Below are 144,179 nucleotides of genomic sequence, written 5' to 3'. Positions count from 1 at the left end.
TAATTAAACACAAGAGACCTCGTATTTTATTTAATGTATAAAATTTTTTTTTATATCGTTAATTAGAATAGGAAAAACTGCCTTGAAAACTTAAGTGAAGAAATGAGTAAAAATGACATCTTTGCGAATGAACTGAAAATAATATACAATTTTAAAGAAAAATACCATCATAAATATGACTTAGAAACGACAAATTTTAAAATTTACGTATACCTTTGTTACGGAATTAAAAATACCAGATGATTGGAAGCTTATATGAAAATATCACAATTAACAAGATAATTTGACTCATAATAATTATATAAAAAAGATCAGTTGACTGAAATTGATAAAATTAAGGTGTCAAAAGCTTTTAGTAAGATTTTGTGCAATGTTCTTGCTGTGCTGTCTACATTTTAGAATATGCAATTCGTAAAAAGTATAAACTTTTCCCATGAATAAAAAAATTATATAGCTATTGCTTTTATATAACCAGAAAGAATATTTATCTAGCGTACAATAAAAATTCGAATGCTATAGAATTATAAATATAGATTTTCTAATATTATATTTTTTTTTGTAATTGAATTAAATTTATATATACTTATATCAAAAGAGTATCATGATATTCTATATTCTATTTGCAGTGAATTTGCAATTTCAAAATTGTTATTTTGTGATTTATTATTTTGGTTTAAATTTACATTATATTTAAGTTTATAGATGTTTTAAAGCCGATAATTATCAGCTGTTAAGAATAAAGAATGTTTCATGATTTTTATATAGCAATTATATTTTTATATTGATTTGCGAATTATTTTTATTGCATTACGTTATCTTATTTATTCTTTAATTATTGCTGTAGCACAAAAAAAAGATAACATATGTATTTTGATGTTTGTATTATGATATTTAAGTCGGATATTATTTATCCATATTTTCTTTTAATAAATCCTATTTATTGAATAGGTTATTATAACAATAATTTCATCTATCCCTTCATGTTAATATACAATTATTATAGTTACGACAAATAAATATGAAAAACATCATAAATTTATTTATAGTGCGCATTAAATCCCTTATAAATTTATCACAACCCATAATGTTGTTTGTTAACCACGAACAATATTTTTATAATAAAAATATGTTTCCATGCATATAGTTACAAGATCGAAATGTTAATATATTCCGAATCAGTTTCGACGCGTAATATAAAATTAGTATAACCTACATACCACAATTTAAATTTACGAGCTTTATATAATCATTTTTTTCCAATAAACATATGTAAGTCCGCTTTGTACAGTTTATAATAGATCATATCTGCAATTTATTATCATATAAGCAATATTAATATATTGAACCCACGAATTACTTAGATATCTAATTTTTATATTCTGATACATATAATTACTTTAACCTTTAAACATGTAATCTCGACTGTTCTTTGATGTTTTAATATTTTCTCACCCTTGTTATTTCAATGGTAGAATGGTACTAACACTATGATCCGCTATATAGTTGAAAGCTCGTTCCTAAATATTTGTATTGTTCTACAAACCAAACACAAATTTTTCTATGACTTTACAGCCACATCCGAAATTGTAAATTTGAGTACAGAATCAGAACAATACATCAATTATAACCTTTTTTGTCGCCCAATTTTAAATTCATGGTTTAAAAATGAATTTGAATAAAGGAATACATTTATTACTTTCGGAAATTATATTTCGGTCCTTCTATCACTCAATATTAGATAATCTTTCTAAAAACACGAAATTTATGCTAATCGTTTAGGATGTGATTTTATAAACGCGCAATTCATGGTTTTGTTTTGAATACTCTATACCTAGATGCGTTCCTCTATTACCAAACAGGTAATTAATATTTCCAAGCTGGCAAGAAATACACTAAACATAATGTACTTAAATACAGTGAAAATAAAGACACTTAATTAATACAGAAATACTTATTCTGTTTTTAAAACTCAAGAGTTATCACTCAAAGCCATTATTGTAATGAGTGTGTTAATCCTAAGAAACAGCCTAGCTAAGTGATCAAATTTAAAGTATAATTCTTCATTCTTGTATTTGTAAGAAGATAAATGCTCATATTAAAATAGATTAGGATTCGTGCTTTTATTTTTAAATAAAGTTAAACTTTTTTAATAGCAATGCAAAAGATTAATTTACTATATTACAGGCATCTTACTTTAATTTTACTTAACCATGCAAATTATATTTTGGTATGGAAATATCTTTCACATAAATTCATTTTAATTTTTTTAGATGTTATAAGTTTTTTCCTCTATATTCAATAAAATTTAGCAAGAATTTAGATACATGTTCGTTATAAGAATGCTTAATGATACGATATTACAAAAAAAATTTGTACACTTTCTATATTGAATCAATATATTTAAATTGTATTTTTTAATATAAAAAGAAAAAAACTGGCTGGTAGTTTATGTTATGTAGAAAAACACATAAAATATAAATTAGAAATATCTTTTATATTATTTCAGAAAATAAAGAAGATAATAATTACAAACTGCATAAGAAGTGATGCAAGTTAAAAAAGAAATAAAATGTGAGCTATAATTTTACCGAACCTTAATATTTATGTAAAAAGTATATTTTATGATTATTATATGCTACGTAATAAAAAAATATTTTCTATTTTAAATTAGAAAAAAAAAGTAAGCTACATAAGACCTGCTTATTTTTTGTTAGATAATTCGATAAAAAACATACAAATTAATTTAAGTAATTTTTCGCTTTTACTTTAAAAGTATAATTTATGTGTCTAAGAAACATCTGATATAAATTTACAAAAGCTAATATAATTAAACAGTAAAAAAATTAGGTAATAATCCATATAAATTAATTTTTACTGATATAATAAAAATAAATCGTCGATTAATATTTTTTATATCGCTTTCTAGTTAAATCCATGCGGATTGTCTGACTATACGAATATTGAGTTTTATATAATATAATAATCCATATTAGTCAAGTTAATTTATATTTTAAATGATTTTTAGGCCATTTTGATTTTTATACAATATCGAAACTTTAAAATGGTAAACATATTGCTAATTTAACCTGGTTCTATACATTTGGTTGCAAACACTTTTATTTCTTTGCAGTATCAGATGTTATTAAAGATAATATCTGTTGTGTCTTTATTGGCTGACATTTATATATTCCCAGGGTATGAAATAATATTGCTAAATATTATTACGAAACTCCATCTTTTTAAAAAATTTTCTATCTATTTTTGAAATATGTTTTGCTGGTTATTCGCATATGTTCTTCCGTTTTATACATAAAAGCGCTTCTCTAAAGTATTTTTAGTTAATTTGTAATACATGCATATATTGAGAACTTAATTTTACCATAGACATTTTATTTTTATGTTTATAAATATAGAAAAAATCAATTTTTAAGTTGCATATATATTTTTTATATTATGCAGCCTCTTTAACAGAATTTATCATATTTTTCACTTGTCTTTTTCACGTATTTACAGAAATCATAAATTTTCGATTAAGAAATTTTGTTATATTTTTTATCAGATTATAAACATTTTTGATCCGGGTACTCAATGGAATGAAAAAAGAATCGTTCCCGTTGCTTCTATCACCTTTCTTCAATTTTTATAAAGTATAAAAGATATTCTCCTTCGTTTTATGTGCTTTATCAGTAAAATGTTTCAACTATTATGATTATATTTCTATTAATCGAGTGTATTATAAATTGGGTAATGTATTATTATTTTAGCACAGCCAATTTTTTTTAAGGCATAGAGTTCCAATCAGATAGCTTGGGATAAAGGTCAAAATATATTTTCATAAATCAGTTTTTTGGATTTTGCAGTTTTTATTGCCCATATTAGATATAAAACACTTTTTAATTCATTTCAAGTATTGATTGATAGCCACAGAATTTAATTTACTGGTTCTATCCCTAGCAGTTAGATATTGCTAGATATCACATAGCATGGCCTTTAAATATCTTTTTATAAAAAAAACCTTTTTTTCCATGAATATAATGTCCTATTTCGGTACATATATTACAACTGTCATAAATATCAAATACTTATTTTACTATATTTAATCATTTATAATCTTTTATAAAACAAAGTTCGGCTGGTTTTTTGTAGTACTGATTTATTTTGATAAAGTTCTTTGTGTTTCCTTTTATCTTTGATATTGAATTTTGAATTTATGGATTCTGTTCAAACTGGCGGTTTAAGCGTCTCATTGATGATTACACGCGTATTTCTATGGCTGCTAAATTTACTAATTGTATCCTCTAGCTCACCGGTAAACTTTGGAGGCTGAATATTAATTTTAACCAGGTATTCTTAGAGCTTGTGGTCAGCTAGAAAGTAAATTTCTATGTGAATATGCAAAGACGTTATATATTTACTATACTACGCATTAATTCATCTGTAAAACTTAAGTTTTCTTGGAGTTTATTTAGACCACGAAAATATTTTCATAATCAATCATTGTTCATTTGTGACAAGACCATACCAATTGAGTATTACATGACATCAGTAGTTGTATAAAAATTATATCAGTTTTTGGTGGTTTATTTATGTTTTCGAACAACAATAATTAGTCTTTTAGATTCGGCTCTTATTCTATATTTATTAAATTCCATCCGTACCTTTTTAGGTTTTATCAAGTAATTATGTATAAGTTTCGTTGTCTTATATAAATTTTGCATTAGTTTTGGTATATAGCACGCAACTTAATGGATGATTTTTCTGGATATTCACATGGGTTATATGTATTTGTCTGCTGTTATATTGAATGATCTGGTTTAAGAAGGCCACCTGTATTAATATTTACAAACTTCGTATGTCTGCGTAAAGATTCGACTTTCATATTTGAAAAAAATCCTATACTAGGTTATAAGTTTCGAGAAGACATTTTCGAGGTAGCTTAATTAAGTTCGATGCATACTATAAACACAATTTTTTTCATAAATAAATCCATTAAAGATCTTACTTACTTATTTTTAAATATCTCACATATTAGTCTTGCAAAATTATAAGCGTTTTTTGGCAAAATAATTATATTCTCAAGAATTTTAATATACAATTTAAAACTAATATGGGCTATTTTTTAGTTTAATTTTTGCAATTTTAAAATGGCTGTATATGGCACCTTAAATACATAAGACTCACTTTTTAATAGAGTATCTGTTACTTGGTCTATCCTGAGTTAGGACTGTTATTTTTGTGGTCACTCTATATATCACTCAGAAGTCGATGCAGAGGCTCAAGCTTTGGTTGGTTTAAAAATTGCACAATTTTTGTTATATAGACCTTTTTATGGTAATATATGATCCTTATCTAATTATTTGTATCAAATTTTGTATTTCTTTGCCTAGGGGTTATAATTATATGAAATTGTTGTTTAATGTGTTATTCACATTTTTTTTTCCTTTGTGTTCAGCATAAATCATATGGGTTTCATATTGATTCTTTCTAAAAAATTGAATTGTTTTTGTGTCTTTTTTTCCCTGTATTTCTACTTCTTTGATTTGGTAATTCTTTTAGGATTGTCTTCTGAAATGCTTTTATTTTTAATTGAAAGATTTTATCACATCAATATTAAATAAAGTAGGACTATAAATATATAATTAATTCATTTTTATTAGAGACAACATGTACATCACTATGAATTTTTTTGATTTTCTATAAATGTTAAATTTCTTTACTTGTCCAATATTATCTAGAAAACATATTTATATAAACTTTATTAAAGTATTTTGTTTCTTTTTAAAAAGTTGACTTATTTATGAAGTAATTTCCTAATCTATTTGTTTTAGGTCTGTAACATTGATAATTTAAGCAAAATTCTGTTTATGTTTATGTTTTTTTTCGGTATTTTTAATGTGTTTGGTCATTTTTAAAAGCAATATATATACGAAATTATTTTCTTTTCATTCCTTACTGCTATTTTCGGATATTTGTTTGTTAATAAAAACTAGCTTTATATATATAAGTATTGCTTTTTAAATAGTCTTTAATATATTTTATTTACCTTTTTGGCATGTTTTTATATACCCGGGCATAAAGAATGACTTCGAGTGTGTCTTTTGCGTTATTTTTTAACTTTTTTTTGTGAAAGATATCCAGATCACTTCTTCAGAACGCTTATAAGTATTATAAAAGTTCAAATTTTGGCTAACTATCTTAAAAAAAAACTGCATAATTTAGAATCGGTTCTTTTAATGACTTTAAGAACAAAAAAAATGATTTTTATCGGTTTCTTTAGTGAAATTAGATTGCCTTGTGGTTTTATATATTTCTTCTAAATCGATTTCTGCCTCATTTTTTGTTAATTTTCAAATCATATCTATTTCACTTAAAGTTTTTAAAGAGTTGATAGTGTTGCATATGTTTTTATTGTAGACGCATTTTGAAACAATTTCGTAGTTTTATATGTTTCTGCAATTGCAGTGTTTACTAGTTTTAGTTATAAGATATTGTGGATTTTTTTAAATATAGACCTGTGGTAATAAAAAAAATAAAACCAATGTATGCAAATCATTTTCTCTTTTGATGATCTTGTATAGAGAATATTATAGTGCCATGTCACATGTGATGTTTTTACATGTATTAGAGAGGACATTTTCTTTTGAAATTAATTTTTTTTTATAATCATTTGACAGAAATTAAAAATGTCATAACATACAATATATAAAGTTAAATCTGTGAATTTTTGTTAATGAAAAACCAAAGTCGTATATATTCTTTGTGAAAGATCGCAATTATACACTGATAAAATAGATTTTAAAAGCTTTAAATCCAAATAATATGGCTTTGATTTTTTTTTATAATTACCATCAATATAAAACCGACATTAGAGTAAATATTTTTTCTATACGATTATATAAACATATAAACCCAACTTTTGTGAATTCTTTATAAAAGTTTTATTTAAGATAATGATGGTTTTTTTATTGATCGTTTGATGATTATATGTTTTGAAGTCGAAAAAATACCCTTTATGTCTCTACCAACTCTATCAATAATCGAACAAATTTATTATCACGACACGAAGATTCTTATCTTTTGTTATTATTTTAGCCTTTATTATATATTAATTACTATTTATTTATGCTTAAAAATACGTACGGTAATATATCAAATATATAGTGCATGAAAAAATAATCCATTTCAAAAAAGTAAACTTTTACATTTTCAGGAATGAAATAATGTATTTAATGTGAAAATTATTCGTTTTTAGCACGTGATTATAGCTATTCTTTATTCAATATTCTAATATACCGTTAAATATAGACATAATACGTTATTATAAGTTTTGGACGATTTTGCACGTATAGTATTATTCATCATACAGAATCTACTGCTAGAATGCTGTTCTGAAGGTAAAGGAAGGTTTATTTATATTATAACAGCAACTTAAAACTTATAAAACAAAAAATTGAAAATGAAAGGATGTATATTGTAAATACAAAGATTTGTTCTTTTATATTTTATATTGAATATTCAATCATATCTTTGAATTTGTATACTTAGGCATGTTAATTTATTGAATATCATATAATTTATAGGTGCTATCATGAGAAAAACCATTAGATCCTTAGTGCAATTTTACTTCAAAATCAAAAGAAAGGGTTTGTACCAATAAAAGTAAATTATTTATTTGTGCATTGTGTTGTAGAATACATTATAAGTATATTGCATACCAGAGAAAAAAAATGATAAGGCTTGAAAGATTATTTATATAATTCATATGCTCATGCACTAATCCATATATTTTTCTTTATATGATGAATCTTATGATTACTCTTTCATTTTATTTTTAAATGTAAATCAAAATTAATCTTAATGATAAGACAATAAATCAAATTTTCTTAAGACTTACAATTTTTAATAATCGTTTTCTTATATCTCTATGATATTAAAAAAAACAAATAATTTTAAAAATATAGGGTAAAATTATTTAAAAACTAGGCTTCTAAAAAAAAATCTTCGCGCAAATACAATCCAATACTTTTCTTTTTTATATTTTTTATTTGAAATTTTATTTTATAGTTTAAAAGCTGTAGCAAAAGTTATCATAAAAATCAAAGAAATAGCTATATTTGCTTTCTTTTATAAAACGCATGGAAATAAATTTCAAGATCAAGTGTAGAATATATATATGAATTTGTAACAAAATCTACATTGAATATCTGCAGAACTAGCATAGAAAACTATAGTTTTACCTGGATCATTGCCTGTAGATCTCACATAATTTTCTAAAAATGAAGTTCATAATAAAATGTCAGTTCTAAAGATAAAAATATATTTAATCAGTGCAACATTGTTATATTTAATTGATTTATAATTTTTTTAGATCCTTTTTATTAAATTCTTAATATATTAGAGATAACATATTAAATATAATATTAATATATGAAAAAAAGCGTTTCCGGGGTATTGTTATTACAGGTAAATCTATATTAAACGCAAGCACAGAAATTTTCCATGAATTTGTAGTTTTTAGATATTTTATCTTGCATGGAATTTACAACCATTATTAATTAGGAAATTTTATTTTCAGTGCACAAAAACGTTCAAGCAAAAAGTTGTATCAAAACATATAATAAATTGGCATCTATTCTTGATTTTAGACGATTTTGCGCACATATAAAGCATAAATTTATAAGAAACTGCATATTAGACACTGATGAATAGAGATTTTATCATGCTCGTTTTATGCAGGAAAAACAATGAAATAGAAATTCAAGCATAGTTGATACGAGGTTGGTTATTTTTTTGCATTATTCAGACATTACCGAATATAAAATCTTTTTTTTGGGAGCTTTTTCATATTATTCAAAATTTTGCATTTGATTCTTCTAAAAAGACTAATTTTTTTATAGTTTGCAAAAGTCTGTTATTATAAAAATAAATGAATCATATAGTTGATATATATCTATCTTCGAAAATCGATTTTTGTGATTTTTTTTTGAAAATCTGATTTACGATTCTCTCGCAATATGAAAATATTTTTCTTTAAATATTTAATTTTGTAGAGTCTTTAGATATTTAACATTTTAAATCGTTTATTTTTATTTTAAAATATAATTTCGTGATGTTTTGTGCATGCTTTTTCTATGTAATCATTTTAGAAGAAATTATGCGAATACGTTTTATTTTATAAAATATTAGAGGTCTTTAAACAACAAATTTAATTATTCAAACATATAATTTGCAAGTAAAATTTTGTATTTTGTTTATCATTCGTGATACTAGAAAAATTATGTGATAAGATAAGATACATAAAAGTGAGCTATACATTTATTATCATCAGTTTTTTTTTACATTCACTATAAGAATAAAATTGTTTTAATGCGGGCCCATTATAAAATAATTTTGTATAAAATGTTATTTATTAACAGCAGAAATAAATGCTATGTTATATTAGCCGGATTTTAATATACAATATTTAAAAGAATTCTTAAGTTTGAATTAGGTCAAATATGCTTAGTAGAGTTTTTTTAAACAGAAAAAAATCAGACAGCCATACATTTACCTCCTGAAATAAAACGAATTGTACAATTTTGTAAAGATTAGATAAATTTATGTACCATTTAACAAATTTTTTCTATGTGAAATTCCTATATTTTTGCCTTTATATTTAAAATAGCTAAAAATTATATGAACCGAAAATGAATTATTAAACTTATAAAACAATACAGTAAAATGCAAAAATTAATATGATACTAGTATTAATGAATATGTCTACAATAAAACATAATGAAAAAATTTTTAAAAACTCATGAAGTTTCGATCAATAAAAAATTTTATAGAAAAGAACCAGTGATAAATTAAAAAGAATGAGAAATTATCAGTCTTGGAAGTTGCAATTATGGAAATATGCATATACAAAAATATTAAATAAAAAAATGCGACCTTTTGTTTTAATAGTACCATTATCACTTTTTTACTTTATAGGGTAAGTGCAAGCTGCAAACTAATTACCGAGTATAATATTACACCTGAGATGCTTTTGTTTATCGATTTAGTATGTTGTACGCACATTTATTAAACTTACTAAAATCGTGTTATTTTAAAACTACTTTCTTTTATTTTAGAAAATGATCATATTTTGTAGGGATTAGTTGACTAAAAGTCTAATAACTCAATAAAACGTTCAAAAAGTCATATCTTATGGGTACATCAGAAAAAGATGTATTTATATTTAAATACTTAGGTGATGTATTCGCTTTTAGATAATAAATCTGTAATCTACAAAAGCAATCGAATAATTTTGGATTTATAGTATAATATACATTTTCTAGATTATAAAAAACGCATAAGAAATTATACGCGAGAAAAATCCAATTTTTTAAAATGGATGAATTTCTAAAAAAATTGGTACACGTGACTACATTCTTTAAATACAAAGAAGATAGAGTTTTATATTTTTTTTATCAAGGATTATAGATTCTTTAAGAAATTAATAAACAAATTATATCAAAAAATCAAAATCCATAAACATTTACAAGCCAAATATATATTTTTAATCAAAATGATATTAATTATATTTTGATCTTATTTTTATTATACTTTCCAAAAATAATCCCAATATGTTTAAATGATCATAAAACTAATGTTATTATACGATGTAAGCAGATTTTTTTTGCTTTATTATGTGTTGTGCGCATCTAGAATGCTCTTATATTGCTTCTTTACGCAAATAAATGCAATCTTTATGAATTTCAGTTTGAATTTACCATGATATTGAGTATTTTATATAATATGGAAGAATTTTGCTAACTAGACAAGAACAATTGAATTTTTTACCGATTTCAGATTAAATGACCAACTGTATTTATATGTCATATTGTCTGCTTAAAAATTGTTTTTTTGCAATTTTATAAAATATATGTGAAATATTAAAAAAATTTAGAAGGTTACAGATACTCAAAATAGTGTGTAACTTTTTTTTACAAAAAAATGTACTACAAAAATATAATTGTATCGCAATATATATATAAAAAAGGCTTTAATAGATATTATTTACCGTGATAAAGAAAGTATTTCTTTTATTATCTTCATACGGAAATTAGATAAATAAAGAATTTTATACAATAAATTTCTATTATTGGGATAGCTGAAACCTAAAATACGAGTATATATTGCGTACTTTATAAGAGAAGGCAGCTATCAAAATCATCAGTTTTTATTTTTTGCCAAAATTAAAACCTTTTCATAAATCCATGTTACCATAAATTCAATAATTTTTTCTGCATTCAGATATGTATAAATAGAGTTTTTTTTATAAATATTACAAATTGTATGCTTTTTTTATTGAAAAGACCAAATATAGCTGATTAAATATACCTTATAAATAAATTTTTGGAGCACTGCATATATTTATACAAAACAAAAAAATTCATGTTTCTCTATATTCGATATAACTTTATCTAGATTAATTTTAGTTATAATGCTAAAATTACAACAATTTTGCGCATTATTATGTGCTATGGTTATTTTAAATAATTTTTATATATAAAGGTATAAACTTTACTAGCAACAATTAACTAGAAACAAATTAAAAAAATCAGGGTGAATTTAAAGTATAATCAAGCGTGAATCTATTTTTGCTATAAATAAATATTATTCAAACAAATTAAATTTATTGTATAAGATTTTAATTGTATTATTGTCCAATTTCATCTTTTTTTGCTGTATTTTCTATTTATTGAAGGGTAGAAAGTTTAAATTGTTATTAATTAAAAATCTAAAAGTTCAAACTACATATGTAAGATGAATATTATTTTTTGATATTTGTGAGATCTGTTTTTTTTTCATAAAAAAATATATTAATTTAAAGAAAAATTTCGGTTTAGTATGTCCTTTTATAGACTATTCTCACAATAAGATGTATTTTTATTTCAAGACGCGCAATATTAAAAATAAACATCGAGTTGACGAATCAGCATAAAATATTTCATCACTTAATGAAATAAAATAGAATAGAATATTGCAAAATGTACTTCTTATACGTTTATAAATATTTTTTATTATAGGCCAGAACTGCACGGATCTAAAATTATTTTTATATAAAAAAAAAGCAAGGCAAGCTTTTGTTATCCTAGAAAGAATTCTATGAAAGTAACAAAAATATTTTGCCTGTATTTTTTTTTATAAAAGTAATTAAAAATTGCAAGACAGCTGTCTATAACTATTATGTACAATGTATACATTTCGTATATTAGGCTACTAAAAATACTGTTACAGATGTCAAATACAATCTAGAACATGTGAATTTACCTATGGTAAAGTTGATATTATACTTCTAATAAAAATTAAATAATCTGATCATACTTGCAGCCCTAAATCAGTAAAAAGTCTAATATACAACTTAAAAATATATTTATATTCAAATAAATCCATTAGATTATATTCATAAATAAACACTGCGTATAAAGCGAAGTAAATAATTTTAATATTAATACACATAAATTCTGCCTTATACAAACAAAATCATATCTAAATATATATCAATGTCAATTTTTATGGATATTGAAATTGAAATAGCTACTTTCGTACTTAGTTGAGTGAAGTGAATTTCAATATTTCATCTATAGATAGGAAGGGTAAATTTTTCTTAGGAAATATATTTCTGGGGAATTACAAGCCTTTATCGATCACAGCAAGTTGTTGTGTAAAGTAGAGATCTCCAAGTCAATTCGAAGTATCGATTCTGTAGCTAAATTAATTTTAAAGACCCCAAATTTACATAATAAAAGTGGTTGTAAAGAATGTTTAGAAGAACAAAATATTTACAAATAATAACCTCTTTAACGTTACTCTTTGAAGCAAGCAGAATTAATAAAATGGAAGACAATAAATTTACTTATGAAAATTTTCGTCTTCCAAACGGAATTGATGTTTTAATTGGATATTATGATCAATGCTCTTATAGGTCTTGCTCATTGTCTATTGCAGTTAGATCTTTTTAAAGCAAAATAAAAGTGGGAACCTATTTGCTTAAGCATCATATAAGAAATGGAGGAGGTAGACCTTGTGATAAAGAATTAAAAAAACTTCTATCATTAAAAAATGGCTTAAAAAATGCATTAACTAGTGTTGATGTGACTATCTACAGCATTTTTATATGTATTTCTGCATTTATCAAATCTCTTGTGATTTTTCAAACTTTTTTAAGAATCTTGACTTTGAAAAAGATTTTCTTGATAAAGAAATTGTTTTCGTAGATTCATAATTATTTTATAAACTAATGAAATATTATTACTTTGCCACATAAAATTTCATATAGTTTTTTAATAGATGTATTTAAGATCTTTACATGTGGTAACTAAAGTTCACTATCAGTTATCAATTTGAAAGAGACTAAAATTTAATTTTTTAAACAAATTATTGTTCAGGAAAAATCCAACTTTTTGTTTACTGTAAAAATAGAAATGTGATAAATATTTTAAAAATTTTTTTTTCAGATATTCCAATGTGTAAAAGGTGTATTTTTCTGGAAAATAAGGAAAAAGAGGGAATTATATATTGTAAAGAAAAATCCGAGAAACATGATATACAGATTTCGCAGAGGAACAAAGATAATATCTACAATAAATTTTTATTTGTATTCTTGATATTAATTACCTTAATAAGCGGATTAAAATTAAACCAATAAACAAAATAAGTATAATAATTGTATCAATCGAGATTCCAATTCCCCTATGTATAAACAGTAAACATTTAATAATTTTTATTAATTTTTTGATGTCCAAAGAAGGGATTTATTCTTCGATATGGATTCTCAAGAGGAATAATCTGATCATGAACTTAAATACAGATATTAATGAAACCATTTATTATACAATTTTTCGAATTTCAATAGAGTTTACACCCCAGGGTTGCAAATACAAAATAATTTTATTATGTATTGTAGAGAATTTTTTTTATTCATCTGAAGCATTGATGATCAAAACACAAAAAAAAAGTTATCGACAGTCCATGAACATTTTAAAGATTTTAACAATTTAAAAATAGACAATAACATTATACTAGATGTATATCAGAAAGCATTAGAGGCTATATGTAATATGCATTTTTATTTAGTCGAAAATGATTTTTGCGATAATTATGTCAAAAATGAATTCAATTATCGAAACTTTCTGTCAGCAATCGATATTTGTGAGCAAGCCTAAAAATACCGAACTTTATGCATACAACAGCAAATCAAAAAGACGACGGGATTGTATGTATGCAAAACACCAATATACAGATACAGGCTTTGAAGAGATGATTTTGTATATTTTTATTTCAAATACTAAAAAAGATAAATTTAATCGTTTTCTAGAATATTAACTGCAAGGAATGTAGGAATCTCAGATATTTAAAATTATAATGAAAATATGCTCGTAATCTTTAGTAAAAACTTTGGGGAAGATAATTATGAGTCTGATATGAATGAATTGAAAAATCTATATGATGGAAAGATTAATTTATAGATATAAGCGAAGATGTTATGGGTATAACAAAGCATCAAAACAATAATTTGGAAAAACACGCGCATATTATAATAAATCACACATTTATCACTTCTCATAAATCTTGCTTGTCTATTGAAGCGAGCATTAGAGTCTTCAATAAAGAAATTTACTTTTAAAAATATACTTGGAGATGATAAGACTTATGATAAATGTCCATAATAACTTTTTTTGTATCGCAAGGTTATCATATAGATAAAAAAATATCAAGATCAGCATCGAACTAAATTTCGTTGCCTAAAATAAGGATATAATATAATTCATTATAATTTATTTTTCTTATTTCTTTATTTTAAAGGATTTAATATGCAAAGAAAACCCTTCAGATAATCTCTTATATCTATATGAATACGCTTAGTCGATTTCAAGTAAATCATCTTTATGTATGATCTTTTAATAGTATGGGGGATGAAATTTCACTTTTATACAGTTATTATACAAAAATCATTGAGTTCGATCGTAAATTTTTCGACAAATTAGAGCTGAAAGATATAAAAGTCAATAAAACTGTTATTTGCGTATATTGATGAAAACGACACAGACTCACATCGAATTCATAAGCTTATTACAATTTTTGGCAAATAAACACAATTCATCGATTTATTATAATTGTAAGATAAAACATGCCAACCAAACACACAAACAAGAATTTTTATCCATTGAAAAACAAGGAAAAAATATTGATGAGATGAACACTTACTTGAATCCTTTAAATGTATCAGAAACAAATATAGGCAAAAAAAGAACGATTTCAAGCAAAGAAAATAATCCCTTAAGTTCAATTCTACATAAGAAACACAACATAGCAAAAATGAAAAAAAAATTAAAGGCATACGAGGTGAATACGTAATTTTTTCTGAAAAACCAATAAATAATTGCGTTGCTGTATTTTTAAAAATCAGGCCACTATATATTGGCAAAAATTTACATAATAGCCACTCTCATAATTGAATTTTCTGCGCATAATTTTATGAAGAACAATAGAATTGTTAAACTGATCGGTTACGCTTTTAGAAAATTTTCTTACATATATTTTGAGGAAACTTTTGTAAATTCCTTTCTGAAAATTTCTAATAGATTATCACATAAAATCATTAAAAACAAAATCTATGAATACATACAGTTTTTAAGAAACTGTCTAGATCATATTATAAAACTCGATGCATCCATCGACGCTTCGGTAGAAATGACAAGAAGGAAACGGGAATTGCAAATCAAATGCATGGAAGGGAATAAATATCTATATTAATATGTAGAAACATAGAAATACGACATAAAGGTAATATTTGTGGCATTACAAAAAAAATTAGAAGAAATAACCACGATTCTTTATTACGAAATTTTACACCTCCAGGACGGTCTTGAAACAGATATTGATTTTCATTACAAAAAAGTCAAGGCATTCAAGATTTTTATGACAATTTCCCGTATTTAACTCAAGTACATTTTATTACGATAAGGATGTCAATAATATTTTATAAGCATTGATAATATGTATTTTATAATTGAATTTTGAAGAAATAATAATTGAAAGCTAGAAAATGCTTCGAAATAATAAATAGCATTTTATTTTGGCTTGGATAAACTTTTTTAAAATGCTAAAAAGAAAGATTGGATTTTGAATTGAGAGGCATATTGAAATTGTTCAAAAATATGTAATATAATAAATTTTTTGTTGTCTGTGTTTTTTTCTTTCCCCATATAAAACATATCAATGTTATTATAATAATTCAGCATATTCCTTTATTTTGTATTATCTTTATATTAGTTTTGTCTTTCTTTTCGACCTATAATTCTAACAAATAATACTGAAATTTTGATTAGATTATTGATTTTGGCGAGATAATCTATTAAGGAATTATAGACTACCATTTTTATATTGTATATTCTTTTAAGATTTTTTTCGGCCGACTACATCCAAATTCTATTTTAAAGTCTTTATTATATTGTATTCATTGGCCTGCTAGGGACAATCAAGTTTATTTTTCGACTAGGTTACAAATAAATCAAACACAAAACTTGCAAAATCTCTACAGATAAATCATAGCTATTTGTTAACTCAATAAAGCATAGAACCATTCAAGTAAACATTAAAATTACTTTCTGTTCAACTATGAATATATTTGGTAAATCCGAGTTTATTGTGCAATAAGGAGCTAAACAAGTTGTCACATTCAACAAGAAGTAAGTTTACACGTAAAAATAGCGTTTTAGCCTTGTTCTTTATAAAATTGTAATTATAACAGAAAAAAAGCGTTATGATCGGTTATGGGGGTCACTAATTACGCGCTAGCTGTGCATTCTTATATTAAATAAATTAAAAATAAAATTTCTAAATAAGTATATAAATTGCTTTTATAATCTAGAGGATTTTGTTGTAAAAAGATAAAAATTTTTGCTCTCAAAAATATATAAAAATGTGCTAGCACTATTAAATACCTTAAAAATGTTGATTTGTTTACTTCAAGACGCTTACGCCTATTTAGTACTTATAAAAATTCATCAAATAATTTTTTTTTGATTTTTCTATAGCCCAGAAGGCTTACAAAAACAAATATTATGCTGTGGTTTTACATAAATTTTTAATTTATTTAAAAAAAAATATATTTGTAGTTCCTGAATATATTTTCATTGCGCAACAATTTATATGCAAAAAAAAACCATTTTGGCTTTTTTATTATAGTTATAGCGTATTTATTTTTCGTATCTGTGGTTTTAAAAACATGATAATACGTATGTTTCGAATTTTACACTTGACACCATATTGAGATTCTATAGATTCGCTTGCGGATGTATTAATTTGCTTGCTTTTTTAATTATAAAAGTTGATGTTATTCTTGCCATATAATTTAATGCTATATAGTGCCATGTTTATATCTTCAGTATATTTTAAAAAAGCGATACTATATCTGCAAAATAAATTACTAGTTTCTAACGCTTAAAGTTTTTATAACTAAAATAAATACTTATACGATACAAAAAAGAATTTGTTACAATTATAGTGACTTATAGACGTGAAAACCAATGCAAAAAATATTTTTTGCTCTTTTATGTCTATAAATTATAAAAGAAAAAGTGATAAACACATAATGAAACCATTAATTAGTGCAATATTCATGCAGCATTCGCTTATATGCATATGATAAATTTTTATAATAGATGGTAATTCTTTTTTTACGCTCTGTCTTTTTCCTCAAAATATATATTTGACTAAATGAAACATAAGTATTTATATTTCAGCTTGACTTTTTTATACAGATTTTTTTTGCCTGCAAATTATCTGTATATGAATATAACAAAATCGCCCTATTTTTATGATATTAGTTTATTGATGTAGTCAATAAAATGATTGTAATAATTTACAATAATATACCTTTCAGGCATTTACATCATTATTAATTAGATACCGTGTAAGACGTAATGTTATATTTGCAAAAAATACTATTTTTTAGCACGAAATTCATAAAATATGATTAACAGGGGTAAAAATGTAAAGATAAAACAGAAACTAAGTTATTAATATACTTCTATAATAACAGATATTTATAATTTAGAAATTATTTATCTCTAAAAAAATAAATTTTGTAATTAGGTAAATTTATATGAATATACTGTGCAAATATATTTTATTGATTTATTGATAATAACATACTCAACAAAAAAATAAGTAGTTAAATGCTTTATTGATTTTGTAATTTTGTTATATACATATAGAGCTCAAATATATATATATATATCTAAATTATAAAATAAAAATATTGAATTAAAATATATATATTCGCCTTAATAGTGTAATAGTAGTATAATATTTACGTAAACTTTAAAATTGAAACATATTTATTCCTTTACTCGTATTTGACGCAAGGATCAGATTTTAAAACTTGATTTTATGACTTCTGATCTTAAGTGGTTGAACGTGTCTAAATTCATCATCGGGTTAAATAAAACGCTAATAAGTATTAGAAATTTTTTTCAAAAATCTTATTTCTTTTCTTAAACACTAGAAAATTATTTTACAAAACTTTGTTATAAATCTATGTTTTATTAATGCAAATATATTGTTTTATATAACGTTGCGCTATATAAGTTATCATATGAAAATCATAAATTTCACTTTAAAATAATATTGTTTTATTTTATTTTATCTCCCAATATTTACAGTATTCTTAAAACACATTTTTTCTTATAAGAATTATTTCTCTAGTTATTTGCATTATTAAATTAATGTATATTGTTTGCTTAAACTAACATTTCGAATTTTTATATATATGAATTATTATATTTAGTATGTAAACCATCCTATTATTGCATATGACATTCTCGTGTTTTTATAGCATAAATGAGATTTTCATTTGACAGTGTATCATTTCTTTCTTATATGCATAATATAAATCTGTTTTTTGCTTTTATTTTATATTTATCTATTAATTTTATGGTCGGGATTTTTATACTGGCTAAAAATTTATAGTCTCTCAAAAATAAATGCTAGCATTTAAGCGTCAGTTTTTATTTTTTTGGTTCTTTATGTATATATTCTTAGAATTGTGTTTTATCATTTGATTTTTATTTAAGTTATAATATTATGAGTAAAAAAGGTGTATTCGTATATGATTTAAAGTAAATCCAAGTATAATTGTCAATAATTGCGTTGATATTATTATACTTAAGTAATAGACAGGTCTGTAAACCTAAAATCACTGTTGGTACAGCAATTTCTCAAAAAAATACGTTTCACATGAAGGGAATCTAGCTTGATCTAATACCATAATTTTTGACATTCTTGATGATCAGAGCTTGCAAATAGATAAGATGCAAGAAAGAATGAGCTCAAATATAAAATAGAAAATCATTATTATGCAATTATATATATTATAAATTATACTGATATAGATCGTACGTATTTTTAACATATTGGCATATTAAATAGTTGTAATTTTAGTTTTTGTTCTAGGGCACAGCTTCGTTGATTCTCTGTACGCACAGCGTATTATACTTTGACTATCATCCCACATTGAAAGTCTTTTGCAATACCCCAAATTCTTTCGAGACCTAGTAAACATGGGATTTACTTAATCCCAAGGTTTGAATATATGCCTCAACCTGGTTCGTGGCATCCCATTTCTTCTGGTATCTTTTATGATATTGTGTCACCACACCATCTCATGGTATTCTATATGAGTATTTTATAAAAATTTTTATTAATTTATGGGTAGATTTTTTTTTATCGATTTGATTTATTTAGACGTGGTCAGCGTGTTGTAATATTACGCAACTCCTTGACGCATCTTTTAACACCTTTCACTGGTTTATCTTCCTCAACCGCCATTCTTCTCTCGAATGAGATGAGTTCAAGTGTCTTTCGAGTGTGAGGGCTTGTATGCATGCTTCTACTTCGTCCGGAATTTTTAACACCTTAACATATTTTAAATGATATTTTGTGACCACCCCATCCCAAGTCATCACGTATGGTATTATTCTTATTTACCATTATTATATCAAACCGAGTTCATTCACCATGATGTCCTACTTCCTATATTTTTCATTTTCAACTTCAGTTTAATTATATAGGCTAGTAATATCCATTTCAATCAGCGCAATCATATTTATTTTTTTATCGTATAGAAAAATATCTGGTATATTTTGTTTGATCTAAAAATCTGTTTGTATTCGGGTATCAACTTATATTTCCGCATTTTCGTTTTCGCAGATCTATTGTACTGAGTGAGTTCTGATCTTTTTGGTTTTCTTGAGTTGTATCGTCTTGATTCTGTATATATCCAATTTATTTCATTAGCACACAAATTTGAAATACTAGCTAAAAAACTGTATATAATTTACAACTACAGATCACATAGATAATAAACGTCATTTATTTGTATTTTAGGTATTACAAAATCATTTCTGTCGCATTTTTAGATTATGAGAATAAGGAAGCAGAAGAATATGCAAAAAGAATACAATTAAAAAATATATTATATAAATTAAACTAGAAAAAGGGAAATGTAAATTCTGGATGATTCCAAAAATCCCTAATAGATCAGACGTCTCGGCTAAATCTGTTCGTCTGGAGTTTACAATGAAGTTCTAGAATAAGTTGAAAAAATTATAAATAAATAACTACAAAAAAAAGACAGCATAAATATAGCTTATAGTAATAAATGATGTTCAAAAAGAATTTTATCTTATCAGTATATTTGGTTTTAATTATTTTATAGTTCCACAAGATAGACATGCTACGGCTCTATTTTACAGGTTTAACCGATGCATGATTTTACTACATCATCTTAACAATTTTTGCCTACACACCTTCGTCTCTTAAAACTTATAAGTACAAGTTTCTTGCATAATCCTATTGTTTTGAGCATATGCTGCGGCCTTAGTTGGCATTCCTAACATTTTTTTATACGAATAATTTAATTTTACACACGCCATATTCTTTTTTTGTTTCAATCAACATAATGTAATAAAAGCTGTCTATAATTGAATCAACTTGAAAATGAAAATCTGGAGAAAATTTATAGGTAAAAAATGATAATCAGTCATCTTATTTAATATCCATGATTGAATGAAATTTCCAATACATATTGATATAAATCTTAAACGTAGCATGATTTTTATGAATTTCGTAATTAAACGCTGTAATTAAAGGCTTTATTTGAACCTTATTTATTTAAAACTATACGACATCTTACCCGTATAGATACAATAACAAGATTTACATTAACAAAAATGTCTATATATTTATCACTACAATATTATACAATAAATTTCGACTGATGTAAGTAAAATCCATCAGACAAACACCAAGTTTTACCAAAATAGTGTCACATATAGACCTATCGTGGTACTTATTGTACAAAAATTGCTTTTCGTTTTTTTTTGTATTTTTTTAAGATATTTTTTTTTAAAGAAATATTAGGCATCAAACGCATTGATCAGATGATCTAATGTAACGTATTTATATAAATGTTGTATTAAAGAACTTATTTATGTATGATTTGTTTTTTTTCTACTTCTAAGCAAAAACGTATAAAAGAATTAAAAACAAATTATGGTCTAAAAAACAGAAATAAAATAAAATTTCTTATTCAAGGACAAATAATTATAAGAGATTTGCTTAATAATCACTGTAGTTTTTTTTCTTGCTAGAAAGAAAATCTGCACATAAAATTGGATACATATTGATAATATTTTTATAGCAGTTCGCATATAAATGTATCGAGTTTATTGTTTTCAATATAATATTTACTGATATTTTTTTTAAGTAATTATTTATAGCCGATTCAATGCTTTTTTATTGCGACAAATTTCATAGTCAATAATTTGCAAAAGAATATATATAAATTCATAATTCTACTTATATATGACAATACATTCCCAGAATTATTAGCAGTTTATGTCAAAAGGGCGATTAAAAACATGTATTTATGTTTTGTCATTGTATATGTTAATACATATTTAGTAAAAAAAATTACGAACTTTTCTTAGGCATAAATATAAAGGCCCAAAATCATAGAAATATTGAAATAGTAAAAATTTTACACAAACATGCGTGAAAAAATTTATATAAAATATGAGCACAATTTACTTTTTCCGAATTTTTTGCTGCAAATTTTTGCCATTACTGTCTAGTACCATTTTTTGCTGCCTTTAAAATGATTAAACAGTTATTGCATTACTAATGAATTTATGTAGCCTTACGGATAACGTTTGTTATGTAATAATCCCATGCATTTATAATATTTCTTGTTAAACCGTTTTTCAGAATAAATATTGTTCTTTTTTTATATGAAAATTTTTTATGTTCGCGTTTCGATTAATATAATTTATTTTACAAAAATAATTGCGCAAAATCATGCTATTTCTTAGAAAGAACGCAAATAATGTAAACATAATATTGATAAAATTAACATTATTTATATGTTCGAAATACTTAGAGTGATGGTAAATATAATATATTGTGATACTCAATATTTTAATCAGTAAATTTCGGCTAGCTAGCTTTAACTACAAAGGTGGAAATTAATAATAAATCTAACATGTAAGAACGGTATTTTCGATGCAATAAAGCTACAACAAAAATGGATGTCTTTGATTCTTATTTACTTTTGCAAATACTTTAAACATGAGCATTGGTAAACCGTTCTTTGCCAATTATTTAGAATAAATTACTTGCTCATTTATTTTCAAAAAATAATAAATATGCAAGGTTAATAAAATTTGAATTTTACGAGACACAAATAAATTATAAATTAGATTTATATATTAATGCTAGCCCAAAATCCGTGTATAGTCGATTAACTGCGTAAAAATATATCAAAGGAAATATAGCCCAGCATATTTTATCATTTAGAAATAGAGTCTCTTTTAAACGAAAATTCTATAAATTTAAAAAAAATGCACATAAATTCGTAAATATCTATTGAAAATATGATCTAATAACCATATATAAACTATATTTGTTGTATCACAATAGATACTTTCTTTTCATAGAAAAACCAAAGAAAATTATAATTATAGCCGAATCGTTGTTGATCTTCTTAAGCTATTTTGTAAATAGATATTTCCAATCTTATCGTGATTCATTGATTCGGTACCATAATTTAACTTTCAAGACCCCATAATTTTAAAATATTAAGTGCTTGGCAAGAATGTTATCAATTTTCAAACTGTTACGAAAGATAACAATTTTATTGTCATTCTCACAAGCAAGCAAAATTATTAAAACTGCTGCAGATAATTTTATATGAAAACTTCCATCTTGAAAATGGTATTGATGTTTTATTTGCATATAATAATAAGTGCACTTATAGCAACTGCACATTATCCATTAAAGTTGGGTCGTACCAGGACGAAATACATGGGTGTGCACATTTGCTTAAGCATATTCTAAGCAAAGGTAGAGGTAGAACTTGTTATGAAGAATTAAAAAAACTTCTTGCATTTAACGGTGGTGACTATGTACGTGCTGAAACTTATCGTGATCGGACTTTTTACGGTATTAATATTTCTAACATTGCGTTTATAAAATCGCTTGAGATTTTTTCTAAATTGTTCAAGGATGTCGACTTTGAAATAGATTTACTCAATAAAGAAGTTGAAACCGTGGATTTGGAATATATTAATAGACAAATGGAATATGATTACCCTGCAACTGAACTATTATTTAATAGTTTGTTAAGAGATGGATTAAAGAACTTTTCATGTGGTAATAAACATTCCTTATCAGTTAATAATTTGAAAGAAATAATTATTCAGTATTGGAAAACTAATTATTGCTCAAGAAAAATGAAACTCGTGGTTTATTGTAATAATAGAAATGTAATTGATACAATTAAAAATGTTTCTCAGATATTCCGATGTGTAAAAGTTGCATTTTTAAAGATTGTGAAAAACATCTGGTTTCTATTTCCAATCGTAAATCCGATACACACGATGACATGTCTTCTCTGATACAACCAATAGCTATTATCGACAATGATTTGAAATCTGGTATTTTTGATACTAATTATCTGAATAAATGGTGTAAAATTATTACCAAAAGTAATATAAGTAAAATAATCGTATTCATCGAGATACCGAACCTAAGAAGCTTGAACAATAAGGATTATATTTATTTCATCAAATCTTTGATGGAATACGAAGATAAAAATTTCTTTTTATGGATTTTAAAGAGGAACGATCTGGTCATAAGTTTAACGGCATCGATTTTAGAAAAAGTGTTTGAAACGATACTCCAGATGTCCATAGAGTGTACAGCCCGTGGTTGCAAATACAAAGAAGTTATTATAAGTATAATGGAGAAATTTCTAAAATCATCGGAAACAATTATAAAAAAACGAAAAAGAAGTTGACAACAGCGCATAAATATTTTAGTAATTGGATAGTTAAACAACCTTTCTATATAAAAACCAATAATTTAATTGATAAAGCGAGATGGGCTTCTTTTTTGTTGCATATTTTTCCCAATGAAATTTTTTTAAACCTATCCTTTGACAATGTTGAATTCGATCGCCAAAACTTTATTTTAACGATAGATATCTTAAAGAAAAGAGGAAAATGGCTTGTTATGTATTTATCTGCGAATGAAGAAGATGAAGTCAGATATAAAACCGAGACACAAAAATTTACAGGCCTTGAATACATGATTTCTATAGATTTTATTTCAAATATTTAAGAATGTAAAATCAATCATTTATTGAAGTATAAGCTGACATTGGATGTCAGATACCAAGATCATCAGTTAGAATTTTATAAAACGGCCAGTAAATTCAAAAAATAAAACGATGAAAAAATAAAATGGGACTCTTTATGAATCTACGGATTATATCAAAAAATAAAAAAAAATTTATTTGAAGATATTTTAGAGAATACAAATGGCGTAAAAAGGCGTCAAAATAAAAATTTGGACGATTTCGCGATCATTATGATACATCCCAGATTTATTACATCTGACAGGGCTTATGTATCTGTTAAAATGAAAAGTTATATATCAAATGAAGAATTTATTACATACAAAGTATATTTAGAGATGGTAAGACTAAGTATAGCTAACTTTGATTACTTTTTTATGCTTCATAACTATTTTATTAATGTAGAAATATCAAGATCTAGCACAGAAATAAATTATTCTCTACGATATGATAATATAATAGAATTTATTCAATTTTATTTAATTTTATTTCGACTACTTCTTTCAATTAAAGGATTTACTTTGCGAAAAAAATCCATCAGATATTTCTTAAAGTTTTGGAGACACGCCAAGGAGAACGCAAGAAGAATGCTCGAGTTGTATGCATATTTAAACAAAACTGGTGATTTCAATTTTCTTTTATATAGGCGCTATGCAAAAATACGCGAGTTTGATTATATATTTTTAGACGAACTAGGCTTGAAGGATTTAAAGATTCAAGAAAACTGTTATTTGGCCATTATAATGACGACAACACATGCTAAACACGAATGTGAATGGTCTTTATTACTTTCGGCACGAAAATTTAATACAAAGGATGTACACTACCAAAAAATAGACAATAAACAACTTCCATGTATTGGAAAACATAAAAACGATGTTGAGCTAATGAAAATTTATTTTGATCCTTTAAATGTCCCCAAAACAAATGCAGATGAAAATAAAAATATTTTAATCAAAGAAAAGAATCTAGTATATTCACGTTTTAAGAAATACGAGGTGTCAAAAATAAACAAGAATTTGATATGAAAATCAATGAATATTGTATGAATATAGTTGAACCAAAAAGTAATTGTGTTTCTGTATTTTTAAAAATAGGACCACAATACCTTGGCATAAATTACGGAAAGGTCATTCTCATAATTCTATTTTCAGAATCAAAATTCATGAAAGAATTTCGATTTAATAAGCTGATAGGATATCATGTAAGAAATACTGTGCATACATTTAGAGGTGATTTTTATATATGTTTGCAGGTAATAACTGTAAAATTTACACAAGAAATCATAAAAAATAAAATTTTAGAATATATACAGTGTTTAAGAAACTGTATAGGTCATATTATAAAACTCGATGTTTTTATGATAGCTTCGCAGGATAAGACAAAAATTGAAATAGAATTTGCAAATAATTCATATGAAAAATTCGATATATCTATAATGATTTACAAAAACAAAGAAATACATAATAAGGATTTTCATGATATTTCGAAAGAAAAATTAAGGGAAATAACTACAATTTTTTATTACGAAATTATACACTTAATGGAGCGCCTGATATTAACAAGTGCATATACTATGGGTAAACTATACGAAAAACATAAATTTTATCGCGAATTTAGGGCATATGACTCAAGCACTTTTTATTATAGTAAAGATCTCGAAACAATTTTACAAAACATGAATATGTGTATTTTAAAATTATAATTTTAAAGAAATAATAATTGAAAGCTGAAAGATAATGTCAATAAATTAATAGCCTCCAAAATTCTTTGAAATATTTTCAGTGTATTTTATTTTTAAATTTCGGTTCTAATATACTTCTGTTTACAATAAAAAGCCACTTTAATATATATTTGAATATTTTGCAGTTTAGCACTAATTTTTTGTTAAAATTTGTTTTTTTTCACGTCAAAAAAACATACCAATATGCAACAAACTATATTTCATAAGTGTCCTTATATTTTTTTTTAATTGTTTACTACATTTATGTCTTTGCCCCATTGGTATACAAATGCAAGACAAAAATTATCCAATATGTTATAACATGGAACGGTGTGGTGATACGGTAATATAAAAGATACCTGAACGAACTAGTTGCCACGAACCAGGTTGTGGCATATATTTCAACCTTGGGATGGTGAAAACCCTTGAATTTATAGGTCTGGAAAGATGAGGGGGTAATGAAGAAGACTTTGGTGAGGAGAAGATAGCCGAAAGTATAAATCTCTGTACGTACAGAGAATCAAGCAAGCTGTGCCTGAGAACAAAAACTAAAATTACGATTATAAATGAAGACTATAAATGTAAAAATATAACTTTTTCATTATATAGCATGGTAATCCTGTATTTTTTTTATATATTATACTGATACCAAAATCGAATTCAATAAAAGTTATTGGAAAAAAATATAACAATTTCTAGTATATAGATAAAGCCTTATATATTTAAATATATAAAAAAATAATCTAATAATTAAAGAATATTTTGTAAATATATAAAAGGCAGTCAATTCTTTAACTTTACTTTAATCATTTATAATTAAATTTATAGAAGAAAAATATACTTGATCTATTGTGTTCTTCTTTCTTCACAACGACAAAATTAAAAATGCGTTTGTAAAATTTTTGAAAGGCAACATTTTTATTCTGCTAAAATCATATTCCTATACTATATAAAAATTATAGATGCGTAAAATACAAATTAAACTAAAAAACACTTTTTTGTGCGTTTTTAACCTAAAATACATAATCCTGCAAACAGATGGCTTTTTATCATATCTGCGTACCCCCGAAAAAATCAAAAAAGCATCTGGGTGTTTTTATTATTTATTTCTAGTATGCTACTCTAACCGGTTGAATATTTATCCTTTTATAATCATAGATAGAAGTATTAATGAACCACAAGTGTCTTATTAGTCATTTTAGCTTTAATAAACAACAAAAACCAATTATTAAATAAAAATCCTGTTAAATATCATCCTGTCACAAACATATTGCTTATAAAAAATATTATAAATATACTATTTTCAACGAATGAAATAAATTAGCCGCATAAATTCAAGTTCTATTATATTCTGTAGCAAATCAAACACAAAAGAGGATATTACATTTAAAATTACTTTCTTTTACTCTTTAGATACCCAAATCAAAACCATTATACAAATATGTCACCTAAGACATGAATTTTTCAACTAATTTTAATATAAATTTACCACTACCATATGTATCTTATACTACATACTAAGACACACAAAAATCTAGTTACGGAATGATAAATTGATCATATTATCTGTAAATAAATAAGTTCGACGCAATATTTAAATATATCTTTTTTACTGGCAATTTGAAATATATAAAAAATCTTTAATTGAAATTACTGCTATTATAAATTTTTAAATGCATAATCAGAGTTTTTTTTATTATATCCGCATATCAATAAACTAAGTTACCCATTTTTATTGTATTTAACAAACATGTGATAGGTATAAATCAGATTCTGAACATTTAAACGCTGTATTTGATGTAAATAAAGATCTATTCAACATCATGATCTAAAAAAAAAACAAATTATTTAATTCTATTGGATTATCGACATTTTTCATATATTTTACGTATATAAACCTCTTTCAAATATATTAATAAACAACACTAAATAATTACGATTGTATTATTGACACACGAAAACGTATAAAATTCAAATGTTAATGTTTATAAAAATCACTCTTTGCTCTTATATCTTATATTACGTGTATGGTTTCTCAATCGACGAAAGTTTTTATGGCCCCATAAAAGGATTTATAACAGGCATTATTATGTTTGACATTTATGGGTGTATTTAAAAAGATGAAATAGAAATAAAAATATCAATTTAAAGACGAAAAACCAACCTGGTTATTTGTTTTATAATATAGGGAAATAAAAAAGGTTTACCATATATAATGATGTTATAATGAAAACATTTTTTTAATCTATATAGAGATTAGTATATTTTTTTTTATATAACCGAAGGATTTGTGTATATATTATATACTCTTATGTATTTAAAGTATAAAATCAAAATATATAATATCAAAAATGTACATATAAAAGACTTAATTGTATTTTATTTGTATAAATACCAACTATTTGGATTTTTAAAACAAAAATAATTTTATAAAACATATTATAAGCATAGAAAAGGAAAATTTCGGACGAATAAATTGTTATTCAGATCAGTTTGTTTCTAATAAGATAGATCTTCGAACAGATTAGTTCGCTAATAAAAATATACAAAATAAATAAATTATATTAAGAATGAACGAAAATTTCTAATACAAAAAAATACGCTTCTAGCTTCTTATTTACTAGATTATATGGATATTATTAATATTTTTAACATTAATTGTATATTTGATTTATCTTCTTATACTGTAATCATTATATAATTGTGCATTTTATTCATCCAAATGAATTAATATCGATTCTTATGTTGGTTTATAAATATCTGTCAGTGAGATCCAAAAAAATGAACACAGAAATTTAAATACGTATTCACTAAAAAAACAGAATCTTTATTTTATTTATAAAAGCAATTAATTTATAAATAATTCTTTTGATAAATCCAATCGGAGTATAGGATATAAGAATAAAGATTTGTGACAAGATAAATCGCGACTATAAAAATTTTTAAAAATATGTGATTGAAAATTTTTTGTAACACAATTCTTGATGCATTGAGGATCATAATTTGTAACACTAACATCATAATAATCTGATATATTGAGAAAAAATATTAATACATACATATAATTACTAAATTTACATCATAATGATTGCTTTTACTATATTGAAAACACAAAAAATACTATTAATATAAAAATTTAATTTTATAAATATGATGTCTTAGCGAATGAACTTGGTTCTATACACGAATTTATAACAAAACTAATACCATATTCAATGACTTAAAGTAAGATGGTTAATATTTAACAATAAAATTAGTGAGAAATTAGAAACCCAGATGAATTATAAGTATACTTTGCAGTACTCACACTTCGTAAGACACTTGAATATATATCATTTGATGATAAGGCATTTTACCAAGAATGACATAAAAAAGGTTTTAAAAAATTCATAAACAAGTTGTTTAATATGTTTAAAATTCTTTTCACCTCACAGTAAATGGAATTGATAGACAGGAGAAAATTAATCTATTATTAACAAATCATTATATGATAAAAAGAACCTATCAATTTGCATGGGATTTTGAATTGTGGTGCTGATGATTTTTTTATGCATAAAACTCTATTTGATTATTTTTATATTTTATTTTTCTAATTTTTATTGCTACATTACTTGAAATGTAGAATTAAAAGTTTAGATAAAATTGTTATAAACCAAAAAAAAATATAAAGTAGATATAATTTTAGGAATTAAATAAATTTAAAAAGGTTTTCAAATTTCACAAGGAGTTGTATTTTGGATAAATTTAACCACCATCTAGGTTTTAAAAAGGTCCGATATATATTCTTTTATAAATAAGTGCTTTTTGTATGAAAAACTATCGTTATTTAAGACGCATAAACGGAACCTAAACGCTAAATATATGGGTAAAATAAAACTTTTCTAAATCAAGAGTTTTTCGTAGCGTCAATTACACGTTTATCATAGCTACATGATTATGTACATAAATTATAACTATCGAACGGTTGCTTGCAACTTGATTCTGTTTCTGATTAATCTTTTTTGTTATAAAATTCAATTCATAATTTTTTTATCTCTACACTGACCATTCTATTTTTCTTGTAAATAATATTAGTATTCATATATAGTATAAATCTTTCACTTATGCCCTTTTTCTGAAATCAAATATTTTTTTGTTCAGAACCTTTTTTTCTTCAAACACCCTTCCTTTTTTTTCTATGTTCGGTAAAATATTTTTACTTCATTCTAAACATTTTTGGATATTGTTATTTCATTATTTACCACAAATATTTGAATTTTTTACATCTTTGGAAATTTTTCGATAATGCATTCACAATGTAATATTAGGTTTAAATAATGTTAATTATTTTTTATCTATTTCTCAAGCTTTTATTTATATATTTCATTCTTTTAGACGTAGTCAGCTCACTGAGGATTTTATAAATTTCTTAATATAGCTTTGAAACATTAACCTGATCTATCTTCATCAACTGCTCTTCTTTTCATAAATGTGATTAGTTCAAGTGTCTTGCGTAAAAAAAACAAATTGAAATAGTGTATACTTAGATAAAAGAAATCCACGTAAAATATAGTTTTGACATATTGCAATAATGAGGGGCGTACCACATAAAATAAAAATATATATTTAAATTAAAGTTATCTTAAAAAAAGAAAAATGCATAATAAATAAAAAGATTGCATAAAATAAATCTATGTATATTATAAATACAAAAGTAAAAAAAATTTCACTGTCAAATAAACTTATTACAAGTTAGAATAGGTGCATAAAATTAATCTATGTTTTGAAGAATGTAAAATTAAATAAAATAAATGTAGACAGAAATAGGATTTATAAAGAAATCCATATAAAATTACAAGCGTTATTAAAGAATTCAACATACAAATAAACAAATTTTGCATAAAATAAAAAGCGAATATGTTCCAAGATTTGGAGCTTGAAAGAATTTACACTATAAAGCGATTTAAAATCCCTGTGAATAAATTGCTAAAGAATTATGTGAAAATAGTATGCATATATATTTAAAATATACAGTAAATAGTATTGTTGTTATATAGAATAAATCGAAAAAAATGCAAAGTAAAAAATATCATTTACAAAATCGCATATAAACAAAAATTATATAAGAAAAACGCGCAAAAAATTTTGTAGAAATATTCAAAAGGAATACAAAGCAAGTAAAGTATGTGCATTTAAGGAAAGAAAAATATAGATTTCATGATTTCAGGATATATCTAATTTGTTTTAACGTTTATCATTAATTCTTATTCATAATGCAGATCTAATAATATATAAAAACCTTAGATTGAGAAAAACTTTGAATTTATAATTGATAGGCCCTGAAAAAGTTGACTTATTATATAAAAACACGGAGAGTAGATGATAGATGCTAGTATTTATACGCTGTGAGCATGAAAATCAAGGATGTTGTGCTCGAGAACAAAAACTAAAATTAAAAATACAAACTTAGCACATGAATTAATAATGACATAGTATAATTTTTTATTGGGGATATAGGAATGTAAACATGAGTAAGAGCATACAGACAAACAATAGGATCGAGGATGACATTCAAACCAAAAGTCTAAGCTTAAGAAGGTGTAATTTAGAAGATCATTAATATGACAAGCTGCCAGGAATTATCAACCGAATATTGCTTATAAGAAACTAAATTTTTTTTTTACGACATTAAATAACAAAAAATGAAATTACTGCATATATTTATCAATGTAATATAAGATATATACAGTGAAAAGCAGCATTTCAAAAATAAAGATAAAAATCCATATTTATATCGGAATAAACAGTGTTAGGTTTTATATATTAACTTTCGACACCAATAAATACAAAAGAATACACATTTAAAATAGTTTTGTCCTATGTTGCAGTACAAATAACAATAGAAAGTTCTTATTCGCCCAAAAAATGATTTTTTTTTAGAAATAAATGTTAAACTTACAAATTCAAAGAAATAAATATGTCAATTGAACTGCAATGAAAATTTAAAATATTAATTTTCAATACATAATATAACATACAAAAAAAACAAATCAAAAAATTACTCAGAATTTAAAAAATAATTACTCAAGGCTAGAAAATATATTTCAAAATGAAAAATACACATATAAATATTAAAAATCAGACAATGTAAAGGAAAAAAGACTCTACCAATAAGTATATTGATTGCGCAAAAGATGAGGTTTTAAGACAAGAAAAAAGCGAAGCGAGAATGTTAAAAACGAATTTTCGAAGTATAACGAAAAAGTAAATTGAATATGCAAAAATAAAACCTACTACAATTCAGATCCCTAGTAATTAAATCCTTCTCGACTAAAGCATTATTAAAAAAACCTACAAGAAATAGAGAAAAACAGATCGAAAATGAGTCTCAAAATTGTAAAGAAGATATAAAAATATATAGGTCATCTCAAAAGCTAAAATAAATAGAACTTTTTGTTTTTCTGTTCTAAAAATATATTTATAAATCAAAATTTACATTAAACTAATATTAATATTATATTGATCATTATAGATATAATTAGACGGGAAATTAATTTCTACTATCAAAAATAATTTTACCCCTATATTACAAGATTACCATATCTAAAAAAACCAAAATAAAATTAATAAACTGTATTTGAATAGTATTTAATGATAAATTCAATAATTTACAGCTCCCTATTCAATTTACTTTAAATAAGATAATCTTATGTAATTCAAAAAAAAACCTTACAAAAAAAAAAGATTGTTTACAAGCAGGTCAACATGAAATTTACTACACCAAATAAATAAGTATATCAGAATACCAATTATTTATAACTTAGATTATAATAATTTATTCAATTTAACTTGAATTTTTATTTTCATAAATTTTAAGATACAAGAGAATTATTTGAATTATTGAAAACTCATTTATTTATAATTCCAATAAGATTTTGTCTCTACCTATATGTCAGCTTTTTGGCAAAATAAAAAATCAAAAAATGGGGATAGAACCCCTTTATGCATATATATATACAGATTCAATAGCGTAAAAATATGACCAATAACTAAAATGACATTTCTAAAGACAAATAAACAAGTAATTATATTTTTATTATATTGTTGAATTATATAAGGTCAAGAATAAGCATATTCTATAAAAAAAGACCAATCGATATTCAAAATATAAAGATAATCGGTTATAATACCCGATGAATAATATAATCAAATCGAATTTATACATTGCAACAACCGACTAAAAATTTAAATAGCGATAGGCCTTTCCATCTTGATAATACACAGCTCAAATTTTTAATAGTATTTGAAGATAATCATGATAAATATTCAAAATATCAGAAATCAAATTATTTTTTTTTGTTTCCCTTAGCTTATATCACATACTTATAGCAATCATATTTTTTTGCGGAGTAAAAGTAAAACCTGCCTCCAATAATCTAAAGAAGGCAAAATAGACTTAAAATACACAACCTTCTTCTATTGATCCACGAGATAGTCCTTAAATTGATGTATCAACCATGAGGGCTAAAAGGTGCTGACGATATTGCACAACCAACGGATTGAAAGCAGCCCATAACGAGACTAAACAATTAATCGAACAAGAAAAAAGTAAGAGGCCAAAAATTTTGTGTAAAAGATGAGGAAGAAAATGTTGGTTGAGAAGAAGGCACAGAGAATGCTGAATAATATTTCAAATGGCTAAAATTTTTTTAAATTTAGCATACTTTAAAAAAATTTAATAAAAATTTAATAAATATTTAAATTAAAACTAAAATAAAATAAAAATTATATAAGTAGTTTTTATAAAAACAGATACTTCCAGGTTAAATATTTTATTTAAGTCCGTATGGAAATACTATAGAAATGCTTTTAAAATACATAAAAACTTCATATTTCAAATTTAAGGTTTTATTCTTTTTTTAAATAAAAAAAAGCAAGAAAGATTAAATTAATTCCAAATTTTTTGATTTTTAACAAGGAGAAATACATTATCGCCCGTTATATCTATGCAATCAACATTACGTATTTTTAGGAATTTGCAATATAAATTTTAACCATTATTTGGTAGTTTTATTGGAATATAGAGTAAATAACGAAAAAACTTATTATACGATGAAAGTTTTAATTTATGATTTTTATAGTTATTATTTTAAATATTGATTTATAAAATCTGTTGTAAAGTCTTCTTCAAAAAAACATTAAATAAAGTGTAATTTATAATACAATCTAGAATAAAATGAGAAAAATTACAATTATTATAAATTATTTCTAGGAAACACATTTAAACAATGTGGAATTATACAGCAGATTCAAATAGATTAAATTGATGGTTTCGCATGATTTAAGATAAAAAATATAGCAAAGATATACAATAATTATGGTTATTTCCATAGCTTTCAGCATAAAATTTTGAGCATAATATTTATATTTAGAGAGAAAAGGCCCAACTATTGTTGATTTTATAACACAATCCATACAAAAACCTATACACTGTGCTATATCCACTGAATAATTACAATTTTGTTGTAGCAGAAGTTTTTTATTCAATTATCAGCCAATTGTAGGCAACCCTACTGTGAATGAATTAAATAATTTATATTTATTTGCTAAAAAATAAATAAGCATCCGAAATCTATCTATAATTCATTTAATCATATTTATTCCAGAGATAAAGTCAATTAACATGATTTTTAGCATTTGCCTTAACTTCATGGTTGTTTATAGTACAATTTTTACAAAATTTCTGTATGGGGATCATGATATAAAATTATAAATTATTAAAAATTTATGAGCTGAATATTGTTGTTTATTCTTCAGCAAGAAATAATACTTAAAAATATTAGAATAATTACGCATTCAAATTTTATTCACAAATAATAAAATTTTTTATAAAATATGCATGATGGCAAGAAATGGCATGAAAATATTAAAATTTTATTATATAAAAACAAAATCATCCAAATCAGAACCTTTTATGTACAATTATCAAAAAAATTGTTTTCAATTATATGCAAAATCTGATTCCTCGACAAAGAAGACATTTTAATCTCGTTCAATGAAAAAATAAAATGCAAGTTTTATAGTTTTTAAAATAAGCATACTGACAATAACATGAAATAAAAGGCCAAAAGAAATATTAAACCGTGTAAATTATATAAAATTGTATACTTGTGGATTTACTATATATAGTTACAAAATTTAATGAAATATACGGTCATTTTCTATAAAATATAAAAATTTACGTATATTAGTGCAGAAGTGGAACATCAAAAATAAATATTTTATGAAAGAGCTTTAATTTTAATTCACATCTTGTTTCTCGTGATAAAATCAAAGAAAACTTAATAAAATCCCAAGTGTTATTGCTTAACAAAAATTCTATGATTTCTTGATGCATCAAATGAGTTAAATTTTTTTTTTAACCTTATAATGCCCAGAAAAACTTTAATTTCGTAGATATATATTTTAATATTGTTTGACTGTCATTTTTGTTATTATTATTAGTAAATAACTATTTCTACACACACATATAAATTTGAGCAAAATTTTGATTTATCATAGATGGGGGAAGTTATTTTTTTGATACGCATGAGCTACTTAATACAAACTAAAGAGTTAAATTCGATTTAAAGATTAGTTATAGTAATGAATGTAGTAGAAAATGGTGTCACAAATAGAACGAGTAAAAAAATCAAAACACATTACGGTTCAACTATGTAAATAGATTTACTTCGAAAGTAAATATACAAAAAATAATTTCGAAAAGATTTGCATGACAAAATATAATTTTAGATAGAGAACATGAACCCGAATTCATGCTTTATACCATAAAAATGCAAATTTAAAACGTATATTTTTTATTTTTTAGATGATCTTATAAAATTCAACACAAATACGTTCGAACCAAATGTTATAATACCAAAAATTTATATTAGCCATATATACTTGTGACCAAATGCAAAAAAAAAGTCAATAAAGGATGCCGTTTGACATTTGTCATTTTAAAATATAAATTTTACTGGATGTTGATGCTATTGATGTTTCTAATACGCCTCATGATTTAGTTTTGCAGGTTGTTTTTTTCAATGGTAAAAGGTTCCATAGAACTGAGAATATAATGTTCAATGAAGACAGCAGACAAAAAATTAGATAAATTGCAATAAAATATAAAAATTCATTGATAAATATCTTCTTTTAGAGAAGAAATGATACCGAACAATAATTTTTCTATTGTTATAAAAAAAAAAGACAATTTACATTCTCATCTGATGTTATTATGCTGAATTAGAACACGACAAAAGCTTCATTCGAAGATATGTATTACTACAAATTAAATGTGATAAAAAATTGATTTGAGCAAGGGGTCGGTCTTATTAAATCTAAATATATAATATATAATAACTCCAATCGAGTTTACAAAGGTTAAAATTTTTATTATCTACTATTATTCACAAAACTTGCATTACAAAGGTTAGAATTCTACATTTTTAGTATAATTAAGCGATTTGCTATACTATCATGCCTTTAAAAATAGACAGATTTATTTGTGATTTTTTAAGAATAATAAATGCCAACACTTATCAAATGTATATCCATGAATTTTCATTAACACTGGATACTGATCATTGCTTAGCATGTTAACCCTTTCTCTATAGACTACTGAATACCACGACTTTGTCACGTCAACAAAATTTTTTACTTGTATCTATGAGACTTGAAATGATTTCAGCATCACCAAAATTTTATTTCTTTATTTATAAAAACAAAAAATGTTGTAGTCTTTACGAGAATGCAATAGGTTTCATAGAAACCTTATATCCCGTATATTACTACTCATTGCGTCATTTAAAATTTATAGCATATATTAGCATTTCATATTTAAATATATTGTAAGTCTTTATTGATTGTACAGATTAATAAAATAATTATCATACTGTCTTAAATTTCCCTTGGATTTTTAATAAATACCATACACGATAATTTATCCAATAATTTCTATAAATATTTACTCAAAAAGGCCATCAAATATTTTTATTTAAAAGGTATTTGTGATCAAAGCTTACATTTCAGAAAGTTTATAATGAAAAAGAAGCATAGTCAAAATTGAATAGAATTTTTTGTATTTTTGCTAGAAAGTTGAAAATTTATGCACATGATTAGTATGAATTTAAAAATGCAGAAACAACAAATAGGTTGAATAAAAGTATATAAATTAGTGTTTACTTAACCGAATTTTTTTATAATAAAAGCACAATCAATAATGGATTTAAAAATGAACATTATTTATAAAGAAGTTGAAAACACACATCCTTAATATTATATCTTTTTGAATGGAAATAACAATTTACCTAGATTCAAGCATAAAATTTCCTAACTATAAATTTAAAGATTAGTTGTGCTGATTATAATCTTGTGGCAAATAAATCTAAAAACACCCAAATACGATGTAAATGCAATAGAACCCAAATATTTCAGTCAATTTCATTTGGATACGAATAAAATTATTAAACTTTAAAAACTATAGCCGCATTAAACTCATATTCGGCTTAGAATTAGTGGGTAGATTTTATACACTATAATTTAAAGCGCTAAATAGAAATAAAAGCAAAAGCATTGCATAAAGATAATCGATCTTTATGAAGTAAAATAATCATTTTAAAATCTATTGTTTTATAATATTGGCATATAAATCGAAAATACCCATCTCATCTCTAGAATTCTATATTACCTTGATTTGTATACTTATTTTTAATCTTATTTCTTCTGGTGTGATAATATGATAAGATGAAGTCGAAGTAAATCTAAATATCACACCAAAAATATTTTTGAATTAATTATAGTAGAAACACCATACATTTGACATGTATATATCACCAAGAAACAAGATAATTGCATGTAATAAAATTTAGAACTATATAACCGTTTTTAAAGTAATATTGCAGATGTTACAGCGTAAATTTATAAAATGTATATGCGTTAATTATGATTTGGTCAATTAAATTTGTTCAAGCATCATATTAAGATTTTATATTTAAAAGATCTTTAGTAAATCTTTTGTGTTTCATATATTTACAATCTTCACAATGCATCATCTCCTTTCATTCAGGAATGTTAAATAATTTATGTTTTTCAATAAATTACCCATTAATTGCCATCAAAATGACCAAATCTTCAATGTTAAGCTAAAAATCAAATTATTAAAGGTTTGATAGATAGATGAAAAATAGACGTTCAAAGAATGCGAAAATACACGAAATTATTAATTTGATATTTCATCATCAGATCACAATAATTAGATCAAAAAATAAGTAAATCATATATGAAGCTAATAAGTATACACTAATATACAAATTAATTATTCTAAAGTATTTTAAAAAACCACAAACCAACCAAGATATTCATAAGACTATTTAAAAAAAGTATGATGAAAAATTTTTGAATCTAGAAAATCTAATAAAACGTTAAACAAAATGATATATTGGAGTTCAAACAATATTAAAATTCAAGCAACAAAGTATTAAAGTTATATAAATTCAAATAAAACCATATAGTCAAAAAAGAGACCTAAGAACAACTTATTTATTTCTGCAGCATAGTATTCTAATTTGTTGGTAATTATTTTCAATAAGTAATTTATAAATTTATCTAAGAGAAAATCTAATATGTTTGCTTGTGCAAAACTTTAAATTGCTTTATATTACATATTACGGTATACTCTTATAAATCAAATAATCCATACCTTCTTCCTCAAATTATGTTAAAAACTCAAGACTTATATACACAAGTCTTTCTCTACATGTTAGTATTTGTAGTTTTGCTTCCCTTTTCATTGGTATCACTGCTTCCTTAACATACGACATATTATATTTTATGACTACAACATCCCATGTTATGATATATATTAGTATTTGACCGATACATGTATGGCCATGTTATATATTTTAGAAATACAAAAAATTCATCATGACAGATTATAATTAGTATTTAAAATTAATCTTTATTTTAAAGTTGCTCATATTTATTCCTGAAGATTAATTTTAGATTTTTGAAAACAAAATAAATAATTCATTCAACATAAATCCATTTTAATTACCTTTTATTTAATTATCACTTATTTTAATCTTTATTTCTACAATAGAAACATTTAGTTTACATAAAGACAGATTTTCTAGGATTTCTTCTATAATATCAATAAATACACATATCTCAAACAAAATCGGCATTTTAGCTGTTTATTGGAAACTATAAATGTTTTTAAAATTACTAGATATTTTCGGTAGAATACAAATTAATTCACTTTTGTAAATTTATTTATTTATGGTTTTTATTTTCTTTTTATCGATTACATCTATTTAGACGTGTTCAGCGTGTTGGGAATATTGCACAACTACTTGATACATCTTTTGACACCTTCCTCTGATCTATCTTCATCAACTGCTCTTTTTCTCTCAAATGAGCACTTTTGGAATAACTATATTTAAGTAAAAGTAATGCTTGCTTCAATAAAGTGAAGATGAATAACAAGAAAATCGAATCTATATATCGGTAATTTGTTTCAGAATAAGAATATAGTAAACTTGGAAATAGAAAAATAAAACCACGACTTAGAATTTCTAGTCATAAAAAACAAATAAATATATTTCTGAGTAAAAATAATATTGCCACAGCATAGTTAGTTTTTAACGAATTTTATGATTTTATCAAATAAAAGCAGCTTAAATTTATAAGCTTTTAAATAAAAGTATAGTTTATAGAATTATATTGCAAATCTTTCGTTTAAAAAAAATCGCTTATGATAAAAAGCCGTGCATCGAAAATTAAATTCAAATAACTATAACTATAAATTAAAATATTAAAAATTAGATAAACGGATAATTCTTCATATATTAATATTTTCCAGTGCACGTTTTTAAAACTTAGAATGACAATAAATCAAAAGATTACATCCATGCTCATTCAAAAAACAAACCAAATAAAAAATAAACTTTTTATCGTGTAAAAAAAATACATTTTGACTAAAATTCCGATAAAGTAACTCTTCCCTTAAAATTAATCTAGTTTAGAATGTTATTTACAAAAAAATCAATTCAATCAGATGCAATTTATATTAAATAATGTCATTTTTTAATTTCTTTGCGACTTAGAGATAAAGCGCATGGTTATCGTAATTAATAAACTGCCTAAATATATAAAATGATGTATGTGCAAACGTTTAATTTACAATATATTTAGCGATATAGATGATCTTCTATTTTATTAGGAATTTAGTTGTTGCTCAATAAATAATCTGTCGATATGAATTCTAGGAAAATAAAATTCAGAACATTCGTCCAAAAATACTGCGATTTTCTAGGGTCATATAATAATTTTTATCGTCCATAGAAAATAAAATTCAATGCTAGATCATATATCTATATAATGCCATTACTAAAGTCTGAAAAATAATATAGTCAAAATAAAATTTTATAGAAAAATAGTATTATGGAAATATAAATGTTTTTCTTTTTGACTAAGAAAAATTGATATACAATCATTTTGCTTTTTCTTTGTTTATATTCGAAAGCAAAAAATTGCATGCAAGATTTAAAATTGTTGCAAAAAAAATAAATAACATCTAAATTGAATTACAAAAAATAAACAAGAAAAGTTAGGCAAGTTTTTTATTGCAAATGTTATATTCCATAGGATTAAAATTTTATTTGATACAACGAAATTGAAAAAACAACAAAAATGAATTTTGCTGTCTAAACATAAAAATTCGTTTATATATTTTTTATAAACAGAAATAGTGCAATTTTATCAGGAATATTAATGCAGATTAGCTTCAAATATTTTAAATATTATATTTTCCTATGTAATTATTAAAATCGATCAAATTTCAAAAAACACAGATAAACTTATGGTTTGAGCTTTTTTTTATAAGTTCTATAATACCTCTGGCGAATTTAAGCCTTAAATCAACGACTTATAAATTCATTGATTATTTTCAATAATCTGCAAGAAGTGAGGAACAATTTTTAGTGCATAAAATTTTGATTTTAAGAAAATTCCAGGATATAAATAGAAGTAAAACAGATTATTATACATAATGGTATATAACACAAATAAAATGCGAACCAATTTAATTTTAATCCAACATAGGTTCATTAATTTAGTATGAAGAAGAAGAAATTTAATTTTACATGTAAGTTCTTCAACATAGTATCTTTATCAGAACTATTGTTTTTTATTCGAAAAAAATATTCTTATAATGTAAAAGGTTCTAAAACCCATGTGCTTCGATTAGTAGGTTTCCCCCTTATTTTGCATTGTATAATATTATCTTATATACTAAAATTTAATTTCTTCCACCTAATTATAATAAATGTGATGATAAGATGGATTTTATATCACAAAAATTATAAAAGCTAGACAATATTATATGTTTTTATATTCTTTAACCTAAATAAGTAAGAAATTTTGCTTAATGTGATAAAAGTAATGTAAAAACATCTAAAAAAATAATACCTTAATAAATTTTTGTGTGATAAAATTAACATAATTTTCTAAATAGAAAACGAATATTTATAGGAATTCCTGTCACCCATTTAAGCATTCTACATACAACAGCTATTAGATTATCCCTGTCATAAAGTAAAAATGCATTTTGTTTATTTTGAGTTTGTTATTTATAAATATTCAAAGAAGATATATATAGAGTTCAATTCTTCGTTTTGTAATCAATCAAATTCTATACCGTTAGAATAATGTAAATCTAGAAATCACGATCAATACAAAATAAAAAAACAATATTATGGTTACATTATGTTCTATGAAAAGAAAAACACATGAAATGTTTTGATGAAATTTATTTATTAAAGAAATTGAATCTAAGAGATTAACTTCTGCCCACGATCTTAGTAAAATAAAAAAGAAGATCTAGCTTTTGAAATATAATTTACGAAATTAATTTTACGAGTAATGTGACGACAAATCAATCAAATCCAAAATCATTTTTTCGTGAATCAAAATTTTTATCCTTTGTCCATAAATAACATTCAGAATATGAATAAAATGGTTTATTTTTATTAACTTTAATCAAAATTTTAAGTTCCTCGAATCGTGTGATTTCTACAATTACGCTAATCTTAAATTTATTTAAGATTATTCATACCCTTATCATGATTATTATATCATAATCAATTCAACAGGGATCATAAATGTCAAAATTCAGATTACGGTGTGAAAAATAATAGAAGACTTCCATTCCAGCTGATGATTGTTGAAAAAATGATAAAGTTTCGAGTTCATATAGATATAGAAATAATACTATGTATCAAAAATCATTTGATAAACATAAATGCAAAAAAGAATATTATATATTCGATTCTAAGCCAAGCTTTATAATTAAAGATCATGCAGCAAGTAGTAATGTGAAAAACGAGTCTAGCCAACCATATAAACAATCCAGTCATCAGAAACATTCAGATAAAAATTCATATAGGCTACCGGATAATACTTTTAGTTTTTGGGATATAAATTTAAATATTTATCATCCGAACGTTAATTTATTTTCATCTGTATCTGATATTTTAAAAAACTTTGATTTATATCGTACTAAGTATAAACCAGATATGAAAGAAGTCATAAATAGACATAACCCAGATTTTTTGGTTCAAAATGTTATAATAGGTCCCCATTCCACAGATAAAATACCGTCACAAAAGAAGCGCTCTACTGCCCTGCAATCGACGGTACCAAATTATTTAGAAAGTAAAATTAAGCCAGATGGCTGTACATGTATTAATTTTAAATCGCTCAGCGACTGTTATCTTGAAGATAATTATAAACGATGAGAAAATAAAATATTTCTTAGAGTAAGCAAGCTCAATAAAATCTCAAGTAGTTTTGGTCTATGTGAGTCTGGGGATATTATAATCAATGATTTAAGAGAAACAATAACTCTTACACTAGAAATTATGAAATATAACAACAAATATGGACCAAGAATAAACCTAGAATATGATATAAATGTAGATGACTTGGAATTTATTGTAGATGCTATTGCCAACAATAATCTGTATACATGTTTTAGCTTTTAAAGCAATTTAAATAAAGAACACTACTAAAATATAGCAAACAAAGATAACGAAGCAAAACGGTTAATAAAAACGCAAGATACCATAATAATCTTTTATTTGAAACATCAAAACCCGAAGGAAAGTAAAAGCTATATTTATATCCAGAAAAGGAAAATATACGTCAAGAATTTGATTCTAAAAAAAGCTATACATTATACGATTTAAAATTTTAATGAGGAAAATAAAAATTGTTTAAATATGAATCAAACTAAAAGTGAAGGCCTCGAAATAATTTAAAATAGCCATAGCTCGAATAATCGATCTTCGTAAAAAGATTTATATGAAGAAAACGTAAATATTAAAAATAGCTTAGTACCATACACAGGCGCAAAGGATATAATTAAATTCGAAATAGATAGATATACAGCCTTATACTCTCATTTAAGTGCCAAAAAAGGAAGTAATTCTGATGATCCTCACATTTTTACGACAACATTGGACAACGAAAAACACTTAAAAAAGGTTAGTGAATCGATCCCCAAACATCTTACGAAGACTAATTGTGATCTAAAAAATAATTATGTAAAATATATCTTATTATTATTTTCAGAAGTTAATAATGACTAATTTATACAAAAAATAGTCTTTTTAAGAATATAAAATACATAATTTTAATAAATTGTACGTAATTTTAACCGAATATTCTTATTTGCATGATTTTAAGAATTAATTACTTATTAATATCCACCAATTTATAGAGTAAAAAATCAACAATCAACAATAAATTACAGCTTATTTATATCTTAAATCTACATCCATATACCAAATACTTTTTATCGGTAGAATTGTGTTATATGTGATTTTCTTATAAGAATATAAAACAATCCAGCTCATAATACTTTAAACAATTTCAATAAAACTAGATTCCGCATATACCAGTTGAAATAAAAAAATTAAAAGTTAGGCATAAACAGATCATTATTGTTTTTTTATTTTCCTTGCAAATATATCGTTACAATATTTATTTTATTTATGGGTTAATTTTAATTTGACTTTTATATTTTCTCAAACAGATTGTGTGAATCAATCTTTCTAACAAACTTTATCAATACTTTTTATTATCTCTTCTTCTGCCATATCCTCATGTACACCCCTTCTCCACATAAGACTTATCAGTTCAAAAGTCCTTCCCAATCCTATGGTTAGCAATATAATATTAATATATATTGCAATAAAGTTCCACAAAAAAATTATTCATTCAAGAGTGTTATGAATCATTCCTGCTACGCTTTAAGCGTATGCCACGCCTTGGTCGGCAGAAAATTATGAATTACTATACCGACAAGTTTAGACGTACTTATCTTTGAAACAACTAAGAAACTAGGAAATATAAATTCTAGTGGAAAGAAATGGTGGGAGAAGACAAATATGAAATTTTGATCACGAAACTTCAAGGAAAAGATAAATAAAGAGTGATGATATTTTGAGCAGCACAAAAATTAAGAGGAAGAGAATTTTTTTTAAAAATGCAAATAAATTTATATAAAGTGTACTCGAAAGTTGGTAAACGAGAGATAAGGGTTTTCTAAATAACAAAGAAAGATAATTTCACAAAGATTATAAGGAAGTGATAGGAATAAAAATAATGTTATAAATACGAGTACCAGAGTCAATCCCATAGAGATATGGCTGAAATTACTAAGATCTTACAGAGCATCCTGTTGAATTATGAAGAGCTGTCGAAAAATGAGAATCAATTTCAATATTTTTATTTATATTTAAGAAAAAGAAGAAAATGTTAGAAATAGATACTGATTTGAAACGCATGTATAGCGCCAGAGGCAAGTGATCGAAGAAACAATAAATTATCTGCACAAGATAATGCCAATACACCAAAAAATCCGAACGGAAATCCAGTACACTGAAGTTATAGATGTAAATGAAGAAAAAAATATTGCAATATAAATAAGGCAAAAAAATTTTAAAGGCTTCTCTTTTTAAATATCTTAAAATTTATATTTTATTTTTGCATGAAAATAGGTTAACAATAAATCAAAAATTTTCCGTATTCTAATGGAACAACAATTTTCTAACTTTTGTTTTTGTGTAAAACTAATATTCATCAATTTATGACAAATATAAAATAATGCTCACATAAAAACATTTTTCAAGCTAGTGCACGTTCTTTGATTCTATCAAATAGATACAATTTATCTTGGCTTAAAATCGATGTTCTATAATCAAAACTATCATTATAAAATATTCAATGGGAACTTGCAATAAATAAAGCCCAGTCAAAAATTAGAATTCATGGTATCGATGATGAAGTGCATTATTATAATAAATTATTTTATTTTACATAATTTAATTTCTTGATCTTTCAATTGCATATGCATTTAATCTATTATATGCGCCTTTACATATTAATTTGTAATTTGTCTAAAGAAAAAATCATGAATAATATTAGAATCGGGAAATGTAAATCTTTACAGATAATAAAAGTCATTAACTGTGCTTTTATGGCTTGAAATATTTATCCTATTTATTTTCTGTTTTACTTAGTAATTAATATAGTATTTTATTTTTTCATTAAATCTTGCAAACCGGGTGTTATTATATTATGCTAATGGCGTAGTTTAAGCCTTTTTAAAATTTACCCAAAAACCCTAAGCGCCAAACTATAGTCCTTAGAATTTGAAATTTATTTATATGCTATTAGCTGTCTTATACACAAAAGGAATTAAAAATGATATATATTATAATTATGTATTTGACTAAATAGCTTTACTCTTTATTTTCTGATTTATGAAATACATATATATAACATGGATCAAGAAACACGATGAATTATAGAATTTGTATAAGCAATTTTTAGATTTAAATATTCCTGGGTTTTAATTTAATTTAATTTTGTCATCGATTTAAGACACGACAAAATATTTTTCATGGCATGAAATATATGAATGAGCACCCCAATTAATTAAAATAAGTAATTTTTGACTTATTATTCTTTTCTTTTGATAAATATGTTATTAAGGTAAGAATTGTGTTAACTTATAAGCTTGGTTTTTTTATATATACCGTAGATGAAACATAAAATTTAAAAAAGTAAATAAACGAATATTATTTAAGAATAGGGCTTAAAAAAAATTAATGTTTGAAATAAATATTATAGTTGTCTTGTGGTACAAAAACTCACTTGAAAACAATACGAAATTTTTATTTATGTAGTTCTTATTATTTCATATAGATCAATATGAATTTAAACTGATCTTGGGTTAATGATATTATTATTCAGTTTGTTCGGATTTCAAAATATTATCTTGCAAATATTTGTAAAAATACTACCAAGTTCAATATGCCAAATATATCATTTGAATTAACCAAAAAAAGTTTGACGCCACAAAAAAAAACTTTTGAACCCATAAAAATCTAATTGTACATGAAATCACTTATTGTGCGTAATTTAGTCGCAAATTGGTTTGCATTTTCATTCTTCTGGCATTTAAAATATAGTTCATATCAAATAGAATTATACTTTTTAATGATAAAAGAGACTAATGTCATTTTTTCAGCACAAAATTCATTTATGGGCAGATTTTACTTAAAACGTTCAATGATTTCTCGCAAATTTTAATTTCTCATTGTACAGATTCGCTGTATATTCTTATTAAGCAGAACATCATTATAGTTCACCCTAACGCATCTTCTCATTAAGTTTAAAACAGTTTAGTTTTTTTCATAGACTATTCTTTGTGAATATATATTCATTTTCGTGACATTACACATTACTCAATGACAACTACTTGGCTAATTACAAGAATATTTTTTTTAAATATAAAATTTGGTTTTTAGGATTAAACTGGCACCAATAAATCGTTGATTTGTAATTGGTGTAGTATCAACTGCTAATTTTATCACGGAGGTTTCTTAAAGCTGATATTAAACTAGGTTAATGTGCAAATTTTTATAGTAGTTGCGTCAACTAGAGTTAAAAAATTCGAATATCTTATTTTATCTGGCAACCACGAAAATTTATATTATCTTTTTATGTAAAATAAAACCTTTATAAAATAGGAAATATCTTTTCTTATAAAAAATGACATATCAATCTTTTTTTAATACAATTTAATGGACCAGCGATTCTCTGATTTTATAAAATATAGTGTGTATTCTTAAATCAACACCACTGTACATTATATAGTCCTATTATATTTGATATCTCAAACAGAACCAAAAAACACATCTTAACGTTTATATGTATTTTTCAGGTCTATTAATAACTTGAAAATGTATTTTCGCTTATAACAAAGCATATTATGGTTACAACAACAAAATTTTGCTTTAAAGTCATCTTAAGATCTTCTGACGTTTTATGCCTTATTTTAGCCGTAGAAAGTAAATTTTACAAAAATTATTTTAGTTTTCGTAAATTAGATTCAATTCTACTTCTATCACATTATAATCAAAAAGAATATGTATAAAACAAAGAATTTATATTTAATCGTTGTAAATTTGCATATATAGTTGTCTTTTATAATACCACGAAAATATTTTGTTAAAAATATAAAACTTTTCGGGATTTTATATTTTTCTGAGTGTTCTAACCCCCTAAGAGTATAGAGAAGCTTTTAAATTTGTTTAAAATTTGTAGCTGTCATAAAAAAATATTGCTTTAACAAAAAACATAATAAAACCTTAATATTAGAGTATGAAAGTTCATCAATTTAATATAATGTGGTAATATAAAAAATAGAAATGCAATATTCTATAATTTAGATATTCTACAGGTATATTATTGTACTTGTTATTTGCGCGGGATTTTTTAATCCTTAAATTTTTTTTTTGGTTTGGATTTCTTTTTTTAAAAAGCTTTCGGATGTGTTGTCTGATACAAAGATAATGACTTAAATAAACTTCATTAAATAACTAAAAGACATTTAAATGTTTTAAATCATGTTAATAGCAAATAAAACATAGCCGAACAAAAACATTAGATTTTTACATCACTTGTGTGCATCATCGGTAATGATAACCGATAAAATACTCTCATTAAGGCATTTTTATCATTCGTTATTTTTGGGTTTTGCAAATACCCTAAGGTTTTTTCATAATTCGAAGATAAAAATTAAAAAAATTATGTGTAAATGTATATTCTACGGTATTATATATGAACTGGGATACAAAAAACCTAGAAAAAAAATAAACTTATATATATGGCGTTGACTGTATATTTAAAACAAAGACCATTTTTTAATGCATAAATCATGGTGAATTATATTCTAGGTTATCAATTGCACATATAGCAAAAAAATCGTTTTATAAAATATGAATATATGCTCATTTGATTAATATTAAGTCATAACAGTATATTGATACTTTACATAACTCAGAATTCATACCACATTCTTCTTGAATTTTTAAATTTTTCGATTAATAAACTTATATACCATCATATTTTCAAATTCCAAGATATTTAATCATCAAACATCAATTTACTCGGTTTTATATAACTTATTTATATATAAAGTTACAGTTTTATAGCATAAAAATATAATCAGTAAATTTTTTAACCCAAAATTTTAGATTAAATTTTTAATGATACTTCTGTGGTTTTGCAATTTAGAAAAATTAAATTTTATTGTTATTGATCGCATTGAAATTAATTTTTCATCTATTTATTCTTTTATATACAAGTTTAAGTATACTTGAAAAAAATACAGTGCACGATGGCATATATTTAATGTGATTTTGATATATAAACCAACTACATGTCTAATTTTTTATGTTTTTTTGCTAAAGTTGTATCTCTAATATTTTTTTCTGCTGTAAAAACTTATTAAATCCTATTAGTTTCTTCTTTAATTTGAGGTAATAAATGATCAATAGCATACAATATTTTTTTTTTAAACTTGAAAAAAAAACTTTTCCATCATTTATTTTTTTGCAATCAAAAAATCAACCATGTATTTAATTTGATACATTTGATTTTGAAATAAGCCAAGAATATATATTAGATAAGTGCAATTAGACCAAAATACGAAAAAAAATCTTCTTTTTATTATATATTTAATTCAAGTTTCGAGCTTACGTAATATGTTGGGGTTTTTTTAAAAATTGGATACAAAAATTTAAACCATGCGAAGTTATGCTATGATGTAAAATAATGCGGATTTTTTATAGATTCACATTATTTTATGCCATTGATATCACAGATCACACAAAGGTTACGGTTTTATAAATGAATATTTGACTATTATATTCTATTTCTAAGATTACGCTTATGTTATACCACTGAAACTATAATTTATATTTCATTGTTGCAAAGGAATTTTATCATAATATAAGTCTTTACAAGTAAGATATCAAAAAAGACAAAAAAATAGTTCAACAATTAAAAATCCACGCCAATAATTGAAAAATTATAGGAAAAAATCATTGTAAAAATTAATTGTAACTTGAATTTAATAGACTTAAAAATGTATTATTTTATATTTTCTAATCTTATAAACATCTTGTTTACAAATTGTTTTTGATTTATAAGTCAAGATACGTCATATATACTAATCTTATTTTCTGAGACGTTGTAAGCTGATTAGAAATGACTCAAAATCCTTCAAATCATCTTTAAAAATATTATTCGATCTATGTATATCGATAGAAAATTTATTTTATATTGCTTGTTGTAAAGATCGTATTCAAGTGTTACGGCTTATTGCCAGCCTCTATATATTGGAAATTTTCCACACTTTAACATATTTCCGGTATAAATTATTGCGTAAATAAACAACATGATTTTATTCGAGTTAAAGATCAACAAAACCAATTTAAGTATCAAATATCTATAAAAACGTTTAAATTTAATATATCTTAATTTTATAGTTCGATCGGCCTTTTTTTGTATGATTACTGTTTACAATGATAAGTGCAAATAAATAATAAATAGATTAGTCACTTTTATTGAAAAATAATATGTTTCTATATATATTTTATTTTCGTCGAGTAGATTAAATATTTTTCTGGCATATTTAATTAAAAGGCATAGTATCCGGAATTTTTTATAGCATATGTAATTTAAACATTTATTATTAGTTTAAAATAGAACAAAAGACAATACACCAAAAAATTAATCTAAAATTCCATAAAAAGTATGCTTTCAACTAATAAGAGGTATTTCGGGAAGAACCTGGATTTTAAGCTGATAAAGGATAATTTAATTGTGCAGAAACATATTCAATGCACCATAGAAAAGGGTATTCAATAAATCTTCTTATATGAAACCCATGATCCCAGAAGAGCATATAGCTGAGAACAGAACCCTTGTATTTGATTATTCCTAGACATATTTCGGCTTCATAGATTATAATATTAAAAATATTATACAGCAAATTTAGTTATATAGCGCATTATCTATATACGAAAAAAAACACAGGTTTTTTGTTTAAAAAACTAAAAAAGTATACAAGCATCCTTGATGAATAAAGTTCATAGTTTTTTTACAGGATTATGGCATAAAACATGGATTGTACGCATTATTTGATATAAAATCGATACTAACTGTGTATATAATTTTATATATAATTAAAAAAAACAAATTATAAATTTACAAAAAGATAGAAATTTCATATAAGTGGTATTTAATACGAAAAGAAAGTTTTGCACAAAAAACGAGCCTAAAAAAAATTGTTGCATATATACACTAAATTGAAATTTATTTAAATAATATTCAGTAGAACAATATTTAAAACTGTAGTTATTTAGATAAAATAAAATTTAACTTGGACTTCTTAAGCGAAAATATACTTATTGAATTTAAACTACACTATCACTATCACATATTATTTTTAATACTTATATTCTCTTGTTTTTGATGGAAACCTGATCATTTGAAATGAACAAAAAGATCATATTTAAAATATTTTATTACACTTTATAATGTAAGTTAGTACCGGTAATACCAATAAGTAAATGGTTTTTTATTGATTTCTCATGAATTTAGCTGTGATTTCTCTTTTTTAAGTCATATAGTAGATAGCCTTAGGCGGCACAAATTTGTTTTACAAGATGCTATCCTCGTCACAATAACCGTTTCTGTTAGGGTTATTGTTCTAAAGACTCATAATGTATTATAGTCTTGGTCGATTTAGATTCCTTCTGTGAGCTTTCATTTCTGTTGGCATTCTTGAAATCCTGTCTAGGTAATGGGGATATATAATTTGATTTTATAGTAATCAAACTAGAACTAATTTAAGACAAATTATTTTATTGTTAGATGGTAAATTATTTTATATATATAGGTAATAATTTCATGTAAATAGTATGTTTAAAAGATAAAAAATGGCCCATATAAAAAGAAGATTGTGCTTTGTTTTTAAAATATCATCAATCACGTGAAACATTATTTTAAGTGCCTTCGATTTTAAAAAAATACAAATAGGGTTTATTTTTAATTTAATTTCTTGAATGCACTGATTTTATATATAAAATACAAAAAAATACTAAATTCGACTCTAATATCATTATCTATATTTAAAAAAAAGTATAAACATCAAATTAAAATTATTTACCAGCCGAGTAATAATGAGCGCAAATTATTATATTTGAAATAACCTCTAAAGAGCTTTAAAAGGATATAAATAAAAATAAATTAAATTAATATCTTTTTACACATTTAAATAGTATTATATATAAGCTTTGAAACATGCTATCATGCAAAATTACTTTTTCGTTGTTTTTAAAGCCCTTTTTTCATTTCAGAAACTTTACTGACTTTTAAACGCTTGTTAATCTATTATTTTTTGTTGAACAAGACAGCGTTCTAAAAATTTCCTATAATCCATTGTTATTTTACATAAATGATCGTTTAATCTTATTGAGGAATCCAATTTTTGAGTATTAGAATAAAAAAACTTCTTTCTTTGATATTTCTAAATATTAAGAACCCCAGAAGAATGCTTTTTATGTAAATAAATTTTTGCATTTACAAGAAACAAAAATCTATAGATCTCTAGTCAACCTGATAGGTTTTTATTATATTGTAAAAAAATACATAACTCTTCCATTCTGCCCTTTATTTATCATGCAGTTATTTATCGTACCATTGAAAAGTAATTTATTCGTTGCAAAAATATTTCTAGTATCTTTTTTATAACTTATTTAAAATAATATAATAATCGAATTATAAATTCGTCATTCAAAATATGTTCTTTAGCTATTAATATAATATAATATAAAATACTGACCATCTAAGGTGCTCAAGCTACCTTTTATTCTTTGTATTGTACTCTTTGATTTGGTTTTGACGCGATTAACTACACAGAAGATCTACAGATACAATGGTATAAATATGTAGCGTGTGTATAGCTGTTATAATATATAAGTATATCTAATATATCAAATTTTGTCACCTCTTTATTTTGTTGCGTATGGTTTCTTGTTAAATCATTCCTAGAGGTTGTTTCATATTTGAAATCAAAACCAATACCTTTATGACTTTTTTTGATATATATTTTCCATTTTGATCAGAAAATTATGACCCCAGAACAATACTGCTATAGTAAATAAAGCCCGGTCTATCAGATAATAACAGCATCTATCATTTGCATATTCATAGAAACAGATGTTTTATAACTGAATAATTTTATAATTAGCTCTTAGGCCACATAGTATCTTTGATTAAAAATATAATGTTTAAAATTTTAAGTATTATAGACCAAGCTTTAACAATGAAACCATGGAAATTTAATTGAAAAACATAGAACTGAAGGTTATTTGTTAAAAGATGAAATCTGAAAATATAATAATTTGAAAAATGCCATATACAGCATTAATGATTTTTTAAGATACAAAGAAATAGATTAAGGAATGAAAAAACAATGAAAAGCATAAATAAAAAATAGGATAAATATAAGTAAATATAAAAATTATTTGGTTTATCGGAAGATTATCGTGCATATATGTTGTATTAGTTTGTATTCTACCATTATAAAATTTCAAAATTATTAATCTTTGATAATTATATGCACAAAATATTTTATAGATTAAATTCAAGTCTGTATAAATATATTCAAAGGATGAATATGAGTATAACGTGATCATTTTGCCTAAGTTCAAGCGAATTATTGAGCATCAGCGATGAAAGAAATCTGAATCATATTAAAAATACTTAAGCTTTCTATAGTGTCATAAAACGCTGTTTTTAGTTTGTGTATATGTAAAAATATATTATAACCAAAAATATGAGTAGTTTGAAATAAAAAAGACATTTATAAAAATTCATTTGATAAGGTTTTGCATTATAAAATAATAATTTTAAATTCTAAAATAATAAGGAGCATATATTTTTTTGATTTATATTTGATCGTCTCAATAAAAATCATGGCAATATCCAATCATTTTCAATTCGTAAAATATTGGTAAATAAAATTAGAAAATCTATTTTATGGCTAAGATTTGCCTTTATTTCCATTTTTTTTTGTTTTACATCATAAATTAATACATTTTTTTCCCCCGAAACTCTAGTTCATAGTAAAATGTTGTCATTAATTTAAATTATTTAAAAATTAACAACTTATAACGAAATTATACACACTTGCATTAAGAAATTTAACAGTTTACATGCATAATAGATGTATTACGAAAATTTTGAATTTTATATTAGGATTAAAATTTTTTTACACATACTCGAACCGAATTATCATTATGTTATTTTATTATCATTGGATAAACATTGATGCAATTAACTATTAGATTTATAATATTTTCTATATAAAATATCAATAGTTTGTATTTAAACCTTTCAGACTTTATTTTACGTCATAATGTATTTATGACTCTTTGATATGAAACTTTATATATATTTTTCAGCATTAAATATCTTTTGTAATAGTATTTTTTAAAATTCCTTCTTTTGTAATAGTATTTTTAAAAAATCTTTCTTTTGTTGATTTAAAATTATATATTATTTGATTGAGGATGTCAAAAGTAGCACAAGCACATCTATAAACTATAGTATCGAGATGAAAAACTTTTTTACGTCTTGAGCGTAGAAGATATATCGACAGACTATAAGGGCAATTTTTGTACAAAGAATACACAGAAAATCTATAATTTATAACAATCTAAAATTTTGCAATAGAAACATAGAAATATATAAGATAAACTATCCATGATAATTTTTTATGCATAAGCTTTATTTATCGCCTCATTTTTGGTTTTTTTACGTCACAATTTGAAGCTCATTGCGCGCACAACGTATTTATACTTTCGGTTATCTTCTACTCTCAAAAGTCTTCTATTATACTGCACCTAATTTCGCAACCAATAAATCAAGGCTTTCTCAATTCCTATGTTTGCATAAATGCCTAGATCCGATTCGAGACATCTAGTTCCTTCTGGTAACTTTTAAATATCGCGTTCCCCAAACATCCCATTTTATAACGTATGGGATAATTTTTGTCTTGAAATAGCCCCTAAATATATATTTATATATAATTTTCGTATTTTACTTCATTCTATTAATTTATAAAGAATTATTAGCAAAGTAAGAGCCTTTCCTATATATCGTAGTAAATAAATCAAAACCCCTATATGTAAACTCTGTTATCCTACTGAAAACCTCTTAAAATAGCACGAAATTAGTAATAAAACAGGAATTTAATATACGAAAAAATTTAGAAATAACGTAAAAATCTTTCTATTTTTCTAGCTTTTTGCCTTCGTTTTTTATTTTATAAATATTTTAAAGACACATATAAATTCTATAGTTAAAATAGTTATGAATCCATATATATTCATAGGAGTATTATAAGTTAATTTTCTGCATAATGTCTCTTGAGCCCGTATATTCTTGTATAGAACAAAGTGCAAATATTTACTATTAACCCCTAAATAATCCATTTAGATGACACATTATGAACAGCTTCTTTAATTTAGATAGGTGACTTTTAGTTACTTACCAAGCCATATTTCTTGTACATATAGTGCCGCTTATGTTAATATTATATACTTATTAAAATAGAAATTATTGTATTTTTACCTCAATCTTCAATTTTATGGCAGGCTACGAATCTTAACGGATAACTTATAGGTGATAATTCGTTTTTATTAGTATAATCATATTTTATGTGTCAATAAAAAAATCATATACATCCCAATTTTGTATAGGTGCTAATTTAAGAATAAGTTGAGAATCTCAAATCTATTGGAAATATGTCTCAATATTACTAATTGTATGAATTTTGAGATATCAAAGATACATTCAATTCGAAATGTAATGTTAAAACGTTTTGAAAATAATTTTTATATTTACTCTAAATAGCGTGTTTGTTATACGTATTTTAGGAAGTCTCAGCAACATATAAAATAAATTTTTGCGTCAATATACCATCGAAATATATATGATGTGAGTGAACTGAGGCTTACTAAAGATTAAAGAAGCCTAAATACTATTTTTTGAAATATTTGTGAAATATATTTTATGTAAATATATCTATCCATATATAAAAAAGGAATCAAGCTACATATAATTATAAATAAACGAATTAATTAAAATTATGATATTCGTGTTATAAATGATATGAAATTACACTTAAAAATAGATAGAAACATTGGTATCTTAATATTAACTAAAATAGCTCATATATACAACACCGATAATTTCTGCAAAAAAATCATGACATTTATAAAAGTAAGCCCTTTATTTTTAGGTTTTATATGAACAAAAAAATTTTATTTGCTTCATTTATATACGTCATATTTTTGCATCTTGAATAAGATTCATAAGAGACAACCTTGTTTATAACCTAGAATGCATTAATTTTTTACTTGTTTTGCAAGCTTTAATACATATAAGAAACCTCAATTAGATTTCAGAATTCAATTTTATGCGTTTTTCTAGCGAAAACCAAAATTTTAATTCTTTAATATTTTATTATAATTTTATACAATAGAGAAACAAAAAATACGCACAATATAGAGTTTCGACGGTTTATATGATAAGATTAGTTATTGAAATTTTTAATTAAAAATGTTTTTGCACTTAATTAGATCCTCTCATTTTATCATAAATCAATACTTGAATTCTGAAATAGTATATAAACGAATAAATCGAAGCCATGAATGCTTTTAAGCCATTGAAATAAACGTAATGTAGCTACATTTGGGATCTAAGTATACATTATTGCATATTAATCATGTTTATTTTAGTATTTTATGAAGTTTTTTGTTTTAAAGTTATAGATATAGAGAACCTCACAAAATCCAAGATTCAATTTAGTTTTCTGTTTTTCATATCAATATTTCAAGTAAATGCATTATTTTTCTATTTTTTAATGATACAATGATCTCATGTTTTTTTTAGATCGCGACTCTATTACTTATAAAAATTTGTCACCAATAATTTTAGCAGCATAGCTTTCTTTTTTTTGCGCAAAAAATACACAAAATGAAAAGCTATATGAACTAGAAAAATGAAGACTAGATATACATTTAATATATATTTATATTTCATATATACATAGCGTTTATAAAACTTAAGCAAATCGAAATAATTATTTGACCTTGCTTAAGAAATCCACACAAAACTAATTTTTATGCAACAAAAAGTAAAAATAAGCCAATATATATTTTTATGCGTTGTTTATGATAATGATTGTATTCTTTCTGAAATAAATTATTTATTTGGATTTTATTTGAATTTTGAAATAAGAAAGCATATATTTTTAAAAATTATAAAATTATTGAAATGCAATGTATATTATCACACGTAAAATGTTAGATCAGCAACTCTTTTTTTTCAAATCTTTGTTTATCAGTATATGATTTTCTCTCATGGTAGTTTCTTCATTATAATAGTTTGTATTTTTCATACTTTTGAGACAGATTTTGATAATCTCGTAACTTCTTAAACAAAATACAGGTATTTATTTGTTTTATAGTGAATAGTTGAGATCAATTCTAATAAAAAAAATTGCTTGTTTGAGCTTATTCCATATTATGAAATTTTTAATCCTTGTTAAATAGCCAAAAAAAATATTTTTTATTACAAACACTTTTATGAAATTTTTCTGATAAAAAAATTTGTTCCATGTTTTCTTATTCACCTCGATGATTTTATATAATACTATGCTTTTATAAATGGGTCTATAAAACCTCAAGAAATTATCTTTCTTATCATTTTTTAACGTGAATATCGTACAATAACACAACCTTTTTAATAAAAATATAAATTCTGCATGATCATAATTTTTTTTTCTGTAGATGTTTTTCATCTAAATATAAAAGAAAACAAGAATATTTAGATTTATTCATAGATAAAAGAGATATAAGGGATATAGAAAATTTTTGAATTTTCGAACACTTTTAAATACATTACAATCTTTCTTCCTCTTTTATAATTAGATATTGAATTATAACTCGTTTTTAATATAATTATGCATAGTTTGGTTGTATATGCCATAATTTTGTGCCATGTTAAAGAAAAAAAAATTTCCTATACCAAAATAAAAAACATTATGCGAAAAAATTCGCAAAAATATATATTATAAGAGACTTAACGTTGAACTATTAATGCATAATGGCAAAATTTGTATTTTTTTATGTTGTGATTTTGATCAATAAAATTTTTTTTTTAGAAATATAAATTTATATAAATTAATGTCGTTTATTATTCAATTACCGACTGTAATGTAGTATAAGGTATTTTTTATATATCAAAAAATACATTTTCAGTACTTTAAAGTAATTTATTTACCACAAATTTACAATTTTTTAAAATTCCTAAAAAAATGATATTTAAATGAATTCTTATATAACAAAATGTAATTTTAATTACAAAAAAATTTAAAACGCAATTTTAAACAATAAACCACATTTAATTAAATCTATTTTGAGCTTATTTTAGATATAATTATATTCTTTTATGAAGCATAACAAATTTTTGAATCTAATCAAACACATATAAAATTATATATATTATAATTATTCAAATCGACTAGCATCTGAGCTGTCACTGGTATACAAGTGCAAGTCAAAAATTATCCCATATGCTATAACATGAGTAGGTGTGGTACACATATCACGAAAGGTAGCTGCGAGAACTAGATGACATAAATCTGATCAAGGCATATATAAACCTCAGGATTGAGATTAACTCTTAAATATATAGGTCTCGAAAGGAGGTGAGGTATTTAAGAAGAGAAGATATCCGAAAATATAATATGCTATGTTCGCAATGAATTAAGCAAGTTGTGCGCGTGAACAAAATCTAATATTTACCTTATAAATTTAGCTCATATTAAAAAAATAATTATTGAAATGGATCAGAATAATTTATTCGGATCCATTTAGCTACATAGATTCTAGCTATAAATCTTTCAATAAAATATAATTCATTATTTTTTAAAATACACGCAGCTGCAAACAAAATTTTATTTTTTTAAATTAAACTTTGAAATTATGAAAAAAAGATCGCTAAAATCAGCTTGAAAACACTTTATATTTATTAAATTAAAATGAATATTGTGTTATAAAAATTAAATTTAATTTTTAAATTTCTAAACAGCATATATTCATTTATTTTATGTCACTTTTATTGTATTAAATGATCATAAAATTTTTGGTTAATTATAGTCAGATTAATGATACAAGTAAGTTTAATAGAAGGATATATTTATAATATAAATCAATTAGTATTTTTTTAAAAAAAATTGATGTTAAATTTAAAATATATTTTAAGATTTGAGAAATGATCAACATTATTTGACAAAAATTTGGCATCTCCTTATCCAGTTTAAAAAATAATTGCTAAAACTTTAGGATCACCGTATTTTACAATAACACAATTTAACTATCCAAGCTACACATTCATTATATCAATTCACCTGGTGAGAGGTCTTTAATCTCTGGACAATGTCATCTTTAAGTAGTACGAAAGGATTTCGCGGATTACTCCCCTATCTTTTAACCACGACAAGATTTATAGTTCTTTATTTTTTACGAAATCTTTTTACACTCTTGTCGTTCATTCTTGCAGGATTAGATTTTAAAGTATACAAATATGTGTGATAAAGATTTCTAAGAAGCCAAACTACCTCTAATTGCTATAACAAACTAATGAAAGTAGATAATCATTTTAAGTAATATATTAAATAAACAAGTGTATAATATTTGATGAAATACATGTAATTTTCTGATCGTAGTAAGTTTATAAACATATTCAGTGTTTAGGAAAATCTAAGTAAAAAGGTGGCTAGAATTAAAATTAAAACATAATGCATTGGATTTTGAAAATGTTTATATAAAATGGTTTTAAAATTATCATAAACAAAATTCAAACCGTCTTTTATTATTATAAAAAATTTATACGTTATAGTTTATTTTAAATAATCTAAAATATATTCAGAGGATAAAAGAGCAAAAAACATACATAACAAATTTTATCGCCAAAAATTTCGGACGCAATATATTATTGTATAATCCTCAAATCAAAAAAAAACACAAATTCTTCAGCCTTATATGGAAAAATCAAGAGTTACTAAGCTAAAAGTATGATAAAAGACAAATATTGGCTACGTTAAATATTCCAATCAGGCAAATAGTAACTTTCATACCATATAATGTATTCCAAGCCCAAATAAAGTAATTCTTTTTATTACAATTACTTTACTATTCATTAAAGCAATCCTATAAAATTTGTAACAAACATTATTTACTCATTCTTAATGAAAATATCTAAAAATAACATTATGCGTATATCTATGCTCTGAAAGAACCTAGATGATATTTAGATGGCCAAATGAACATAGTTTATTATAATTTAGTTGATAATATTTATTTTTGAATTATTTATAATAATTTAGGCTCTAATATGTTTTCTGACGATACGAACGCACTATCTTTTACGTGTTATATATTCAACAAATAAAGGCCACTTTCTGACCACATCATGTGCATATGTATTTAAAGCAATAGAAAAACATCAAATATCAATCCGTTTTCGCATTTAAACAAAGATGTATGAAAGATAATATTTTAACATCACAATAATCTTATTTTCGATGTATTGGAACAAGACCACTAGGTTAATCTTAGTAGATGTATGGAAAATGTATATATTCCAGCATAAATATCATCAAAGAACCAAAAATAATTTTATCGCCGACTTTTTATATTCAGGTATAATATATGTCATCATTGATGCTACGGAATATCACAAGAATTTACAGTCATTATATGTTTTATAAGAACAGTATACCTCTTTTTAAAAGAAAGTAAGAATTTTGAAGAATATTCTAGAGATTTTAAATTTAAATATATACTTATTTAAAAAAATTTAAACATACAACATTAAAATCATCAAATACTAAAATGTTTTTAATGAGCTAAGCTCTGTAACTGTAATCGAAATCAAGGAAAAAAATATATTAATTCTTTTAATAATTATAACATTATACATAGTATAATACAAAAAGAATAAAATATGGATCAGCATTTTTAATTAAGTGATATATGAAAAATAGCATCATACTATCAGATTTTTGCAGATATTTTAAGAATATTTTTCTTAGTATCCAAATGGTTGATTGTGCTATTGAATCATAATAGTTCATATATCTTACTTATTTAGAAAACATGATTCAAATGTCTTTTTTTAGCGGTAAATAAACATTTTGATGTCTACATAAGCCTCATAAAAAATAATATATCCTTTTATATTTTCTTATATTATTAAGTCTAATATTCCCTTTTATAATTCTATCAGCTAGTATTTCCACAAGCCTTTACATCATATTTAAAAATTGAAATTATAATTCCATAGAAAAGATCTATAGAATGTGTAACATACTTGTGATATAACTTCTTGAATTTTAGAATAGACGTGCCTTCACTAAATATTTATCCCATCAATTGATTCATTTTCCGTCTAAAACAAATTATTCTTATATCAATAGTGTATTTAAATCTTAATGACTGCTATAGATCTTTTCAAATGTAAAACTGTCTGTTTTAAATATTATAAAAATTTGTATCTGAACTGATACGCGTTTACCATTTATGATCATGTTATTCTCGCCACATAATTTTTAATTTTGTTATTACAAAGCTTCATCTTCGTATTAAAAATTGTATATGAAGATAAAAGATAAAAAAAGTAAATGTTTATGAATGTATAATATTATAGTTATAACGTTTTTATAAAAAGTTATAGCTGAAAACCAGGAAAAATATATATAGTAGCAAAATCATACGAATTGACTTTATAATTGACGAAGATAGCAATAAATGAAGAAATTACTTTATAAAATAGTCATCATTCGGTGTACGAGCTTTTTTAGTTAAATATCAACAGTACAAATGCTCTTTTCATGATAATTTCTTTTCAAGATTCTTATAAATCAATCCAATTGCGCCTTGAGAATATATCACGCCTTGTTGGCAAAAAATATTGACTATCTGTAACAACAAATGCACGACGCTCTTTACTTTTGAAAAAATATAGAAGCTAGACAATGATATTATAGCAGACAGAAGCTACGGCTGGCTTGAACGAAAATTTGATTGTAAAATTTTTAAAAAAATACAAAACGATTGTATTTTAGACCACAATAAAGGTTTGACATGGATAATTTTTTTTTAAAATGTAAATCAATAACCTAAAAAATCTACTCTGTAGTTAGATATCATTAGATTTGTTTGTTTACAAGAACAAAGAAAGTAATATCTCACAAGTAAAAGAGTAAGTCATTGAATATCCGAATATTGTCGTTAAAGAATTATGAATATCAAAACCGTAGGTATAAATCAAATCTTAAGATATTACAAAGCATTTAGTTGACTTACGATAACCTCATCAAAAAAGAGAATATTCACTAAAAAAAATTATATACATGCAAGAATCAAAATGAAAAAAAACTAATATTAATACGTCTAATGTGAGATTTGTATAGCACAAAAATTAACTACACAAAAAAATTAATTTACAGCGTTATATTACGCGACTTTATCTTAAAATCTTGGAAGAAAATTGGATTAATATAAGTTAATAATATAAAAACTTCATATAAAATACAGATAAACAGAAGGCAAAAAATCGATAAAATAATGATGAAAAGTTCAGTAGCAAAAAATCAATATGAATATCAAGAATGATCATTTATTTTCAAATTTAATATAATTAAAAAACAATAAACGCTATTAAGAAATAAATTGCTTGATTTTGGTCAAATGAGTATGAATAAAAAAAAATATAAAAAAGATGTTTACTAAGTATTAAATTGATTAGATTTTATGGCAGAAGCTTATACGTTTAATTTAACCTTCGAAAAAATTCATAAAATACTATTAACTTCTGACCTAATCATGCAACTCCATCCCCTGATGAAATCTATGAATTTTAATAAAGAAAATGATATCTTTGCACTAATATGCTACGACAATATTGAAGAGAAAATTTGTGCAATAAAAAATGAAATGAATGTTTTATAAAGAAAAATAAATGATATTTATAATAACCTCTAGTAATTGGTCTTTAAATTTAAGCCTTAGACCTGTATATAAATTCATGTAAAAAATAAACTTAAATCATGAAAATATTCTAGTAATTAGAAGTGAAAAGCGTAATCCTTTGCCTGAAACACAACCAGTACCCCATGATTTGTGCAGAATCTGTAGACAAAGCTACTGAACTAGGCAATAAAAACGTACATTTTAAAAAATAGATTTTCAACTGAATGTTGTAGAAAAAACTGATTCTTGGAATTCATTTCTATTAAATGACGTGGATGGCAAAACTCGATCATAAAGAGTGGGTATACAGCCTTATAAGAGTGATAAAAAGTATATGGATATTGTTATTATGCATTAAAAAATGAAACAAGGTATAAAAGCGGTACAATGCTTAGTATATTCACATTTATATTTATTTTCCGTGTGTATGGATCCATTATTAAATGAACTAAACGTTTAATTGACTTGAAAAATAACTAATAGATAAGTTTTTATCATAAATCATATCTTATTTCTATTGATCTGAAGCTTAAGACCAAAGACCCAAAAAACAATAACAAAACAGCACATCGAAGTGAATGGATAGAACATGGGAAAAAAGAAATTAAGTTAGCGCCAAATAATTTATACTGTGTTCAATATGGGGATTGAATTTTTGGTTACTGGGATCTAAATACCTCAAATTCATATAGAAAGAATAAGACTGAGAAATTATACAGCATTTAGTATAAGATAATAAAAATGAAACAAGAATTCTGACCATAGTTGAAACAGACATATACAGATAAAAAGTTTTAAAAATTTCAAAAATGCAAAATACCAAAAAAACCGTTATATAGGCATTTTTAAACATGAAACAAAGACTTTGCTACAAGATTTATTTATTTTTTTTACAAGAGAATAATCTATAAGCTTATAGTCGCAAAAGATAAAGATAGTATTTAAAAGAAATGTAAAATAAAAATAAGACACAAGGGTTACAACTTTTATGCATGAAACGCTCTTTTGGCTTGAAAAGACACATTTCAAGAATAAAAGATCATCAAAAACCAAAGCACTTATGTACTTTGAATAAGATGTGAAAAAAAAAGATAATTATTTAAATATATTTATTTTTTAAACTACAATTGGAAATTCTATATATATATAATATATTAAGTTGTAGCAGAAAAAAAGTTTAATGTAAATAAAATAAGATATAAAACATTATGCAAAATATTTCAGAATCTATACCATCAGAGTGATCACAATTGACGCCCGTAAAAGCTAGATGGTCAGCGTGTATAGATGCAAAAAAAAGAAGCAAGATTATTACATTCAAGATAATAACTATTCAATATAGACAAGTTAAAATGTCAACACTATGGTAAAACATATTAACAGAGTGAAAAACGAGCAATCTATGTAAAAAATACTGGTTCAAGACTATACACGACAAAATATATAAATTTTAAGACCCATAAACTTTATGATAGCAAAAAAAACCAGTAAAAATCGAAGATAAATATAAATATTCTGATAAATAGATATACAAATGAATTAGCTTAAGAAAGTCTATAAAAATAAACAGGGATAAGATAGTCACATTATTTAAGAGTAATTTTTGTTGATGATTAGAAACAAAATTGAGCACTTTAATATAAACAGGAATAACGATTATTGATAAACATATGAATTTAAATCGTAAAGCTAAGAAAAATTGAATAATTAGACAACATACTCTCCTTTATTTACAAATGCAAAACTCGAAAGATATCAAAAGTTTTCGCTTTGGAATTGCATGGTTACAGAATATCATAAGTCGTATATGAAGACTTTAAAATTTAAGCTTACGCAGAAAACGCCTCAAAAACAAGAGGAACGTGGAAAATACTTAATCTATAGGTATATGATATTTATGTAACAATGCGTAAATTAAAGATGCTGATTTTAGCTGAAGAATGAGTAAAATATAATATATAGAGCAATCTAAAGTTTTTTTCTGAACAACGATAAAAATAAAAAATTCAATCTAACTATAGAATTAGATCACATATTAATCCCATTAGGCTTTTACTTTTTGTTTTTCCAAACTTATACTTTGTGAACTTAAGTTCTCGTAAAAGCAATAAGATTGAAATACCTGCGATAAAATATTTGAGGGAAATACTTCTCAATATTTTTTTAACTGTAAACACTTGATTGCTAAAAGGTCATAAATTAGCATTAAATGAACAAAACTACTTTTCGCTATATTAAAGATTTTTAATTTGCGCAAAAAAACCATAAATATAATGCGATACAAGTTGGCATGTTCTTTGCTTTTATTTTTAGTAAATGTTGTTGATTCAGTGAAAAAGAATCTTACCTCTTATTAAATGTAGCATTCTAAAAAAATTCATACAAAGGTATTTTTACTACGTGAAATTTTACAAATAGAGAATTTTAGTACTTTTGATATGTCGAAATAAAATATATTAATTTTTTATTGGTAAAAAGTTTCTTATAAGTATTTTTATTTACAATATCATAGACACATATAAATATTTATAAGAGACAAACAATAATATTTGTAGTTTGTTTTTTAGGATGACAGAAATAAATTTATCTGATTTTATATGATCACGAAACAAATAACACACCATTATGAATGTTATATATCATATTGCAAGAACAAATTATAATTTAGTGACGTTTATCTTATTACCGTGCATAAATACGTAACTTAATAAAATAGAAAAAAATAGAAAAAAATAGAATAAGGTAGACAATATAAAATGGAATAATATGTTAGTGAAAACTATTTAAATCAATTTTTGTCTTGCAATCCAAATCATTAAAAATTAAAACCAATTTTTTTTTGTTAATCAATTATACTATTTCCTTAAAAAGATACAAAGCTTTTTTACTGTTTATATATTTTATTCGTTAAAATACAATTTTTTGTTTTTTTTCAGTGTAATGAATTTTTTTTTTAATATTTCAGCTTATAAAAATTTGATAATTATGTTGTAGCATATAATCGTATTTAAACATTTGTGTATAAAATAGAAAATAAAACTAAATCCTCTAAGATGCATATTGGTTTATTTATTTTTTATTGTTTTAAGTTAAAAATAGTTTCATGATGTTATAATCATATGTATCTGGATTTTGGGGTTCGATGTAACAAGGTGAACTAGGGAATATATAATAAATAAAAAAACAACTTTATAACTATATCTATTATTTTTTTTGTAGATTTACATATTCCCAATCTCTTATGTATATTTATAATCAAATATGAGTTCAAATCGTAGAGAAATATATTTTTGGAAGAAACCATAGATCAATGAAATTAATATATACAAGGAAAAAATATAAAAAATCATATTTCTTATAAATAAATAATAAGATCCAGATAAAATTTTGATCCCAGATAAAATGAAGCATATTCAATTTTGAAAAAATATTCCGTAAATATTAACCTATCATATATTACAGAATCTTTTTTTTTTGAAGTTTTCAGATCCTAATTTATAAACATATGAACTTCTGTAAATCCACTTCTTTTGTATAAGAAACGCGATAAAGTAATTGTATTTAGTGAAAAGATTATGTAAACGGAATGAATAATTGTAGAATAAAACCTTATTATATGTCAATACAATATGAGGTTAACATTCATTTATGCGTGCAGCTATTATATATAAAAATTACAATTAGGCTCGGATAATATTTTTTTGTAAATCTTTATTTTTTCACTGCAAATATATTTTTAGTAATTCGACAATCATAAAACACATTCTATAACTTCTATAAAACATAAAATATACAAAAATAATAATTTTTTTTATAGCTAGTTTTTTAAATAAAATAGCGGATTCAAATAATCGATATTATTTTATTTCTGTGCAAATTGACACATATAATAGTTAAAAGATTTTTTACTACCTAAGTGCTGTATAAATAGCAAGAATCAATTCAAATTAGATTTGGTGATTAATTTTTGTATCCAAATATATAAACTTTATAACTATATCATCTAAATCTTCCTTCTGAATATTTGCAACTTATCAAAATTATCAAAAATTCCATAAAATTGTTTATATAAACATCAGAAAAGAAATTTGTGTTTCTTTCCATTGAATAAGTTTTTACTAATTGTTTCGCTATAATTTAATTATTTTTATAATTGCCTATCATTAATTTTTTATCGGATATTGATTTTGTTGTGAATTTAAAGTAAAGAATAAAATTAAGTAGTTCTTTTTTAATAAACGTGTGATTTGTGTTAGAAAGCGTTTTTTTATTTAAATCTAATTTAATCAATATATACAGTATTATATTGCCATGTTTTGTCTGTTATATGATTTTAGGAGCGTGTTTTTCTCAAATGTTATAAACTCTGGTTTTACAAACCAAATTTTATTTTTAACCTTGTTTATCGAAAAAATCAAGTTGGTTTTTTTCAATTATATATAAAAGACCATAAAAGTCTATTTGAAATATTGAAAATCTCTTGATACCTATTTTGACACATTTAACTATCTATTTACAACAATAGCACTTCTCCTCTAGAAAGAAATGTGTTTGAGTGTACACCGTTCACTAGATAAATATGTAATTGAGTTAGTGTAGATATTTATTTTCTTATACTTTTTAAGATTTGGTCATAATTTTGCGACATTAGATAGTTATCATTAAAGCGACTAAAAATTTACCTATTAGTGTTACGGAATATACTTCCTGAGTACTTTTTTTAGTTTTAATACATGTTGCAAGCTTACATTTTTTTATTCTATGTAATAGATCTACTCAAAATATATATTTTGAATTTATAATGTTATGTCGAAAATTTTCATTAAGATATAATTTTTAATTAAAAATTAGAGAACTTTTTTTGTACTTCGATATGCTTTAATATATTTATCTGTATTTATGCACATATATATCGTGCATAACTGAATACAAAACATATTCAGAAATAAACTATTTTTTCTTTTACAACTTTACATTAGTTTTAAAAAACTATCAATATTATACAGGCTAAAATTAGAAGTCATATGCGTAGAAAGTAAAATATTTGTATTTTTACATTCATAGATGTAATTTAGCAAACAAAAAAAAATTCTAAAAAGTGAAAAATACATTAACAAAAAAACACATATTTTTGGAAATTCTATAATATAATCGTTTTCTATATATATAAAGTAATAAAAATATAGAAAATTGTTTTTTGAAATTATATGTGATGCATAAAAAATACACTGACGAACTTTATAAACTATTCCGATGAGACTTATAATAGACAGAAAATAAAAAGTAAAGTTTAAACGAATATTTTAATTGTTTTTATATGTGAATTAATTGAAACGCTTCTTCTTTTATATTTGTCATAAATTTTATTTTTATTATTAAATTTCAATAATATGAACATTTGTATAATTTATATTATCAATCAATAAATTTCATAATTTCATTTAAATGTTTAAATGGTAAAATCGAATATGCGAAAAATTATAAACGAGTAGTATGTATATAAGCTTTATAGCTATTGTAATTATTTTCACATGATACAACGTTCGCTTATTATCATTCGAAAATACATTAAATATGTTTGCATACAAAATATACTGGAAGCAAAATAAAGAGTACAAGTATATTTTTTAAAAAAAAATTCAATTCTATATTATAAAATCATAAATGTTTTATGACAGTAAATTGTTTTAGTGTATGGTCAAATGCTCCATATTAATCTACATATTTGTTTTTAAGAGATTTTTACGTAAAATTATATCAGAGAGCATGCTTAGATTTTTAACCGGTTTGAAGATCTATTAAAAATATATGAAGATAATTCAGAAATATCAAATAATATAAGTAAATATTTCAAACTGAAACATCATAAATAAAACAAAAAATAACCTTTTTTTGTATAGATTTCCATATGAAACAGAAGAACAGTTTAGCTAACTCTTGAAAATCTCAAAGATTGTACCTTATTATATTTACCTATTACCAATAATTGAAAAAAAAAATTTATATAGTCATTAATATCTTATCCAGCAATGATTTACCAATGTGAACTAAAATAAATAATGAGCTAACAACGTCTTTTGCCTTATAATATATTATAGAACCCAAAATAGAATTATTCAATATAAAAAATTGTTTTATAGGGTTATATGTATATTTTTTCGCATGGAAATACCAAATATCTGATAAAAGAACGCTTCTCCTATTTAAGGGCTGCACTGTAATTTTTTTAAAATTTAATTTATTAATTTTTTTCTATAAATACCTTTCAATAATATTTCTATTTTACAAATAATTTTGATGTTCTTTTAAGTGTATCTTAACGGTTGAATATATGAAATTATAAAATAATTAAAGCAACGTATATTTTTGTAATTGTTCTTAAATTGTTTAATGATTCTTATTGATCAGACAGTAAAGGTTTTCTGTTGAATTAAATCTACCTTATGTAAATATTCTAAAAGAATTATATACTTGATCAAAGAAAAATACGATCAATCAAAATAATAAGCAATAAACTAAATTAGGATATTTATGAAGAGTTAAAAGCACTATCAATCTAAAAACTTCGTGATGTTAACTACTTGTATCAAACAGAAAGCAACCCCCACGAAATATGTACCCCTTAACATTAATAAAATCTGTTCTTATATCACTATAAAATAGGATAAATATTAGAATATAATGAAGATTATTTTGTTTCCTTTCAGATTATGCTGTTAGATACAGAAAAAATAACAAAATAGTCAAAGGCTATTAGGTTTAAGTTGCAATAAAAGAAAGAAATAGATTTTAGCCTCAAGTAAGTTTCTCGCAGACTTTGTTAAAAAGTATACTATTAACTAGAAATACACAAACTTTCATATTTCAATACAAAATTAGACAAGCTCAAGATTTACTGATGATTTAATTTACTGGTGCATAAATAATATATACTAAAATGAGTTCAAGATTTTTTTACAATATAATCAACATCATTTTTTATTTAAAGCATAAAAATATTTATCATGATAAATAATTTATTCTTCGAAACTTGGCCGTAATTAAATTTACGTTTCATAAATTACGAAAAAGTTATGAAATGTTAATTTACCGAATACATTTATTTTTTTGTCCACATTTTTTGTTATATATAGGAGTAGAAAAAATCAAGTAACAAAATGATAATTTCGTTATAACACGAATTTTTATATAAATAAAATAAATCATTTGCTATTTATATAAATTTTTTCGATTATATGTTTTTCTGGTGAAATACCCTCATAAATTAATAATATTTAATGCATGAATTTTATAATATCTGCTATAATAGTTGAATATAAAAAAACTGGAAAATATGTTTTCATATCAATAATTTTTTTTCATTTGGCTTTAGAAATGCTTATAAAAACTCGGTACTTACGATATGGGATTTATAGAATCAACATCAAATACAGGCTTTTAAAGTACTCAATAATTTTTACAAAAACCAGAGATTTGAAATACACAACTATAAGATTTAGATTTGTAAAATAACAATTGTAATGCGTTTAAATAAATTAGTTTACTTTCAAATGATTGTTCATTTTAAATTAGATTTTCTTGATTTTAAAGATTGTATATTTTTTTAAATTCGGGTTTTATAGCTAATATATAAGAGCAACCTATACTTTTATAAATGATAAAATGCTCAATATAATATTTTTCAGCAGCCCGAATGTAATTATTTAAATTATTTTTATATTAGATAGTAAATGTACCTAGATTTATAAGTTATTATAATTTATGACTACTTTTGCACTGATAAACTGTAAAATTTAATAAAAAATAAAGATTTATTATAAAAATTTCTTAAAATATCAGAATTTCATGTTTAAGTAAACATAGTTTGTATACAATCATGAAATTCATTATAAAAATATAATCAACAAGATTAATATAATTTATTGATAAAATTACATTATCTCTATCCAAGAAAATCTTATGTTGAAAAGGTTTATTATGACTTTTAACGAGCTTTCTTACAACTTATTTCAATATCAAATTAAATATCAAATTTTATAAGCTACTTGTTCTTTAAATATACAATATACAGTAACATAACGTTATTCTAGATGCTATTGTTTGTACGTCGGCTTCAGCTTTATATTTTTTTATGTTAATGCTTTGAATTTGTGTCGTTTTATTTTTGATTAGTTTTATGATCAACATAAAATCTTGTTGATTGCTTATGTTCATTGTACTTCTTTTTATCTTATTAATTCATACTAAAATCACAAGTTCATAAGCTTTTAAGCATTAAATTTATATATAATATGTAAAACATAAATTGTTTATTTATTATGCGTAATTGGCACCCATAATAAATATCGGATGGTAAATTAATTGTTGCTTATTCATAAAACGACGATTTTTTTACCAATCATTTTCTATTTTTGTAATATATAGCCGTAATAGAATTATATATAACGAATACACTTTCTATAAATAAAATAGGTTTGATCTTCTATCCTATTGCAATTTATAGTTTATATTTTATATAGATATCTTTGATATAGTTTTCAAAGAACTTTTACTTAAGTTAATAAATGTATACTTTTTTTAATATATTAATCAAAATTTCACATAAGCATGATAAATTCCTGCAAACTAATTTTTATCTGATCGATTATTCTCTTGAGATGTGTATATATTGATATACCCATCATTATAGATATATTTTTACATTTAGTATCTTTTCTTGGTCCCATGAGTTATACATGGTAACACATATTCGATAGCTTAAGCTACTGATTGGTCTCAAAACTTGTTTCTAGATCTTATATAAAGAATTTTCAAGAAATCAAAGTGATTTTATAAAACAAAATAATAAACAAGAATTTACGGTTAAATATTAGTATTTAAAACTGACAGCACATTAATGGTTATAATAATCATGATTTTCTCTTTTATTTTAACCCATTGGCATGAATATCTTATACATCAATTTTAAGATATGCAAAAGTTTTATTTCGAGCCGAAAAATATATTTGGATAGAAATTACTCTACGTCACAGTATGTATTTTATACAAAAATATTCATTTCAAACTTAATATTAAAAAATTATAATTCACGGGTTTTCACATAATATATTCTATTGTGAATTTAATACTCTCGATAATAACGGTAAAATCTTATTCCTTTGTTCATATTTTTTTTAAAATATTTGGCATATGATAATAACATCTTATTGATGTTTTTTTATAAAAATAAATCATATAAATATGTATAATACCTGTAAATAAGAAGCAAAAATAAATTATAAATATTATTAGACCATGATTGAAGCAAATCTAACTTTATTTAATTATCAGATATATTTTTAATATATACGTAAATTTATAAAAAAATATACTGATATACTGGAATCTATAAATTGAGCACATTACTTTTAAATACGTTCGATCACTATATATAATTTTTACCAGAATACAATAAAATAAATAAGAGCTTATGCTTCTATGCTGTGTATACTGAAGGTGAATAGGATGGTGTTTATAAAAAATTATTTTATAAGATAGTTTTTTTGTAATATGATTTTAGTGTATATGTAATCATTTGTGAATGGTTTATAATGAATGTCAATTTTAATTTTATAAAGCAAACTCAATAATATAGCGCGAATATAATAACACTAGATCAATTTATAAAAAAATTACCTAATCCTACTAACATTTGTTGTTAAAATTATCATGTGCCCAATAAATATTGTAGCAAATATCAGATAATTAAATATTCTTACTTTTATTTGTAAATATTAACATTTAGAATAATTTTTATTATAAAAATATTATTAAATTATTTAAAAATTAGATTGTTATAAATCTATTTTTTTCCTGCCTCCTAAAATACTTGTAGATATTAAGAAATGTTTATAGTAGAAAAATGCATTCGTAAGCATAAACACATGATTTTACTTGTAATTAATTTTTTTTCCTTATATTAATTTTAAAAGAATATCTTTGATATATATGTTCATTATATGTAATTCCCTTGACTATCATATATTACACAATTTGATAGTCACTATATTTTGTAAAAATTCCTTTGTCCCATTATTATAAGATCTTTTACACAGATTGAATTTAATTTTGAAATACAAATATCTGTAATTATTTCGCTTATTATTTAATTTTATTTTAAAAACAGTTAATTTTATAACGATGCATTACAAAAACTGAATATGTCGATTTTTCCTAATATACTGCCTATAAATTAAATTTTTTTGTGTTTTGAGTCATATTTTGGTTGTTTTACCATAAATTCTATGTCCTTATATAGATTTTTGTTTATTTATGTGTTATTTTTCTTGTTATCAATTTTATCAATTTAGACGTGGTCAGCCCATTGAGAATATTGCACAAATCCTTGATGCATCTTTTGACATCTTCACCTAAATAATCTTCAATAACTGCTATTATTCTCTCAAATTTGATACGTTCAAGGGTCTTGCGGAGTATGAGAGCTTGCATATATGCTTCTACTCGTCCGGGATTTTTAACTTTAATTATAATACAATATTTTTTTAAATAATTTTCAACCTATAACAGAAAATATGAAAATACATATGATTGGTATTTGTCATTCATAGAAATATAATAATGTTTTTTACAATTTAGTCAGTGTATCATAGTATAATAATAATTCAAGTGTCTATAACATTAGAGATGTATGTACTACAATGATGGTTTAAATAAATGAAATTCTATCCTACGCGATTATACAAATTTGTAATTTTATAAGATACTATAATCTTGAGTTCATGTTATTATTTATTGCTCTTTATGAATTTTAGAATATTAGCTCTATCTTAAATAAAGACCGTTTTTTATATGAGCTTATATTATCGTTATTTCCTATTAAAATTGAATACACATTCACATTTTTAATAAAAATATTTGTTTATAGCACGGATTTATTTCTATATTATGTTAAAAGCGGAAAGTTATTATTAAATAAAAGCTTTTTACTTTAAAGAATATGTGATTTAAAAAAGATAATTTTTAATGCATAAATAATTCTGAAAACGCATTCTATAACATAAAAATATAATATATAAACATATGATAAATAAACTAGATATTTTTTGATCACATGATGTTTACATAAATGGGATAGCCATTATGAACATTCAATGTAAAATAGAAGATGTGGCTTGAGAACGAAATTGTAATATATGTATATTTAAAAAAAATAATGAAATTTACAATATTGAATGGAAGTATAAAAAGAAGCCCCGAATAAATATTTATGAAATATAATAACATATCTGTATCTAAATTTATTACAGAAAAATATAATTTATTACAAAATTTATATTTGTTATAGAATCAATATTGGATTTTTTAACCAGTAATCGGCATATCTATACTATTTATAATTTTATAAATCGAAACATAAAAAAAAATGCATTTATGTCATGACTTTTTTTCATATTATAATTTTTAGTGTATATGATATGATATAAGATATTATATTATTTTTATTTTAATAGAATAATTTAGTTTTTGAAAAAATTGATTTGAAAATAATATTACGCATCGTGATTATTTATAATTTATTAAGTAAACATGAAAAATAACTGTTTTTTTCCTCTGGATAAAATCTATAAATTTTTCAAATTATCCACTATTATTTCTCAAAAAAAGATATTCAACGATTCACTTTTAATAGATTATTTATTTTTTACATAAAATAAGATGGAGTAAAATCCAAACGCTATGAAATAGGTACATCGCTTGATAAAATATGAATCATTAAGCTGTAATAACCCTCGAAAAAAATAAATTGAAAATTGAAAATTAAAAAAAAAAATTGTGTGACAAGCTTCCTAAATATAATGTATAATTAGATATCAATTTACATAAAATGTTGCAAAAATTCTTCAAGAACTTTATGACTTTAATTTAGTTTTGATTTGTTCATAAAATCATATTGAATGACTTTAATATTACATACGGGCTAAAAATATGAAGAATTTTTGCTTGTTTATTATATGATATCACCTCTATAATTCATACTAAAATATTAAATTACAAGTTTAATAGACCAGCAATATCCGAAAAATATTACATATATTGATCTTTAGATAACTAAACAATATGATTTATATATAAAAAAACGGTTAATTCCAGTTAAAAATTTCACATAGATTCGTAGTTTTTAATTATTTGTTAAGTATATTCTTTTTATGATTATATCCACGGAGACGTTGAAAGCCCATTAAGAACATTGTACAGCTACTTAATGCATCCAATGCCTCTTCCCCTGATCTTTCTTCACAAACATCTCTTTTTCTGCCAAAATATATAGATTCAAGTGTCTTGAAAATTACAAATTTTTATAGATATGATGGATTAAAATATGATTTATAACATTTAAATAAAATCCAAATAAATTTTACATGATGCATGGTATATCAAGATAAAAGAGTCATCCGAATAAATTATTAGACCATTTAATTACTTGAATAACCGAATGAAAGGGGTTATCTGTGCCTTTCTGTTCTATGAAAAGCGTATTTAAATTCATTTTATTGCCTTTCTTAATATAAAATCTAATATTTTAGCTATAGTCTTCTTCACTTCAATGAATTTTAATTTAAAATGAAGCTATATATTATTACTGCAATTAATATATGTTTTGTATTAAATCTGTGTGCTCTATAAATGTTAATTATTTTTAGATATAAATACGTTTTCATGTCACGCCCTACTTGTTATCAATATTTTCGCATAACAAAGGTTTGTTAAAAAGAACACATAACTGTTTGAATATAGATTGGCTTATAAATAATGAAAATATTGATGGGTTATTATATTTTTTATGTGATTTATTTTTATGTTTATATCTGTTTTTAAGATGTGTATATATTATAATTTTGCTTCGTTTATTTTAAATACTTTTCATTTTTATTATTTTTAAACATTAGATTCGATATTTATATTTGATTTGCTACAAACTACCAGAATATGAATCATATGCTTATTTTTAATTAAATAAAAATTGACCATAGATATTTTACCAATGATCTCAAAATTAGGAGGAATAAAGATAATGGAAGAGAAAACTATCCACGTAATAATTAGCAAAGTTTCTGCTTAACTTGCATTATAATTGTAAAATCAAGGCGCATTGCCTCGTTTGCTCATACTATCTGACGAGAAATGTATAGCATCATGTTTGACAGAAGATAGGAATTACTTATATATTCATGTGATGTACATCTATATCTTCTAAATATTCAAAAAATACCGTAAATTTACGACAAAAATTCTTTGGTATTAAAAATCTTGTTAGTATTTGCAAAGCAAGCATTGGCAATTTAAATCATTAGCATCAAATTTTTGAAAACAATGATTGGTATATAGAGAAGACTCATATATTTTAATAAGAAATATAAGCAAGAATTCCGAGTATAGAAATAAAAAAAAACTTATTTAGTGGTCCAGAGAAATCCATAAAAAATCATTATGATAAAATATTTAACGATAAAAATATATCGTTATATTACCAAGTAAAATCATCCTATGTGTTAAAATATCACACAAAATGGATTGGCTGTCATAAAATTTATGGATTAAATTTCATTTATATATACTTGTGCGTTATTGCTAGAGTATCACAAGTTCTTTATAAAATTATTTATGTCGGGTAGCAAAAGCCGATACATATTAAAAACTCCAAAAATTGCATTTCAAAAAAACAGCATGAAGAAGATACATGATAAATGATATCAAATAATTTTTATAACGCTGACTGTAAGATCCAAGATAAAAAAACGTGTCATGCTGGCTGAATAAGCAGAGTTCAGGCTGTTGAAAAACTAATAAAGGTTTATTTTACCATCAAATATACGTAAAATTTTATGGTTCTAGGGTAAACATATTTGCATTCTACAACACCGCAAATAAAACACAATTAGAATATAAGCAGAAAGAACAGATTATCAAAATTCTGCCCGAATTTGTTTCAGTTAGAACGAAAAAAATAGGCAAGCAGAAATATCAGAACTAATCATTCTCTAATTAAAGTCTTTACAAATAGCACATCAAAACAAAAGTTCTTTAATATGCAAAAAAATTTACAAAGCCTTAAGACACCCGTTATACTGCACAATTAGATTATTTTAAAGATAATAACTATATATTTAATGATGATTTTTATTAAGCTATATGCATGAACATAAAACCTATGTGTAATTTTGCCGGTTTCGTCCTGGAATAACTACTTCTGTTTTAATTAATTTAAAATTCATTCTAATTCATGTGCGCCAATCTATTAAAAAAAGTCAACAAGGTTACAATTATCCTACAATTTATCGACGATCTAATGAGTCTTTTTATTCTTTTCTTATTTTAATTATTGAAAAAGTGTAAAATGTTCTGCGTAAAGAGCCATGATCACATTGAGTTGAAACTGAATATAGGACATTAAATTCTTAGAATATAAAAAATGCACTAAATGGGCATTATTTGTTTTTTTGGTGATAATCATTGTACTTGTTGCAAAGTCTTATCAAATAAAAATTGTGGCTGCTATATACAGTAAATCTGGTATATTTATACACGATCTGAAGTATTTTAAGGGTTCTGTTATTTTTACATACAAGCTCTGGTAAATATAATGAATAAAATAAAAGATAATTAGAAAGCTTTGCACATAGAATAATAGGTTAGTAATCTGAAGGTGGATGATTTATGTCGTAAATGATAATACACGACTTGAATATAACTCAACTGATATTATTAAAAATAATAAAATTTAACGCTTGCTATAATTTTTAATCAAATAACATCGATTAAACGCGACGAATGACAAAAGAATATTCAATAAGATTATATGCTAAACATATTCAGTTTCTAATTTACAAGTACAGCACAGAATTATTCTACCGTAATAAATTTTTTGGTGTCATAATAAATCACATAACTTCTCTTGTAACTAAAAAAACATGCTTGAAAAAGTGTAGATATATCCAAAGTGAACATGTTATAGAAAATCGCTAATTACATCAAAAGGAAAAGATTTTTTGGTTAGAAACAAATGAAGAATATACAAAACAAGATATTGCGTCCTTTCTTAAAGCACATAGAAAAATTTGCATATTTTATGGTGAATTATACTTCATAATACAATAAGTATATAAAATTAAAATGCAAAACGATGAACGATTTCGCAAAGCTAATAAATTTTTGAAAAAGCCAAAAAAGAAAGTGCTTAGTGTACTGTATATGCAAGCAAAACATAATTTTTTATTTATTGATCCAAGCATAAATTTTATTGAGTAAATTGTAATAAAAAAAAATTGCATGCGGAATATGTTTGAATTTGGAATTCTTTTTGATATTTATATGCTAAAAAGTGCGTTTGAGCACTAAAGAATGAATTTAAATGAAAAGGTATTTTATATAACTAAAGAATAAAACATTAAACATTATTTTGTAACTAATGAATATTATTGGTCATAGGATTCTAAGTGATAATAAAATAGGGAAGTGGTAAAATAAAATTAATAAACTAGTGTTTGGATGTAGCGAAGCTTACATGGGTGGAATTTTCGGTTTGTGAGGGCACATTCTTGTTTTTGAGATGGTCATGAAGCCACATTTAAAGATTCATTTATGTTAAAAAATATATAATTACTTTAAAATATAAAAAAAAAATGATATTTTTAAGTGTGTTGCATTTAAAATGCTTTTTTTACTAAAAGTTTCATTATCCGGCTATAGTTACTGATTTTTAATTTATAAATATTTTCATATATATATCTGCTAATTATTTTCTCTGTTGAATTTTAAATTTAGCAAAATGAGATAAGATAGACGCACATATACGTAATTAGAAATCATTAAAATATACGACTGGATTTTTGTTGAAATTTAGGATACTAAATTGCATTTTCACATTTTAATTTTTGATCTGTCTTATTGTTAAAATGAATTTATGTAAAATCATCTTCTGATATTTCTAATAGCTCAAATTAAAGCCCACCAGGTGCCTGCATTGTGTCTACAAGAACGGTTTAAGACACAAGATGCAATCTTGTTTCATGTTCTAGAAGGCCCTTGAAGCTTATAATATTATATGTTCTGGACCCAAATACTTCAGAATATATATAACACCTCGCTACTTTCGTAATATTATACAGAGTTAGAATGTTGAGCAATCGTTTAGAATTTATTTCTTAAATCTTTCTCACACAAATAAGATCCCTTAAAAATCACGATTGTATGAAAGACTATATATTTTTTCACATGAAAAACACATTTTAATTCTTTCCTTGTGGTACAAATTTAGCTCCTTCCGTTTATGTGTAATATTACAATAAAAGGCAAGAATGCGACAAAATGATTAATCTTTCAATCGACATGCCAATTCTTTTTACTAAAAAATCGATAAAATTTGTTCTTTAAGCTCATATAATTTTATTAAAATATGCTCGAAGGATTTCATACGAAATTGCGAATAATAGGCAAGATAAAGACTGCTATTTTCTTCATTTGAAATCAGAAAGTTTATATCTGAAATTTTTTGTTGCGATTTTTCTGTCCAAATTTACGATTTATTTATCGTATAGAACTGAACTTATAAATTTTGTAGTCTAAGCACAAAGATTTTTTTGAGGCATATTCATTGCTTTTTAAACAGATTTTTTAGTATTAGCTTCGCTTTATAAAGCCATGCGATGAATTCTTCCAGTTTGATCTATTTAAAGGTGCACAAATAGTATAAATACCTATCAATTTGCTAAGATTTACTTTGAATTTTCACATATTTCTTCTTTTCGTGAATAACCTAATCTTTGGTGTTCTACAAATTAATATTCCTATGACTAAAACATTACATAACAGTAAAAGTCGTGGTAATCATCCAAACAAAATCGAGAAACTTAGCAGAAAATATTTTATTTGTCATTCAATCGACAAAAATGATCTATTTGAGATCCAAATTTTGTAAAAAATTAAAAATTGCTTTCTAAGAACAACTGACGTTTCAAGTTATCTTTTGATGATATTCCATCTTACTAATGATGTGAAACAGCTTTCGTAACTCAATCAGGAAAATTCGTATCACCGTTTTTATCATGCATTCACTGATTAGCTCGATATCGCCATATAGTATACCCAGTCTCCTTATAGACAAGCTAGTTGGAAAATCGTCTCTGTGCCATTTGATTCGTATATAACAAAATATAATGTAGCTTAACTTGCTCATGTTTGTCTTTTTTTTTATTTAAACAGCTTTTGAAACGTACTTCTTCTATTAACGCATAGTGTTTATGCTCTCTATGGAAAGGAAAATATACATTTGCATTTTGATCCTTTAACGGAAGAAAAGCTACTAAAATCAAAGAGAAAATCTTATATTTTGCCGCTACTAAAAAAAAATTCACAATCAAGGTTAAAATTATCTTTTTTTCAAATTCATGGTATAGGGGCAGTAAAATTTCATTTAAAATTTTCATGATATGAAATTATGTGTCACAATATAAAATGAATTAGATCATGAGACCACAAACGTTCCTCTGAAGCTATTTTTGTTCTTAAGTCAATATTGCTCACATTCGGTTTATTCTCTGATAAGATTATAGTACTAGAACACAAAAAATATCAATATTGATTTAAATATTATTTGTTCACATCAACTTATCTATTTTTTGGTATACTTAAATTTTACTGTTCTTACTAAATTGCAAGAATTATATTTAAAATTATAAAACCGTATTTTTTTATTATAATCAATCCGAAAAAACATTCACTCGATAGATATATTAGCGCGATCTTAGTGTTGATGTACTATAAAGTATTTAAATTGCCGATTTAATGTGAATAAAGATATATTTTGGTGTTATTCACATTATAGAAAAAAAAGATAAAAAGGCAATGTAAAATAATGCATTGCAATAGATATTTATAATTGATATATAAATGGCACAAAATTAATGCAAAACGGATGAAGTATGCGTCCACTTAAACAATTTGTTTCTCCAACTATAAAACAGGCTGAAATAATATTCAATTTTATAGGATTATCATCCAAAAATAAGAATAACTTTTTGTTTACTTTTAGTCATAACATAAAATTGTATTTGAACCGCATGTATATCGAAATATATACACAGTATAAATTTTATAAAGTCTATCTACAAAAAAAATTGAATCAATGTAGAATTTCGCATCGAATTTTAAAAGAACAAAATGATTACATTTTATGCAATGAAACAAGTTTATTATGAGCAAAAAAGAACAAAACGATTTTTTCTGGATATATGAATGCATAGAAATTAAAGTTAGAAGTCACTAAAACACAATTATTATCCATCAATCTCGCTTATATAAAATTTTATCATTATATTTTACACTCACATAAAATGTAAAAAGATGTGTGATTCTTTAAAGTACAAATATATTTTTTGAAAAGAAAATTTAATTCAAACAAAATATCTATATACTTACCCTTTTTTTATGACGAGCAATAAATAAAATCATCTTTAATAATTCTCTAAAAGCATTTTAATTATTTTTTACAATTAAAGTATATTTTTTTTTTGAATTATATCACATCTTTTATATCTAAGATATTAAAGTGTTTGACTATCCATATAACCATAATTAGGACAAAAAACAAACTTTTATAGATTAGAAATATTCTTTTCTGTTTCAAGTCATTCGTATGTTGTCCCTTGTTATATGTTTAGATTCAATATGAATAGAATCGTAATTTTTTTTATATTGATATTCTTATATTAGCGATGCTTTATATCCTCATATTGGGACATTTCCCATTTCTATGGATATGATTTTTTTTCGTAAATGGAACGAATACATAATGCTTTAATTTCTATTTTACAGATTTAAATTTAATTGCCTCTGTGTTTCTATCAGAATATTGCAACTTATTCGGTAGGAACCTTATTTATTTTTTAATTATAAATCACTGGGCAAAACATCAAAAAACACTTTTCATTTTTATTTGCACCTGTCGTTCTTCTAGCAGTTATATTGATTTGCCAACGTGAAATATGTGGAAGCCTTTTCTGTATCAATTATCAGGTTTTTCTTTTGAAAAATTATTTGGTATGGTTTTAAGAATTGTATTTTAGTTTAATTATATTGTTTGATATTCCCCCTTTTCAAAAATAATTTAACACAAGCATTAAATATAAATATAAATATACAAATGAAATATTAAAAGGAATTGTAAACGCCTGATTTACGTGATATTTTCGCATATAATATGAATTAATGCATTTAAATCTATCCATAGCTTAATTGTGTTGGAATTTAAAGGATTTATGTGCAATATGTGTTCATTAGACGCTAATAATCTAATCGCTTATTATCTTATATGTATTTTCTGGTGGAAGCTACTGCTCTAATGTATACCAAACGTATGTATACATGCGATTTCACAAATTTATTGATGTGTTTTATTGCTTCTGATAAATTCTAAGCTTCAGGAAAATAGAGGTAATGATACATATTTTTATATTTTTCAACATTCATCAATATTTGACCATGTTAAGCTATTCGCTTTTAAATCTTTACCGAACAAATTAGAAGCTCGTAGAATAGTACAACAACAAAAAAAAATGTAAATATGTGTTTGTTTTGTATAGCATGGTATATCTGTGCTTTAATTATAAAAAAAAATATATATATATCTGTAATTATGTAAAGCCTATCATTTTTTGACGCAAAGAATAAAAGATTTTGTGCTTTTTATGCGATATTGTGTTTGTTTTTTCCTTTAAACAATTTGATTAACGGCGTCTTTATATATTTCGCTATCTCATTTAATTGTCACAACCTTTTTTTTATCCTTAATAAAACGCCATTTGTTCTAAAATTAGATCATATAAAAATAAAAATTCAAGTTTCATTTTCTAAGGTTTGTTTTCACACCGAAATAATTCCGATAATAACAAATATGTACCACACACAAAAAAATACAACTAGTTTGCAAACATTTTGATATGTATATATCCACTTGTCCAGACTAAATGATCTAATTTAATAGAATACAAAATATAATTATAGTTTATATTGATAATTTATAAAATATTTATTTGATAAAAGAGTCAAAATGTCATTTTATAAAGTTAAAAGCCACTAAAAATAATTTGTTTCTGCAAACGATTTGTGGGTATATTTTTTCAACTATGGTTCCTGGGAACAGGATGGGATATTTAGATCTTTTTTATCTTCAATTCTTTCTAAAATATTTATTATACAATCATGTTATATATTTATTCCAATATATATTATTCTTATATTGAATGTGGTGTTATTTTTGAGGATAAGACGATTTATATATCATAATAAACATAAAGCCGCTATTAACAAGCTTCTTCTCATAATTACATCACAAATTTTCATAATCAAGTAAGTTATATGGTGGATTGCTATTTTATGATATTTAAAGTAGATTAATCTACTTCTATTTAAAGGTTTTTCGCAACTAGGATCTAAGTTTGTATTCAAATGCAAATATTTTTACGATGTTGCATATTGATATATTACTTTAACATAATCCTGGAATAAACATAACGGTCAGATTTAATTAAATAACGTCTAATTTATGGTAAAGGCAAAGTTCATGATTATATATTATAAAAAAAATGTTGTTTCTATACGTGATATGTTGAATTACAAAAAATTGCATCGATTTTTATATTTTCAACCACTATTTTGTGCCTTTTTAGATTCACGTGGATTTTATTTTACCCATATTTGACAAAATATTTTTTTGAATATTTACAATGGCATCTTTATAATTATATTTTCTACATTAGATTTCCTTTAATTTATTGAAATTGTTATATAAAAAACAATATTTCTTTGTATTATTGCATAGTTTGTTATATAAATCACAATTCGAAAACAGGTCTATTGTAATATCGTAAAAACTAGTTTATTTATTTGCTATTTGTAAGTAATGACACATTAATTGATTCTAAAACATAAATACTATACCTCATTTTACATTTAAAAGATAATCGTAGAAGATCTATTTTATCTGGCAGTCGCATAAATATTCTCATCTACAGCCCAAAATAATTATTTTTGCTGGACCCTTGGACCATATTTTATGCTATCATACAATAAACTCAGTAAACAATTGGTTTTTTCATTTATAATAATCAATGAAGTTTATTTATATGTTACTGGTTTCATTTTATATTAAAAGCGTAAAGAGCAGCTAAAATTAAATTAAACTTAAGTATCGTCTGGATGTCCTTGTCGTGCCAAAGTGATTTTAAATTGAATTACTTTCTACAACTTATTTAGCTCTTAGGTACTAAAAAATTCATCATATTTTAAAATTGTTTTACTTTAATAAGCTTGAGGTCTATGTATAAATATTCTGGTGGAAAGCTGTGAAATTATTAATGCAGAATAAGAATTGTAAATCACGTAGGTATTCATATCTTAAACAGTGAAATCTAAAGACAAATGTTCGTAAACTTATTATTTTTTTAAGTATTACCTTTGTTCGATGCATTTTATTGATGTACAGAGAATATCCGAGGCTTTTAATAAGCAAACCTAACCCAAAATTCAAATACATAAAAACTAATAATGAAATTAACGAAATAAAGGTTTTTTTTAAATATTATAAGATAATTTGATAGAACAAAAAAAGATTTTATTAATTATAATTTGAGCAAACTAGCAAAGTAAAATTTGATTTTAAATTTTAACACATACATTTATAGAGAATTTTAATATATTATTAATTTTATATTCTAAAAATTCTCTTCGAATTAGTTCAGACTTATTTTTTTAAATACATGATCTAAAAAATTTTTGTTTATTTTTGTAAAAAAAGTCTAATATAAAATTAAAATAAACTATATCTTACTTAGAAACCACCATGAAGTGAATATTTTAATGCTTATACCCGCAAAAAACAGAGCATATTAAGTATTAGATGAAGCGTTCATTATTTCAAATATTTAATATTTTATTAAACCAACTATTATAACATTATAGTTTAATTCTTGTGTTAGGTCATATATACCATAAAAACAGCCATAGAAAATGAGATATAAAATTTTAGGAAAATATTTAATTTTGTATATAATTTTTCATCCTAATTTAGTTGTATTTTATTTAATAATGTGTTTTTATTATAATTAATATATTGCTATATATACTATAAATAAAATCTAATTTATTTTCTAAATATTTTGTGCAAAAAAATTATCAAAATCCTTTAAACCTGTATTTTATTTACATAAAATAATATGAGATATAAATATGCTTCTACGGTTATTGTATTGGTTTTACATCATGAAAAAATCGTTGGGATTTAATTGAGATTATATTATATTCAGAATCAATTTATACGCAAATTAGCATGCATTTAGCTATCCATTATTTTAATCATATAAAGACGGTAATTTTTTCCTTTACCTTCATCATAGCTTGTTCAAATACAAAATATCAAAATAAATTTTTTTAGACAATATTCTATCATATTTTTTCCTAATCGTCTCTTCATAAAATACATCTTAATTTGATTTTTTTTCATGCTTTAAATATATCCAAAACGATATTAAAAAAAATCATCATATTAAGTATTCATTTTTACATAAATACTTTATTAGCGCGATAGAAATGCTTAAATAATCTCTATAAACAATCACATGTTTCTCTTTGATGCTTCTAAAGCCACTATAATTTTATGGTGTCTTATTTTTCTTGTGCAAAATAAGTTGGTTTTCTTTCTTTAAAATAATTAACTGCGTATTTGCATTCAAATCTAAATTTTTATTTTTAGATAGCATAAAGAAATACATTACATTATATACAATTATTAACAACACACATGAAAGATATAAATTTAAAAGTTATATCTTTATAATCGTTCATGGTTACAAAAAATTAATCCTTTGATTGGTTTAATAACATATAATGCTGATGATAAATACAAATAAAAATTGTGCTTATATATCATTTTTAAAAGATTTTTCAAATAAATTCTAGTAATCTGAAAAAGTTCAATCGGCTTGCAGAAACAACAGCTGCTATATGTTTTTAAAAGACATTGTGGCGATTTCTATTATTTAATTGTTGGCAGGATTATAATTGCTCATAAGTGTGGATATGATATACATCACACAAAGTTTACATTTACGTTGTTAAATTTTATTTTCTATTCTAGCAAGATTTTTTCGATTCTTTTCCGATTTTATAATCTAATCTGTGTAAATTATTTTTACATAATAATATGTGAATTAAAATACATTTACTTTTGTGACGTAATTAAAGCATTTGTATTTGCTTTTTGAATCCCTGATTACATAATATTTCATTAAATTTAAATGAATATTATTTTGGAAACGGAAAGAGGGGAAATACGCTATATAAGTACAACAAACTTTTAATGCATTCTTCTCAAGACTTAAGAATCTATTGTGTTGAATATGATTTTTAAAAAATCGGCATTTTTGGCACATATTACAAAACCCAATTATTGAAATGGATACAAAGATAGCAAATTTACATGCTCAATTTGGATTTAAAAATCACGAAATTATAGTAAATAAATGTTTTTTCTTAAGTTATCGTATAAAAAGTCTTCGAATAAATTTATTGATTTACGTGATAAACTGTGAAGTTAAACAAAATCACAAGATATAATATAGGCTTCAGAGAATCCCATTTAAATAAATGAAGATATTTGTGGGGAGGGATAATTTATAAACAAATATATAATTTCAAAAAAATATAAACATTTAAATTAACACTTTGTTAATTTAAGAGATATTTTTGCATATAAAATGCTTTATTGATACAACAAAGTTTTTTTGGATAAAATTACTATCTTTTATACACATTACTAGATTTAATTGTGCGTAAAACCAGTTGTCATTCACTTTAGTTTTAATAGATTAATAAATGAATTATATTTGAATTGAATCCATCCAATAAAAGTTACCCCTTTACACTATATTTCAGCCCAATAAACTTGCCAAAGATGTGAAAATATACTTTAAGTTCCAGTATGAATGAATTATGATTAGTCTTGTGTTGATGTCCGGGTTCTATTTTGAGGAACTTAAAAAGTTTAATGGTACTGTATAATCATAATATTTTTAATTGTATTTAGAAAGCAAAGATATATAGATAAATACAAAATATTATATATTTAACTAAACTTTGCGTTAGTTAATATTTCGAAGCACATAAGACTATATATAGTTGAATATAGCCAGCTTTCTTATATTTAAACATCTAAATGCTGATTTTCTGCTTACGAAAAGTTCCAAACATCAAAAAATTATAATTTACAGTTTTGTTTTTTTTGAGTTGGTATAAAGGCTAGTAGTGATTGAATTTAACGATTAAACATAAGACTTTTTTTTTACCCATTATTGTTTGATATTCATGTACATTATCTAAAAATCAAATAAAATATTCAATATTATGTTTCAAATTAGATCCAAACTTTTACTTTATCTAGAAAAAATCATTTATAAAGGTTTTCTTACAAATTTTAATTTTTTCACGTGGCAGCTGGTTATTATATATTTCAAAGCAAATTAAAACCATCCAGTATAAAATATATTGCGAATCAGTATTTAATAGCTACTGATGCTGCATATAATTAAACTTCCGTATGTATATAAGATAATAGAATATTAAAGACCCGTAGCATGACTAGGAATCGTATGATAAGACTGTATGTGTTTTTAAAGGTGCAAATAATTCATATTAAAACCTTTTTTAATGAAATATTCGTTCATCATTCAGTTTAAAACATTTTTAAAACGAAGGATTTAATGATAAATTCAAAATATAAATTTTTGCTTTTATTTCTCAATTATAATAATCGATAGTGTAATAATATGATTCTTTCTTTGCGTCACTAGTATAGCTTGGATTGCCAAATAAAACCAATAAACGTAAAAATTTCCTTTAAAAAAATAATCGAATGCATGAAACATAGTTTTTTATCATCATTTATTTACAATTGCACTTTGGGTAAATTGAAAAAGAAATAACAGGAATATATTACAAGCTCTAAACAAAGAAAAAAATATTTATCGGTTAAGAAGAAATAACAATTCATTAATTAAAAAAACAAGCATCATAGAGTGTTTACGTAAACTGAAATCAACTCAAAAATCATTCTTTTTTACATGTTTTGCAAGATAATAACCCAATTTATAATAAAAACTCTGATCATTCAATTTTACATGTTCTTGTTAAAATAATTCCCCTTTAATCAAAAAATAAATTCAATAATATATAATATAGACATACATTTTTTTTGTAAATTGTAAGCTTTTTACATATTTATAAAAAAAATAATTTTATATCTAGAAAAAATATTTACAAATTGATTATCGATGATAAGGATTCTTTATTATACTTTCCTGCCCTAGATGACAGCGTGAAGATGTAATGATATGATAACTCAATTTTTTTCTATTCAGATGAAATAATTTGATCAAAAATGTTATATGTTCATGAAAATTTCGACATTTAGCCATATTATGAACGTATTTAGAAAAAAATATATATATGAATTGAGTATAGGACTTTTTACAGTTTTTTATTACAGATTTCATAAACAATAGTTAAGCATGAATAAATAATATTTTTTATATAACTTAACATGTCACATGTATCAATATTACGATACAAATATCTTGTTTAAAGTTGTAGCATCATAGATGCGATTACATGCTTTAGATTACTTAACAAACATATACAAATACAAATATCACACATAAATTTTATTTAAGATACAATTTTTTAGTCAAGATGCAGGTATGACATATCCAAGTACAAGAAATGGGGTTTTTATTAGAAATTAATACAGTTATATGAGGCACGAAAGGAGGAGAGATGATATTTAACATTAAATATAACGTTCTTACACCCGGACTGTGTAAAAAAGTCTACTGTATAATAAAATCACGCCAAAGACAAACAATTTCTATAATTTATTGTATTTTTACATCACGAAGATGGTTTTTTTGCCTGTGTATAGATTTAAAATAAATATTGTGCCGTTTTTAACTGTTGAAACACCATAAATTGATTTAATTATTGTCTGAATTAGATTTCTGTATTCATTTCTTTATTTGCAACAACAGGGAATATTGCTTTCTGAAAACAAAGAAAAATTTAAATTAAATGATGGAAAAGCAATAAAACAATAAAAATAAATATATTTCTAATCATTAACACTACATTAATGCAACTTGGGAACATTATTTTTTCTATTGCCTTTAAATTTTTAAGATATCGGACTTTAGGTTTCTAATATACTATAAATGTGTACTTTTGATTACCTTACTCTTTAGATGTTAGAAAATGCATTCTATCTAAAAAAAGGTAAAGGATATTTTAAAGGTATCTAAATAAAACGTCTACACTTTTTATGATGGGATTTATGATTTTGAATTAGATGAATATCATGAAAATTTTCCGTGATTAAAAAAACAAACGAAAATTTGGAAAATTCTCTATTAATTCAGTATAATGTATAATAAGGTATTTTATATGTGAACCTAATAATTATTACTATTCAAAACACGTGATATATAATAAAATTAATACTTTACCACATTTTATAATGAAGATGTATTGTATAATTATTTTTCAAATCAACTTAGTCACACTTTTAATATTTTTCTTCATGCTTATTGCAAAAATTCTTATTTAAAATTAACTTTTTACGGTATTTTTCATTAGCATTCGTTTTTTAGACGTAAAACAAATATCTTTAGATTTTCATATGCAGCTAGATATTTATAAACATGAGATCTCGACTGTAATTTAGAAAATTGGTTATATAACATCATTATAGATATTATTCTATCAATGTTATTGTGATATTGTATAAATGCATATATAAAAGCCATATAAATTATGCGGATAAATTTTTTTTGACATATGAACACTATTTTATACTATAAATAGACGATTTATGCGCTACCGAACATTCGTAAACACAAAAAATTACTGATTTATTTAGTATTGTGCAAGTACAGTTATCAAAATGACGCAGCTTAGACATATATAAGTTTACAAACTATGGTTAAAAAATATTTTTTATGTTTGTCTTGTTTTTTATTTATCATTTTTGCGAATTTTTCTTGAATAATATGCAATTTTAGAAATAAATACCCCTACATAATTTTCGGTCTTTATGTTGCATTTTAAACTAAATGCATTTTATATTTTTTTATATCAAATTATGTTCCTCTTTTAACTTTTTTGATTATATTTTCATAATAAATCTATGATTTTCATATATCAAAGCAGATAATTGATTTTATTTATTTGAATCTGAAATATAAATATTAAATATCTTTCTGATCAAAAAAGAACCACAAGCCCCTGAATAATATGAATTTAGAAAAAGTAGAATACATGCTTTATACTGTTAATGAGAGAAAGTCCTTAATCATTTAAAACGATATATTAAAAATTAAAATATATTTTTATTTAGTCTAAGTTATACATCTATAATAAGAATTTTTAATTTGCAAAAATTTATTTTCTGTAATGTTCTTATTTAGAAAATTCATCAATACAGAAAAAAAAAATTTATGTTATTAATATAACATCAGCACCAATAAGAGTTTAAAGATTTGCTTAATTAAACTAATATAGGATTTCGTAGAAATCAATTCAAAATAAAATTAGTTGTAATTTTAAGAACTATTGATAATGGTTGTTCTGTATGCACGAAATTCATATTAGTTGTTCTCTCTAGAGTAATGATTTTTTTTGTAATAAAATATTTGAATACATATCTTCATGAAAAAGAGATCGGCAAAAAATTATTTGATTATAAAATAATTAGCTAGATAAATGGAATTGTTTATTACATAAATTCAAGGATTACTAAATTAGGAGAAACGGAAATATTTTTCAAAAATATATACATTTGAACACAAAAATAAAATGGACTGATTAGATTTATTCAAATAAATTTGCATGAAGCCGCAAGATCAAGATGATATAATAAGCCATCTGCATTGCATAAATTTTTAGAATATAAAATTGATATAAAAATTATCAATATTCAATAATTCAAAAATATTATTCTATAACACACCTTGCACTAACGTATCATATGAAAAAAATATTTTTGAATGTATTTGCAATAAATTAGTTACCAGCAGAATAATTAGCAAATATGTTTGATTCTGATTTTGATATAGCCTTTCAATTTTTTTTTCTTTTTGATTTATTTTTCAAAATCCCGCACCTAAATGAAATATTGAGTTTATTAAACTTAAATTTATGCGAAGATTCATATTATATTATTTCTGTTCGAAAAAAAATTCAGTTCAAATAAATACATATGTAGAGTTTACCAGATTTCATAATTATCAAGCTTGGATTTTAGCTATAGTGCCATTTTAAAGTTTCTTATTGATAATAATGAGTCAAGTGACCCATGGAGATTATAGGCTCATATATAAATTATTTTTATAATCTTGAAAGCATAAATATTCAATAAAAATGTGCTTTTTCTTGGTTTCCTTATTTAACCAAAAAATAATATTATCATAAAAGGAAAGTGCATTGCGCTATAATACAAATGATGCATGCCAAACAACCAAAAATACCTTGTAATAAACGTCAATATATTGCAAAGCTTTATTTGATTAAAGATCTTATGATGGTGTATATTAGAAAAAAAATTAAATTGTATAAATTTTTTAATTCGAAATATATTTAAACCTGTATATAATAAAATTGTCTTATTATCTTTATGGGTGGTTTCACTAGTATCAAAATCAATACCGCGTCACAATATTCAATATTTAAAAGTAGTACAGTAGGCCAAAAAAAATATACGAAATGGTTGTAAAACATGCTATTTAGAATAAATCATTTAGATGTTGAAATTTGCAATAAATAATAAAATGTGATGCAAATTTTCGTATTATAAAAGTTGTGTTTTCATATAACGGAATCGGTATACTAAATGCTACATAACATTCGAATTTAATCTCATAACAGTTTTTAAAATTTTAATTATCAAAATCATGAATTAATTCATTGATCATCACAGGTTTTTTCTTTTTATTCAAAACGATTTAATTATATAGTTAACACATATGTTTATACCGATAATTACATTTTATCTGATATCCAGTGAAGTATAAATCCCATTTTTTACTTTTTTCAGCGTTTATGCTATTTATAAAGTTGAATTCTTCGTAATCTTGCTAGTTACAAAGCAAAAATAAAAAAAACATTACGAAAAAAATAATTTAAAGTACAAAAATAGACGATAAATATATTTTCAGATTAGAAAATCAGATCGCTTTTAAACATAAAATCATGTTAAATATGCTTATTACTAAAAAAATTTCTGTGTAAACGATTTAAAATTTTTTATTTTATTTTACGTTTTATTTATTATAAATACCATATATATTTACTGTTTTATAATAGGAATAAAATCATATATTCTTATTCTGTATAATTTTATAAACAAATCTAAATATATTTTTTTTTATTTTGGTTAAGTTTCTTTTTATAAATTTTATCTATTTAGATGTGGTCAGCCTAATGGGAACATTGCACAACTCTTTACAACATATTTTGAATTCTTTCACAGATCTATCACAAAAAAACGCTTTTCTTCTTTGTAATTAGATGAATGCGCGTGTCTTGAATTTTGTTATAAATTATTTTGAATAGTAATTGTAAAAATTATTTACCCGTGATTTTATCAATATTTTTTCTTTTAAAAGTAAGGAATTTAGAAAATTGATTCATAACGTATAATTATTTATGATTTTATAAGTTTATGTGTTTCGAAATAGTTGAATAAGTTCACTTAATAATCTTATTATTCATCTATAAGAGTTTATGTTTTTTTATATAAAATTAAAACGTAAATCAATAATTACAATCATAATTTATTTTTATTTAGATTTATAAACTGTTTTTATAAATATATAATCTTCCAAAAGTTCAATTTTAAAATATGAAAAGACAGAGAGTCTATAATTTGGGTCGTTTTATTATATTTAAAATATAAATATTCTATAAAAAAAACCATAAAAAAGTATTAGTTACAGTTATATGATTTTTTATACGTAATATCTGCATTTTTGACTTATATTTATTAATATATATGATTTAGTAAAATACTAAATATATCTTTATTTAAGAACATATGTAATTTATTCGAAATTAGAATTATAATCTATTTATAACAAAAAATTAAAATTTTTTTTTAAATTAACTTTCGTGTCATAATTTATCTGTATTTTTATATTATCAAACATATTAACCCAATGCATCACATAAAAAACATAATTTCAAAACTCTTACAAATATAAATAGATTTAAATCATTTATTGTATTTTTTCTTGTAATTATGTAGATGTGCCATCTATAATATAAAAAAATAAAAATTTGTATTCATTACCCTTTCTAAATACTAATTATCTAGAATACGTATCGAGTATATAAAAAAATTGTAATATACCATAGAAGAATAAAAAATTAAGTTAAAATTGTTTTTCTTGTGTTTATCGATAACATTAGGTTTAAAGTTTTTGTTAAAAATAATATTTAAATTTATAATCTATTCGGAAAAAAAAATTTATTATATTTAAAAACCATAGTTTTGATATACATAACTATTATGATTTATTGTTTAAACATCATAAGTCCACAAAAATGTAATCGTGCTCAAGATCGGTGAAATAAAAGTTTCGAGCATATAAAAGATTATATAATTAACCGTAAATAACCCCCATATTAGGAATAATATCAAAAATTTTCAAATATAAACATCAATTTAAAATTACAAAAAATTTGAATTTGTTACATTTGGAGACAAATATTTATTATTTATCATGGATTATGGCAGTTATGTTCTAGATATATTATGATAATAAATTCAATTAACATTGGTTTACAAGATAAAAACACACAAATACTATTTATGGCAAAGCAAATTAAATATTTTAACGGTGGGATATCTTATCTGCATACTTAAATAATTTTTATACGCATTTGCGTTATTTTTTGGATGTATTGTATATCATAAAAAAATAAAAATAATAATTCGAGATTCGCTGAATATTTTTTTAGACCAGATAGATGTTAAAAAATTACATTTATAATACAGATAATCAATCAATAAAGAAGATTCATTCTTATTATAGGAAAAAAATTATAGACAGATATGATGATATACATGATCATTAGGTCTGATTAATATTTTTTAGATCACATTTTTTAATGCTGTTCTAATTAATAAAACGTATTGAATGATTTTAAAGTATTTAAATGATCCAGTTTAAAAAGTAGAAATTTGTGATTTTATAAAATAAAAAGCATAATTTTATTATATATGATTAAAAAATTTCAACATAAATAACCTTTTTTAATAGACCAAGATATTCATTGGTACTTTATTTGGCGAAATAGACTTTATTTTCTTGGAATAAATCTGATTTAGAGGATATATAAAAAAAACAAATCTTTAGGAATTGTATATAACGTAAATTCTTTTATTGTATACTACTTACTTACATCAAAATCGCAACAGGATACAAAAAATATTTAAATCGCGTATACCAGTATTTTTATAATGTTTTATTTGCTAAGTATATATATGATCAATTTCTATTTTATATTCCCGTTGAAATAAACACGTTAGCTGTAATTATACTGTTTTTTTCCGACAAGTGTGTCTGGATATTTTTTAAAGTTGCTTATTCGATTATTTTTTGATTATTTTTCGGAATGTTATTTTTTTAAAACTATATTTAGTTTTATATTTCTTTATTATAGATATATAATTCTATTCTTTCATTTTATGCCTTTGATTACAACTTCTTATTTAAAATATGATATAATGAAAAAATAAAGATTGCTATATTTATTATATGTGTAAATAATACCCAGGTAGTTTTAGGGGAGACAATAGTGTCGATTCTTTTATAGACAACAATTTTTTTAGATGTAAATATATTTCTATGTTTAATGTTAAGAATATATTTGAAAATAGTTATTAATCATCTCTACACATTTAAGAAAAATTATAAACGACATATAACAATTTTTATTTCGAGCGTTAATAAAGACTTTGTCATTTACACATTCATTTCTGTTTTAAAAATTAATATATGCAAAAAAATATACAAATTTATAATCCTCTAATATAATTTTTTATTTATAAGCTAAATTTATAGTTATAGTTTTGGTATTGGTTTTCCAGTACAACTAGCTTGATTCACTTTGCCACACCGTATTCATACTTTCTGCTAGATTCTCCACTCTAGTCTTCTTCAAAATATCTACTCCTTTTGAGACCTATTGATTCGCGATGTTTTCCCAATCAAAAGGTTTGTATATATGCCTCGATATCATTTTTGACATCTATTTTTTTTTGATATAATAATTTATCTCATACAATCAATTTAAATTAATGGAATGAATGCTTCTTATATTTTATAAAAAAAAATTTATTGCGATTTAATTATATATTTGAATCCCGAAACAGCAATATAACTATTTTTTTGGTTTCAAATCTTCTTCTAAACGCTTTGCTTCAAATATTATTTAAAGTTCGAAAACTTTGTTTTGTTATTTAGCTAAAATCACGTTTATTAATTATCAATATATTCAACATTTCTTTATTTGTACAGATCATAAAATATATATTTTTGATTATAATGCCATTTCATAACCTATATATTAAAGAGCATTAATTCACCATTATTTATCAATTTTATTAGTTTTTACCCTATTATCATCATTGCTTGTGACTCTATTTTTAATTAAAGCAATATATTTCTGTTCGGATAGATATTTTCTATCGGTTATTGCTTGATATATTAGAATTTATGTGAAATAATATAATTTCTGGTTTGGTGGATTTATATGTATATATCAGACCACTATTTTGTGATTAAGAGATTGAAGTTTCACATAATCTTCTGTATAAGCATTTTTAAATCATCAAACAGCTATTTAATCCAGACCATCCACAATAATTAGAACATACACCTGTAAATTGCCTCATAGTAAATAGCATTTACCTGTGACATACAGTGTTTATGACGCCGATTAATTTACTCGTTTATCATGCTCAAAATCACGTGATCTATTACAATTTTTACGGTTATATGGATATTTCATATTTAAAATACCATGAATGTAGTAAAAAGAATAAATCATAGAGCAATTTGCTAAAATCGTTCAGATTCTATATGGCTATGGATGTAAATCCACAAAGCTTCAAAATATCCTTTGGTAAGGAAATTAATCCTTGTTAACACTTATCCTATTGTTATATGAATTTTTTGTTGTATATCGCGTGGATTTTGCATTTTATAGGCTTTCAAATCATTAAACAAAATTTCAACTATTCATATAGAGGAGAATAATTATTGCTATTGGATATGTTCAAAATACATTAAAAAAGCAAAGGGAAGTTTAAGTTATCGACTCACTTTTAAAAAATAAAAATTCACTCACTATGTTGAAAATTACAATATACTTAACTGATCGAATATATAAATTTTAGATTTGATATCAAAATAAAGAACCATAATAATAATATATTAGTTATGTTCTATATCGGTTGATCACACATAGAATCGTATTGTTTTAATATCAAAATAAAATTTTCTGGCTACAGAATTATGATAAAAGGGAAAGTATACTTATATGAGAAGCGAGTAATTTAAAATGCACAAAGTGTGTGTAAAATGTTGTTTACAATTCTAACTGAATATTACAGATTTGTTTTACGATATATTTTGCTCTTCGTATGAATATGTGACTGATTTATCAAATAAGTTCATATTTAAATTTGATTAATCTTTTAAAATGACAAGTACTCGTAAAAAGTATTTTGGCTTGAATGCAATATATATACAAGAGTTTTAGAATAAAGTTTTTTTTTTTTAATAATTTTACCGATGTATGTCTGCAGGAATTCATGAAATATGATCAAAATTTTCCTTGATGTATGAGTTTTATTATTATTAGCTATTTATAATTTTCATGATCAGTCTTCAGCGAAAAATTCGCTATTTATACATTCAAGCGCTGTTTTATGTATTCTTTTTTTATATCCCAATATCGTTTAATATTTTCGTAGAAATATGTTGAGCTTATCGTGTTTTATACACACACGTGAGCAGTGTATATATTACATGTCAAAATTGCATTCTTTCTATAAATGTATATTTGATTGACATGTACTTTACATTTCTAATGTTATTAATTCTCATATATGCTATAATGGATCTTTATGTTTAATTAAAAAATCGACGGTTTACATCACAATTTTAGATAGTTCACATGTATAGGGAATATCAAAAATTTATTTTACAGCTCATAACACTGTCTCTACATTCAGAAAGTACTAAATTTTCTGCTGCTAAATAATATACAAAGCCTACTTGAAAATCTTCGTAACAATAAAGGTCTCATACTCTGTTTTTTCTTAGTTCGTTACTTATTGACAGCATTTAACAACTGCTTTTTGATAATAGAATGCCCTCGCAATTGATCACTATTACCTTAAAGTGTGTAAGAAAATAATATACATTTAGCCCACATTTATATATGGTTGATTTTAATTTGCTATCTATTTGTCAATGAGCATCAAAAAAGAATTTTTATGCTATTATTACATCAAATAATATACAGAAAAAAACAAAATTCATCATATATACATAATCTGTTTTATGACGCTTATGAATTGTCAAATCGATACAAAACATGTTTAAAAAAAATGCCAATATCAGCGGGAAATAAATTTGCATAAGTAAAATGAATTAGATATACCATAATATATCTACATTTACATTAGATTTAAGTGCTAAAACTTAATTTTGGCTCCTATGCTTAGTAGTTTTGCGCGTGCCAATTTCATATCATTAAGTTTTTTTTTTCAATATCATGTAGTTCAAAAGGTGGTACAATTCTAGCATGTGAATTAATAAAATTTAAAAGGTTTTAGACATTACAATTAAACCATAAATATTAATACCATTTAATCATTTTTAAATTTATAATAATAATTTGTAAAAACCTTTCTTTTTAGCTACGACTATTTGATAATACGAATAAACTTTATTATAAGGCACAATTTATTAATAATACATATAAAACAGATATACGTTGAAAACCAAGACTTTACATTAAAATACATTTTCAGCTAGATATGCTGCACAGAACCTTTATTTTTTATATAGATGATTTATTTAATGGTTCTTTTACTAAATATGAGGCAAAAATATTATTAATAACGAATTTCATGTTTTTTTAATAATATAAACATAACTTTATATATAGAAAATAGACAGAAAATGGTAATAAAAAAATATAACATAACATTTTCTATCAACTTTGATTTTAGTTTAAGTTTTATATGTCGAATTATCTTATTTTTTTTTATGCTAGATAAGAACATATTCTTTCAGCTTAATGATCTCATAGATATTTTTTTTACAACGATTTTCCGATATTATTGCCTACAAATAATGTTAGCCGCTCAAGGAAAAATCATATAAAACGCACGAAAAAAAGCTCAAATAGGAAATTTGTGATAAAAAGAGTTTTTTAACACTATTCTGCTGAAAAAAATTCTTTTTATCACTAGAAAATTATTTCATGTTGATTTAGAAAAAAAAGAATATAAAAAGCGTATTTATATATGAAGTATATGTAAAAAATCTATAAATCTTCTTTCACATGCAATTTTATAGTTTAGACATAAGGTTTATAAGTTCATATTCCTTATTGTAAAACTGTTAGTTGAACTTTGTAATCCAAAAGTTAGGTTTTGGTTTCAAATAACTAAAATCCGATATAATCATAATCATACAGATAAATTTGTAGAATTGATCATTCGAAAAATTTGTTTACTTAAGTATATTTCATAATACATAATTTGCTAAAATTACAAAGAAACATACGAAGAGTTTGATATAGGTGTGAAAATTGTATAATATGATTTATGTATAAATTTTAGAATTCTTTTTAGTGCTTAAACAAAATTCACTTTTAAAATTTTCACCATAATATATTAAAATTTAATAAAGTACCCATATTATCTAAAAAAAACAGTAAATAAGAACCAAAGCAAATAATATTTTTTAAAAATCTTAATTTTACGATTTAATTTATATTGCTTATGTTTAAAAAATAAAAAATTGTTTTATATTTCATATGTGGAATATATTTTTGAGTTCTGTAATTTAAAATCACATACTCTATGATATATACGTGGTGTAAGACTAATAAATGACCATATAGCTAATATGATATAAAATAAAACATGTATATAATTAGTTCAAAAAATCACAGAAAATAAAATACTTTGTTTCGTATTTTAATACACTTGCCATTATCTTTACATTGAAAAACACAAAAAAACAATGTTCATGCTTAATTTTTTTTAAAGTACTTGTAAAACTGTTTCTGACATGAAACAAGGTAATCGTGGTTGTAAATGAATTCTAGAAACATCATTTTATATAATAAATTTCACATTCTCATAATTTTTTAGTGAAAAAAGGCGACCAAATATATGATATTTTTATTTCACCTTAATATTCATTAGATTTGTTTTGAATTTTTGAAGCGTGATATAACACATTAAATTTAGATCAATATGTTCTTGTGTGCTCATTTAAAAATTTTTAGATACATAATGGCATGTAGTAAAATTAATACCATTTACATATATAACTTATGATAACACGTATGTATTTGTATATTTTTTTTTATTGTGAATGTACATGTGGAATTTTTTAATCTTTGAATAATATTAAATACTATACTGAAAAAAGATAAATTGTGTAAAATTGCAGATATTTGTATAATTTCAATAATTGCTAGTTTTATTATACACGAAAAGTTAAGGTTTTTAATGAGAAAAATATAATATGAAGAGACCTCAAAGATTACATAAAATTAAATTATGCATATAAAACAATTTAAAATCTTTTTTAATTTTATCTTCGACTTTGAATCTCAAAGTACTACATTACAAAATATCTAAAAATACAGATTATAAAATTTACATTCTAAATTTTTTTTTCGCAATTTTTACTTTTTTAGTGCAAAAAATAAATAATATTTCGATCTTAAAAAGAATTTCTACTATATATATGTTTATGCACAAGTAAGTTATCTATATTTTCTTTAGCTAATTTTTTCAATATGTAACAAATGCATGACAATCCAATATCAATAAAAATTTGTTAATATAACACTGCTGATCTGTTTGTTAGATTTAAAAATATATTATACTAAAGTTTTTTTTTTGCACAAAAATGCTTTTGTTCATAAAAATTGACATCCACGTATATTTTTTAAATAAAATTTGAGTAAAATTTTCTATAATCCGATCCTTCTATAAATATATATAAATGATGTAAATAAGTTTTGTTATGGGTTTCTATATGTATCATAAGTAAAATATTATACAAATGACAGAGTTCTATTATATATTTGAAACTATATAATTAATACTTATACTGTGATATGCAACCAGAAAACAACTGCAATTTGGCTATCGACACAAATGCGGTCAAAGAATCATATCCTTACCTATTTTTTTGACATAAAACCAAATGATTAATGAATTAAAATATATTTTCTATTGCGTAATCCTTGTATCACACTTATTTCATCACTTACCGTTATGACTTACATACTGAGCATAGTTCTACTTAGAATAGCTATATTAGATAATTGTAAATTCTGCTATTCTTCTATATATAATTTTTTTTTTATCGAGATTGTTTGTGCATCTGTATAATATCGGATTTAATTAAATAAAATTCTCTTTTTAATTTTTTTTAACAATAGATAAATATTTTCTATATTTTTAAACAGTACAAAAAATATACCTGTATAAAATATTCAATAATAAAAAATTATATTTTTTTTACAAATTTGATACAGCGATAATTTTACAAATGATTTACTTTTAACTATGTATATATGAAATATACACTAATTTCATTTATCGTTTCCCAAATTTATAAAATTCGTGGTAGACTATTTTGAAAGTATTCAATTGCACCTGTCTATGTACTATAGTATTCGAAAAAAATACTTAATATTAATCTAAAATTTCACATGAGAATACAGCTACAAATGTGCATTCACATAAAGGTAACTTTATAATTTAACACTACTTAGAGTGTTAAATTGCAAATATCGTCAGAGAGTATGTTTAATAAAAGTTGTTCAAAATAAAACATCAAATTTAAAATTTAGTCAACATTTGTTACATCATGTAGTTTACACGTGTAATCTGGCATCAAGTATTTTTTTGGTCAAAATTTTCTATGGCATAAGCATAATATATTCTTAATAAATTTTGCTAACTATGTGAACCCTGTTTTATTATAAGTTTAAAATAAAGACCCAAAATACTTTTTGTGAGTATTAATTTTCTTGTACACCCTGTATAAAAATCTCGGAAGAGTACACATTAAAACCGCACATTTTAATATTACATAAAATGAATAAAAATACGTAAATATAATGGTATATATTTTTATTTTTAAGTACACATGCCCAGAAGTTCTAATATATTATATAAAATATTGAAAATATTTATTATCAAATAATATTATTTTTTTTGTGAATATGACAGTAAAACAAATATACTAGAAATCTTAGATTAATAAAAAGCTAACTAAATTTTTTAGTTAATATCTTTAAAAGAAAAAGAATTTTTGTATAATTCTTGCAAAAAAATGTAAGTTTATTGCATGAATATAAGTTGTATGGTTTTTAGCACGAAACAACTTTACTATTGGTTCATAACGGTTCGTGGAATAGCTATAATGACTACAATATGGTTGTACGAATATCAACTGTGAAAATTAAACTAATATATCAGCAAAAAAATGCTTTTATAAATTAAATATCCGTATGCGGAATCGCTTAAATTTAAACATTTCTATTTATAAGCCTGTTTAAAGGATTTCACATGTTTATGAAACATATATTCAAAATTTGCTGCAAATAATAAGTTAGATTAAGCAACCAATAAGCAAACATCGCCGTAACATATAAGAACAATATAACAACCTGGGTGCATTTTTTAAGCGATTAGACAATGATTAACTCGAAATTTCGCATCATCAAGAAAAAGAGTTTAGCAATAATACTTAATTCGCAATTATTGTAGAATAAATTAGAAAAAAGTGTCTTAAGATTAGTATCAGTTTTTATTATCAATAACTAAAACTATAAATAAAAATATCATTTGAAAAGTATAGTGAAAGGATACTTAATATACATACGTATATGAAGAAAAAGAAATAGGATCATCAAAAGACTCCAAAGTTATAGAATCACGGATAAATTATATCTATATATCTAGATTTTTTACATCATGACAACATATTCAGCCACACAAAGCAAGCTTAAGTAAAGCCGTTTAATCTACAATACGATTGAAAAATAAAACGGTTAAAACCAAAAGATGCTATAATTAAGATTATTATGCAGCTAAGCTGAATTTATGTCCACTTAACCGTATTATAATGTTAAAATATAATTTATATTAATTTTAATATCACATCAATTTAAATACCGTAAATATATGTTTTTTTATTCTAAGCTGGAATAGATTTAATTCGATCTAAATTAATTAAATCGACCGGTGTGATTTTCTGTGGATCCAATATGTTTATGCGATGTATCGTCTTGACGACTATTTTTTTGTATATAGTTTTAAGACTGAAAAGAAATGATAAGTTCTCAGTGTTGAAACTAATACTAAATCAATTATTATCTTAAATTTTGGCGTGACTAACTTTTGAATTCATATTAAATTATTCCCGCTTGATGTAGATACAGCCTCTTAACAATCTTATCGCATAAAGTAATGTATATATTTTGAAGTATATAAATCCACTTAGATGAATGGTAGTATTGCCTATTCATATACGATGAAGTATAGTTAACACAAAGAAATAAACATTTAGGATGTTGATAAATTTATATTGATTTTTGCTCGATATTGACGAGGCCTATAAACGTATTACAAAATTTATGCATATAAAAATTACTTGATGGAATTACTTTGGCATTACAATATAGAAATATAAAAAAAATATTTAACGTGTTAGAACGCTTAAATACCGTTTAAATAATATTATTCATAGAAAAACGAGATTTTAACATCTAAAGTCATTTAAAAAAAGTTTATTCGACATTATTTAAATTCCTTTATTTTTATAAATATCATTTTGAATTTATCCAAAAAATTGAATTTATTTTTTATAATCTCGAATCTGGCATTTTAATGAAACTATTTCAAATGCATTATCGATTTACATGAAAAATTACTGTAAAAAAACGTATAAAAATGTAATTCTTTTTAAAATTTGTTTTATATCATAGAGAGCACAATTTTATGAGTTCGATCCAAAAAAAGTATTGATATAAATTGGACGCTTGAAAACTAAATTTTTTTACCGGCATCTATAATATGTTAAGAAGATAATAGGCACTATAAACTACATGAATTAATATGAGAAGTATAGCAGTTAAAGTCTAAAAAGTAATATTAAAGATAAGTTTGGCTAATAAAAGATATGTTTAGAAAAATCGTGCAAGTTTTTAGATCTAATGCGTACTTTCATGCAGTAAAAATATAAATCACAGCCCAAATTTTACATAAAATTCAAATATTATATGATTTATGCCTTTTTGTTGACCAATTATATGATGACCAGAAAATATCTGAATTATAAGTTTAGTTTATATGATAGAATAAAAAACGTTGCTGTTTAAGAACATATATAGCTTTAGATAGATCACTTATATCTTAAGACTTTTCTAATTTAAACAAAAAATGGGATATGAGCTGTTAAGTAATTTACTTGTCATTTTGTGTGTATATTATATAGATATAAATTTTAGTTACCTTTTTAGTGCTTAGATGGCTTCGTTCACGTTATATCATTATCCATAGAAGCGCAAAAAATACAAATTAAATTTTCATGGTGATAAAATATAAATTGACATATGGATGGATAGTATCTTATGATATAAATCACTTAAAAGCATATCAAATATATATTTAACAATTTATAAATAATAGAAAATCAAAATTAAACATACTTACACATCTATCATCAAAATTATTTTATAAAGTGTAGTATATGAATTTTTATATGTGACGCCTAGATTTCTAATATCTAAAATTTACCTACACGAACATTTGATTTTGTATTTATTTTAACGATAACGCATAATAATTTACGATTTATTGTATTATCATAATTATATATGTAAATTCATCAAATCTATACTGTTTCTAGTTAACTCTAGCTGGATCTTAATCACACACTGTCTAATATTATGAAACATTATTTATCAAACAGAAACAGACTGTGCAAGCGAAAGTAATATTTTATTAAAAAATTATACTACTGTCATAATCACGAAAATGCACATTTTACTTTTTAACTTGAAGAAAAAAACATGTTATTTCTAATAATAAGGCATTTAAAATCTATATTTGTTGATCTGCCATTTTTTGATATATGATATACACATTATGTATCTTCTATTTATTCATTGTACGTATCTATTTTTTTTATTTTTTATTAAAATTTGTAAATTATTTATGTATAAATCCGGTCCAAAACAAAGCATAAAAAGATTTCTTTTGCTCCCATCAAACCAATTAAATACATAATCCTAATTTATGGTATAATTTAAAAGCTGTAAATATACAAAAAACCTATATATGACGTATTTGAATAATATTTTATTTTTAGAAAGAATTTATGATAGATAGATAAATGTCTTTACCTAAAATTAATTCGACATAATAAAACAATACCAGAATTTAAATAGCATAAAACATAAAAAAGAATCGCTAATATTTTTATTTTTTTGAGAACAGTTTTATTTAACAAACTGACATTTTATAAATTAGAAAAAGAAAATTGCATTAAAATAATATAAAATTAAAACCCACACTACCGTATATCTTACTGAATTTGTTATTGTATGTCTTTAAAAATTACATTTTCATTGCAGGCACCAGAACCAAATTCTTTCGAGAGAAAGGAGCAGTTAATGCCAAAGAATCAGGGGAAGGTTTCAAAAGATTTATCAAGGAGTTTTGTAATGTTCACAATGAACTGACTACGTCTCAATATATATAAAGGATAAAAAGAAAATCATCCACAAATAATAAATAATTTATTAAAATTTAGCCCATGAATAAATAAACATTATATTTTGTGAACTACACACAGAGATTCAGGTATGTAGTAGATACTTTAGCACAAAAAAATATTACAGTTATAATATATATAGCTCATTAGCTTACAGGAAAAGAATCCGGCACATATCTTAAAGAGCGAATCAAAGGAAATTTATATACATCTATTTATCAGATCGCAATAAATTAGATATAATATCGAAAACATTTAGATTAAAATAGTGCCACACATAATATTCTACAAATAATTGTTCTTTTGGAAATTGTTTTAAATAGATAAAAGCCCAATAGATAAAAATATATCATTAAATTATCCAATTGGTAAGCTAGCCAGATATTGACATTTATTTATATGCTTTTACATATAAATTGTATCCTAAAATCTTTGTATGTTCTAGTTTTTTTTTTATTAAAGTACATAATTCACAATAAATATGCTTCGAATGATTATGTGTTTTATAATATCATGTCATATTATGATCACAAAGTACTACAATCATCAAATTATCGCAACTAACTTGTATTAACATGCAATAAAATCTATATTCCGCCTGTTAGAATAAATATAGAAAAATGGCTTGCATTAACACGGCTAGATACTGAGCATTGGATAACAAATGATAAATGCCGCTATATTCATCAAAAAAAAGGAATGTAAAATTTATAACGTTTATATGTTCTGAGATAAAAATTAAAAATTTAAGGATTAAAAAAGCCGAATTGAGGATCTATAAATCTCATATAATTGTAATTTTTTTGTTCGTATGCAAAAATGAACTATATGGAAAATATGTAATGATGGTTTATTTGTGTGTAAAACCGCAATAAGAATTTAGAATGCACTCTTATATATGATATACGAAGTAAAAAGATTAGCCAAGCAAATTCACTTTTGTATACTTTTTGGGAATATTTACGCAAATATAAGTACTTCAATTATAAAATGAAACCCATTTTTTATAGCTTATTATAGTAGGCTTCAATGTTAATGTTTATGATTCACGATCCCAGTAAATTTTTTGTATTATCCAAATTTTTTAAAATAAAAATATTAAAAACAAAAGATGAAAGTAAATTTGCCTTAAATTACAAGCTTGTACATTACTACAACCATTATATTGAATTTAACAGTTTAAGAATAATTAACGTATAATTCTGCCACAATACGTAAGATTTTATAAATTTAACATCATGCCTTAGTATAGAAAAATATGAAAATTCCATTCTGTCGGGTTATATAGATTTTTAATGGCCAAAAAATTTTAATATTTGTTTTGATTTTTCAAATTTACTTTGTTTATCACTAAGAATTTTGCTTATCATAAAAATAATTATATATCTAATATAAAAAAAAAATTAAAAAGTTTATATATGCCTAAACAAATACACTGTTAATACAAAGCTGTTTATCATTTCGAAGGAATCATTTTCCTTGAAGATGGTTGTGAAGAAAAATCTTTTCCAGTTAGTTACTACAAAGACAAAAATTAATTACAGATATAAATTGTTAGCCTAGAATCTTATATAAAACCAAGAGATCTTTTTATAAATATATTTATCATAAAATCTATGTGATGACCTGGGATGGGGAGTCACAAAATATCATTTAACGATGTTAAGGAGTTAAAAATCCCGGACAAAGTAGATGCATACATGCAAGCTCTCACACTCCGCAAGATACTTGAACACATCACATTTGAGAGAAGAAGAGCAGTTGATGAAGGTGGATCAGCGAAGGTGTAAAAAGATGCATAAAGGTGTTGTGGAATATTCCCAATAGGCTGACCACATCTAAATACATTAAATTTATGCATAAGAAAATTAGTCCATCATAAATATAATAAGCTAGTGAGTTATGATATTTTATACTTTAAAAACGAATATAAAAAAAATATGTATCCGAATTATAGGGAGATCCATGAGCTGATTTATAAAATAAAACATGTTTATAAGAGGGGAAATGTGTATAAAATGCAGACATGATTAAATACAAGTAAAAATTCTATAATCGGACCACCATATATTTTTATAAATTCAAAAAAATTATAAATTATTCAATACGATATCATTTTTTTCTAGAGCCTCAAGTTACTCAATCTATTAAATCGTAATCGAACTCAGCATATATTTTTTATATCCTTTATATTACTTGCTTTTCATAAAATTGCCTTCATTACAAATCCCGATACGGTAAAATACAAACATCTATCTATTACACTTATTAATGTAAGTATTTACCAGTATACGTAAAATAAAATGGTTTTTGATGATTCTCTTAGATGAATTTGGTTGTGATATCTCTTTTTTAGGACATATAATAGATAGACTTAGATGTGTTTTATATGTTTTCATAATCGCAATCTCATTTGTTTTACTTCTCTTAGGTAGACCGCATATTTTAGACCATATTAATTATGCATATTCCTTGTGTGTGCTTCCACGTTCGTTGTCAACACCAAAAATTTTGATTGGGGTATACGTAATTACTAATTGGATTGCATAAGAATTAAACCCACAATATTTCTAGAACTAATTTTTTACGTTTTTTAGTGGTTAAATATTTCAAATTTGATTTCAATAATTTTATAAAGAGAAATAAGTTTGAGAAGATCAACGAACCTGAACAGCAAAATAATACCTTATATAATATACATCTCCACATGGAACATAATTTTCTTGCATTCCAAGTGTAACATAAAATAAGTATATAGAGCTTGAATAAAAATAAATTTGTATTTTACAAATATAATGCTGCATAAAATAAAATAAAAAAATAACAATTCCTTATTTTTAATTCATCATCTTAATACGAAAAAAAGATCACTATAACATACAAAACAAGCAACTATTATACAATAAACATAAAATTATTCTTAAAATAAATTTTTAAATGCTGTATATGGGTGAAATAATGTATAAAATGTCGTCTAACATTGTTTGAAAATATTTACCTACCGAAGACTGATGCGCAAATTATATATGTTTTAAAAAGTAAACGGGTTTTGCAAATATTAAAATATACATCTCCTAAATTGCTATACCTATACAATTAAACAATTTATATTAATTTTTCAGCTTCTAAATTTTCCTTGGAGAACAAAATACATTTCTAGCTAATTTTATGTTGCTTTTTACATATAACAAACATCTATGACGTCTATAGGCTAAAAATCATAACATTTTTTTTGGTAAGAGACAGAGAGACTATATTTTGCTTATTTATCTGCAATATTATGAATAATTGATCATGGGATGTGATTAAAATAATATTATAAACCATAATCAGATCTTTTTAATATGAAAAAGTTAAGAAATCAACACACGCGAAAAAAAATATGGATCTCAGGTGTTCCTGTTAGATTTGTTTCTTCTGTTAATTTTTTTCGTTCTTAAAATTCGATTCCTTTGTTGTCATTTAATAGACACATAAAATTACTGTATGCGCAACAAATTATTTCCAGGAGAATGTTTCATAAACATATATAATATGACAATATTAAATTAATTTTTAGTCATACCATAAAGAAAAATTTTTCTATGTCTCTATATGTAAAGTTCGAGTCATCTAAGCAGCACAGGCATTATTTTATTTTTTGTATTGAACTCTTGTTGTGGTTTGAATGCGATTACTGGAATGATAACTTCCAGATACACAGAGAAGAATATATGTAATGCATATAACAGAGATTTTGAACCCAATAGAAAACCCTTAAACTATATGTTCTCACCACTTTATAATTTAAATCTTTTTTACGTTTTACTAAAATTGGTGGTTTTTTATATAAGAGGGGATCATAATAAAATATTTTTCAATTTTATTATGACGATACATATATTGCATACAAATGTGCAATTTAAATCCAAGAAAATCGCTGCTATTGTAAATAACAACCATGATTAACGATAACATAAGCACCTATCGATTGCTTAATTTGATCGAAACTGTTTTTTTACATTAAATTAAATTTTTTTAGCGCTTAGGCACAGAATATCACTGATTAAAAATACAAGTTTACAAGTATAGGCATTATAAGCTATGAATAAAAAAAACAAACTATGTAAACTTATTAAAAAATTTAAAACTGATATCACATCGAAAAGCGGATGAAATTGATAAAAAAATTTAAAAATGACTTTAAGGGTATAAACGATTTTTTTAAGAACAAAAGAAATGATTTTAGAAACAATTTTTTCATGTACTGAATTGAATAGAAAAGAACCATTGGGAAAATCCAATCGGATGGAGATCTATTTATTATATGTTAATTGAATTCGTAGAAGGTATTTCTAAAATCTATATGCTACCATGCTAAAGAGTACAATATCTTGTAGAAATATGTTCTTTATATATATTGAATTTTGATTATTAATAAAAATATGTGTTGTTATCATCATAAGATGTTTTTGAGTATATAGTGATAATTATTACCATCTCAAATAGATTTTATGAAGAGGCAATTGGTGAAAATTATTAAAACATCATTAGAACCAGAATACAAGGAAATAGAGCCGCAAAAAGCTGTTTTTCATATATTTTTTGATAAACATATATTTTAGAAAAAACCTGATAATTTATTTTAAAAAGATGTAAAGATTGCAATCAATATAGCTTCTTCGTATAAAAATATTATGTTAAATCTGCTTCATGGTAATGAGAAAAGATTTTTTATATATACTTAATAGTTTCAATATATATAAAAGCATTTCCCAGAAACAAACAATCTACCCAATTTTTAGAAATGGAAGAAAAAATAAAAATGTTAGAATTTTCTTATATTTTTAACATTTTAATAGTGGAAACAAATAATAAATATATTTAATACACAAATCTCTACAAAATATATAGATGTCATGATTATTTTTTTGACTTTCTAGAAATTTCATGCTTGCACATACAAATAAATCAAGAATATTGTATGATTAAGTAAAATTTATGTGTTTTTAGCAAATAATTTTATAGTTTTTTGTATGATAGAGGTGTTACTTTTTTTAAATATATATATAGTCAACTCATAAATTTAATTTATATTTTATACATATATCAAAAGATTTTTTGTCAATTGATTAGCTTATTTTTGCTGCAAATTGCATAAAAGTGAGAAGCTGAGGTTTGTGGAATTATATTTTTTTTGGTAAGTTATGCTCTTTGATTTAAAATTGTATTTTTCAAATCTTTCATTTGCTGCTTGAAATTCTTAACATTCTGTCTTTTCCTCAATCGGTAGTTTAGTCATATAATATTATTTCTAAATTTAAAAAAATTTACATTTTTACACTGAAATTTACTACGATATTAATTATTTAAATAATTATATTTTACTAGATTATTTCGTATATAGCCGGATATATTTTTATAGCAGAAAAAAACATACAAAAACAAAAGTTATTCATTTATTTTTTTAATGCCAAGTTGATGTTGAATTTTTTTTTATTTATTTAAATATGCATTAGAAAATGCTATAGTTCAATATCTTTTGTGAATTAAAAAAAAATTTACATCCATGTGTTTAAAAAAGTTTTAAAGCTCTATTTTGTGTCATAGGCGGCTTAAGTTCATGTCATAGAACAGATAACAAAAAAATTTTATACCAATTACTTTCTATTTACATTATATTCATTTTTTAGAAAAGCCGGAGTTATCAATATAAACGATTTCTTGACAAATGCTTTTAATTTAAATTCTGCTTTAGTGTTATGCTATAAAAACTGTTTTTACTAGATATTAGTGTTTTGTACCTGGAAAATCATTTTTATGCATTATACTATTAATAACTGCTAAAATGCGGACTTGGATGCAGTTTATAGCCAATAACTTATATTCATTTATTTAAATTTTATAAAAAATCATACACAATAGCAAAGAAATACCAATTATAATAATGTCTTTTATAGTCTTTTCAATTTTTTGAATCCGAATACACTGTAGACTCAGCAGCAAGATTTGTTGTGTAAAATATTTGATATTAACTCATTAGACGGCTGTTTTTATTAAGGTCTCATTTTTGATGTATATACAATAAATTTGAGCAAATTTACCATTAAAATTACGTTATAAAAATAATAAGGCGCTCTTTGATGTATTAGGTTTAACTATGAAATAAAAAAAATGCATATCTCAATTTGCTTTTCCCGGAAATTAAAAAGTATGGTCTGGATGATCGTAGTATACATGCCGAAATTAGAATTGGGTATAGAATCGAGATTTATAGGTAGCGCTAGTAAGAGATGTATTGGTGAACACTTCGAAGAGAAAAAATAGCCTTTAGTATAAATATGCGGTTCAATTCGGAAATCAAGCAAGTTGAACTTGAGAGAAATACTAACATGATTAATATGAATTAAATAAATACTATAGATTTAATCCACAAAAATGCATGGTTTACGAACGTAATGAATTTTCTAATTTATGGGTTCATTAAATTTCAATTTTTCCTATATTTAGTCTCAGGAAGTTTTGAATTCTTCAATAGAACAGAAAACATATATTTTTTTGACAATTATATTCTAACAATACTTTAAATTATCAGTTTCTCTTCCCAGACAAAAAAAAGAAAACGCCTTCCCTATCCATATTTCGGCTTGATGATTCTGCTCTTGTTAATATAACACATTCAAAAAAAATTATAATATCAATTTTCAAATTTATATAAAAAGTGAAATGCTACGATTCAAACTTCAAACTTATGGAATTTCTTGCTAAAAATCAATTAATCAAACACTATGAGGGTAATTTTAATGCACATTTCTTAAAATTCGATAAATAATTATAATTTTGATATCTTTGTTAAGTATTTTTAGTTCATTTATAAATTGATAATTTCACTAGATTCCGTTTAATGTTTGATTATAAAAATGCAGAATATGCTAAATTGCGCAAATAATTGCATAAAAGCACAAAATTTAGTATTCAAAATAATTTAAAATGTTCATGTTGTTTAAAGTCAATTTTAGTGCTCGAATAAAAAATCAATAATAAATTTTGCATCTACATACATATCAAAAGATAACAGATGCAGCATAACTTGGATGTTCCTGTGATAAAAAATCCTTGCTATATTATTTTTATAATTCAACACATATTTTAGATCATTATTTTATATATATGCTAAAATGCTAAGATATGATTCTATATATAATAATCGCATGAACGAATGAATTATTAAGATAGATTGATAGTTGAAAAAATAAAAGTTAATTATTATAAAAGACAAAAAAATGTACACTTAAAAACTTTCTTTGAGAGATGCTAAAGAAAATGGTTTCTATCTTCAAATTCGAAAAATAATTTATTAATAGTAAGACTAGTGCATATATTAAGCATAAAAGACAATAAATTACATGTGTTATATTTGCAAAGATATTTTATCAATAGAAAATGTTTAAAGATCTTATTTTTTCGTTTTAAAGATTATGAAGACATATCTTGGTTGAGACTTTAGAATGAATGTTTATGACTTTTTTACATATTTAATCCAAATTTAATGTATAAAAAGATTATAAGAACTGTATGCGTTTCATCTTTATATATATAAAATAATACTGCAAACATTATAATAAAGTAATATTTCACAAAGAATATGGATTACATAAAATAAAAAAAGGAGGAAAGCGAGATCTGTTTCTAATTTAAATCATTTTTGCGTAATTTTATAAGTCAAAATATTTACAATGTGTGGTATAAATACATTGAACATTTATCTTATTATTTTTGATTTTTAGGTACATTGTAAATACCCATTTTAATTATATCTACATATTTCTTTGTATTAAAAATCGCAAATATAGAAATTAAGGCGCTCTGGCACTACCAAAAATTATTCATTGGCTTCATATTGAAAATATAAAGTTTACCATTACATGATATCATGTTTTTTGTGCAATAAATATCTCTTTGTATGTTAGGCTTCTATTAAGAGGATAAAATGCTATATTGAATTTTTTTTTCAAGTATGTAAATAAAATTGCAATAAGAATAATAATATTTTTCATAATATATCGTTATATTATTTTTTTAAGATAACCAGGCAAAACTTTAGATAATCGATCACCCTAATTTAACATATATAGTCTACTTCCTCGTTAAATAAAATATATAGCACAATTTGATATACTTAAGTATTCTCGAATCGTTTTTTGACAATTTCTTGTATAAGTTCAGGTGATTCCCAATAAAGAAGCAAAATACGCCATAAATAGCATAAAAATATTCATTCGTTTGCTAAATAGCCATTTAGCTGCAAAATGTAAACTTTCAATGCTAAAAGTAGTCGTTAGTATTATTACTTGGTCAATATATTTTAATTGCAGTCGCATATTTAAATATATGCGCATAAAACTCTTAAAGAACAAAACATTCTGGTTCTTATATGAAAAAAAAATCATAAACATCTACTGAAAGTTATCTATTTCGATCTTATTTTATGATTATATGCCCAATTTTTCACATATTTGTTACTTTTATAACACAATTTAGTTCTGAAGTTTTATTTCCATCAACACAATTTTTCTAGCATATAACACTCTTTGCAATATCTATGTATAACATCCTTTTTTTTATCAATTAATTCATAATGTTTTTAATTTAAGAAGATCGTGTGTTTATACAGTATTACTATCTTATATATGAACATTTAGATTTTTATCTGAAGCTTGTATAGTAAATAGAGTAGATTACACACATTTTGTCGTAATTTTGTTATGATGATATTGTTATTAGAATGTTTTTTACTCATAATGATATCATAAGATTAACATTGGGCTATGTTATATACAAATATATATTGATTAACACGTTACAAAACACATCATATATAGAAATAAGTTCTGCTTTTCTAGATATGATAATAGATATATATCAAAACAAAAATTTTACTAAATATAACAAAAATTTTGTTCATCCATGTATTTTTGGTTAAAATGTTTTTAACATATTTATAAAATATAACCAAAGCGAATTTCTAATATTACGATCATTATGGCTGCGTTATGTATTAAAATTTTAAAATGTTCAATTTATTTACATTGAATGCACAGTGTTGCATAGTTTTTCCAATTTACAGTGCTGGAATTGATTCAGCAGGAGCAATATCAATTTTAATTTTTTTTGTGCTTATATGCTATATATTTGTGAACTAGGCTTCTAAATAAAATTTTCAATAAGAAAAATATATAGAATTTAGCTGATATGCCATTTTAAAAGACATCAATAAATCCCAATAAGAGCTTTTAAAATGTATTGTTTTTCAGTGTTTAATATAAGTTGTAATTACAAAAATAAATATTTGATCGCAAATGAACACTTAGGGTATAATTTCATATTTAGTCATAAAAACCATCTTCTTGAGAATATCAAAGAAAAAGAATTTGGACTAATAGTTAATCTTTTAGATATATTTTTATTTTCATGAATATTCGTGTGATACAACAACAACATAGTTTTTCTAATAATATGGATATATGTGCCTCTCATGTTTTACTAAAATATATAAATATATCTCTATGGCAAGATATTTTATAGTTTTTGCACAGCATAAAAGCCAGAAAGCTAATAATCTAGATTTATTGATAATTTTATAGTAATTTTTTTAGATATTCGTTTTTTTTACGATATAATAATAGATTTTTATATTATAAAGGTTGCCTATTTTTAATGTTTAAGTATATTTTTTCCTTTTCTTAATATAAAAAAGATAACAATTACTTTATCCAGTTTTCTTTGTAGATGAAATGGCAAGCTGAAATAGAATTCCATGACGGTTTTATAACAATCTAGTTTGGCTATATTTTTTATATCTATACTTGTTCCACACGCAAATTTTGCGATTAATATCACAAAAAACGGGGTTTTTCTTACTTAAGTATAAATAATTTTCTAACAGTATACATTTATGAATTAAATAAAAACGATGAAAGTACTACATCAACTTTTATCCGTAAAAATTTTACCAAAGAATACTAGTATTTCATATATTTTATTGGAAAAAGATCATTTATATAAGATGTTAATATAAATATACGACTGTATATTCCTAGATTTGTTTGTAAAATATCTCTATATACGTAATATTGTAATTAATAACACCTGGCGAAGCAATTTTAGAGCATATTAGAAAACAAAGAAAGAAATAGTTGGATAAATATAGTGAAGAATTTACAGATACATGTTAATTACATTGAAAATAATAGCCAAAAAAACAATTATAACTAAGTTTTGGAAGTTCAGCGGGCGTTTTTTTTTACAAAACGAGAATTATTCTGCACTATAAAATGTAGTAATTGAGAGTTTAAAAAAAGACTTTATTTTATATACGACCGGCACTTTTTTTTTACTTCTTGTTTGTATTTAACTATATTTTTTTTTTGTAAAATTAGTGTTTTATTTCTATTTATTTATTTAAAAACATTTATTATGTTATGCGATGCTTAGATGTTATATGTAAACTCAAATATCTCGGGTTGGCAAGCAGAAAAGTAGCACCAAAAAATAATTAGTTAGCTTTGTTTTCAAAAATTATATAATTTTTTTCGCAAAAATTCAAAAGATATACGAATAGTGTAAATTTAATAACAAAAAATTTTCATACTTTTGTAACTAAAATTCAAGGGCTTTTTAATGCACAATTGCTATTTTCATTTCGTTGTAAACAGAAAGATGATTTATTTGTTATGTATTTACACATTTGCATAGAATCATGGTATTTACATTGATATACAATACATTTTTAGTTGTCAAAGTGGCTTATATACTTTGATGAAAACTATTTTGAGCATATTTGAGCATAAAAAAAATGAAATTTTAGATTTTCTTTTCTAAATATAAGCAAGAAAATATTTTGACAGAATCATTATTTAACTACGTTAACTGTTATTGAGTTTAAATCCCAGACGATGTAGAAGCATACATGTAATCACACACACTCCGCAAGACACTTGAACATATCTCATTTGAGAGAAAAAGTGCAGTTGATATATAGAACAGGTGAATGTGTCAAAAGATGAATCAAGAGGTTGTGCAAAATTTCCCACACGTTCACCACGTCTCAATAGTTAAAATAATAAAAAGAAAATTAACTCATAAATAAATATTACTTGGTCAACTAAATTTTAAAACATATTATAATTTCTTAGCTTATATATTTTGGCACAAAATTAAGGTTTTCAAAAAAATCATATTTCTTACTAACATCTATAATATATTCGAAAATCATCTTATTATTTAATTCAAAGTTGTCTTAGTGTTTTTCGTATTGTGTATGTTTGTACATGTGTTTTTACTAGCTTGTAATATGTTTTTCTACATATATTTATGATAGAATTAACATATATGAAATATATTTAATATGATAAGCAAATTTTTTTTTATATGATTGATTCTGTCCGCACAAGAATTGATGCCAAATATATATACGGAATAATTCAAACTGATAGATATAAAAAATGTCATATTTGTGAATCTTATATGAGCTTAAAATGCATTCAAAACAGGTATAATATCTTTTATCTAAAATGAAAACATGAAATCTGATAATTGAATGTTATAACTTCAGATTTATTCTGTAAACGCATAAAGAGTTTTTTTAAATAACAAAGACAACATTCGATATATGTAGTATGCTAGTTTAAAATTATAAAAAAATGGGATAACATCTTTTTTAGGCTGGTTTATAAAGTAATATACGACTAGACACGTTTTTATATAATAGAGGTTATAATTCACGCATGAATTTTTTTATATCATCAGTTGCTGTATTTTTTATTAACATTTGTAATCAAATTATCTATAAACTATAAAATCTGTATATTCAAAAGACAAACTTGTTGAGTTTAGAAAAAAGTATTTTAGAATATATAAATTGTATTTTTTTTATTTTCAGTATATTAGAATATTATTACTTTTTCACTTATAACCAAATTCAAAGATATTAAATTTTCTTTTATATCTTTTAAATTTCGTATTTTGTAGCTTCAGCTTTCTAATATCTATCTTTAAAGTATTCGATTGCCTTTTCTTAGATATTGTATCTATGTGTAGAAAATCTTGGTGTTCATATATATATTTGAAGTTTTTTTTTCTTGGATTGAATTTTTTTTAACCATAACATCTACCAATTTTAGAAATACTTGTTGCCTTAAGAGCTATCATTGTACATATGTTAAAATAAGAATTCTTTCACAAAATCAAATAATGCAAGGATAGTATAAATACTGGTTAAACGAAATAAAAATAATTTATTCGTTTTAATGAAATATTTTGGCCTACAGACCACAATATGTATATTGTATAGTGTTTGATTTTTATTTATGATTTAATAACAAGTAGAATGTAAAATTTATGTATTTTTAAAGATAAAACCTTTTATATTATCATATAAATACCCAAATTATATATAGTATTTCTATTATTGTGATTAATATTGGTATTTTCAGTTTAATAGATAAACCTGATCAAGTTTTTTACCTTCTTTTGCATTTCTAATAATATTTAATTGAAAGGCTGGATATATATTGCATATTGCTTCTGATAAAGTTTAAAATACATATAATTTTGTTTATATCACCAAAATATCTTATAGAAATTTAATCGATTAAGATTATCGAACGTAACTATTTCTCATTATTTATTATTCGAATGTAAAAATATATTATACCTACGAAATACCCTATATGCTATATTTTTATAGTAAATTGTTCATAATTTTTCTGTTTATAATAAACTTGGTTTTTCAGATTCATAATATATTTTGCATTTTTTTTTCAATATATGCATGAAGCTATATTTTCACAGAAATTTTTTAAGAACTTTTGGGCTACTTTACTATTTGATCTAGAATATAAAAACATCAAAAAGAAAGAAATTGCATAAAGAAAATATATATTTTATTGTCGGTTGCATACAATCGATTTTACGCTGAACTATTTGTGAAATTACGTTTAATATAGCCACTCTATATAATAACAGATTTCCTTCGATTAACTTAATTATTCTACAAGAATATAATGAAAGTATCCCATTTTTGTATATTCCATCATCAATATTTAAATTTATATCTAAGGGTATACTAAAAGCCTAACTACTTATAATCATATGTGAATTATTAACAAAATTTATTATTGATTATCAAAGCTTAACATAACAAGAAAACACAAAAATTATTTAAAAATATTATAAGTACCAAAAAGCTGGTAATAAAAGATAATATAAACATAATGGCATAAATTATATGATCATTTTTTATTTAAAGGTAGAAATTAAAGTAAAATCTTACTATTTCATATCTTTTTGTAATAAAATGCAAATTACAATAAAAATTTGTATTCGAACCAAAAATTTTGCATGAAATCTTTAGTTGTTAAATACTTTAAACGCCTATCTATTAAATACAATATATTTAGTAGAAAAATTACATAAATAATTTTCATAAAAAGTTAAAATCTTTAAAAATCGCAAACAATTTTAATTGTTTATTTATTTAATGATTAATATAATTTCGTTTATCTTTTTCATTGAAAAAAGCAACATCGAGATATTTATTTCGTAGGATATTTCATACACTGATGCGCAAAATAGGTATTTATTTTTACAATTAAACTAATATTGCAAATTAGTTTTAAAATGCATAAATTGCTGACTCTAAATCTATATTTTTATGCATTTATGTATTCACTTCAATAAGTACTTATTCAAACTAAAATTATTTTTTGACCATAATACTGTGTTAGGTAACATTTTATTTTTGGTATTAGTGGTGTTTATATAAAATGAAATTTTTTTTTGTACTTATACAAACTTTTTGTTTACGACAATGTATAATTTTATTTGAAAATAATAAGTATTGAATGTTTTTTGTCATTATTTCTTTTAATATACCTAGTATACTATTTGATATTGTATTTAGAATTTTTTGTTAGTTATTATGCTTTACAATAATGGTTATTTGCAAAAATATTATTTAAAAACCATTTAATATAAATCTTGCATCCTTTTGTTTACATGTTCGGTATGCTATATCCTCTGATAAATTATCCCTGATGATCTTAGTTCTAGAACACAAATCTGAATGGAATAATCATAAAGTATTTTTTCACCAGGAAACGTTGATTTCAATATTATTCAGAATATTTTATCTATGACAGCTATAAAAATAGATTCTTGTAGGTGTATATTCAATTTATACTATCATTATATATGATCATTAACAATTTTTATATTATCATACATACAATACACATCTTGGATTTTTTTTTAGATTTAGTTTATTGATATCTTTCGAGTTACAAGATTATAAACAAATGTATCTGCACTATGTATATATGATGATTTTTTTTTAGTTTTTAATATCTTATTTTCTGCAGAACAAAATTTATTATTTTTATAATGTATTAAAATTCTAATTATATAAAAATCTAGCTCATGAATGAATGTATAAAATCTTTGTTTTGATAATGACTCCGCAAAGTATTAACATCATAAGAGAGTCCTGGAATATATAAAAAAGGGTTCAAATGAATTAAGATCATCAGCTTGCAGAAAAATACTCAAGTAATATCATAAAGAGTTTATCAAAAAAATATAGATAATTTTTTTTTCATTTGAAATAGAATTATTGTATCATTGTATAGAATTTGTTAAAAATGATGCACACACAAAATATTCTACAAATAGATGTTCTGTTGACTGTTGTTTTTTTTTCAAATCGAACCCCTAAAAATCGTTATATATATTTCGATTATTGAGTTCACAAGATTAATAAATATATAAATTTACCCACAAAAAACTTTGGAAAATTGTTTCCGAAAATATTTGTATGCTAGTGTTTTATTTTTATCTTTTAAGGTAATAAACACAAGAAATGCGCATAGATTGTATATTTATTTTTTAATATCATGTCATGATATGATTCATAGTGTTGTAATATTATATAATCGCATCTCTTAGCAATCAGAAAATAATTCGAATTATTATTCTCTTTGTTAGAATAGAATTTAAAAATGGCTTTTTAAACACAGCTAAAATCTGAGCATATAAGAATTCATATAAATGCCGCCTACATCAACCAAAATATAAATAATGGAATTAAAATGAAATATATTTCTATTTATTACAAACAAAATATGAAATCTACGTATTTTAAAAGCTAGATTTTATATTTATAGATCTTTATTAAAAAATAGTTTATTATTTTATGCATACTTTAAATCGATAAAAATATTTTTTGTGATTTCATTGTGTGTATAGCCTATAAATACATAATAAATACATTAATAATCTATGATATACTGAGTAAAAAAACCAAACATATTATATATACTATTGTATATTTGTTTGAACTAAATACGCAAATTTTTATACGAATATAATTATACGCGCTTTTCACGGACAATAAATATTTATAGCGTTTTGAATCGCTGAAATAAAAGTTTATTAATCTCAATCACGATAATATTTTTTGTTTGTAAATAATTTAAAAAAATAAAAAAAGAGAAATTCGATATGAAAGTTCAGTGCACTTCAGAAGTAGTATAATTCTACAAAATTTAATATTCTACCTTCATAAAAAAACATAAAATTAGATAATGCATATATGGAAGCTAAAATTACATTCTATAGATTTTTATCATACACTTTCTTTTAAATTTGACTGTTTGAGATAATATAACTGTTAGCGTGCAACAAAAAGTTGAATTTATAGATAAAATAGAATACATTAGTATAAAAATATTTCAAATGATGTCTTTATGTATAAAAAGTTCATCTTAAATGTGATACTGCATTAGTTTGGTTTCTATATTTACAAATTTTCTTGGTTTATATTTTAAAGTTGCGATTAAAAAAAATAGAAAAATGCAGGATCTAAAGCAATTTTTTTTGATAGATCAATCGTTGCATATAAATACAAGATTTTAGTTAAAGAACTATGTTTATTGAATGGAATATTATTCACATGGGTGGTTGGTAATAGGAATTTATTAGAATCTCGCTTTAAGTTGCAAGCAAAAGGTATGAACATTTTTATATCATAATATTTGTATAAATCTTATAAAAAACTAGTAGATCTTTTTATTTAATCTGGTATATATAAAAAATATAAATTACGCATAAAACCGTATTGCTTTTGATATTTAATAATCAATAGTTATTTTCAAATAAGGGAAGGCAGTCTAATATATTCTATGCATGCAAAGTATTTTCCTAGGTTATAAGATAACTTCCAAACAGATTTATAATATCATATACGGTTTTTTAACCATACAGACTCTAGTATAAGAAAATATCTACAATTTTGTTGGGTATTTATGAACTTATAACCTAAAAAGTCTTAAAAAAACTAAAAACACATTGTAAAAAATTACATTTACATATAAAATAATAAATTTTTTACCAAAAAATACAGACTGATCTACAACAAAATTAATAAATATAGAATTTTCTTTCCTAATTTTGTTCTGAACATAATTTCAGTCTATCAGGTCATGATTCTTATAAGAATTCAATATAAAATTTTATCAAATAAAATTTACACATTTGCTTCAATTCTTTTTGCATAAAATTACGTTCAAATTGCATCTTTGTTTGCGAATTCATAGTTTTGTCGTTTAATATATTTTCTAAACACACCTTAAAACTGTTTTTATAGCAATCCATTACAATAAGGGTTATTAAAACATTTATAAAATTATTATTGCCATTTATAAAATTCGTTGATACTTGTAGATAGCTTGAATGATTAAATTTATATGAAGCAACAGATGCTGTTCCTAGAATAGAGTGAATATATATAACAACTTAATGACCATATAAATTATATAATTTGCTAATTTTATAAATTATTATCTTTTTCATATTTACAAAATCTAAAATGTGATCATCAACATTTGTTAGAAATTGTATCCTTGCTTTGAGGTTATCTCATATTTATATATAGAATAAAGACTATAATAAAAGTTTGATACTAATTTATGGTATTTTAAAGTAAGCATTCTGCAACATTACAAAATAAAGATGTGTTTATAGGCCTCTCGAAACTAAGAGGATTTTATTAGCTTGATATACTATGTTCACCTGTTATATATTTTTTTTACATATTAGGAGATTCGTTTGGGCTATGTTCCATGAAAATATGTACCATAATTATTTGAGGTGTTTTAAATATATTTTATATCATGCAACATATTATCATCGTAATATCTTCTATGATTAGTGATTTTTAAAAATTTCTTAATATCCTTAATTCATGCCAAAATCTTTTTATATTTTGAATTTTTGTTATAGTTATTAATATATTTTTAAAAAACAAAATTATTACTTAAAATGCGTAAATTAATACTATGTAAGTATACTTGAGAATGCTACTCTGTGATTTATTTCACAGAGCAAATTTTTTAAATGAGCATTGCAATAAGTTTATAGTTTCATAATACACAATTTTAATATGAGCCAAATTCATTTTTGAAGCTTACAAATAAACATATAACCATAGTATTATATTTTGATATTTGCATGTGAAAATATTTGTATTATGGTTTGAAGTAACTATATTGCTTTGAGCTGATAACTAAGCACATAATTCCAACATTTTCAGTTGAGTAAGTATAGATATTTGTATATATTTAGTCTATAAATTTTTGCGGGAAAATTCTTTATTTCGATCATAAAATATATAATCTCGGCCTTCTTTGGCTTTCTAAACTTTTTATGCCCAAAATGCTTTTTACGGTATAATAGATTGCTAATCTTGGTAGAAATATATTTATTCTATTAAAACAAAATATATTTTATTCTACGGTTATATTTTATTGATATTAAAATAAAAACATCACAGTTGCTGCATACTGATTTTATACTTCAATTTATTTATCTTGCCATCATAACTTCAAAGAGCAGTCATAATGTAGTATTACATACATTTCTATAGAAAATAAGATAACCCGGTTCTAATCAGATGGCATAAAGTCGTCTTAAAAATAGAAAACAAGATGATCCGTTATTTGGTAATATTCAATAAGCTAGATAATTTCAATATATTCCTAATCTATATTTTTAGATCGATATTTGCAAGACTTTAAATATTATTACTCTAAATTGCATTTTTGATGTAAGAATAGTTTAATATCATAGATTATATATGTGTTTATATATATTGGTTTAATGTATGCCTTACACTAAAAAGTTAATCTATTGCTACGCCAAATTTTTTTTGGAACTTTTATGTCTTCTATAACAAGAAACTGAGAAATAAAATGAAATTAGGCTTAAGATAAGTAAAAATATGAATACACTTTATGCCTTTGATACAAAAATCTAAATTTGCAAATTCATATACATTTAAACTTTTTGAAGATGTTCTAATAAGCAAAAAAAAGTACATTTATTTATGTATAGACACCTGCATGAATTAAAAAAACTGAATAAATATAAATTAATTTTATTGTAAAGATTTGCTAATATAGGGGTATCTTTTTATTCTGAACTGATAATATTTCAACCAATAAATAAATTTTTTATGTTTTTGCAAGCCCCCTTCTTAAGAAAATTTTCGACCTAATTCACTAAACAACATTCCATGAAAACAATATTTATAGTCGCACAAACCTAGATTTCATTATTCTGTTTTTTTAATGAATTTTGATTTTTAATTTCTTCGTATTTTTATAACAAGAAACAACACATAGATTTTAAAATTTAGCAATGAATATTCTTTTTTTTTATAAAATTCTTTCATTTTCATGTGAGTATAGGTTATAATAATTTAAAAATATTGGAAAAGCTAAATTTATATTATATTATTATTTCGATCTAAAATATGCCGTTTATTTTGTAAAAAAATATAAACAAATTTTATTTACAATTTATATTAGAAATCAGGATCATAATTACATACTTTTGTCCAACAAATCTTACATTCAACAAAGTATACAATTATATAAGTCATTTTTGCGCATTGGATATGCCTTTTAATCATAAAAATCTTGTTTTGCATCATTGCTGTATTAAGAAAGTTAAAATAAAAATAATAATTAAATTTGTGAAGTAAATAGGATTTATAATTTTTACATGTTTTATTTTGTTGCAGATAGTACTACCAATGAAAATTTCATGTTTAAGAAAGCCTCTGAGAAAAAAATACAACGTCAACCTCTTTGTACGTTTAAATATTGTTTTAAGCGTAAAAATAGAAAATATGGAAATTTGAAACTGCATCGATTTGATGTTACAGTAAAATTATATAGCAAGTAATGTTAATGTTTTTTTTTATTTTTTACAGCTATACTTATTACTAAAATATCACGAAAATGTTATATATAAAGTTTGCTTAAAATCGTCATACCATGATATTTATAAATCATGTCAAAGATTATTATAGGTATTTTCAATTAGACTTTTACTTCATATCATATGCGTTGAAACAATACCAGATTTTATTTAATAAATATTAAAAAATAGTCAAGATATTGTTTTCGATTATTGAGTCAGTATAAAACAGTAATTTTTGTATAAAGAATGGAGCCTTGAACAAAATATCAAGATCTGATTTCATATAGAAATTTATGAAACAAATTTTTTTTATATCTAAGTTATTTAGATGCAAACCACAAAAATGCATTTTATAAATAAAAAGGTTTTGTAAATCTATGTCTAAAGTAAAAATATATTACTATTATTCAATTATTTATATGTTTTTTTGCAGCATAAATATTGTCTTGATATAAAAATGTCTTGTTTTAATTGACTTACACATCTCGTAAAAAAGAAATAATAGAAAACATATTTTTAAAATATGAAATTAGTTAAATAAACTAAATATTATTAGTTTTTTATTTTATATCAAACTATCTCTCCGATACATCGTAAAAAATTGAGATACATAGTTTAATATACGTTAACAAACCTTATTTTTATTTAAGTAAGTTATCAATTATATAAATATTAGCAATATTATCCAGTTTTTATTGCGTATTATGATTGAGCCCTACTTCTAATCATATTATACCATGTAGAACACAGTGTATATATTTAAATGGGATACGTATTATCTTTGCTATACATTTATAAATCACATTTGATGAATTTGAATAGTTCTATAATATGTTTCTAAATTAAAAATTCGATCAAACTTAATGCACTAAAAATAGAATAATTTGTGCGCAAAAAAAACATGTATTTGTCCTGTTATGTTAAAAAAATACGGCATGGTATTTCCATTGTAATTTTGGTACATTTCAAATAGTATCAGTGAGAATTATATTTTTATGTTCTATACTAAATATTCCAACATATTTATAGTATATATATTCCACTATGATAAACAGATTATATCGAATAGATCTTTTTGTTAATAAATCATTATATAAGAATGCTTATATTAGTAAAAATGTTATTTTTACTTTTTTGCAGGCCTTAATTATTATTCGTTTTTTTCTTTTTTTTTATCATAAGGAAAGAAACAATTATATTGCATACCATAGTCGATTTCGTTAGTTTATAGGCGAATCAGAGCGCATATTAAGATAAAAACTATACATAAAACTGGTAATCGATGTTATAATAAATTGTTTAAACCCAATAAATCGGATGTATAAATGTTACAAACCTAAAAAATATAAATATCGTTAGAAATTTCAATTTTGCGTCACAAAAAATTTTGAAAAACCAAATCTGCGATTTTTATTGTATTTAACGGCTTTAACATACATAAAAAATGCTATTGAAATAGGCATAAATATATACTATTACTTTATAATACCAATTTAGATAAGCTATTTTGGCACAAAATACATTTTAAAAGCATATAGAAAATATAAATGTAGTTTTTTGCTGCACAAATATACAATGCCAAAATACTTTGATCTGATCATATTACTAGATCTAAAACTTGTTTTTTTTTGCATTTTTTAGGCAATATTTTGTTATATTCACTAGTATTTGTAATGTGTGATGTATTTTAACTGTTATTATACTTTAAAGTGAATGAAAATTAACAGACTTGGCTTCATATATCATTTCTGAAGAATCATAAGCAATAATTTTTATTGTAATCGTTAATTATATAATATATTCGAATGTTTTGCATGATATTGGCAATTACTTCCAAATAATATAGATAATTATGAGACAGTAATCATATTTTTTGTTATATAAAGTGTAGTTGAAATACAATAAAAAAAATATATTGATTTCTGTTGTTAATAGAGATCTATTACATATAAGATAGTAATAAGTCTCATTCGTTTGATCATTAAATTATAATAGAAGGTTCGAATTGTTCTGAAAAATAAAATGAGGGTGGTAAAAGAATGCTTATTTTTAAATAACACAAAATTAAACCGAAATAAAAATAGAAATGGTGCATAATTTACGTTCAGATTAAATAATTATATAAACCGAATTTCTAAAACATTTATATACATCTTAAAATCGTTGTCAAGATAAAACTTGTTTAAATAGCGGAAAAAAAGAAGTTTTTGCTAGATTTAAGTATTAATATCATTTTAAAAAATTTTAGATATTCGATATGAACTAATTTTATTTATAAATTTTTAAAAGAATATATTTTTTAGTATAATAATATATCAGTTCTAGATAAAAAATGACTCTAAAAAACATAAAGTTGATTTAACATATGCATCTAAGGGCTTTGACAGCGTTTTTATTTTAATATGTGCTATATAAGAATCTTGAACAGACTTATAATCACCAAAATACTTTCTATTGATGTATGCAGGTTTTAATGTTTTCGAATTTGGTTCTTTAGCTTTATTATTATATTTTAAAGTTTTTTTAAAGGATCAAAATGATATTTTTTATATTGAAATATTACAACTGACATAATGATACCACCAAATAATACAATAATACACATTAAGTATTACTTCTGTACATTACTCTATGGATTCTTAATATGCAGTGCTTTGTAATTAAATTTATATTTTTCATATAACATTTTAGTTTTTTATTCTTTTTTTACATATAACGTTTGGTGTTAATTGATATGCTAAATGTATACTATAACAATTTTTTATTTAAATATGCATAAGTTTTATAGTTAAGAATTCTTTTTATTGATAAATCAAATATAGAAACAAGATTTTATGAAAAAGACTTTTTCTACAACCACCTTCAATCTTATAGCTTCAAGATTATTTGAAGAATTTTTATATGGTTTGCGGCAAAAATGATGCATAAATCGTGGACATATGTATGATTTTTATTAAAATCTGAAATTTATCTACCGGCTTGGATCAGGTACACATGTATTTTTCAGATAATAAATGTCAAATTATAATACTTCTTTAAAATTCAACAAGAGCTGCCAGATTTGCGGCTATATTTAATATTAATGTCATTATATTGTTTTATTATATAAATAAAACATCAGTAGATTTATTATATTTTATATCCTTCGAAAATATCTTGCATGTGACATTATTTATGCGTGAATAAAACACATAATTTACCACATGCTTCATGATATAAATCTAAAATTTCTAAAATGTAAATTTTGACAATGATGTGTGCAAACTAACGCCACATTTTATGATTTGAAAAGTATGATAATTAATTTATTTGGGAATTGTATTTTATTTTCTTCGAAATTTTTTGAAGAACATTTCTTCTTTCCTAAGAAAATCTTACTATTTACTATATTCTGTCATAACGCAACATTTTCGGCAACTCTTCTCTTATTAAAATACTTTGCTTCAAGGCCTTTTCCGCATTCGCCGGTTATAAATATCATAATTATAATTATATAGATTTTCAAAGTGTAGATGACATGCGGAGACATATAATATATTCTAAATTTTTTTCATGAAATACCTCCCTATAATACACAAATTTTAGACTCTTCTTCGATTTTATATTAGTTTGCGTGAAATTTTAGAAATTTGAATTCTTTCAACAAATTATAGGCAAAATAAACTGTTCATATCTGGAGAAACATAAATAATATAAAATTTTGAGGTTGAAGGCTAATATACTTAGAAATATATCTTCTAACTATATTAAAATATTGGATTTATTCTTGATGTAGGATAATTCTTCTTTCTTTCATTTTTTCTTGCGAAATTCTTATTTTCAAAACTTCAGAACAATATTTTATTTGCTGGATGTGGCATACTTGCTGAAATTAAAATATTTCAAAACTTTTGTTAAGATTCGCTATTTAAAATATTGTGTTTTGTATAATTGTAGATACATAAATGCAAGGATAAAAAATTTTGAATAAAATTCAAAATTAAAACTTTAATGTGATTAAAAAATGATACAATTATATTTAAAACAATATTTTTTTACGATTTCTAATCTTTGAATGATTTTAATAATCTTAAACCATAAAGTTCCATTAAATCTGAACAAATTATAATAGAAAATAAGAAAATGAATGTTTTAAAAAGCATAGAAGATTTTTAATAAAAAATTATATTTAGTTATTGAAAAACATTCGACATTCAGAAGATATTATTCTAGTTTAATTTGCATGAATATGTATATTTATATTTTAAAATATGTATTCTAAACTTTATTTGTCAAAGTTATCTTATAAATACAATTTTTTTTACATTTTGTTTAGATTTATTTGATTATCTATTGCAAAAAAAATATTCATATAGTCACTTACATATACTATCGGTTATAAGTTATAATTGTAGCTGTTTAATAAAATGTAAATTATATATCGATAAACGGCTAAAAGTAAACGTTCTATTGATTGTTTATATATAAGAAGTGTATAATAACGGTGAAAATTAAACATACACCGAATACCTTGCTATTAGAATTACAATTCAACCGTATTAATATTGAATTGTTTTACTATATTTAAATTTAATAACTAATTTTTTTTGCCATAATTTCAGTTTGATGATTCTAAAAAGCTATAATATGCATGAAATGATATTATTACTTGCAAGTAGCTTATAATATATCAATTTAGGCGAAAAAAATGTAATGCATTATACGAAAAATAAAAAGAAATAATTTTCAAAGCTTAAATACATAAAAATAGCAAAATCTAATATTCTTTCTTGTGAATACTTGAAAACTAAACAAATATCAGAAGGTTCACACATAAAGAAATTGCATTATATCATAATTACAGAAATCACGATAAAAATCTTGATTTTATGTGTATAAACTATATTATAATAATACAAATGCCTCTTTTTTGCTAAATAATTATAGATTTATCTTTTAAAATGAGTTCAAGGGCATTATATTCTGTAGTTTACTTTTATAAAAATTTTTGAAGGTTATATATAAAGCATACTTTTTTGATTTTAAAGTATAAAAAACTAAGCCTTGGGCACAAAATTATTATTCCAAATTGTTGACTGTAAAAATGTAATAGGATATAAGAAATATTGAAAATTAGAAATAAGTATATTGTATTAAGAAGTTTATTACATCATTTTGCCCTTTAAGACTTAAGCTATCATTAATAGATGTTAATTTTGAGTTCTTGATTATAAAAAACGATTTAATGGTAAAAGCATGAAGACTTTAGTTTTATTATTATTATAATTTCAAAATATAATGTGAAGCATATGAAACATAAATTAGCCGAATTTAAGTATACATATAGTTTATTATATGTAAGATATGCAAAAATTATTTTCAAACAATATATTTCAAATAGCAGATTTATAAATCACATGTTGTGTGTTTTAGCTAAAAAAATCTTATTTTAAATATAATAAAGTTATAAAACAAGTTATAAAGTACCGAATACATTAGTTTCTGACATCTTATTTGCCATAAAATCATAACAAATGAGCATCGAAAAGCACTTTAAAAAATTAGATATCATATAAAAAGATCTAATGATATACAAATATATTTATATTGTATATTAAATCACGTAAAAAAAGTAAGTCAAGAAATATTATGATTACAAAAAAATGCGGCAAATAAACTAACTTAAATATTGGTTATTATAGTGCCATCTAAAAGCATCCGGTGTATCATTGTTGTTTTATGAACTACAAGATAAATACTTGTTTTTGTTTTCTAGAATATGAGAGATATTACGAAGATGATTGAGTAAATAATCGATTGAGATATATATAAAGGCAATGGTAATTATCATTAGAAAAATGTTTTTATTGTAAGTTCAAAACGTATAAAAACCCTTTCTATATATATTTCTTGTAATCTTATGTAAAATCGGCCATATAACTTAAAAGATAAAAGGTAGCGCATTTTTGTATGGCACCAAGATAATTTTTTGTGGCAATATTAATGTCCACCAGCATATAAATATTTAAAACTTATTTGATTAAATTCAAAAATATAGATTTGCGTGTATGATGGGCAGTCAAATGTACAATTTATATCTTTTTATAGGTAAAATTGGGTTCTACGTTTGATTTTTTTTTTAAAGAATCCTAATGGTTATACAGTAGTAGTTCATTTATCCTGATTTTTATACCGTACATATTAACATAAAAAGAATAAAATTGCAAAATAAAATTAAAGATGTACAAATCATGCAAGATTCGTCAATATATCACAGAAAAAAATACTTTAAAATAAACTTTATCTTTTAAAAATAAAATTTTCGATATTGTATATTACAGCTAAAAATGAAATTTTTTTATTTTTTGAATAATAGGATTAGCAAATATGATGAAAAAACACATAAATAGCATAGTCTTCTAATCTAATTTTATAAAAAAAATAAAGGTTTATTTTTTCAAAGAATATTGTAATATAGGTGTATAGATTATCAGCAAAATGTAGTTCTATCTGATATTGCGAATTTTCAAGAATTTAAATTATAACGAAATATAATGACACATTTTTAGTTATACAAAATACCACATAATAGTAATTTTCTATATACTAGGAATAAAATAAGAAAAACATGTAAAATATGCCTTTGCGCGTGTAGACACAGCATATATTAGATTTTGCTTAGTTCTATAAGCAAAAATTTGTTATTTGAAAAAAAAAATAAACTGAAAAATTGCAATTATCAGTATAAAAAAATCGATATATATTCTATTGATTAATTTACAAAACGTTTAAATATCCATAGATCGGCTATGGACGTGTGTGCGTATTTGGACTTCTCTATAGTTTTATGTAGCTTTTTGCAAGTTTATGGTATTTTTTGATAGCATATATCGTATTTATTGCAAGAAATCATCATCTAAGGGAAAAATATTTGTAAAATGTTTTACATATAAAATAGGTTTATACAAAATTATAGTGCAGAACATTTTTTTGTCATATAAGTCTGAATTTTTGTCTAATACATTCCAAAATCAGCACCTAAACCGTGTATATAAACAATAAAATTATCAATTATTATAAAGAACAGTAAAATTTACATTTTTAGAATACTTAAGACAATACGATATATCGAGCAAATATGAGAATTCCTTTTTCATCAGAAATTTTTTGTAGTTTGTGTTTTAAAAGTTTTAATACACGTTTTATTTGTTTATAAGTATAGATCCTATGTTTAGAGATAGATTTATAAATCTTTTTCGGCAGGAAAATGGCAAAAAGTTTGCATTGAATCTAAACATTATATTTTTAGTATTAATAAGGCAATGGCTTGAAATTTAAAATATGCACAAACTTTATTTTACCATTCCAATTAACTATAATAACATAAAATGTCAGAACTGTTGGCGATACTGACAGTGAACAATCACAATAAAAAATAACCAGGATATTTGTTAGTAACTTAGCTGAAAAAAGAATACAAATTTATAAATTGAAAACAGCATTAAATATAAAATTCTTATATTAAAAAGCTTGACAGCGCAAAATAAAGCATATTTTTTACATATTATTATATTTCAGTAATATAATAAAGCACATAATAATCGACATGTGCTTTTTAGGTGCATCTAATACGCTCTTTTTCGATAAGAATAAATTGAATAGAATGCTTATAGATTTGTATATAAGATTATATTGTCACACTATATATATATTTGTAGTCACACAACAATGATATATGAAAATGTAGATTAAAATATAGCAAACAAATTTTGATGTAGTTTTATGTCCGATTATCGTAAGGTTGCAATCTTTGTGATAATATTATTACAAAATATAATAATAGTCTTGAATTCAGGCTATAAATTCATATTAGATATAAATAACATATAATTCTAAATTTAAAAATTTTTCGCAATCGAAATAATAAAAATCAACTATTTTAAAGTATAAAACCCTCTTAAGAAGAAGCAATAATTGAAAAAAATGGATTGGTACAATACATAACAACAAATCTATAAATTAGAAAATTTTTCGTAAAAGATTTACAAGAAGTGGAGATACTGAAAATTAAAAAAAAGGTTTCTAAAGACAAACAAATGGTTTTAAGCAATAAAATATATGAAAAAATAAATTTCTTTTTATTAAAAGTATAGCCTGAAAAACGTAAATTTTTTTTTTGTACATTTTTTATTAGCTTTACTATTGTAAACCAGTATTACGGATCTATTTGGATCTTATATCCATCATTACATTACATATTCTGCATCAAAATTAAATAGCGAAAAATTCATTAGAAAAATAAAACCGTGTCAAAGAAGTTGTATATTCAAGTGCAAATATGCATTATGAATATGTTTTCTCAATTATTTTATTTCTTTACATTTGAGCATGTTTAGTGCAGTATTAGAAATAATTGCAAGTATAAAAATCAAAGACAGTAATTTTATATATATACAAGTTATTTATGTTTTAGTGCCTTATAAATAACTTTAAAATATAAAACCTCTATTAATCATCACTGTCAAAAAAAAAGAGTTTATTGTTCTAATTTACAGAATTTTATTGGATTAAAATCAATTTAAAAGTTTTAAATTCAAGATAATTATTACGCTCGTTTTGATTGCGATTTTTTCAATAAAAACATGACTGTAACAAAGTCTCTTGCAGAAGAGGCTTTTACGTATTGAGTTAATATTTATAATTCATATAGTTAACTGCTAATGCAAAAAAACATATTTATATAAAATCATATTTTAAGATATGATTAAATCTAGTTTTTTGACATTTTGTATGAATATTTTACATATTTACCTCCTATAGCTTTTTGTTATTTTTTCTCATATACCTAGGATATATTTACGATTAGCCAAACGCAAATTTACACATTATCGGGCAAATACTAAAAAGTTATTCTTATATGAGATGTTTTTTTTGGGTGATTTAAATTACCATATTTTAAATTAACGATATATTCATATCTAGATTATTACAACATCCGTAATATAGATTAATCATACCAGTAACTTTAGGTATTGTTTTTTGGTGTTTTTTCATGAACAGAGTGCAAAACACTAGGAATAAAATGCATTTTTATGATCAAACTAACAATATATTGCATTATATTATAAATTTGCAGCAAAAAACGTAAATTGTATATAATATATTCAATGAAAAACAATTTTAACATTAAGTTTATCTGGGAAAGACCACGTAAAATCCTATAAAATATACTTTTTTGCGTATATTATATATAAAATCTGATATATTACATTTTTTAATATCATCTTGCATAAATTTGTGATAATGTAGACAGCATACACTATTATAAATGCGACTCGCCGCTAAAAATTAATAAATTAGATATATATTATTTATAATTAGATTATCTCTTTCTTAATGCTACAAAAATAAGAATAATAGTTCCAAAAAAATAATTTTTTCAAAACAAATTTAAATGACTCAAATGTCAAATAATTCGCAATTTTTCTCCTTTTTATCATTAAAATACAACCTATTTAAGTATAATTTTTATACTAATATGATATATAATACATGTAAATTATAAAAATAAAGTCACTTGGACTCGTTTTATGTAAAAATATGACATAATTTTATCAAAAAATGAAATTTAAATCTTTAAACTTGTAATCATAAAACAAAGCCCTTTCTCATTATAACAATCTCAAATATACTGATTCTGAAGGAAAATAAACAAATTATGGAATTATATTAACCAAAAAAAAAAATTTAAATTTTTTCCAATTAGAAGCTTTTAATTATTTCTTTTAGGTAATAGATGTATTATTTGCATGTTTAATGTGTTAAATTTAATACTTTGTGATTCTTTCAATATTAAAAATGAAGAAATATTTTACATTAACTTCAAATCTAGCATGAAAATTTTTTATATTGTGTTTAAGAATTAAAGATATAATAAATCAATTTAAATCTAATGCATCTGAGATAATATATATTTGTACGTTATGTATAATCATATGGCATAAAATATTTTTTGTTGCTACGAAATATCATATGCTATATATAATGGAATTTATGGTGGCAACATAAGCAGTAGCGCATTCAAACTTTTTATCTAGAAAAACACTTGAATGTGATGTCTCGTGCGTTTAAGACGTATATTGAAAGGTTTTGAGGCGTGATTTTTTGCTTGAGATACATGATACTTTGATTAAAAATTGTGCATCAATAAATATTCAGAATTATTTTTTTATGCAATTATGTTTTTTTACCTGCATTTCTTAATTTTCTTCTATTTTTACTTAATAATTTCAAATAATATAACTTGGAGATGTTTGTCTCTTAGATACCTGTATTTTTTTAAATTTCAGTTATAAAAAAAACATGATATAAAATTTAGAAAATATTCAAAAATAATATTAATAAGAAAATTAAGCAATATACAGCTAGCATATTTGTATATATGAATATTTTAAAACATTGATGTAAATATATCACTCTGTCATAATAAGAGTATAGCAGATAATTATTTATATATTATAACGAAGAATGTAATATGCGCTCAAGAATATTTTATGACAAAAGTTCCAGAAAAACGTAAAAATTCAACAACATTATAATTTAAAGATATACTTGTCAAAAAAGAGGCATAAAATTCTTTTATCTTATAGATTGCAATTTCAAATTCTAGGAAATCCAAATTGATCATTTGCAATTTCACCATCATTAATTCTGTATATTCTATATTTTTCTTGCATAACATTTTCAGTCAAAAATTTTGTTTTAGACAAGTATTAAATGATTTATTTCGCTTATTTTTTTAGTATAAAAATAATATGTGATATATTTTCTATTTGGAATAGTAAATTTTTGCCTCGATTCTTAAACTAAATGCAAAGTCTGGTAAAATCGTCGATTCAATAATTTTAACAAAATATTTTTATTGGTTTAAAAATGAAAAAGTTTCTGTAAATATTCGTAGTTATTTGCAAATGTATTTTGTGGTTGACGGCGCTACAAAAACTGTGTTTTGAAGGAAAGCAAAATTTTCGTCTAAATCTAGGCTTCTATTTTCAACGAAATAAAGCTGTAAAGGGCATATAAAAATGCGCGAAATTCATCTAAAATGTTCAAAGTCGTATTTTCTCGCATTTCAAGTAAATTTTACCCATAAAATAATTAAATCCAGTGTGAAGACTGAAATGCTTCTTATCTTCTTAATTTATTGGATAACTTTTTCCGGTTGATAATTACTGAAAATGTGCCGTGGAAGGGTATATAAATATTTATTATTTGTCAATTATACAAAGTAAATTTTCTTTTAGAACATAAAGCTATCGGATTAGCTAAATATTTTGGATATTTGCTGTCTGACAAAATTCTTTCTTTTTTTTCAGTTATAAACAAGTCTGATGATAGTGAATATATAATTGATTTTTTGCTACAAGTAAACATCGTTATTATTTTAATGTTGGCTGCATACCTTCCCTTGCTTACTGAAAATGTGTAAAGTTGTTTAAGAGTCATTATAAATAAAATACATAATGCTAAAATCTTATTACTAATTATATACTATATATTGTTTTCTTACCACTTGTAGTTATGACAATAAGACGAGTTCGAAATTTAATAATGTTTTGCGTGCGATGATTTTTAGACCCTTTAATATTTCTGCTAAAATATTATTCAGATATTTTGAATTATAAACTGATATAAAAACAAAGAAAACGGATTTCAAATAATATATAAAAGCTTATGTCCTACATATAAAAAAAATTTTTTAGATAAACGACATAATAATTCGACAAAATATATAAGTATAAAATAAGTAAAATAAGAGATAATAAATAATTAAACAGCTACTATATAAAATAAGATATACAAATTTTTTCATTTTATCAATCATATATAGAAAATATGCAAAAAAACTATTGTTTTTACAAATACAAAACATTAGTATTGTATCGAAGAATATCAATCCAGTTATTAATAATATTTGCATGTTTATGTATTTTTTGCAGAAATCTTTATAGAAGTTTCTTTAGAACATATTAAGTATCCTTATAAAAGTATTTAGAATGCCTATTTTAGCATTGTGTAAGATTTTCGGCTATTAAAATATTAAATTAGTTCAAATATGTTATATCTTATAAATATTTATTATAAGATTCATAGAATAAATTTATGCTAAGATTAAACTTGTTATGTGTTTCTATTATGAAAAGAATATTTTACCGATAGATCAATTGAGTGATATTTTTTAGTTCCATCTAGATATGTCTATAGAAAAAATAATTTTAACAAAATTTTTTTATTTTTGCCCTTTGGCCGAATTTTTCCTTGGAAAGATTGTAAATAGCTAATTTCATAATTTTCATACAAATAAAATAAGATTTTTAAAAGGCGAATTATAGTGCTTACATTAAAATCAAAAAAGAAAACATCAATAGCATTCAAGATAATTATAAGATTTATCAAAAAATTTTAGACGGATAAGCATTATATACATTTTCTAATGGGTTCTTTTTATTAACGTTGGCGAATCGTTGAATAAAAATTTAAATATTATAGCATCTTATATCCTTGTTATTTGTTTCGTATCTATAAAATATAACACGAATATCTTATAAAAACACGTTATCATAATAATATTTATGTTAGTGTGTTTATATTTTATATATTTTATCATGATTTTGCGATAAATGATATCGCATTTTTTTGTAAATATATATTTAAAATTTGATTTGATTTTAAAAATCTCTGAAGGCAATGTTTGATTTTATTGATGTACTTTAAAATAATATTATTACACAAATCAATATTTTAAACAAGATATCATTCTATAATATAATGTATATTAAGTTATATATTACTACTCTTTTCATTAATATATAATAAACTATATGTAATAGCGATCTTAAACCAAATATAAAAAGTGCGAATTTGGTATCAAAATTTTATTTTTATCTTTTACACACATAAGATTAAAATTTTGTCTCTCGTACTTTAGTAGCTATTGAAGTCAGAATCATTGGCTCTATGTGATTTATTATTGGTACATAAGTTTTGTATGTATGCATATTTCATCAAATCTAGCAATAAAATTATATAGCAAACATAAGGTAGCCTATTTTAAAGGCAAAATATATAAGTTTCTCGTAATATGCTAGTTTTTTTAGCATTATGAATAGTAAAATACCGCTAAATTCGATAAATAATTTTACTTATGTTTAGTATAGATGAATTTACAATATATCTTTAAAATATAATATACTATTATTCATAAGCTATCTTATACAATATTCCGCTCGTAACAAAATGCATTTGGTCTATAATAGGTAAGAATTCTATTGTTTTTACAATTTTTAATATACTATGCTATTTAATGCGTAGATTTTTTTGCATCTTGTTGATACTAATTGTGAAAATGACTACCAATACGAGAGAAAATCTTATTGCTTGCAATTCTAACAATTTGATGTACATATTACACCGCTCAGATACGATTTATATATATTCTAGTACAATTTTTAAAATACGCGGATAGAATTGCACAACTATTACAATATATGTATTTTAAGATGTATATTTATACACAACAGCTCACCCTTAAAACAAATATTTATACAGTTTTTAAATTTATGATGCTGATAAATCATACCTTTTAATATTTCTGACTGCTTTTTTCATTTTTGCTATAACAATATTCTAACTATATAATTATACCTTGAAAAAAAGAACCATTAATGGATAATATATATGATTTCTGTGTTTAAAATTATTTAGATATATTTAAAACACATATTTTTTCCCGTTTTCTTTGTTATTTAAATAAGCTCTATATCCACTTTTAATCTTGATTTTCAATATGCTATCCACATTTTAATTATTTTAAATTACAATATTATTATAAAATGTTGATCTAGAAGAATCTAGCGTTAGCAAAATTTTCTAAACTTAAATTTTTAATGGTTGTGATTTGCAATAAATTGTAAATTTTGCTTAAAAAATATGTCGTTGAAAAGACACATTTAACCACTAACTTTTTCCAATAAATTAAAATATAAATACGGATCTATTTATAGTCATATTGTGCATTGAAATGTATGGTAATTCATTCTATTAATTATCTTCGATTTCTAGATTTGGCTTCAGTTTGTTCTTACATAAAAATTTTTAAATATATGACCATTGAATATATTATAATTAACATGATAATACAGTCTATATTGTATTTTTATTATAAAAACAATCATAGGTCATAATAAGCATTATAAATTTATTTTTTAACAATTGCATCTGTAATTTCTTTCTTTTGTCGAAAATACATCTATTCGTACGTTTAGAACATATAAATGTTTTATCTCTTGGATAACAATTTAAAAACCAGCATAAATATGAAACTAAAATAAGAAATATGTTGAATAATTATCTATAATAGTATTTTTCTATTATCATATAAATTAGAAATTTTATTTGATTTTCAAAGATGAATATCACAATAGCATGCATTTTTTACCATTAACAAAAGTAAAAAAGTGTTAATGTCCGAAATCTCATTTTTTATGTGTTAAAAATATTCATGTTGATTAATCTCCATGAAAATAGAAAAGGGGCTTTAAAATCTTTATTATTGTGATTTGTACTAGTATGAGTTAAAAATTACGTACGAAGTAGATGCATACAGGCAAGCTCTCATACAACACAAGACACTTGAAATCATCTCATTAAAGAGAAGAAGAGCATCTGATTAAGATAGATCGGCGTAAGTTGTCAAAATATGCATCGAGGAATTGTGCAATATTTCCAATGGGTTGACCACGTCTAAATAGATAAAATCGATAAAAAGAAAATTAAAACCCCAGTAAAAATCAATAAAATTGTATTAGTATGATTAAATTCGTAATAAATTCATTCAAATCGTTTAAAACAGTATAAATTCCTAAAGCGGCGCTGAGTTTGACAGGGAGATCGAAAATAGAAACAGAATTATCTTTTCGATATGAATTGACTCATTTAATATTAAACTCTATAATTTATTATGAAGACATTGAATTAATTAAATAAATAAATAAATCATCAAAAAAATGCAAAACCAGGAGAAATAAAAAAATTTCTGAAATTTATTTTGCGGGGTTAAAATAGTCTATCCATGTCTTAAAAAATAGACAGCATTATCAGGATCGTATACTTTAAAAGGATTAAATAATGGTGAAAACTTGAATAATACATTGACAATTTTGTAAAATTCAAAACATATTACATTTAATGATATATAATATATATTATATTATAGAAGCTCTTTGGTTCTTATTGTTCAACCTAATCTAAACATAATTTTTTTAAACTGTAATAGTAACCGATTATATATATAATTTGTAAAAAAATCACTTATTTTTATTTATCTAGTTAAGTAATGTAAATTTTGATTTAAAAATGATGCAATCTTCGTTAAAAAAGGTTCAATATATTTAAAGCTTTAAATTAAGGTTTTTTGGTAAATTATACGTTTAGGTCCGTTCTTAAAACCATAATATTATATTTAATACTAATTATTAAAATTTTATTTTTGACAAATCAATTATCGTTGCGAGGGTTCGTAATCATTAAATAAAAAAAATGATAAAAGTTCATATACAATTGCTACATTATAAGTATTATATGCCTAAATCTAACTTTACAATATGTAAAATTACTAAATATACCATATATTAGTTATCTAGCTTACAGACAATATTTATATATAATAACCGTAATTTGACATAGCATTATACAAATCGTTCATCCACATTTCTTTTTTATCCCATAATGACTATGTAATATTTTAAAATATAATTGTTGGGATTTTATAATCACAAAAGCTCTCGTATATTATATATCCTTTTATTCATGGGTTTATTACTATGTATGTATAGTTTTTTACGTCAAAAACATCCTTTTAGTAAGGAATATATGTATAATAACATTTATGCACCTAAGATGATTTATACAATATAAATGATTCAGATTCGCAACAAATACTATCTGTTTCAGGATTTTCACTGTCGTTAATATATTTCAGTTTATGCAAATTACCAAGCAATTTTAGGATTACGATCGAAAGTAATTGGTCATTTCCTATGTGTTAAAAAAGCGCAATGAAATTTTTTCGCAACTTTTCGAAGGCAAATTCTTTAAAATTAATAATTCCATAAAGCACACACAAAATCTATAATAAACTTTATTTTTACAAACATAAAAATGAATTTCTAAAAAACTACAAAGACTTATTAAAGTAACCGTTTAAAAGTCGTTACTACATTTTCTTTGATAGATTTTGTCGATTTACGACCAATAAAGAGGGTAATTACATTATTGACTAAATTTGTATTCACACGGATTATTCGCTGTTATGATTGAATATATAACATATAACATAGTATTGTGGACAAATAGAATTTATTTACAACCTACTATAAATGTCATTTAATTACAACAAGTAGATATGTTCAATATCTACGGATATGTATCGTTTAAAATGTCGTCATGTTGAAACATTGTAAAGGAACATGTGATTTTCATTTTATTATCTCAAATGAATACATATATATCGCAAATACAATGAGACATTGTTATAAATACTCCAATTCCTTATATTTAAAACTTCTAAACACTTTAAATCAGCAAAAAACAGCATATCTACATAAAATTCTATTATAAGCATAAATTTGATTAATTTCAAATAAATTTCCTAACAAAATATGATAATTTTTTATAAACAAGAAAAATATATAATTATAAAATAAACTATTTGTTCCATTATGTATATTAAGGCAATAAACTTCGTTTCAGATTCAGATGTATAATATTCAAAGTCTAACTACTAAAAAACCAGTCTAATTTCTGTTTTAAATTAACATATGCAAAAAAGATAATTATTCCTTAAATTTTATGTGATTTTTTAACTGATTTTTTGATTAAAAACAATTTTAATGTTTTTCAATTTGTTAAACATCAACAAAAAAAAAGATCAAATTTTATATATTACGAATGCAATTTTGTTTTGAACATATCTACTATTTTAATGGATAAAAAGACGAAACAGATAAATGCCTCAAACAGAGCAAAAATCCGTTATAATCTTAATTGGGAAGCACAAAAAAATTACAATTTATAATTTTTGTTAATGAAATTCTATTTACAACGCATATTATAATTATAAAATTTTTACTTTTACCATAATAGAAGTTGGTTGAAAAAAATAAATATATTATACAGACTGAATCTTACAAGAATTGTTTCTACGGCTATTTTTATAAATAGAAAGTATTTTATTTCAACCTAGAATATGCGAGAAAAAACAAATTTTGAATTATAATTAGATCCAGGTGAATTTTAAAAATAAACAGTTTTCTTCAGCCTATTTATCTAACGTCAAAAGATATCTAATAAGTTTAGGTAAAATATATATAGAAATTCACAAACTACAATTTTATTACCTTTTTTGTACCTATATATTATAAGGGGCTAAAAGCAATCTTCTGATTTCAATAAAATGCAGATACACGTCAAATAGGATTTCCGCTATGTGTTTGGTAAATTTACAGTATAAATAAACAATCAATATGATATATATGAAAGAAAAATATATAGCAATATTATAAAAAACATTTGATTATAGAGATATATAGTGACGCTTTGATTGAAATCAGCATTTTGTAAGAAGTCTAATAGATTATTAAGTTATGCATTTAAGCGAAATATTACATAATAGGGCGATTGATAGATACAGGAACACCCTCAGTGAAATAGGTCGTATATCAAATTAAAATTTATTTATGGTTCATAAGCAATAAGAATAACCAAGCCTTAACAAGAAAAATCAATTAAAGCCAAAACATATATTAAATAGCAACAGAATCATTTACTATTGGATTTATTGGATGTATTTAGTAAATCATTAATATGAAAAGAGAAACTAAGTATTGAAAAGAACTCATATTCGTAATCAAATATTAAAAAAAACACTGATTTAGAATTAAATTGTTAAGATGTTGTGTTTAAATTATGTTCAATATATTTGTTAATTTGATTGAATTGAAGAAAGATAATGCAAATAAAAAAGATAAAGGAAATCTGTTTATGCTAAAATTATAGAATAATTTCACAAGTAAAGAACACAATAATAAATTTTTGCGATTAATTTCATAAAATAAAACCAGCCCTTTAACCTTAGTTTAATTATACAGAGCTTAATTCTTATTAAATATTAATTTACCATAGCATAAGTAATACTCTCTATATATTTTTTTAATAAACAATTGTATATAATAGTAAAAAAATATTTGAATATTTTCGCTGTGTAAAAAGCTCGTTTTGAATGCCCAACATATATATTTGACACGAAAAAATTAATTATATATAACATTTTTGTATAAAGCAAAAACTATAATAAATTACACAATCAAAAATGGTATAAAGAAAACAATAGTTTGTACTTTAATGTTTTTTTCCTTGTACAAATAAAATATAAAAAACATAGCAAATTTAAGTATCTAATATATTTATTAATAAAACCAGCGCATTAAATTTTCAATAGTATTGCAATAACCTTCATTTTTTACGAAATAGTAAATCTATAAAATTATATTGGTTCAAAATGGTAAGATTACACACGTACAAAATATAAATTGTAGGGATACATATTTAATCACCTGTTATATTCATTTTGATTGATAGGTGCTTACTTATTCTATATATTAGTTATATCCAATGATTAACGCTTATTTTACTAACCTTTTATCATGTTTTTCTATACTATATTAATCTTCGCATTTATACGTTTAGAAACTGAAAAAAGGTAAAATTTTTTACATAGTTTACTGTTTTTTGCTGCCTCTTTATATTATAAATTTGGTTTTTATTTAATTTATATATTTTTTATTTAAAAAATTAAGATTGATTTATCGTAAAATAATACATTGCGTCATTATTTTTTTGATTTTTTAAAATATCTTTGCCTACGTTTCTACGTAATCATTATTTTTTTGTATTAATAAATCACATTTTAAAAAAAAAATAAGTGAAAAGTACTCACAGAGCGTTTAATCATTTTAGAAACGGAAAAATAATAATGGAATAAATAAGATTATAGATCAAAATGTATACCACCAATGAAATCTAGAATCTTATAAAGATTTTCACATTTCTTTATACACTTTAATAATTCCTATACATATAATTTGCACAATTCGATGTCTTTTACGGCTACTTCTAGTTTCACGAGGTTATGAACACTATACAAGCATAGCTTATTATGTTAATACCAAAAATTTTTGGCACAACCTTCTATATACAAGGTGTGGTAAAATTCTGACTGTGATTAGTTGATGAAACCTCAATATGAATAAATGCAATATTTTAAAAAAATTTCTTAGACATCGCCTAGTTCTGCCCCCAAATTAAAAATAAACTATATAGTTTCTATTGTATAGCAATTTTTTACGGGAAGTCTAATTTTATACAAATTCCTTAAATTCTAACTGTTACTTTATGCTCATAATATTCGGTATCCTACAAACGATAAACTAACTTTGAATATTATAAACAAACTCGAAATCAACAAAGATTTGAAAAATTTTAAAAAGCTATATATTCTACAATTCTCACGTTCTAGATAATATATTTAGGCTCATAAATTAACTATCAAGGCACTAAATTTGCAATATTTTAACTGATTTTTC

This window comes from Rhyacophila brunnea, unplaced genomic scaffold, assembly GCF_057557595.1.
Source record: "Rhyacophila brunnea isolate RB1 unplaced genomic scaffold, BYU_Rbru_1.0 scaffold_38, whole genome shotgun sequence".
NCBI lineage: Eukaryota > Metazoa > Arthropoda > Insecta > Trichoptera > Rhyacophilidae > Rhyacophila > Rhyacophila brunnea.
This window is presented reverse-complemented; position numbering follows the sequence as displayed.